This window comes from Pithys albifrons, chromosome 16, assembly GCF_047495875.1.
Source record: "Pithys albifrons albifrons isolate INPA30051 chromosome 16, PitAlb_v1, whole genome shotgun sequence".
In the NCBI taxonomy this organism is placed as follows: Eukaryota; Metazoa; Chordata; class Aves; order Passeriformes; family Thamnophilidae; genus Pithys; species Pithys albifrons.
Window position 1 is genome coordinate 1,660,616 of NC_092473.1, and position 141,377 is coordinate 1,801,992.

At 55.3% G+C, this 141,377-nt stretch overlaps 2 protein-coding genes across 2 annotated transcripts; both read left to right on the forward strand.

Annotated features, from left to right (window-relative positions):
* The first annotated feature begins 477 nt into the window (after positions 1–477).
* LOC139679381 (noggin-2-like) lies at positions 478–2,796 on the forward strand. Its single transcript, XM_071571091.1, has one exon. It carries the CDS (start codon positions 1,078–1,080, stop codon positions 1,708–1,710), a length of 633 nt encoding a protein of 210 aa, XP_071427192.1. The 5' UTR covers positions 478–1,077; the 3' UTR covers positions 1,711–2,796.
* A 22,807-nt stretch (positions 2,797–25,603) lies between these two features.
* Positions 25,604–59,117, forward strand: NTN3 (netrin 3). Its single transcript, XM_071571072.1, has 7 exons — positions 25,604–25,662; positions 34,669–35,664; positions 42,941–43,129; positions 49,478–49,627; positions 50,558–50,611; positions 57,218–57,292; positions 57,553–59,117. Exons 2-7 carry the CDS (start codon positions 34,698–34,700, stop codon positions 57,879–57,881), a joined length of 1,764 nt encoding a protein of 587 aa, XP_071427173.1. The 5' UTR covers positions 25,604–25,662; positions 34,669–34,697; the 3' UTR covers positions 57,882–59,117.
* The last annotated feature ends 82,260 nt before the right edge of the window (positions 59,118–141,377 follow it).

The window sequence follows — 141,377 nt, forward strand, 5'->3', positions numbered from 1 at the left end:
ACAGCAGGGGCGGGGCGGCCGCGCGCCGGGCGCGTATTTAACTTGGGCGGCAGCGGCGGCGCGGCAGAACGCGGCGGGCGGGCGGCGGCGGCGGCGGCGGCGGGCGGGGGACAGCGACACCGACACCGGCGGCACCGAGCCGAGCCCCGCGGCACCGAGCCGAGCCCCGCAGGGCCGGCCTCCAGCGCACCGAGCCGAGCCGGCAGCGCAGGGCACGGAGCGGAGCCGCGGCTGGATACGCTGAGCGCAGTGGGGACGACCGGAGCGCCGGCAGCAGTGGCAGCAGCATGGGTCGCCCGGGCTGCTGAGCGGCAGCCGAGCCCGCCCCCGCCGAGGAGCCGCCAGGGAACAGCGCCGGGAGTCGGGACGCGCCGCCGCGTCGGTGCCGGGGACACCCTCCACCTCCCCCGTCCTGCCACGCCGAGGATGCCCCGGGGGCCCGCGGGCCGCCCCCGCCGCTCGCCATGAGGAGGAACCCGGCCGGGCCGCGGGCGCTGCCGCCGCCGGCCGCCGCCTCCTGAGCCCCGCGCCCCGGCCGTGCCCGCGCAGGGGCCGCCCGAGCGCCCCGGCGCCGTGACCCTCCTCCCGCCCCCTCGCCCGGCGCTCCCGGCTATAAAGGAGGGTTTTATTCTCGGGCTCCGGTCTCACGCCAAACCCTGTCACACCGTCTAGACGAGCTGTCGTGGGGCTCGGCCCAGCTGTCACCATGGCGATGGAGACGAGTCCGCTGTGAATTTTGGGGGGGAGCGAGCGAGCGAGAGCGGCGGAGGAGGAGGAGGAGGAAGGCTCGGCCGCCGCCGTGCCCTGCCCTGCCCCGCGGGGGAGGCTCGGACCCCCCGGCGCTGCCGGCCGCGGCTGGAGCCGACCCGGCGGGGAGCCCCGGGAGCCAGCGGCCGCGGGCGCGGGGCGAGCCTCAGATGCGGCTGTCACACAACCCCGGCCGGGCTATTTAAAGTAACGGGCCCCGCCGGACACTGGTGTCTCTGCCTATTTATGAGCCCCCGGCAGCCGGCGGGCGCCGCCGGGCAGCGCTAGGAGCCGAGCCCGCCGGGAGCAGCGCCGGGGCCCGCCCGGAGCATGACGGCGATCCGGGCGCTGCTGCTCTGCCTGTGCCTGGGGCTGCCGGCGGGCGGGCAGCCCTTCCTGCGCCTGCGACCCTCGCCCAGCGACAACCTGCCCGTCAAGGACATCGTGGAGCACCCGGACCCCGAGTACGACCCCAAGGAGCAGGACCTGGACGAGAGGACGCTGAGAAAGAAGCTGGGCAGCCATTTCGACCCCGGCTTCATGGCCGTGGCCGTGCCGGGGCCGGCCAACGCCTCGGGCGCCGCGGCGGCGGCGGGGCGGGGGCGGGCGGCGCTGCCGGCGGAGCTGCGGCGGCTGGAGCTGGGGCCGCCCCGGGGCCCGCGCCTGCGGCTGGGCAAGAAGGCGCGGCGGAAGGTGTTGCAGTGGCTGTGGGCGCACACACACTGCCCCGTGCTCTACGCCTGGAAGGACCTGGGGGTGCGCTTCTGGCCGCGCTACATCAAGGAGGGCAACTGCCTGGCCGAGAAGTCCTGCTCGCTGCCCGAGGGCATGTTCTGCAAGCCCGTCAAGTCGGTCACCAAGACCTTCCTGCGCTGGCACTGCCAGGGCTGGTCCAGCCAGAAATACTGCACCTGGATCCCCGTGCAGTACCCGCTCATCTCCGAGTGCAAGTGCTCCTGCTAAGCCTCCCCGGCCCCTTGCACTGCCGCCCTCCTCCTCCGGATCACTTTGGGGGGGGAGGTTTTTGGGGTGGGTTTTTTTTCGGGGTGGGTATTTTTGGGGTGTTTTTTTTTTCCCCTGGGTGGGGAAAGATGAACAGCTTTGGGGTTTTTTTTGCTGAGGGTTTTTTCATTAATTTTTGTTAGTTTGGGTTTTTTCTTTTTTTTTTGTTTTATTTTTTGGGGGTTTTTTTTGTTGTTTTTTTTTTTCCTTGGACTCCTTTTAATGTTATTTTATTCAAAAGGGGGAAAAGCGAACCCAGGAACTGCAGGGCAGGCCAAAGGCACAGTAAAGCACTACAATCAGATGTCTATTTTTATACATATATAGCCTTCTAACAAAAGGAAAATACAAAAAAAATACAAAAAGAAAAAAAAAAGAAAGAAAAAAGAAAAACCTACCAGCCGTGTAAATAGAGAGATTTTAAAGGAAAAGGGGGGGAAAATTTCAGCTGTTTTTTATTATTATTATAATTATTATTATTATTATTATTATTTTAAAGACATAGGACCACATTTTAAACCAATCCCCAGAAAAGCCGAGCACTTCCCTGCTGAAGGGAAGGGCAGAAGTTTCCTGTAAAGATGATGTTATCAAAAAGAGAAAAGGGGTGGGGGGTGTACAAAAAAGAAAAGCAAGAACGGCAGCATCCCTGAAGACGGTTGTTTCTTTGTGCTGTATTTTTTTTGTCTTCTTCAGACTTTGTCACTGATGTTTCAACTAATTTGCCAGGCTCTCTAGGTTTGTTTTTTTTAAAGTGTATAACAATTAATTAAGGAGGAAATTTTAAAGAAAAGTTCAAATCTATGAAAGAGTGGAATTGTTTTGTTGTGTGGGAATACATATAGTCGTGTAGAGGTGTTAAAGAAAATTTTCTGTGTACAGTTTATTTATTTTTAACGTTTGTGTATAGGGGAAAAAAAAGCTAGAGATTATGCCAGAAACTATTGGAAATGTTTACTTGAATATTCCTTTAAAACATATCAATGTAAATATGAGCTATCACTGATCAAAACATTTTTAGCAATAAACTCTATCTTTGAAGAAAAACCCCGTGCTGCACCCCAGCTCCCTGGGAGACCAGCGGAGACTCGGATTCTTGCTCGGAGCAGGTGATGAGTAAAGGGCTTTGGCTGGGCCACGCTGGCGTAAATCGCGAGACACCCCGAAGGTCGGGACAGCTCCACTGGTTTCTGCCTCTCCGCGATCCCGCTCTGGGTTTTCTTTGCCTGTATAACCTGTTGGGGAGACTAAAAAAACCACAGACGGGAGAGAAATGTCTCGTAACGCATAAAAGTGCTGCGATGTCCCGGACTGGAGGTGTCATCTGAAGTCCTTGGGAGATTCATGCTCTGTGGTTCTTGGATTCGGCTCTCCCGCTGGCAGTGGGAAGCGGTCGAGGTTACTGCCCCGGCCATCAAAGCGCCTGACACAGCTTGGCAGCCCCGCGTGTGTCAGAACAAATGTTTTTTCTCGGCTGCCGCCACTAGCGCAGAAGGGAAGGATGGAGACGAGCCCTGCGCCCGGCGCTGCTGCCGCGACGGAGCCCCGGGGCTGGCACCTCTCCCCGCGGCGCCTCCGGGGGTGTGCGGGGTCAGGAGGAAGCGCTGACCCTGCGATGGCGCGGGGTGCCCTCAGCTCGTGTGCCGGGGCCGGGGGGACCCCCGCGCTCCCACCGGAGCTCGTGGAGGCAGCACAAGGCAGAGCCGGGCTGGCTCCGCACGGGCAGGCTTGTCGGTAGCCGGGCTGAGAAGGAGCCCAACGCTGGTGAGCGGGGGCATTGGCAGTGCGAGCCCGCTGCCGACGGAGATCTGTCTGTCTGTGTCTTGTCTGTCTGTCTGTCTGTCACAGGGCTTGGAGCTCGGCCCTGATGGGCTGCCAGGCTGATCCCCAGCATGTTCCGCGTGGGCTGGTGGTGCTGGAGGGGAAGGTCTGGCCGTTCCCTCCAGTGTCTGAAACACACCCGGCATCCCCAAGGAACCAACTACTGCTGAGGGCTTTTGCCAGTGAGGAGCCACGCTCTGCCAAGACAGCTGTGGAATGGTGGGGAGACCCTGTTCCCTTCCGGCTGGGCATGCAGCAGAGGAGAGCAGCACAAGCTCATGGGAAGGCACCATGACCCTCTGAGGGGTCTGCCTCACATCCCTTCATCATCCTTCGAGGGCACTGAGGTCTGGGAAGCCCCATGGAGCAGGCCTGCAGAGCTGGAGGTCACACACAGATTGAAGTCAAAACAGGGAGAGAGCTCTTGAGAAGGGCATGGTGGGGACAAGACAAGAGGGACAGTGACATCCAGTAGCCCACATCCTTGCAGAGCCCTGTGGCCACCCTCTCAGCCCCACGTGAGGAGGCAAAGTTGGCCTTTCCATGCGTTCATCAGCGAGGGACCGGGAAAGGGGGGGATGCAGACGTCAGGGTGAAAAGGAGACCTCGGCGAAGGCAATGTGTAAAACATCAGGGGCATTTGGGAGAGGAAGGGGAAAGCTCATTTTGCAAGAGGAACAACATCTGTGGTGTGGGGGCCGAACATCTGTAGAAGGGAGCATGGGGGGAGGGCATTCTGGGAAAATATTTCTGACATAATCCCAACAGTATCTGGTGTGTTGGGATTTGGTTACAAACGGCCCTCTAACGTCTTTGTGCGTTTTGTTCTGCTGGTTCCAGGGGCACACAGAGACCCCTGCTTTGTGCTAACCTGGGAAATAAACCATTCGCTGGGCTCAATGGCTGAGTTCAGTTGTGCGGGGAAGGTGGGGGTTGGGAACGGGGAAGGCGAGATTTGTGTGAACTTCAGCAAAAACCAGCCTAAAAGCCTCCGTGCCATGTGCTGCAGGGAGGAGGGGGGCTGCCTCCGTCTCTGGGGAGAACTCAGAGGTCCCGCTTGAGATGACGGCTCGTCTGGAGGAGAAAACATGAGAGCCGAGGTCCTCGGTGTAGGCCAGGGCTGGGGAGCAGAGGGCAGCCACAGGGTGTGTGCCAGGTCACCCAGCCCTGCCTCACCAATCTGCCGTGGCACTGGAGTGTGGTCACCTTGTGCTGATGCGCTGTCACCTCGTGCCAGGGAGCCTCCGGCCAGGCTGTGCCGGGAGGTGATGAGTTGGACGTGTGACGGCCGGGCCGTGGGCGTGATGGCTCGCCTGTCTGCCCAGCCTCAAAGGAGAGAAAGACAAAGGGGAACGAGCCTGGTTCTTTGGTGCGGTTATTGCATTGTCTCCCCAAGCTGCTTGTGATTAAGGGATGAGCTGTGGGGGGAAGGGGGCAGAACAGGCAGAACCGGCAGAACCCCGAGATGTGGTGGGTTCCAGCTTCTGAAAACGTGGGCCTTTCCCATTGCACTCCAGGATGGTGGACTGGGGAGAGGGCTGGAGCACCAAGGGTGGGTGCCATTCTCTAACTTGGGTCCCACTTGTCATTACATTGGCAGGAGACGTGCATGGCCGTGGCCACACCCTGACGGGTGTGTGCACACGCGCTCCTGGCCACCTGGCTGTCCCTCTGCTCAGCAGGGTTTTTAGGGGGACCATGTCCATGCCTTGTGAAGCCGCAGTGAGCCCCATGCTTTGCAGTCTCCCTTCTCCACACTGAGTTTCTGAGCTTAAGCAGAAGGTGGTTGGCTGGAGGATCAGCTCTTTAACCCCTTCTACCTTCAGGCAGGGCAGAGCACATGTGATGGAGGAAGCTCCCCAGGGCCCAAGGGCTGTCCCAGGTCCTGCAGGCAGAATGTCCACTGGCATGATGGGAAGGCAAAGGCAGTTTTCCTTTCACAGCCAGTGCTGGCCAGAGCTCACCTGCTCCAACACTACAGACTGTGCTGTGGCAGCTCCCTTGGCTGGATCACGGATGGATCTCTTCCTTGTAGTCCCTACAAAGTCCAGCTGGAGCAAAGAGCACCTCTCAGGTCTGCAGAGATCACCTCTTCCTTCTGCATATCACCTTCTATCACTTGGTGAACTGCTTTCACATGCATGAATCCCAGATTTAGATGATCCTTGGGAGAGAGAATTTGTCTCGGGAGAGAGAATGAGCTCAGGATGGCTCCTGACATTTGACTCAGTGGGATGGAGGCACTTTTCCACTCCTCTTTCACATGTCAGTTCGGTTTTGACACCAGCAACAGGTTAACTCTTTCGACCCCATTGGCAAAGGATGATTCATCCCCATTTTCCGGCCTCTCTGGTTTAGCTCAGGTCCCCTCAGTTAAGGCTGGTCTCCAGGAATGCAGTTTCTGTTGGCGCACTGGCTCTGCCAGGGTGACCCAGATTCACAGGGCCAGAGCTCACAGATGTCCAATGCCAGCTCTCGAGATATCTGACTCAGGCCCGGGTGATGACCTAAGCCCATCATTCATCGTTCCTAGAAAGGCAGAGGAATGGACTGGAGGCGAACTTTAAAGTACAGGCTAAACTGGGGCTTTTCTCAACATGCAAAATTGTGCTCGTCTCCTTCTCCAGCCTGAGCATTTGATGTCACTCTGCCTTTGCAGCCTGTCATGGCCTTCAGGAACTACCAGGGAAAGCCAGTCTCTCTGCACACCCTGCTTGGTCCACCAGCAGGTCCCTGGTGAACCCATCCTGCTAACAGCTGCTGGCCAGGAGTTCCAGCTGAGCTGGACATGCTTCCTGAGGCACCCCCATCTCTTCCTTCATTACCACAATGAAAACCACGCCACATCACTGAGGTTAACAGTGAATAGTGATAGGACAGGCCAGAATACTCTGTGCTCAATGATCTCAGAGGTCTTTTCCTACCTAAATGATCCTGTGCTAACCACAGACGTGCCCCATAGGGTGGTCAGAGGTGGGTCTGACGTCTGGGCTGCCAGGTACATGGGTGGAGGTTCTGCTGTGCAAGACACATCTCAGCTGCCTTTCCACTCCTTTGCAGTTCTCTTTAGCTTTCTCCAAACACAACAAACCCAACCACATGCCCAGTTGCTGCTCAGCAGAGCAGGATTCTGACCCCTCACCACCAGAGGACACAGGGAGTATCAGCCTTTACTCACTGTCACTCCAGAGGTGTCAGACGGGCTGCTGGTTCATCTGCAAAAACCATGTATGAGCTTCCCTTCCCCCTCGGTGATTAAAACCAAACATTCAGAGCAGCACCATCCCAGGGACATGGCTGCTCCTCGCCGTTAGCTGTTTGGTATTCTGCCTAAAAATGTCAGACACCCTGTGAAGGAGCAGGGACCACGTCATGTGGCGCTGGGAGCCCAATGAGAGAGGCAGAGCCACGAGGAGCGAATCACGAGGAGCTGGGAGGCAGCGCCTCTGAGCCGGCCATTGGCTCAAATGGCCCTTTCAGGCGGCCGGTGAATGAATCCATTCACAAAAAAGCAGGATCTGTTTGCAAACAGCACAACTGTCTACATATTTTATTTTTTTCACTGGAACAGATGTGTGGGATGTGGCTGTCACAGCTGTGTCTGAGCCCAGCATAGGTGCAGTGAATTTCTGAGGATTGATTCTGCCCCTCTTTCTGTAGGCCCTACCATTCCCCCCTAGAAATTTCAATGCCTGCCCAAGGAACCCTGGCATCCTGCCAGGCTCCCTGGAGCAGGACACGGACTGCTGAGAGCCCATAGACCACTGCAGGGGTATGATGGGAGAACCTGCTCTCCAGCATCACACAGATGTCCTAAAAAGGGACAGAAGCCCTCACAGAAGCTCACGGTCCCAGAGATACTACACAGCTTGTGATGGAAAAGGCTCCTCCTTAGATCTGGAAGGTGGGAGTGAAGGCTATCCAGATACAGGATGCGGCTGGTCATAGAGGACCTGACTAGGTCAGCCATGTCTGGTGCCTGGTCACCTATAAATATGGTCCATGGAAACTAGTATCTTCCCATGCTACAGAAGAGAGAGCAAGGTGCCCAGCCAAGCTCACTGCCCCCACCCTTTAGGTGAGATCTGGACCTTTCCCCTGGGGAAGTCTTGTGTGCCACTACAAGAAGTTGAGGCTTTAGAGCCAGTGCTGCCAGAGCTGCTGGGGGCCCACTGCAAGAACCCTGGAAGCTCCCAGGATGATGATTACACCTGCTGAGCAGCAGCATTCCCAGTGCTTCTTGTAGCTCCTCTGTATCAGTGTTGGCTGCTTCGGAGGCAGCGTTTGGGGAGGTAGCAGGAGGCAGAGTGGAGCAGCAGGAATGCTGGGAAGGGAAGTAAAGGCTGCATCTGGAGTGCCAGGGCAGGACAGCCTTTGGAGAGCTCTGAGTCTGGAGTGTGGAATGAGAACAGTGGTACTTGAGAAAAAATGTTCCTCGTCCTGGATGCTGGATCATGTACAGGTGTTTGAGCCCATAAGTTTCTTGGAGGATTGTGCAAGAGCCATTAGATCCCCTCTGAGGCTGGCTTTGTCCTCAAGCATTGTCTGGTCTGCTTCCATCCCATTCGCTGCCAAAAGACACTTTCTCTCCAGGACATGGTACTAACAAAGGCCTGAGCCTCCAGCCTTGGCTCAGTTTATCTGCTTTATTGGGACAGAGACCATATATCATCCTGGAGCTGAGATTAAAAACCGAGCTGCACTTGGTGTTCTGCTCTCTGACAGTATTTTAGGAAAGAGCCTGCTTTTGTCTCCTCCCTTCCCATCCAAAACTGCAGCCAGCAATCCTCTTGGATGCTTCTTCAAGCCAGCAAAGCGTGTGGGTCAAGGTGTAGCTGTGAAGCTGGATAAAGAAGAGCACTAAAAAAGGACATGGTGAAGGCGTGTGTGATGTGGTGGTACCCAACAGAGCCCTGTGCTGAGCTGTACCTGGAGGTGCCCTCCACCCAGGCTGCTGGACCGGGCTGGGATGTGGCATCTCAACACAGGAAAGAAATGGATCCTGCCCCTGGGATGGGGCAATCCTGGATGTATGAACAGAGTGGGGAACAAGATGCTGGAAAGCAGTCCTGAGAAAGGGACCTGGGAAACCTGGTCAGTGGCCAGTTGGCCATGAGTCAGCAGTGCCCAGGGGCCAGGAGGGACATCCCTGCCCTGGGGGGCATCAGGCCCAGCATGGCCGGGCCAGTGTGGGGATTGTCCTGCTCTGCTCTGCACTGGGGCAGCCTCACCTGCAATGGGGGGCAGTTTGGGGGGACACAATGGAAGAAAGATATTAAACCATTAGAGAGAGTCCAAAGGAGGGCAACAAAGATGGGGAAAGAGCTGGAGGGGCAGCATGTGAGGACACTGAGGGCCCTTGCTGTGTTCAGCTGTACAAGAGGAGACTGAGGGGAGACCCCATTGCAGGTCCAGCTTCCTCGGGAGGCACAGAGGAGGGGCAGGCACTGAACTCTGTCCTGCGGGGACCAGGGACAGCACCCAGGGAATGGCTGGAGCTGTGCCAGGGCAGGGACAGCACCCAGGGAATGACTGAAGCTGTGCCAGGGCAGGGTTAGGTTGGATCTCAGGAAAAGGCTCTTCCCCCAGAGGGTGGTGGGCACTGCCCCAAGGCTGCCAGAGCTCCAGGAGCGTTTGGATGATGCTCTGGGGCACAGGGTGTGACTCTTGGGGATGGGCCTGTGCAGGGCTGAGGGTTGGACAGGATGATCCTTGTGGGTCCCTTCCAGCTCGGCACGTTCCGTGATTCTGCGATCCTCACCGCGAGCACGGCTGCTCTGCCTGCTCCCGGCCATCGCTCTGGGGGTGCCAGCGGGGGCTGGCGGAGGGCCCGGCGGTGATGGCCAGCGCTGCGAGGGGGTGTGCCCGTCCCGGGTCGCGTCCGCGGGGCTGTCCCGGTCCGGACCCTCCCGGGGCTGCCGCGGGCGCCGTGACCCGGGACGGCGTCGCCACCTCGCGGCCGAGCACGGACAGGAGAGACCCGACGGGTCCTGCCGCCGACACGGCACGGGGCGCGGGGCTGCGAGGGGACACCGCACCTGGCACGGGGCTGCGAGGGGACACCGCACCCGGCACGGGGCTGCGAGGGGACACCGCACCTGGCACAGGGCGCGGAACTGCGAGGGGACACAGCACCTGGCACGGGGCTGCGAGGGGACACAGCGCTCGGCACGGGGCTGCGAGGGGACACAGCGCTCGGCACGGGGCTGCGAGGGGACACAGCGCCCGGCACGGGGCTGCAAGGGACACCGCACCTGGCACGGGGCTGCGAGGGGACACCGCACCTGGCACGGGGCTGCGAGGGGACACCGCGCCCGGCACGGGGCTGCGAGGGGACACCGCACCTGGCACAGGGGGCGGGGCTGCAAGGACACACAGAACCCCCGACACAGGCCTCAGAGCCCCGAGGGGATACAGCACCCCCCGACACAGGCCTCAGAGCCCCGAGGGCACACAGCACCCCCGACACAGGCCTCAGAGCCCCGAGGGGACACAGCACCCCTGACACAGGCCTCAGAGCCCCGAGGGGATACAGGACCCGTCACAGGCCTCAGAGCCCTGAGGGGACACAGAACCCACCACAGGGCTCAGAGCCTCCAAGGATCCCCCATCACAAGGCTCAGAGGCTGCAGTGGCCCCAGCAGTCATCACAGGACTCAGAGCCCCCAGGAGCCCCAGCACCCATCACTGGGCTCAGATCCTCGAGGGGTCAATGCTCCCAGCACCTGCCATGGGAGCCTCAGGGCAGCTGGAGCAGCAAGCCTGGCCCCACTGTGCCTGAGGGGAGCTGCTGTCAGCGAGGATATGATGGACCCTCTGCTGAGACCCTCTGCAGTGTGATGGTGCAGGAAGGCAGCAGGGCCATCCCAGGGAGCTGTGCCATCCTGTGGAGCAGCCAAGGACTCGCAGTGGCAAAGCTCTGAGCTCAGGTGGGATGGCACATGTTGGACACACAGCAGCTCTTGGGGAATTCCAGCAGCCACTGCTGACCCTGGGGTCCCACTCAGGCCACCCCAGTGTGGCAGGAGCCTTCTTTTCCTCTGGATGCTGCAGCACCAGCAAACAGATACAAGTGAAAAGTCCTCTACAACTTTCCTCCAGGCTGAAGCAAATTTTTTCTTCATGAGGAGCTTTAACGTGCTTGGAATATAAAGGCTTCCCATGGGGGCTGACAAAGCATCCCTCCATCCTCCTGAAGGGAGCAGTGGAAGAAGCACAAGCAAAGATACCCTGCATAGAAGAAAGGAGATGTCCTCCACGAATGCTCTGAGTGAAGTGGGATTCATCCAGGCCCCTCTATCCCTGTTCCCTGCACGCCAAGTGTCTGTACACAGTTGTTGTTCTGGCCCAGGTCCAGCCCTGTTGTCCAGCTCAGTTACTTCAATAAGCCTTCAAATTGCTTAATAAATACCACACAAATGTTTAAACCCTGAGAATTTGTATTCTGGGCTCAAAATGTGATTTATCTTCATCTGTGCCCACAAGATTTATCAGCCCCAATTAAGGGAATGGCTGTGCTCTTTAAAGTGTGGTTCCAGTCAGAAAAACCAACTGGAGTCTCCTCTCAGTAAGTCAAATGCATGGCCAAACCAGAAGGGAAAAAATGAGAAACAGTTTTCTAAAAAAATCCTTGTGTTTTTTGGTCAAAAAGTTTTGAAGCATGGCTGAATTTAGAAACATTTGACCAACTCTGTAGCAAGCCAGGAGCCAGAAAAGGAATTGTGAAAATTCAGTCAGGTTTTTCCCCCTCTGTTCTTCATCAAAATTTTATATTTTGATGCCATTTTGGTGCAGACAGGAGATGTCTGTGATGTCTGCACAGGGGAATAAGAGCTCCTGTTCACTTGCTCTGTGCAAACCTGCTAAAACATGGGATATGAGGACCTGATCATGGGCATAAAGGAGTCCACTGCTAAATGTAGCACTAATTCCTACTAACGAACCCCACAGACTCACAGTTCCCATCATCACTGTGAGGCCAAAGGGGTTTTCTGATTTTTCATTTTTATAGATTTTAGAAGTATTTGTAACTGTAGCAAATGTAGTGTTCATATTTGTAATAGCTTATGTTCATTATTTATACATCCTAACCCCTACCACAGATCAGTAGCTCAAATTCTTTTAGCTATTTAGGCTCTCTTCAAGGTACAAGAGCTGACAACTATCAGAAAGGCCTGCAAAATAAGACCAAACATAAACCAACAACCTTGAGTCTAAGAACACTGGAAGAACTCCAAAGCCTGAGGAAGAAGAGCTGATGAAGAACAGAGGGTCCCAGTGACCCCAGCCTCAAAATCCTGGGGGATGGCACAGGGGTGGGACTGGGGCTGGACTGAGAGATGTGTAAACTGGGGATTGGGTGGGCAATACTATAAAAACCATGGAAATCAGTGTTCTGGGGGGAATGGTGCAGCACGAAGATGTCATCATGTATTCCTAAAAGCCCCAAGCCTGACCATTAAAGAATGTACCGTTTTATCTTATCTACATTAACTTGGCTCAAAGTCCTGTTTTTGGGGGCACTCACAGCAACAACTGCCTTGCTCTTCCTTTCCTTTTCCATGACACCGAGCTCCAAGGAGGAAGGCTGGCTCTGCTGTGTCCTGAGAGCTGTTGGAGAGTGGCCAGCAAATCCCCAGGCCATGGATTCAGAAAACATGGAGTCCCTAACCCTAACCCAAATTCAATCTCCGAGGTGCCAGCCATGCTCAGAAGGGCAAGTCTAAAAAAGCCCAACCTTTAAAAGGGTAAAACCTCACACAAGGCAAAACCGATGGAGAAATACCAGAAGACAAGCCATTAAGTAGTTGCAACTTGCCACTGGAATACAGAGACCACCTTTGGCTCCAGATGGCATTAAGCCAGTGCCATACTGATAAATGCACCTCAGTTGGAGGTGGAAAGGCACAAAATATGGGTGTGGAGACAAATCCAGAAAGGAACAGCCCCAGGAACTGGATTTGCCATTAGCAACAAACCTTTTTAGACCAAACTTACCTTGAAGCCATGTTATTTGTCTGTCTGTACAATTTCCCATCAAATTAAATTGTAGGAAAAGAAGGCATGATTGGGCATTTTAGAAGTTTCCTTCCAACAACATAAGAGCCTTTTGATCCAGTTTGAATCCACAGACTCTGTGCATTCAGATTGAAAGGCCAAAAGGAACCAAAAGTTCCTTTCAGGCCAGATGGTGGATGTGATTCTTTCCCAGTAAGTGTGAGGAAAATGTTTTATTCCTCACCAACTTGCCTAAGTCAGTACATATTTTCCCCCCTAAGGAAATAATTTGTAATTCAGTCTTTTCTCTTCAGTGTATAACAAAAAGGATTTTCTTGCCTGAAAGTAGTGTGCTGTTAGACAGTTCTGGCTATAGCTCTCAGCTCAGAGGTATGGAAAAACAGTCTGACCTTTCATGCCCACTGTCTTTGAAGCTTGGAGGGTCCCAATTTCAGCCTCAGCAGCAAAGGGCACATCTAAGTCTTGATTTAAAAGGTCTGAAATTACTCTCATCATCTCCTCTGGCTGCTTGTCTCATCTAGCCAGTCTCACTTCATCCTGCCTCACCTGGAGTCAGGCACAGACAGCTGGATCCCATATGCACTGCTGTCCTGGGCCAGATGTCCTGAGGTGAGGCTCAGGGCCACTATTCCCCTCTTAGCAGCCATGTCACTGTGACTTGGTCATGCTGTGTGGTCCCCCTGACCCAACCTGGTTGTCATCCAGCCCAGCTGTGCAGAAAGGCACAAAGGGTCAGGAGGAAGTCCCAAGCACTGACTTTCGCAAGCCTGAGGCAAACCCATGATAAGAGATGAACCCCAGGAGACACCCTGATTTCCCCTCCCACCAGCAATACATTCTGCAGCCTGAAGGCAACGCCAGCCCACCCTCTGTGTCACCAGTGACATTTGGTACCAGTCCTGCCTGTGCTTGGCTGCATCATAGAGGATGCTGAGCCACTGGCATCCTGCTGTCTCTGTCTCACACACTGCAGGCAGCAAAGGGCTGGGAAGATGGGCAGGGACTGCACTGTAGGGGTGACATCCCAAACACTTTTAAGGAAGATGAGCTGCTAAGCCACCAACCAGTAGGTGTTTGCCAGTGAGCAGAGCCCCTGCACAGTGCTTCTGGCATTTGCAGTGCAATCTGCTTCCCCCCCAGACAGCATTACAGATGGTCTGGGAGGTTTTTCCCCAGGCGAGAGAGTGGCTCACAAGTGCAAAAAGTGCTCCTGGTGCTACCAGCACCTCTGAGACACCAGGTGAAAAAAATAGCAATGTCTGCTATCTCAAGATCTCTCTATTGCAAGTGGGCACATCTGGACAGAGGGGAATGATTTAAATCTCACCAACAAAAAAGATTTCTTCCTTACAGGATGCATTGGCTTGACCACTGCTCAATGGGCTCTGGGAGTCACTCTTCAGCACCACAGCCCTGTGCCATCAGGCAGATGAGTCATCTGCCCAGCACTTGCCATAGGGCTGTCCCTAGGGTAGCTCTTTGCCTTGACTTTGTTTAGCATGTCCAGGCCTTCCCTTCGAGAGGAACAGCTGGAAGTGTGAATTTCCATGCCTCAGGACTGATCACTGGAGCACATGCACTTCTAGAACTGGAGGAAAAAGGCACAGAGTCGCATTCCTTGTAGCTGCAAACCTTGTCTCCTCCTCATTGCAACGTTGTCCTGTGGGAATCTGCAGATCTCCCAGGCCTCCAGGTTAGAAGTAGAGCTGTGGGGCCATGAGGTCCTTCACTTTCACCTCCATACACTTGGGCACATTTCGCTCCTCCTTGTGCTAGTTCTGCTTCTGGAGCAGTCAGGGGACTGTTTGATGAGCTGTTTGGGTGTTTGAGTCCAAAACCTGGTCCTGAGCCACAGCTCTCCCAGGTCTAAGCTGCTTTTGAGACATCTGTCTCCCAGGGCTGAGGAGAGGTTCTCAGGCCTGCTCAGAAGAAAACCGTCGCTGCCTGCTTGGCACCGGAGCTTGGACGGGAATTCTCTTGTTTTTCACGAGCAGGCTGAGCGGTCAGCACATACCACGAGCAACAGTCACAGGAGCAATAAATAGCCTACCCAGACCAGAAGGAGACAACCTGTTCAGACTGGACCGCTCATCCCCTGCGCCGGGCAGAATGACTCCTGCTCTGCGTCAAGGTCTCATGTGAGACAGGGAGAGAAAGACTCCAGCCCAGCCCAGACCGCACTGAGTGGGTCCTCCAAGAGCAGCCATGCTCACTGCTCCCATCAGCACGTCCCAAGGACGTGGTAGGCAGCCACCAGGGTTGTCTTTGTTTCAGTGGGATGTCTCACTCCTGCTCCCAAAGCTGTGCCAAGAGGCAGATGCCACTGCTGCAGGCTGGCTGTGGACTGTTCCTCCAGGGCTGGTTCCCATTTGTGATCACACCCAACAGTATTCCTGCACCCCAGCGAAAGTCCCAGTTTTGCTCATTCTCCAGGAGAAGGAGCACTTTGAAAACATTCAGTAACTCATCCCAGGAAAACGCTGTTTCCCCAAATAATGTTCCCTTGTGGTCGTACCCCACCCCATGGCTCTGGGGTACAGGGGAGATCCCAAATAGTCAGTGAAAGCTCATCACTTGGCATTTTCCCTTCTCCTCTTTAAGGTCTCCACGAGAAGCAGGCGTGAAAGTTGTTCCTACTGCCACAGGCCAAAATTTCCTCCGAGTCACCTCGTGTCAAGCATCAAATCTGGAATAGCCAGGGGTTGTGAAGTGCTCTGAACCTGAAAAGTGCTAACTAAGAAAATGAAGTCCAACACGAGTGTTATTAATAAATGCCAGCCGCTGTTATATAACTCCTAATCATGAGCCGCGTCTTTCGGCCCCCATTGTTCCATTGTCAGGCCACATTATCTGGGAACTCTTACCCACCGACCACAAGAAATAGCCTGGGCTCTGCGGGTTTGCAAACTTTGTTGTTGGAAAGCTTTTCATGCAATTGTTTTTGCTCTGTGCTGTTGCCTTCCTCATTGTACAGATGTGGGTGTGTATCGCAGCCCACACCCTCTGCCTCTTGCCTCAGGACAACTTTGAAAATGAGCTGATCCGTCTCAGCGAGTGTTTTTCCTAAGAATTCTCTTTAAAAACAACAACATTCAAACCAAAAAAAACCCTTCCTGAAGTGAAGCTTTTGCTGGGGAAAGATGCTGGCCTTCAATCCCAGCAGAATAAAGACTGTGCTTTATCCTCAGAACAGACTCCCCACAGGACTAGCAGTGCCTGAGCCCAAGCCTGAAGGAAGGAGGGAGCGTGGGATAACTGGGTCTCTGGGACTCATTCAGAGCAGGGGATCTCAGGGGTTGCAGGGCTGAGCTATCAGTCCTCCCCTACCAGCCCCTGAGTTTTCAGCCACCCCACTTCAGTGCTTCTTGTCCTCTTTACCACAGCCCACTTCAGGATGGGCTTCTGCATGGTGCTTCTACCTGTGAGTCCACATGAAGCTCATCTGGCACTGGCACAAGCTTGTAAGGAAGTTTCAACTCTCCTTCCACGTCCCAGTAAGCAGAGTGTTGATCTTTGAGGCATTTTCACACTGGTCAGTGTAAGGCACAGCAGCGTGAGAAGCTCTGCAGGCTGGTCATGGCTCTCCAGGTTGGAAGTACTGTAATTTCCCAGGGCTCAGGCTAGAACTGACCACACTGAAAAATGCCTTTCTGGTCAAAATGTAACATTTTACTGAACTTGGTCTGGGTTTAGAAGAGAAATTATAAATCAAACCCAGAAAATGCCAGGCAAAAAGCTTTTGGTGTCTAGAGGCTTGTATTTTTTCTACCAACATGTTTTAAAAATCAGTGAGGTTTTTTTAATTCCTTTCACTGGAAAACCTAAAATGACACAGGAAGCTAAAAATAGCAACAATACCCAACCAAGACATTAGGATTTTTCAATAAGCTCCAATGCAAACTTTGATGTTGGCTTGGGCAGGTTTTATTATTTTTCTGACCAGGTTGTGAATACTCCCAAGCAAAGTGGTCTGGAAGCCACCAACCCATTCCTGAATGGTTTTCCCTGGAGTTCATTCAGTGCCTCACACCTTTGAGCAGCAACGACCTGTAAGTGCAGTGATGCTTTTGGGATGGGGATGCAGGTGAGGAGCACCCATGGCAGTGCAGCAGTGTGACCCCAGCACGGTCCCCAAGTCTGGGACTGTGATCTTGGGTCATGCTCCCTCACCATCCAGAGAGATGGGCTCTGGGACACTGCTCTCACAGGACCATCCTTGGTGGCTGCATGTCCTCCCTGCATGGGTCTGAGCTCTCCCAGGTGTCCGTCTTCTGGCTCACCCCACAGTGCAGAACATACACAGCCACCACCAGGCATCTTCTCACATCCTTCTGTCCCGTCATTCCCTGTACTTTCTCTTTAAGAAGGAGCAAGACATAAGAAACAGAGGATGTGTGTGCTGTGCAGGGAGCTGGGGCAGTCCAGGAGACCACTCTCCTGGGATCTTGCATGGCACAGAGACGTCTACCTAACAATTGAGGGAATATTTTCCACCCAAAAATCCATCTCGTGGTCCCCTCTTCATTTGTGACACAAGGGAAAATGTGAAGCAGCCAAGACGCGTGAATCACTGTCCCAAACAACATATAATGAACTCATAAAATCAAAGGCAGGGATAGTTTCAGCCCGTGCTGCCAGGGTTCCTTGGACATTGTCTGGAATGAATTTAAGTTGTTACAAAACTCTCTGTGTGTTTCTCTTCCCCCTAACCCTCCAAACCATCTTTCTTCTCTCCCTCTTCACGCTCTGCTTTCTTATGAGCTTCTTCCCCTTCTCTTCCCTCCCGCCTTCCCTCTCCCTTTCTTGCTTTCCTTCTCTCCCTGGTCTCTCCTTCCCAGGCCTTTGTCCCAGCCCTTCCCCTCCTATCCCTGCTCCCCTTGGCCATCCCTGTGGCTGCTAGCCAGGTACCCCCACCACCTTCCAGACAGACTCATTTTCAGGACACTTTCAGACAAAGACCTTTAGTCGATTCAGCAGTGCCACCTGATCAGTGTGACATGGTCACACCAAGGGCCTCCCCCAGGCTCCTCCCCTAGTGGGAGCTCAGCCCAGACCAACAGCAGAGGTAGTGGAAGGGTGACCTCCCCAGACAGTCTGGAGGACTGGAGAAGTATTGGCCACACACATTTGACCAGGTACTCACACGTCTTCTGCCTCACAGGAATTCATAGAATCACAGAATCTCCTGAGCTGGAAGAAACCCCCAGAGATCATTGAGTCCAGCTCCTGGCCCTGCACAGGACAACTCCAACGATCCCACCATGTGCCTAAGAGCACTGTCCAAACATTTCTTGAGCTCTGGAAGGTTTGGGGCTGTGAAATGCCTTCATCCCTATGGGCCTGCCATGTGCCAGCACTCCCAAAGAGGGCAATGGAGAAGGCACTTCAATCCCACCACCACTTCAAAAATTAGGGATCTGTTTATGTCACAGTAGCTGCTGCTGCTTGCAACTGAGCAGGATCTGGAGCCACAGGAGCAGCTTGAGATAAGTTTGAGCAGCAACAGGCCCTGCCTTGGAGACCTGGGCTGGTGTCTCTGTGATGTGACTCATGGTCCCAGCAGCAGGCTGGGAGCAAACCAACAGCCCCCTGTGCCATGCCCAGTTGAGTAGCAGAGACACAGCTTAAGCTGCTGAGGCTCTCTAGAATCCCAGCCCAAATCTACCCAAACACTTGTGGCTGCATTGGTTTGGAGCAAACAAGACACAAGCCAACCCACAGAGCAAGTCTAGTGAGCTGCTCCCAGCTCACACAGGACAGCCTCCATCTGCCCAGCAGGTTTATGGATGTCTTCCCTAGGTGTCTGGATGGGAACACCCCTGTGGCACCAGGAGTGTGCTGTGCTTCAATTGCAACACCAGCAGCCACGTCCTGCAGTGGACACCTGCTCCTCCAACACTGCAGACGAGGTGTTATCCACCAATACAGCTCACATTCCTCCAGTGTGCAAGGACATCGCCCAGTTCCTTCAAACCCCTGCAGGATGCACAAGGATTGGAGCAGGGAATGGAGAGCAGACAGGCACAGGACCCCTAGCACCTGAAGCTGATGAGGTACCTGGTGAGATTTATTAAAAGAACACCTTGTGCTAAAGCTAAGGTTTGCTTCTGATTTCAGGCCTGTGGGCACTTGAAAAACTGCTCTTGGAGGTAAGATGAGATGTTTCCTCACTCTGCACCCATATAATCCTACTCAGCAGAGATGCTGCTGGCAGGGGCCATGCTTTCTTGAGAGGCTCAGCTGCCCTGGGAGCGTGCTGAGGCTCCTGCCATTGCACAAGGCGTGTAAGATACACGCAGCATCCTCCCACCTGTGGGAATGGGGGACACAGAGCATCCTCCCACCTGTGGGAATGGGGGACACAGAGCATCCTCCCACCTGTGGGAATGGGGGACACACAGCATCCTCCCTCCTATGGGAATGGGACAGGCACAGCATCCTCCCATCTGTGGGAATGGGACATGCACAGCATCCTCCCACCTGTGGGAATGGGGGACACAGAGCATCCTCCCACCTGTGGGGATGGGACAGGCACAGCATCCTCCCTCCTGTGGGGATGGGACAGGCACAGCATCCTCCCATCTGCGGGAATGGGGGACACACACACAGCATCCTCTCACCTGACCTGTGGAAATGGGACACGTGCAGCATCCTCCCACTCATGGAAATGGCACACACAAAGGACTTTCCCACTTGTGGAAATAGCATCCTCCCACTGATGGAAAAAGGACACATATAGCATCCTTCCACTGATGGAAATGGGACACACACAGTACCCTCCCACCTCTGGAAACAGGACATGCGCAGCATCCTCCCACCTGTGGAAAAAGCATCCTTCCACTGATGGAAACGGAACACGCACAGCACTTTCCTGTCGATGGGAACACACGCTCAGCTGTCAGTGCCCCCTGGGACCGGCTTATGCCGAGCCCTCTGTCCCGATCCACACGCTCTCGGCTGCCGGAGCCTCTCCTCGGCCAAGCCCGAAGAGCCGGGGCCTCTCCGGGGCTGCGGGATCGCAGCTACGGGGGAACGGCTCCACCTCGCGGCCGCCGGGCCGGGCCGGGCCGGGCTCGCACTCGCCGCTCCCCACGGGGCTGGAGGGTTCCGCGGCTGCGCCCCTGGGGACACGCGTGTCCCTTTGCCTGCCGCGGGGAAGGGACGTGCCGTGCCATAGCGGTCACTGCAGAACAACGGGGTACAGACAGGACTGTGAGGTGTGGGGGTGACATTCTTGTGCAGGCTGCACACACAGCCACGGCAGTGATGGGGACTAGGAGTAGTTAAAGATGAACCAAGCATGGCTGGAAAGGGCCAGGTTCAGGTCTTACAGCTCAGGAAGCTGATGAGAAAGAGCCACAAAATGAATTCCTGACCCCACTAGCAGCTGCTTTCTGGGTGTGGGGACCTACAACACGCTCATCCCATTCAGGGACAGTCCCTTTGTCATGGGCAAAGAGCAGCCACAGGGGGATAGCAAAGAGCTGGAGACGTGCTGGAAGAGCAGAACCTGGAGTGCCTGAGGAGCTGCAACTCCTGGGAGCACAGAGGGTGTTGCATGTCGTTCCTGGCCCCTGCACCATCTTTCCACAGCATCCCCCAAGTCCAAGGCTGAGAAGGGAGAGGGCACCAGCACACCGCCTCAGCACAAACTGCTGCAGGTTCAATATCTCTCCAGCCCTCCCCTGGCTCCACCTTGCTGGAGCACTGCAGTCAACTGGGCCGTCTTAGCTTGGCCTTGGGCTGTTAGCTAAAGCCGATCCTGGCCTGTGAGAGGTTAATGCTGGGGTGAGCAGAGCAAGGCAGGACAAAAATCCACGTAATGTCACTCTGCTGGTGTTATATGCTTAATGTTGGTGACGTTGCATGGTGTTCCTTTTCCACAAGCCACATTCACCACACACCTTTCAACCAACAATCCCTGTCTCCACCGAGGGCTGGCTCTCGTGTCTGCCTATGCCTGGAACTGGTTATTTATGTCAGTGGTGAAATGGCTCATGTATAAATGAGACTCAGGCCCCAGATGCTCAGCTTTCCCCTGGGCGATGGAGGCAAAACTGTGTTTCTGCCCATGGCAATGTTGTTCTGATTTTACCCAGACTCGTAAGGGCACCCAGACCCGAAATCCTCAAAGTGACTGCCCCATTGACTTTCCTGGGTGGAAAAGAAGAGCTGTTATGGCCCAGAGCAGTGTTGCTGGTCCCCAGGAAAGGCATGTTTGGGTTGTCCCCATACCCTTACAGTGCTCAAACCTGGGGTGCTGCCTGCACCTTCCAGCTGGGCATGCAGCCCACTCTGTTCTCCTGCTGTGCAAAGTGAGAGGAAGGACCCAAATGTACCATGGGTGCACTGAGCCTGCAGGAGGGCTGGTGGTGAGCAGGAGGATCAGAGTGGAGGGAACAGACCCCAAGAGCTGCTGAGACTCAGGAGAGCCCTGAGATGCTGGTGTGATGGAGCATGGCAGGATGCCTTGGTCAAAGCACACTCTCTGTGAGAAGAATGTCTGTACCTCTCTGAATGCCCTGGCAAGGTCACATTTCAGGTCATGGGGACAGCTGCTGTCCCCAGAAGAAACCAGGTGTGGGGACAGACTCTGAATACAGAGAAGGCAGAATTGTTTGCCAGGAGACTGGCAGTCCAGAAAGGGGGGCAGATGAGGTGCCCTTGGAAGAGGAAATGGCACAGAAAGAAGGGAAACATGAGAATTATGGAATCACCCTGAAGATGACCCAGTGGCTGAAATGGGATCCTCCTCTCTCACGGCACTGGGAGAGTGGCCTGTAGGACCAGCAGAAAACCTCTTCCTCCTTCAGTGTGGAGGTTAAAGAAGGACGTGGGGAAGCAGCAAGTAGTGTGTCTTCCCTGCTTACCTGGAAACCCGAGCCTTCACCTCTCAGAGCCATTGTGACATGATGGGATGGGGCTGGTGCTGCCCGCTGTGACCTGTTCTCCTTCCTCGGCTGGGCTGGGGGCTGGATTTCAGCCGGGCTCACCCGGCAAGTCACCCAGCGTCGGGGTGCCCGGTACTGCTGCGCGCACCGCGGTCCCGGTGGGGGTCCCTGTCGGGGTCGGGGCCGCTCTCCCGTTAGCCCGGCGGGGCCGGCAGGGGGCGCGCGAGCGCCGCGCACCGCGAGGACCGGGGACGAGCGGGACCGGGGGCGAGCGGGACCGGGGGCGAGCGGGACCGGGAGAGAGCGGGACCGGGGGCGAGCGGGACCGGGAGAGAGCGGGACCGGGGGCGAGCGGGACCGGGAGAGAGCGGGACCGGGGGCGAGCGGGACCGGGAGAGAGCGGGACCGGGGGCGAGCGGGACCGGGAGAGAGCGGGACCGGGGGCGAGCGGGACCGGGAGAGAGCGGGACCGGGAGAGAGCGGGACCGGGGGCGAGCGGGACCGGGGCGAGCGGGACCGGGAGAGAGCGGGACCGGGGCGAGCGGGACCGGGGCGAGCGGGACCGGGAGAGAGCGGGACCGGGGACGAGCGGGACCGGGGGCGAGCGGGACCGGGGCGAGCGGGACCGGGGACGAGCGGGACCGGGGGCGAGCGGGACCGGGGGCGAGCGGGACCGGGGCGAGCGGGACCGGGAGAGAGCGGGACCGGGGGCGAGCGGGACCGGGGACGAGAGGGACCTGGGACGAGAGGGACCGGGGTCGGGGGAGCTCGGGGGCATCAAGCCACGGGGCTTGGGGAGACGGGGGAGCCAGGAGGGTTTGGGGGACTCGGGAGTCTGGGGGAGCTTGGGAGTCCGGGAGTCCCGGGGGCGCTCGAGGGGCTTGGGAAGCCAGGAGGGTTCGGCGTGCCGGGGGACTCGAGGAGGGTCCGAGCGTCCCTGGAGGGCTCAAGAGGATGGGGTCTGAGCCATTATCTGGGCAGAAAGCAATGGCCAAGGGAGTCCTCTGCAGCGCTGGGCTGGCTGCGAGTGTGTACAGGGGGGCAGGGGGACGAGGTGCTGAGGGCAGCAAGGCCAGAAAGGGGGTCAGCCTGTAGGAGAGATGGCTTCAGGGAGACCTGAGAACCCCTTCCAGTGCCTAAAGGGACTCCAAAAGAGCTGGAGAGGCACTTGGCACAAGGGCCTGGAGGGACAGGACAAGGGGGAATGGCTTCCCACTGCCAGAGGGCAGGGTTAGATGGGGTATTGGGAAGGAATTCTTGGCTTTGAGGGTGGTGAAGCATTGGCACAGGTTGCCCAGAGAAGCTGTGGCTGCCCCATCCCTGGGAGTGTTGAAGGCCAGGTTTGAATGGGGCCCTGAGCTATCTGGTCTAACAAAAGATATCCCTGCTGTGCAGTTGGACTAGATGATCTTTAAAAAGTTCCTTCCAACCCATTCTGTGCTTCTGTCTGACCCAGCTGACTTGGTGCTGGAGCATTTGCTCCAACAGCTTGTGGGTGGCTGTGTTCTTTCAGCAATCCTTCATTGACTGAGAGGCCTGGCTGGCACCAGATGCTGTGCCTTCATGAGGCAGGAGGAGCAGGAATGATGCAGAATGGGAGCTTGCAAGGGGCAGAGCTTCCTGCAGACACCAGGGAGACAAACAACACAGTATGTTTGCTCTCTTCTCCCCCCAGTCCTGAAAAATCTACCCAGGAAGGCAGTGAGCACTGGGTGCCCTATTCGTGGTGAAGTTGGCATGCTGAGGGGCACCAGCAGGGTCTCACAGCCCAATTCCTACCTCAGTAAGTGTTCCATCCCTGCTGATGCCCATGGCAACCCTTCTTTGCCAAACCCAGATTCACATCTTTCTCTGTCTCTCCATCCTGCAAAGAGGGAAGAGTGGAAATGGGGATTCAGGAAACAGCGTCTGCCCATCTCAGCTGGGCTTTCACTGACATGAGGCTGTGGAAAGCAGTCCCAAGACTTCTCCATATGGTGGCCAGCACCTCTAGCATTGTGTTTGAGTTGCAGGATAGGACAGCAGAGGGTCCAACAGGTGTGAAAACAGCAGCACTGAGTTTGTGGTGACTGAGCTCCACAGCTCAGCACCACAATGAAGCAGCCCAGCCAGGCTGGCACACCATCACAGCTCATGCTCATGGTTGCTCTTGTGCTTTCTAGTGAGGAAAATGCCTTCAGGTCCATCCCTTGAACAATTCCTGATTTGTGTCACCTCAGGATCTTCGAGCCATACCCCATTTTTCCCTGTTGCTTTGGTTACCCCAGTCTGTTCCCAGTCCCTCACACTAAGTCCCACACTGTCCTAACAAGCTTGGGTCTCATTCTGCCCCATGCTCTGATGTGATCCCACACATATCAAACATTGAGCCTGTACTTGCTTCTCCTCTGGGCTGCTGTTGTGGCTTCTGGCTTGGCTATCTGACTCTCCAAATGCACAAGTGTCCCCGAGAGAAACAGGGGGGCTACAAAACACCTGTAGCACTGGACTTAGAGAGCCTTGAGGTTCCCCTGCTCACGGGTCTCTTCTGTTCTATCCCCTGGTGGCTTTCCCCTTGTTTATCCATGTCCCTGCTGCTGAAGTAGGGGGAAAAGTGTTTTGTGCAACAAGGCAGAGAGCAGCAAACAGCACTTCCCCTGGGGCCCGCGGCCAGCTGGGGTCTGCGCCTTCAGCGAGCATCTGCCAGCCGGCTGGGAGAGCTGCTCCTGCAACCTGCTGCCCCGGAGCAACAGGATGTGGGTGAGCGGGGGTTCTCCGGGAGCAGGGTGGTGCTGGGTGGGGGCTTTGAACGTAACGGGTGAGCACCGTGCTAGGACTTTGCCCTTCTCCCCATCTCCAGTGCTGTCCTCAGTCGTCACATCCACTGCCAAGGCATTTATAAGATGATATTCCCCCGGCCAATGTGGGGGCTGCAGGGCTGCGAACACGACCCGAGTGAAGGAGGGGATCCAGGTCCGGGTTTTCTGCTCTCCTCCACCGCCTCACACAAACTTATTAAATTAGTTTCACCTTTTTCCTGCCCCGCTCGCAGGTGGCCTGGGGATAGCGGGGCAGCCCCCCTGGGGCAGCCCGGAGGCAGATGTACTGGGCACGGAAGTGCCCCATTTTTCTCCCCCCTGCCCAAAAATCAGAGACCAAGGACGGCCTCGGTGCAGCAGCGCGTGAGAAGCCTCCGCACCACGGGATGGAGCGGAGACTCCAGCCTCCTCCATAAGAGGAGCTGCTCCCGCCTGGTAAATCCTTCATTTGCTTTGGGAAGCGAAGGGAGGATAACGGGCTGCCTTCCCCGCGGCACCAATGAGCCCTCGGCGTGGTGGGCTGTGCCTCTCAGCCACCCGCACACCGCGGGGATGGACCCGCGGCGGGCTCAGCGAACTGCCGGGGTGCGGAGGGGATGCCCGGGCGGCAGGTGGGACCGCGGCCACCCCGACCCCTGCGGCGGTGGCCGACGGGGAGGGCTGCCCGCCGGTGGGGCGGCCACGGGGACCCCTGCGGGGAGGGCTTCCCGCTCCCCGCCCGGCCCCGGCCCTGCCCGCTGGGCTGCCGGCGGGGCGGAGGGCGGAGGCAGGGCTGGCAGCGGCGGCGGGCGGCGCACACGCACACACCTCCCTGCATGTGATTAAATGGCTCGAAATCTGCTTCTGATTTCCTCGGGGAGGTGACTTTTCCCTTCTTTTCAACCCGGGATTTATTGGAGCCTTTTTACTCCGCTTCCAGGCGGCGGTCGGGGCTCAGTTTCTCCAATTCTTGCTTTTCTTTTTTTTTTTCTCTAAGTTTTTCTTTTTGTTTTGGTTTGGGTTTGGTTTTTTTCCTTTCCTCTCCTTTTCGCCCTCCCCTGCCGCCTCCCCCCTCCCTCCCGCAGCCGAAGCAGCCGCGGGCGGTACGGCGGAGCGGGCGGGAGCGCGGCCGGCTGCGGGCACGGCGCTGGGACCCGCCCGCACCGCCGGGAGCAGCGCTCCCGCTTTCCACTATTTCGCCGTATTTTGCTCACACACACACACTTGCCTGGAAATTTGTTATTGCCTTTTTTTCCCGTTTTCTTTACTTTTTTCCTTTCTTCGTACCGCAGCCCCCCGGGAAGGGGCTGCCCCCGCCCGCCGTCCGCTCCGCCGCGGCCCCGACTCCTCTCGCCGCCGCTCCCGGACCTGCCGCCCGGACCGGCCCCGCTACCTGCCCGGCCGCGGTAAGCTGCGCTTCCAACTTCCCGGAGCTCCCGGCTCCCGCTCTCCTCTCCACCGCTCCCTCCGTCGTTGCCTTTTATTCCTCCCTCTCCCCCCGCACTCACCCTCCCTTTATTTCCCTTTCCATCCTTTCACCGCCGAGAACGGGACCTCCCCGCAGCGCGGCCGCCCGCCCGCCGCCGAGCCCCGCTCCCGGTTCCGCTCCCGGCCCCGGGCAGCTGCACCCGTGGCCACTCCGCGCTCTGGCCCGGTTCGGCCCGGCTCGGCTCGCCGCGGCCGCCCCGCAGGGCGGGCGGAGGGCCGTGCGGGTGCTCGGCGCTGTGCGAAGCCCCGCGGTGTCGCAGCCCGGCGGAGCCCCGGCCCCGCTCGGTGCGGGCGCGGTGCGGGCAGCGGCGGGAGACCCGCCAGGCCGTGCCTGCTGTGCCAGCCCCGGCTGACCGGACACGGGGCACACACGTGCTGCCCTTCCCGCAGCTCCCGCCGCAGGCCCTTCTCCACCCGGGAGGGTTCCACCGGCACAAAGCCACCTTGGCGGGTGGCATCGCCCTTGCCACCATCCCAGGCTTGAGGTTATCGCCGGTCCCTTCCCAGCACGGCCCCTGCGGGGTGGCTCAGAGAGGGGCTTCCCTCCGGAATCGGCCCCCGCGCGATGGATTCGGCTGCGCAGCAGTGCTGGGACCGGGTTGGGAGAGACCCTGGGCACCCCCAGCGCCCTGCCCTGAGCGACAGCCAGGGTGAGAGCAGCCCTGGGCAGGGCACGTGCGAGTGGGCGGCGGCACGGGGAGAAGGGAAGCCGGGCTGCGTTTGGTGGGTTTGCGTTTGCTTTTCTCTCTTGGAGCTGCTGAACCCTCGTTTCCTCAAAACGCTGTCCCACCCACAGCTTCCCTGGCCCATTGGAGAGTGGGTGGGTGGAAATACCTTTCTTGGGATAAGGAATAACTGGGTGTGATGGGGGACGTGGTGCTTGGCAGGCTGCTGCCTCGCCAAACACAGTGGGTGAGGAAGGCCCCGTGGGCAGGAGCAGGAGCTCCGCTGGCACCACAGTGGTCCTGCTGGCTTGCTGCTCATCTGGGCAACACTTGGGCATGGATGGTGCTCTCTCAGGCAGTTCACCCCACGAGTGTCTGGGATGCGAGCTGGGCTGAGCATCCTCACCTCCATCCGTGCTGTTTGCATCAAGGACCTGAACCTGTGTTGAGATGATAGTGAGTGTAGACCTGGATGTGCAAACCCCGCATGGCTGGAAATGTCACAGGTCCCTCTTCCCTGACTGAGTTTGCTGTTGCTTGTCTGTGAGCCAGGAGAGGCTGGAGCTCTCTGTAACCAGTGCAGAGGGATATGGCTTCAGCTGTACTCTGAAAACATCCTCCAAGGTGTTTGGATGGATGGAGGACAACTTTTTTTCTTTTTTTTGCAATATTCCTTTTACAAAACAGAGGGAGCTGCTGTGCTTCTCTGCTCACCTGGTTGGAGCAGGCTGGTCAGGGGACAGGAGGTCTAGCAGTCCAAGAGCAGGATGGGCTGTGGGGGTCTCAACACCCCTACCTCTTCCTGTGTGAGGAAGGAGGAGGGCAAGGTGGGTCCCTGCAGAGAAGAGAGCAGGTGTAACGCCAGGTTGGGAAGGAGCTGTGGTGTGTCTGCAGCCTGCGAAAAACAGAAGCCAGGCCTAGGGATGCAGCTGAGCGTGAGGAGCTCACCAGAAATGCAAGCTGCTAGTCGTCGAGGTTGAGGAGCATTTCCACTGCTCCCTGAGCACCAGAACATGATGTCTTCAGTCTGGGCTGGCCAGAACAGAGCTCCCACCTTGGCTAGCAGCTGGCAGAGCTATGGGTCTGAGAAGAGTTTCCCAGCCCTGAGGAAGGGGGTGAGCATCAGTGCAGACCTTGCAGACCTTGCTGAGATGCCTTCAGCAGGGAAGCAGCCTGCCATGCCGAGGGTGTCCACAGCACCTCTGCCTCCTGTTCCCCCACTCTCTTAGCCAGGCCTTGCTCCATAAGGAAGCAATTATTTAGTGCCCCTTCGAGCCCCTCCCTGAGCCTGCGCAGGACACTCACGCTCGGTATGGAAACGCGACAGATTTTCCATATTCCGCTTTGCCCCGTGATGTTTAAAAACGTACGTGACAGCTTCTTCCAAATGCTGCAGGCTTGGCTGGCACTCGAGCAATAACGGGCTGTGGGACACCAGGGGCATGAAATATTGTACCAATAGCCAGAGAAGGGGTAAAAAAATGAGATGTCAAAGTGCAGCATGTTTCCGGCCCGTTGTCGTGAGCCATCCTCTGCCCGATGTGAGAGATCTTTCAAAGCCGGCCAAATGTTGTCATCTCTGAATACCATTTTAAATATTCATCCAGACTATTTTCAACATCTGTGCCCGGCATGTTGTGAAAAGGCAATAAGGGACGTTATGGAAACCAGATCACTTTATTCCCGTATGGAGTGGAAAGGGGTTGAAGCAATGAGGACTTCTAGGCTGGGACTACATGAGTCCCACTAGAGCAGTGGGAGCAAAACATTCTGCACCTTGAGGGATGCTGCTGGGAGCAGTCAACGGAGCCAAGGACCATGGCAGGAGTGTGCAAAGGGGTTCATGGAGCTGGGCTTGTCTTAGAGTTGGGTAAAACAACTAGTGAAGCTCTAATAGAGGTTAATAAATAGGGTAGAATAGAATGATAGAATACCCTGAGATGGAAAGGATCCACAAGGATCATTGTGTCCAAATTCATCCAGGCAGTGTTTGCTGCTCCTGCAAGGTCAAGGGCTCCAGTTGCCTCCTTGAGCTGCTCTTGCATTGGAAGCATGAGAAGATCTCCAGCTTGCACTGGCTGGGGGATGCAAGAGTGTTGCAGCAAAATCATTTCACCTCTGCATCATATGGATGATACTGTGCTGAAGTCTCCCTTTGTGGCAGCAGGACCTTCTCTACCCAGAGCCAGTGGTGAGCAGAGCAGGCACAGGGGACTCAGCAGGGCACCAGTGCTGGGTGTTGGTCCCTCCTTCCTGTGGTCAGTATGGCTTATGAGTTACCAAAACTGGTGAGCAGAGATGTGTCTGGGCATCCCTCCTTTGACAGCTCTGTTCACATGGCTGAGTAGCCTGGGGATGGTTTGCTTCATGGTGGATTTCTCTTTTCCTTTTATTTTTTGTTGTTTTCGATAACCTTGGAAATCTGGGCTCCATTTCTGCCTTTTGTAACATCAGGCTGCAACTAATTCAAGCCAGGCCAGATCCTGACCACAGGTATGCCAGTGTAAATTTGAATGGAGTCGCTTACGTCTTGGTTTGGCCCGATGTGAATGGAGTTACTTCGGGCTGATGCCAAAGGGCTGAGGTCAGAATCTGGCCCATCCTTTCCTGCAGTGTAATTTGTACGCGTCTCCTGGCACCGCTGGGGGATCGTATGGCTTGTGTAATTCTGGCTCTGACCTGCCAGAGTGCATTGCAGTATCTCTCACCCGGAGTGCCTGCTGCAGGAAGACGCTGCCGTGTAATTGCCCTCATGAGCGGTACCTTCAGGGGGCTGAAAGCCCGAGGGGCCACGCAGAGTAGCCAACTCTGCTGATGTGGGTCTGTAAGCGCTCACAGCTTCTGATACTTAAATATCAGAAGAGAGGAGGGAGCTTGTAAAGGAAAGAGAGGCATCTCCTCAGTGCCATTAGCCATGTCCCCAGTGGGCACTGGTTGCTCCATTAGTGGCTGGGAAGGCGATTAGCACTCCGAGCCACACTGAATCCCTCCAGCCTCTCCCTCCCTCTGGAAAGCCGAGCCTGGACCAGCACCTTGGCTGCACGGGGTTTTTCCTTTCACTGTAAATACTTCTCAGTTGTGTTTTTATGTCCCAGAGACACATGGAATGATTTATCCATGGCCGAAGCACAGTTTGTCCCTGATGCATTCTGCTTGTTGGGTGAGGGAATGAAGTTTCCTTCAGCAGGTATTGCCATGGTGGGTGAGGGCCCTGGGTACCCAGGAACCCTGGCAGCTCCCCGGGTCTTGTTCATGAACTGGGGCAGATCTGCAGGGGGTGGCTCTCACAGCATGTGTGCAAGGGAGTGCACATGCCCTCATTGGAAAGGCCCCATAATGAGGTGGAAAAGTGCAGGGTGGTAGCAGATACATCTTGGTTAAGGGACATCCTCTGGTCTTTTGTGCCTGGTTACAGCTTCTATGAGCACATCATTCTTCTTCTGCTTTGGGTCTCATCCCCAGTGCCCTTCTGCTCAGGTGACAACTGAGGTGCTGCTGAGCTTTACTGAGAATGACACATCTCAGAGAGGAACAGTCCTCATGGGTCAGTCTTGCCCAAGCACTTTGGGTCTAGTTGTTGGACTCAAACAGTGCGTTTCTTTGGTCCTTGCCCAGGAATCTCTGCCTACTGCTCCACGGCTCTGCTGTGCCATGAGGAGCATGTTTGTGCCCCATGCAGATGTGTGGCTCTTTCCCTGCCCTGTTCTGGCACCCAGGACCTCACCCCTGTGCACAAGGGGATGCAGCACCTTGTGGGGACCAGTCATTCCCATCTCAACCAGTTCCAAGTAAGACCACATGCTTTCCTGGGGTGATACGAGTACCCCATACATGGTGCTGTCCTGGCCCACAGGAGAAACCCAGCCAGCTGGACCATGTCAGCAGCATCGGTGAGAATGGGGTGGGAGGGAGCAGCACAGGTCCCTGGCAGGAAGGAAGCATCATTCCTCTGTCATCCCTCGGGACCTTTCCTGGTTGCTCAGCTTTAGCAATTGCCTGCCCTCTAAACTCACATTTTTCCAACAACAGAGCACCACTCACGCCTTCACCTCCGCTTTAATTAGAGAAGGCTGCTCCTGAGCGGCAAAGGTCTTGGGATCAAATCTGGCAAATAACTCCCTTCCCTCCCTGCCCCGTGTTGTTCCACTTAATCCTGTAATTACCTCAGCAAAGCTGCCACGGCCCCTGTCTGCTGGGTGGTGACCCTGGGCCTGCCGTAGGCACCAGCATGTGTGTTGTAGGAAGTTTGCTCTCCTTGCCTCACCTGCTGCACTTGCCTCTTGCATTCTGTTTTGGGGACCAAGCAGCCACCCCACAGCTCAGCACTGGGAGATGTGGCACTCCAGGCAGGCATCTGTGCCTGGCATCACCCTCAGCTGCACTGCCTCCCGGAAAGACGATGGGAAAGGAACCCACAGTGGGTTGGAGCAGCGCCCTGACAAGTCTCCCACAAGGCAGGGAAACGCTGCCGGTCGCTCTGGGAAGCGTTTGGCTGTAGGGAGAAGGAGTGTGGAGGCGTTGGATGTGGTAGCTAATTTTTTTAAAGCACTTCTGAAGCACTCCGGCGGCGTGACTTCCTTCCAAGCCGCACGGCTGTTAGCATTCCCCGAGCGGAGGAGTGAGGAAATCGCCCACCTCAAAAATGCAGGCGCTTCTGGGCAGGAGCTGGGAGGGCTTCCTCGGGAAGGGTGAGCCCCGGCCCGCGGGTGCCGCTGGTGGCAGCGAGCTGGCAGCCTCGCTGGGGACACCTTCAGGATGCTGTCCCTGAGAAAGGCACCCCATCGCTTATGTCCCTACTCGTGCCGGATCCAGGCGTGTGCTGGGCTAGATTCGGCACCGAGGGGTCATCCCATTTCTCTCTGCTTAGTCAGCAGCGTCTCCATTTGATCTGAACCGGGGGCAGCAAGGATGGGAAGTGGAAAGGGGGGCACGTGGGGGCTGGGGATAGAAATACCCACTCCCAGGCCTCTCTGGCAGCTTGCCGGCAGTCCCGGGGTCGTGCTGAATATGCATAAAAGGGAGCAGATTGCAGCTTGCCCTCCTCTCCGGTACGGAGGTGAGGCCCGCGGAGACCACCGGCCCCGGCTCTCTTTCAGCGGGATAATGGGGTGAGCTGAGCGCGGAGCGTGCGCGCCTGTGTGTGGTCTTGCGGATGATAATGATTTCCATTCATGCCCTGCCTCCTCAGCGCCGATGCGCTGCTGGGCGAGCCTTGGCTCCCCGATGGCTGCTCCCCGGCAGCAGAGCCCCCAGAAGTTTGGCACTGAATCTCAGGGACACGGTAAGACCGGCAGGAGGGACAGAGCTTTCCATCGGGGCAGGGAGGATGGGCAGGAGATGCTTGTGTTCCCCACGCAGCCCAAAAGCAGTGGTAACCCTGTCCTGGGTCTGCTGCCCCAGTGCTCATAGTGACTTCACCTCTGGGCTCTTCCCTGGCTACCAAAGGTGCTGTTGCTGTCACTGTCCCCTGGGCAGGGGTGTCCCCACACCTTTGTGTCTCACCAGGCAGGGAATTAAAAGGCCTTTACAGGTGGCATGCTTGGGCATGTCCCTACCCTATCACCCTGCTGCCACATAGCAGATAGGGGCGGAGGATGGAGGAGATTCCTCCTTGGCAGGGTTTAGTAAGTGTCTTGTTCTCTACATCCCAAGTCCCCCTGCAGTGGATGGATAAGGTTGCTGAGGCACCTCTGGGCGTTGCACCTCTGGGCGTTTCACCTCTGTTCCTGGTGCACAGGTTTTCCCACAGGGTTGTCCCCATGCTACATGCTGCCCCAGGGTTGGTGGAGTGGGAGGTGGTGGCAGCAGTGCTTGACTGGGTCCACACTGTGGGGTATGGGAGGGAATGGAGATGATGAGCAGTGTGGGGGACTGGCAGCATCACAGGACTGAAGGTTCTGTGCTGGCCTCTGCAAGGATGTGCACAGCCAGGTCTTGCTGGGCATTGAGGGAGGGCTGTCAGCACTTTGCAGCCTCCTTTGCTGGGTGTGACCCCAGGAGCAGAGCTCTGCTGGTGGGGGATTGCATTGAGGGATTAACCGGCTGCAGCTGCAGCTCAACAGCTCCTGGACAGGCAGATACCATGGAGCTGGCAGCAGCCATGGTTTCATCTCCTGACCAGGAGGCAGCTGCCTCTAGTAAGGCTGAGGGTTCCTGTGGGCTGCCTGCACTGGGGGTTGCTCCTCGCTGCCTGGTGCTTGTGGCACGGCACCTCCTCTGCTGTGGTACCTGCTACATCCCTGCAGTGTCTCATCCTACAGCCCCACTCCTTGAGTAGGTTCTGAGTGCTCCAAACACTCCAGGGACAGTATCCTTTGTTTTGCTGGCTGCCAAGTCACCAAGCCCCAGGCTGACATGTCCCAAAAGGCTCTGTAGCACTGCTGTAAAGCGGGGACTGTGCTGCTGGGAGGATGCAGGGACCACCAAGGGAGCTGCCAATTTTTCACCAGTGACCATCAACTTTTCCATCAGCAGAGGATTAATCAGTGAGGAAACTGCACGGAAGTGGCAGAGGCAGGTTTTGTCCTGGGGGAGATGTCCAAGGACAGGCTGAGACCCTTGTCCCTCTTGCCCCATCAGCAGGCTCTGGCTGCTGGGCTGAGAGTGGCTGCGCAGGGAGGAGTTTCTCCTCATTAGTGGTTTGGCATCCTGGAGAGGCAGCTTTCTTCCACAGTCATGGATCCTTTTTCTTTGCAAAATGGAATAACAACCCCCCCAAAATCCCAGATCACTTGAAATGGGCTGTCTCTTGCAGCCTTCTTCAGCCAGAGTGGGCAGCTGGACAGGCAGGAGCAGAATTGGGACTGTAGGTGAGTGGTAGAGCTGGGAATGCTGGGCTGGGTTGTGCTGCTGATGCAGAGCTTTGTTCCTCAAAGTGAAACAGAAACACCAAGTCATCCTGTAAGGATTTATTAGTGGGAGAGAGGATGATGAGAGGATCCTCTCCTCCTGCCTGACCATGGCATGGACTGGTAAGGCTGAAAAACTTGGCTTTAACTCAGCACAACCCCATAGGTTGGCAGAGCTGATGCCATCCACTCATCTGGGCAGTTCAGGGGTCTGCTACCAGCTGCAGCACTCAGGGCCATTTTCTGGTGATTGCATGAGCCATGGCCACGCACAGCATGGGACACAGCCAATCTGCATTGTGTGGGATGTTCCTGCTGCAGCCAGAGCTGTCAGAAGGGGACGTGACCTCCCATTCCTCTTCCACTTTTCAATCCTGCGACACAGAGATGGGCCACATTCCCTGGGAGCCACTCAGCTCCCTGGTCCTGTGCTGCAGCTGCTGGGAGGGGAGCCCAGCCAGGCTCTTCATTTGCTCCTGGTCTTTTCCTCCATCAACAGACAGGCCTGCTGCTGTTAGTTCACAGAATCACAGAACCACAGACTATTCTGAGTTGGAAGGGACCCACAAGGATCATCGAGTCCAACTCTTAAGTCAATGGCCCATACATGGGATTGAACCCACGACCTTGGCATCATTACAAGCAAGTTTTAACCAACTGAGCTGATCTCAGGCCAGACCCAGACCTGGATTTTTTGGGAGTGGGGCCAGGATAATGTCCTTTTGCCACAGGAATTATACAGGTAGTGTGACAGAGGAATTTGGAGGAGATCCAGTCCCTGGCTTGGAGAAGCCACTGTGCCATGGCCAGCAAGGAAAGTGGTGCTGTTCCCAGGAGCCCTGGGGCTCCACCCCAACAAGCTCCTGCCTGTTTCAAAATGTGCCTGCAAGGTGGTTTTGCTGCCATTCCCTTCTCCTATGCTGTCAGGAGCTGTTTTGTGCTGCAGCTGGATAGCTTGGAGTTTGCAGTTCCTGTTGCAGCTGAAAGGTCTCCCCAGCTCTTCCCTACCAGCAGCCCCTGTCAGCTGTGCAGTGGCAGTCTCTGAACTGTGTGTGACAGCCAGGGCTGCTGGCAGGCAGAAGCATTGCTGTCACCCTGGGATGGTTTGTAAGAGGCTAGAGAAGGGCTGTACCCTGATTTCCACCTCCTACATCCAAAGCTCAGCTCCTTTTGCCATTCCCAATGGTATTTCACTCCTGCCAATGAGCAGCAAGGGATTGGTGTGGATAAGGCAGCACAAAATGTTTGCCTCCCTGCTCCACTCCCAGCATGCTGTATCAGTGGATGTGGGGTGGGAAGGTGGGCACAGGTGAAGGACCAGACATGGGAGTGTTTCCCATCCCTTACCAGCTCCCCCAGCATGGTGTTGTGACACTGCCAGTGCCATTCACTCTTGTTGCTCTTCCTCCAGGGAGGAGCCACTTCCTTCACTCCAAGAGGATGGAGATCCTGCAGCTCCTGCGCCTGCTCCTCACCACTGCCATGCTGGGCCTCTCCCAGACCGTGAACCCCTTTGTGGCCCAGCAGACCCCCCCAGACCCTTGCTATGATGAGAGCGGTGCTCCTCGCCGCTGCATCCCTGAATTTGTCAACGCTGCCTTCGGGAAGGAGGTCCAGGCCTCCAGCACGTGCGGGAAGCCCCCGACACGGCACTGCAACGCCTCAGACCCACGCCGAGCCCACCCACCCACCTACCTGACCGACCTCAACACCGCCTCCAACATGACGTGCTGGCGCTCAGAGACCCTCCACCACTCACCCCAGAACGTCACCCTCACCCTCTCCCTCGGCAAGAAGTTTGAGGTGGTCTATGTCAGCCTCCAGTTCTGCTCGCCCCGGCCCGAGTCCACCGCCATCCTCAAGTCCATGGACTACGGCAAGACCTGGGTGCCATACCAGTACTACTCCTCCCAGTGCCGTAAGATCTACGGCAAGCCCAGCAAAGCCACCGTCACCAAGCAGAATGAGCAGGAGGCCCTGTGCACCGATGGCCTCACCGACCTGTACCCGCTCACCGGCGGGCTCATCGCCTTCAGCACCCTCGACGGGCGACCCTCCGCCCAGGACTTCGACAGCAGCCCCGTGCTCCAGGACTGGGTGACGGCCACCGACATCCGCGTGGTCTTCAGCCGCCCACACCTCTTCCGCGACCTGGGCACCCGCGATGGCGGTGAGGAGGAGGGCGGCACCGGCTCCACGCCCTATTACTACGCGGTGGGGGAGCTGCAGGTTGGTGGGCGCTGCAAGTGCAATGGGCACGCGGCGCGCTGCGTGAAGGACAAGGAGCAGAAGCTGGTGTGTGACTGCAAGCACAACACGGAGGGGCCCGAGTGCGACCGCTGCAAGCCCTTCCACTACGACCGCCCCTGGCAGCGCGCCAGCGCCCGCGAGGCCAACGAGTGTCTGGGTAAGGGATCTTTAAACATTTTTTAAAGTAAACAATAAATACATGGAGGAATAAGGACACTACACACCAGACCAATGTGATCAAGTGAATGGCATTTATTACACCCTGCACATGGTTTATATGGGGTTCAGGCTTTGTTCCATTGGCTAAATTGAATCTCACACCATCAATCTACAAATCCCAATTGGTTATAATCCATATCTCACAAGTCCAGTGTTTTGGTGAAATCATGCTGACTGTTTTCAGGAACATCTCTGGTGTCCTGTGGGAAACCTGAGGAGTTCTCATGAGAAACTTCTAGGGAGTTACTAAGGACTCCCAGGGAGTGATTTCTCCTTTACTGGACAACAGCAGCTGAGGCCTTGCTGCTTCTCAGCTGATCTCTCCCTTCGGTCTCACAGGGCGTGTATAGATCTGAATTGCTCACCTTTGGTATTTCTGTACCAACAGTTTTTGTTTTCTGGGGCTCCAATGCTAAACCAGGTCACTGTGGGAGGGATTGATGGGTGCTGAGCCAAAGCGACTGTGCTTGTCTGGAGATGCTGGGGAGCATCTCCCTCACTGGAGGATTTTATTGAGGTCACCCTTTGTAGGGGTAAGGGGTTCCTAATGATGGTCAGAAGAGATTCAGGCACAGCAGCATCAGAAGGCCAGACTTTATTTTTAGTTACAGCTTCACTTTTTATATACTCTTGTATCTAACATGTCATGACACTATTGGTTAGTCAGTTCACCAACATATATGGAAACCTTTTACTGGCTACAAGATATCTCACATTCTACAGGTGGCTCCTGCTCCTTATGGGTATACTCATCAATTACCTGAGACATCAGGAGATCCATACACTATCATCCCCCACAGGATTGAGCAAGGCTCAACCATTCACCCTGCCTCTGCTGCAGGTGTCCTCTCAGAGGTGCAGTGGTTCAGCCATGAGCCCAAGCACCAAAACCCTCCCTAAAATCACCTGTCAGCAAACCACAATGTGGGATACCTGTCTGGAGTGTTTCCCTTGGGCAACAAACCAGTTGTCCCATGGCCCAAGGGGAAATTGCAGTGGTCTCCTTCAAGATGGGCTTGGGGACAGGGAGGAGGCAGAAAAACCTGGCAGAGACTGAGGAAATACTGGAGGTATCCTAATTTGACATTTCATTCTTTGTGTTCACTCTGGTGTGGTGGCTTTACCTTGTCTGTCCTTGCAAACGTTTCTATGAGTTAGAAGTATTGTCAGCAAAATGAAACATTTCCAAAACATCATAGAATCACAGAATCATAGAATGGATTGGGTTGGAAAAGACCTCCGAGATCATCAAGTCCAACCCTTGGTCCAACTCCAGTCCCTTTACCAGATCATGGCACTCAGTGCCACGGCCAATCTGCATTTAAAAATCTCCAGGGATGGGGAATCCACCCCCTTTCTGGGCAGCCCATTCCAATGCCTGAGCACTCTCTCTGCAAAGAATTTCTTTCTGATCTCCAACGTAAATTTCCCCTGGCAGAGCTTAAGCCCATCGTGCCCCCTTGTCCTGTTGCTGAGTGCCTGGGTGTTGCTTGGCTGTCCCACTTAGGAATCTTTGTGGGATTTTGGTGGAGATTTTTGGTTTTTTTACTGGTTTGGGATGAGGCTGGGGGATGCTAGAGTCCTGTGAAGGTCTGGGAGTGAGAGGAACAGCCTCTTGCTCCTCCTGGACTGGAGCCCGGGTCTCAGGAGGTGGCGGGAGGATGGAGACAAGGGAAAGCTGTACCATTAATCAGCCTCTGAAAGGCTCAGTGATGTGCGAGAGGTCAGAAGGACTTGTTAGTATTTGTGATCGATGTCTTGTTGAGATCCCAGCTGTCTGCTTCAATATATACATGTTACAGCAGATTTCTTCTCAGAACAGCTAAAAAGGCAGTGGATTCAAAGCAAGTGCTGGAGCTGATGGTTTGAACCACCTCACACCCTGAGGGAATGTGTCAGCCCTTGTGTTTTCCCACTTGTCTCAGAAAGATGAGAGCTCAGAAAAATCCCTCCACTCTGCACCTTGCCCAGGGTTGCTGCAGGTCGGGCAGGGGAGGCCCCCAACAGGTGCATGAGCCCATGGAAACCCCTGGGACAGAAGGAGGACCTCAACCTGCTGGATGCCTCCCTTGTGCCATCCCACACTGCATCTGCCTCAGCACCATATCCTTCAGTAAAGCAGTGAGATAGCCCTGGAGGTGGCTTGGCCAACACATAAGGGGTTAAACCAGAGGCGGCTCATTTTTGGGGAGCATCTGCAGGTTTTCTGTGCATCTTGTCCATGGTGGTGTTAGAGTCCCACATCGCAGAGTGTTGCTCTGAGCATCCTGCCCCCGGCTGCAGATCCCATTGCCCTTTGGGCTGATGGAGCTGAAAAGATAAACGAGGGAGGGAAGAGCAGGCGGGAGTGCCATGCGGTCCCTTCAAGCCCGCCCTGACAGCCCTACTCACAAAGACCCTTCCCCAAGCTGTGTGTGAAAGTAGTTTTTTCCTGTTGATTCGCTCCCCTCTTTCTCCCTTTCCCCTCTCGGGCTTTGTGCCCTCTCTGAAGGGACCTGAAAGAGCTCCTCCATCACCCGCCTCCGAAGGGCTTAACAGCTGAAAGCTGGATTAGCTCCCCAAGCCTTCCCCTCTGTGCCTTTCAACAATGACATCTCCCCAGCCAGCACGAACAGACGCAGCAATTAGCACCAATTAAAAGGAGAGGCTGCCCGGGAAGTTCCCTTTGCTCAGCCTGGAGGCTGTTTCGGACTCTGTCCTGTGGTCGGGCACCGGTGATGGCTGGCTCGTGGTGGTGGATGTCAGGCGTGGCTGGGGAGTGGGGAGGAGGAGAAGGAAGAGGGTGGGTGGATGCAGGAGCTTGGCAGCTCAGTGACAGCTGAGGGGCAAGGGAGGAGGTTGCAGCACCCTGAAAGTGGATGAGAATGGAGCCATGGAGCTGCTAAAGCTTCAGGTCATATTGGGATGTGTCACCTCTTGACTCTGTGCTCCCCAGCACCCTGCCTGGTGATTTGTCTCCCTCCAAGGCATGGGAGACTGCCTGCTGCAGCATGGCAACAAACTGATGTCCTACAGCATGGCACGGTGTTGGGACATCCATCCATGCAGCCAGAGATGAGCACACACATTTCTTATTTCACCAGAATTTCTGCCTCTGGGAAATGCAGCGGTGAAACATCCCAATGCCACCTGAGTTTGGCAAGCGGGTGGGTTTGGGGATGTTGCAGCAAGGGCAGTGGCAGTGGATTTGCCATGCTGCTGGCTTGGCAAGAGGACATGGTGCCAGCTCTGTGCTGCAGTGTGTGTGGCCCCGTGCCTGGGGGTTACAGGGCACAGCCATTGGGCCACAGGCACAGGAGCTCTCCTGATATCCCCTTAGGGGCTGCATGTCCCACGGGCAGCTTCCCTTGCTAATATTTGGAGGCTCTGAGTGCCCTTTCATGTGCCTGGTGCAGGAAACAGGGACATGTGTCTCCATCCGTGTGTTACCCCAGCTTTTAGCGCAGGACAGGCTCAGTGAAGGGTAATCCCAGCAGCATGGTAAGTAGAAGCAGGATCGACAAAGTCCCAGGCATCCCCGTGTGATGCAGCAGCTTTATCCTTGCAGACTCACGCCTCCTCCTCCCTACCCCTGCACCCGTGAGCTGCTGGGGCAGCCCGTTCACCCCCTCGGCAGTCCGTCCCCAAACACCCGGCCCAGAGAAGCAGGGGAAGCGGATTAGCACGAGGCAGCCACTGGAAGTAATTGATGCACTCGCTGGTGATGCGGGAGCTCTTGTTCCCTTTGTGGCCGCCGCGGCGGGAGCGCTCCCCGGAGCACCAGGATAATGCTCGGGGCTTGCTTTGATCCGGGGCCTCGGCGGGGAAGGGGCTGCGCTCTCCTGGGGAGACTTCGCTGGTTAGTACTGCCTCCACTTCGGGCTGGGGGGATGTGGTGATCCAGCTGCAATGCCAGTGCCTGAAAACACCAATCCCCGGAGCGGTGGTGGGATTTGGAGGATCACATGTAATTCCCCTGTGTCCTCTGCCCCTTCCTGTAAGTGTTTGCCTCTTCCTTTGTGAGTTCCCCAGACAGGGTTCTCCGTACCTGCTCCCCAGCAGATGTGCTGGGAAACCAGTGGGTTCCCAGCAGCATCAGCCATGACCCTTTGCCGGGGGGAGCAGTGGGAAGGTGATGGTTTTAGGAGGTGGGCAAGTGAACAGCATGCCCCTGCCACCCCTGCCTGGACACCTGCACCCCACAGGGTGCAGTATCCCAGTGGGTCTGGGGTGCAGGGGAAGGCAGCCGCCCTGCGGACGGGATTAACACCTGTCTGACCATCCTGGGTCCTGCTCCTCCTGGGATGAGGCTGGAGTGGCTCAGCCTTGTCCCTCGCAGTCGCTCGGGCAGGGCTCTCTCCTTCTGCTTCTCCTCCTGCTTCCTGGCAGCAGCAAAGCGAGCCCCAGCCCCTCTCTCCCAGCGCCTTCCCCAGGATGGAGGAGCAGTGTGGGTGGGAGGGAAGGGGCTGTTCTGGTCTCGGCTCCCATGCCCAGGGCAGAGGTGCAGCCTCATCCTGCCCCGTGTCCCAGCCGGGCTCTCCTCCAGCCAAAGCAGGGGCGTAGCTCAAATCCGCTGCGGGTTGGCAGCGACAGCCGGTCTAGGGTTTCGCTGATCCGGCTGCCTTCCCTAATTATTCCCAGGGAACTTGGAGGGGCGGTGAGCCCCGCTCCTGCCCTGCGGGCTCCATTGCCTGCCACACGTGTGCCTCAGTGCATGGCACTGCCGGTCCTGTGCCAGGGTCTGTCCTAAAGTGCCTCGTGCCACCATTCCAGGCTCCTCTGTCCACCACAGCCTGGAGGAGAGGTTTTGGGGTGGCCAGGGCCTGAGCAGGGGTTTAAACACCATCAAAAGGGAGACAGAAGGTTGTTCCATTGCAAGGTGTCAACGTTTAATTAGTCTATTATTGCAAATTATTAGATCTTGTGATTGTTTAATTGATCATATGATTGTTTAATTGGGCATACTGTACAAGGGCGGAAGCAAGCTACCACGTAATTAGCCCCAAACTGTGCAATTAAATTCTTATTAATACCCCAAACAGCAGGGAACATTCAAGCCTTTAATTAGTGATTAACGGGAGACAGACAGAGCTTGCAACTGCCTCGGCACTGAGGAACAGTGAGAGTATTTAGCCGGGCAAGGGGGGACCCGTCTGCCCCAATTAGCACCGGATGGCTGCGCCACGGGGTGAGGGGACGGTCACGCGTGCTGTGGGGACAGCCACCCAACATAGCATGGCCAAACCCAGCCTGGTCCCCATATTGGCTGACCAGGACCACTCCAGAATCCCAGCTTGGCTCAAGCTAACCCTGTAGCAGGTTGCCAACGCCCAGCCCAGAGCTGCCTGAAGGAGAGGCAATGATGCTTGGTAGCAAGGGGACGTTTCTCCTCCAAAACCCAGCTCCTGGGAAGAGTAGAGTACCTCCAGCATGTTCCCAGGGAAAGTTGGCCCTGGGGCTGACCAGGACGTGCTGGAGTCAGTGATGCCAGTTACTCCCTCACCAATTAAACTGGAGGCAGAGAGGGACCTGCAACGAGGGCAGCCAATCATTTACCCAACTGTTCTCCTCTACTGCCCATCGTCTCCCCTCTGGGCTTCCGGCCCCTCTGCTTCCTCAGAGGATGCTGGGGGTATTCCCAGAGGGACACAAAGCTGCCTTTTGGCATGATCCAGTTTGCCTTTCAGTGCTGCAAGGGGATAACAAGACTCCTCTACTCCCAGAAATTGCTCCTTTGCCACAGTTCTGTGCAGCTGCCTCAGTTCAGCAGCAAAAACCACCTTGGCTTGTCCCTGTGTTGTTACCTGGAAAGTGCAAGAGTATCCTGGGTGTCGGGATACTTCACTGTGCCTTGCCTGGCCAAGTGTCAATATCCCTGGCTCAGCAGCATCCTGGGCTGCCTGGGACTTTGGACAGTATTTGCTGTTCTCCCTCCACGTACCACAACCCAGAATTTGCCTCAAAAAATATCCCTATTTTCCACTGGTACTGGGGAAAAAAGAAATAGTTTAAAAGGCACAAGCCCCCAAAGGCACCAGCGGGTGTTATTTTGATGCCTGCCATGTGATTTCTCACTAATCTCATAACACGGGGGAGCTCTGGGGGCAGCCGAGGTTTGAGCACGTGGTGCTGGCACCAACTTTTCACTCAACTCAAGCCTCCAAGAAAGTTCTTTTTTTACAGTTGGTGTTTGCTGTGCCTTTCGTCCTGCAGCATCCCCGCGGCTGGAACGCCGAGGTGGGCGAGGAGTGTTTGATCTGTGCGGGGTGAAGCTCCCACTGGCGCTGCCGGCCGTGGGGAGGCAACTTCACAAGGCCGCCAGGCCAGGCACGGGCAGTTAAATCTGGGCTGACATGTTAATGAATTTCACAGTACGCCTGGAAAAACTCTCACCCAACCTCAATTTACCGGCACGGGGAGGGGGCGGGTGGGGGAGGAGGGCGCCGCGTTTGGCCAGAGGAAATCTTGTTCCCATTATCTTTTTGCAAGAGTGTTAAGCGGGAACGGGCGGTGCTTTGCCTTTTTATCTCGCACACGTGGAATCGGCCGGGGGGGCCCTGCGCTTCCTGGGGCTAATTTGTGTGTGCACACGTAAGAGTATGCAGATGTTTCTGTGCACATCTGTACATGTGCATGTCTGGGGGTATTTGGGGGCGTGTCTGTGTGTGTTCTTGTTCAAGTGTACGCGTTTGTTTTCACACACACATGTATGGGAGCACACATGGGTTGCTGTGTGTGTTTCTTTGTGTGTGTGCCCATGTACACAGGGCAGAGCATTAAATACAAAGAACTGGGGGGCTCAGTTGCTGAGGGTGATGCCCTGTGAGGTGGCAGGGGAGATGCTGTCACGTGCCCTGGCATGAAGTGGGTGGTCCTGCTGGAAAGCCGGGTGGCCTCTGTCACCAGAGCCAGCTGCCAGAGAAGGGGGAGAGGGAATGGCAGGGCAGCAGGTGCCCAGCTGGCACTTCCAAACCCCCCTGAATGCACCCCTCTATCCTACACTTGCCTGCCCTGTCCCTACACGTGCCCTTTCTCCTCCACCTCACCTCCCAGCACTGCCCCCCTGGGGTGGTGGATGCTGCACATCTGGACAGCACATTGGGGCATGCTGTGCTGTGTCCAACCCACTCTCCAGCACAGCCCCCAGCCACCGTGGGGGCACCAGGGCAGCTCCAGCCCACCCAGGGGTTCCCAGGTTTCACCTCCAGCCCTCATGCTGTCCCCTTCCCTCGCAGCCTGCAACTGCAACCTGCACGCGCGGCGCTGCCGCTTCAACATGGAGCTGTACAAGCTGTCGGGGCGCAAGAGCGGCGGCGTGTGCCTCAACTGCCGGCACAACACGGCGGGGAGGCACTGCCACTACTGCAGGGAGGGCTTCTACCGAGACCTCAGCAAGGCCATCACCGACCGCAAGGCCTGCAAAGGTAAGCTGGGAGGTCTCCATGTGGGCACTGTGGGTGAGAGAACCTCTCTTGGTCTCCACGTTCTTCCTTCCCATCCTTGGGATTCAGACAGCTGCAGGTCACCTCCAGCCTCCAGCACCCTGATGACCTCTGTACCCTGATGATCTCTGTACCCTGATGACCTCTGCCACCCCGATGACCTCTGCCACCCCAAGAGCACCAGGCAGGGACATTGCTTTGTCCCCAGCATCTCCTCGAGGGATGGGGAGGATAATGGGCAGGGAGCTGCTGGAAGACCATCCATCCAAGGAGGACCCTGGGGTGGTGGCAGTTTCCATCTCCATGGTTGGTGTTTGGAGAGATGCTGAACAGGTGCTAAGCAGACATGTGACCAAATGTGCTAGAAACCTGTATCTGGTATGGATGTTGTCTGGGACATAGACATGCTTGGAGTGTGAATTCCCTGTTCTGGAGCTGGGATGTTGGTGTAGGTTCCATCTCCCTGATGGGCTGTGGGGAAGGACCCCATAGGGTGCATTTCAACTATGAGGTGACTCTTAGGACCTGTTTGGAGGGGATGCTCAACACCATGGGTCCTGGTAGGTGTCCTCGAGCTGGCCAGAAGCCATGATGGCTCCAAACCATCAAGCTGCAGCTTGACCTCACAAGATCCTCAGCCTGTGCCAAACATTGTGGGACCTGCATCTCTCCTCACCCTCTTCTAACTCCTGGTTCCTCTTCCCTTTCCCCGCTCAGCCCATCTGCAGAGCCTTTTTCGAAACAGTAGTTTCACCAAAGAATTTGAGGTAAGGAAACACCTTGCCTGTCCCCAAGGACTGGCGAGATCCAGACTGGAACATCAAAGTTAGCAGGAAGTCAGCCATGGCTGCTGAGAGGCTGGGATTTCATCCCTGATCCCTGTTTTTCCATCTTAGATTGTGACTCCCTCCTGGAAGGGAGCACAGTGTCCCCCTCCAATCCCTCTCCAATGCATTTTGCATCTGTGGGCACCAGGCACCTTTGCCGCTGCAAGAACAAGATGTGTTTATGTAGGGCCTACAGGAACCACTGGAGCTGATTTCAGACCATTAGCATTGTGGCCACAGACCTGAATGGAAGGATTTGACTTCTGGGGTTCCCCTGTCAGGTGCATTAGTGCTGTTGGAGGTCTGGCTCATTTTGGTTATGATGGAATAGGTGAAGTCCCTCTGTCTCTCATGCCGTAAGAGCCTCCCCAGCCTCTCCGCATCCTTGTTTATCCCAGGAATGCTTGAGAGGATGGGGTGAAAGCAGAAACTTCCCACATTTGCACAATGTTGCACCAGGATCAGGGCTGAGCAGGCACTGGCAGAAGTGGCCTTTCCTTCAGCCAGCTCATTAGCAAACAATGAGCTAATCATTTTCAAGCACCTGAGCAGCTGACCAGACAGGTCCCACCTCACAGCCCATGTCCCCAGAGACCACGTGCAGTTTCCACCCCCATGGCCTTAGCCAGGCCATGTCACAAGGGCATGGCAGCCCCTGGCAGCAGCGAGGGTTTCCCATTGATGAAGCTTGTGCCAGGTGGCAGCCAGCTCCCAAAGCCATGCCAGGTGCCAGCATTCTTGGGGTGAGACCTGGAGGCACTGGGAGAGAGGAAGAGGAGGAGGCAGGACAGGGCATGCGTCCTGACAATCTGTGGCACAGCATCCAAGATCATGTCCCTTTACTGGGAGGGATCCTGGCTCTGGCTGAGGGCAGGGACAGATGGCAACAATCCCCAGCTCCTGCTGCAGCACCACCACACTGGGGCAGCTGCAGCAAAATTCCCTTTTCCATGAGTGTTAAGTGCTGAGGACTTGTGGGCTCAGCCCCAATGGCACTGGGGCTTGGGAGGTGCTGGGATGTCTGTACCATCTCCACATCACCCTTCATCTTCTGCAGGCAGCTTCCAACCTCCCACCCCTCCCCAAGGAGGGGTTTCTGCTCCTCTTTGGATTAGGGAGGTTCAGACTGGATATTGGGAAAAGATTATTCCCCTGGAACTTGGTCAGGCACTGGCCAGGCTCCCCAGGGCAGTGATCACAGCCCCAAGGCTGCCAGAGCTCAAGGAGAGTTTGGACAATGCTCTCAGGCACAAGGAGGGATTGTTGCCCTGTGAAGACTCAGGAGTTGAATTCAATGATTCTATTGGGTTGCTTCCAGTTTGGGATATTCTGTATTTCTATGACCAGCTCCTTCTACTTGCACTCCAAAACTATTTGAATACAATCCTAAGCAAAGTGAAAGCCCTGCAGGTATTCACCTCCCCAGTACCACCTCCCTGGGCACTGAGTTTCTGTCCCAGATGAGAAAGAGAGCACTTACCAAAAAGTAGTAGTAGAAAAAAAAATACCAAAATTTAATAAAACAAGCTGGATTTTTCTGGGAGTAGGGAAGATTACTGGATACAGCAGTGTGTGTCACTGCAGGGGCAGAGTTCCTCCTGTGGCCCAAGTCCCTCTGCTTGTGGGGTTGAGGATGAAGGATGTTTCCATCTGCCTATACCCAGCAATTGTCAGTGCGAGTCCTGCTCCACCACCCTCACAGGGCAGGAATTATGTAGCATTAAGGTGATGGAAAGCATCTCTGATCTGAGGTGGCTCCTCTGGACAGGACAGAGTGGGCAAAGCATCCCAGAATGCCCAGGAGTTGATGGAATGGGGTGAGGGCAGATGCCACGGTGCAGCAGAAATGCCAGTGAGCAATTCCTGGGCTGGGGAGGAGCAGAGGAGTGGGAGTGCCGTGGCAGGTCCCCCCTCACAGACAAACCTCCCTCCTTGTGCCAAGCCACAGGCAGGTCTCTGCCAGCCTGGGCAGGGGGTGCCGCTTCCGGAGGCCTGGCAGGGTTTGCCCGTGGTTTGGAAATGCTGCAAAGGCTCAGCAGAGCCAGATGAACATGTGCACGGGGCCAACCCCCGCCACGGTGCATATGTTGAGGAGGATCTGGCAGCAAAGGTGGTACCCTGGGTCTGGGGAACCAATTCCTGGCTCTGCCTCAGGGAACTGAGTCAATAATAAAATCCCTGATGCTTCTGCTCCTTTGGCTGCCCCTCCTCCAGTAAACCCAAGAGTGTTTCTACCTCTTCCTTGTACTTATCCAGTGGTGCATCTCTTGAGATTTGGAGCAATTTGGAGCAGGATCAGGGTCCCAGGTGCTGGGAATGGAGAGCTGGCACTGAGAAGTACATAAATACACAGTGACAGAGACATGGCAACACAGTTTGGGCCTGGTTTTTCCAGAGATGTGTCCCATACCAACAACTCAAGTATCTACACTCCTGCAACCAAAAGAAAGAAAAGGAAAAGCAAGGATCCTGACAGTGGATGTTTAAACCAGGCATGGAGCAGGCTGATGGGAGCTGGGGGCTGTGGCTTTGAATAAAGGCTTTTGCACCTACCACAGCACTGGTCCAGGGCAGAAGCTGAGCATTGCAGCAAGGTGGATGCTCACAGGTTCACAGACTGGTTTGGGTTGGAAGGGACCTTGAAGATCATCTGGTTCCAACCCCCTGCTCTGGGCAGGGACACCTTCCTCTAGAGCAGGTTGCAGATGCTCAGTTCATACCCAAGACACGAATCACTAGCCCAGAGAACATGAAATATTACATCTTATTTCAAAAAACTCCAACTCATGTTACTAAATCACTCTCCAACCACGGTTCATCTCTCCTCGGATGCAGCATCTTTGAAAGAGGCACAAAAATCCCAAGTGCAGGTTGCCCAACCCTGTGTTCAACTGAGCAGAGCCCTCAGCCACCAGCGTGTGCTTCCCTTCCACCGCTGGATGCTGCGAGACAGAAAAGCTGGGAGGATGGAAGAGGCAGAACAACCTACAGGATTAATTCAATGGCAGTAATTGAAAAGTCAAATAAAGAATAGCTGTGCATTAATCCCAGTAATTTAAACAAAGCTGTAAACCATGAGCTTTCTGCAGTGAAAACTGGTGAAGCAGTAGCAGCTAAGCCTCAAGATGCAAAAATACCCTCAATATGAGGTGCAAGACATGCTTGCTGGCAAGCACGGCTCGATGAGTTAAGCTCTAAACTAGTGACTTAATCCACCATTCAAGCTCCATAGGCTGGATCCTGGCAGCCAGAGGGCTGGGAGCAGCAGGGCTCAGTGTGTGGGCAGTGGCGTGCAGCTGAGCCGTGCCCCCGGCGCCTGCCTGCCCTGGGGCCAGGAGGGGGGCCCTGAGACACCCCCCCTGCATGTCAGGGGCATGTCAGGATGAGGAAGGATGGAGATGCTACAGCCAGAGTGGTGGGATGGGCCACACTGCAACATGGGGCTGTTGTGGTTTCACCCCATCGGCAGCCAAGCACCAGCAGCCGCTCACTCACTCCCCCACCAGCAGGATCACAGAGAAAATTGGAAGGGTGGAAGCTGGAAAACTCATGGGTTGAGATAAAAACAATTTAATAGGGAAAGTAAAAGTGGCATACACAAGCAAAGAAAAACAAGGAATTAATTCACTACTTCCCGTGGGCAGCAGGTGTTCATCCATCTCCAGGCGAGCAGAGCTCCCTCGTGTGTAATGGTGACTTGGGAAGATAAACACCATCACTCCAAATCTCTCTTTCCTCCTTCTTCCTCCCAGCTTTATATGCTGAGGATGATGTCATATGGTCTGGAATACCCCTTTGGTCAGATTGGGTCACCTGTTCTGGCTGTGTGTCCTCCCAGCCTCCCATGTGCTCCCAACTTCCTCGCCAGCGTGGCAGTGTGAGAAGCAGAAAAGGTCTTGGTTCTGTGTGAGCACTGCCCAGCAACAACCAAAACATCTCTGTATTAGCAACCCCGTGTCCAGCACAAATCCAAAACACAGCCCTATACCAGCCACTGTGAAGAAAGTTAACTCTGCCCCAGCCAAAACCCGCACAGGGACCCATCGGGGTAAGCTGCTGCTTGGGATGCTCTTCCCACAGGAGTAGGAAGGAGCAGTGTATTTTTGTGGCACTGTGGGAAATCCCTGTATGGCTGGGCAAAGGGGCAGAGATTGGTCTGGCAGAGACCAAACTCATCCCCCAGTGACACTGATCTATTGTGGACTTAAGATGAGCAAAACTGCCTTAATTACTGATTCAGGTAAAACATCCAGAGTCACTGAAATCCACCTTCCACTGCATGGAGACAGATCAGCTTAGATGAACTGGATCCTGAGTTATGTCCCTCCACAAACTTTGCACCAGGAACACACCGCTGGGGCCCAAGAAAGCCCCTGTGTTTCCAATAGCCCTGCATCGTGCCAAGACTCCCTCGTTCACTGCCATTTGTTATCACAGCTGAGCCCCAAAATATCCTTGTCAGAGAGACGTCCGCTTCCAGTCCCAGCCAAGATCTGATAAGGATGGAGCATCTGGTCCCCATTAGAGGCTGCTCGCTCTGGTTTCTGGCTGTGCAGGAGGGAGCTCGAGTGCCATGGTGCTCCCACCAGTCCCATCTGGTGAAAATTAGGGGAACGATAACATCGGGGGGCTGCGGGGGCAGGCGGCAGAGATGTTTTTGTTTTGCTTTGAAATCACGTTCAACTCTTACACTGATGGAGGCCGAGATAACCTCCTCCAGCTCATAGCCAGCCCAGCTCCAGGCAAACAGATGGGAAAGTCCTCTCCTGAGTGAGCATCTCCTTCCCACATCCCTCTGTGCAGACAACCCTCAGTGTGTCTGCCATCCAGTGTGGTGTGATGGAGAGCCACTTTGGCCTGGTTTTTCCAGGAGACTCAACTTTCACTCACCTCACAGGCGTGGCTTGTCACTAGAGAGGCTGTGTTAGAAAGGCTTGAGGTCATTGTGGTCTCCATGTGGGCATTGAGGCTCATGAGCTTGGGAAACAAGAAGACCCACTTCATCTAAAAACAAGACAAGGTCAAAGTTTGTATAAAAGTTCAGTGTTGGTTCAGCTCCATGGACTGAAAAGCTCAGAGGTGGGGAAGAGGTGGAGAAAATGGCTTTTACTGCTGCAGCAGGAGCACCTCCCTGGGGATGATGGCAGAAATCATCTTAAATGAGGCTTGGTGGCTGCAGGAACCTGTGGAAGTTCCAGAGTCTCCAGGCAGTCACCCTGAGCATCCCTGTCAGCAAGACCATACCCTGGACAACCCCTTTGTCCACTTGTCCTCCTGCCTGTGCTGCTCATAGCACATGTGGGGCCATGGATGGTCCAGACCCATGGATCCATGTGAATCTAGGCTGTGCCAGCCCCAGCAGCTGCTTTCCAGTGTTGCACTGGAAGAACCTCTGTCCTCCTCACCTGCTCACCTTGCTGTCCTCCTCACCTCTCTGGGTGTTGCACTTTGGGTCCAGTTGTGCATCCCCTCTCATATAACCTTTTCTCTCTGTCCCACCCAGCTTGTGACTGCCACCCTGTTGGTGCAGCTGGGAAGACCTGCAACCAGACTACAGGGCAGTGCCCGTGCAAGGATGGCGTGACCGGCCTCACCTGCAACCGCTGTGCCAAGGGCTACCAGCAGAGCCGCTCACCCGTGGCCCCCTGCATCAGTGAGTGCCCCACACCCTGCCCTGTGCTCAGGGACCCCCACAGGCACCAGGGGGTGCCCCTTGGTCCTTGGGGTGGGTGGGAGGCTCAGACAAGAGGGTGTCTGTCCTTAAGGATGTTCTCCAGGAGGTGGTCAAGTAGGACAGTTGGGTCACTTTCTGGAGTGGCCTGTGCTTCACATTCCCAATGCAGGAGGCTCTGGAAGACCCCTTGGATCAGTGCTTCCAGCTGGCTGAAACAGCTCTGCTGGGTCCCATCCTCAGCCACAGCAAGTGTCCTTCTCACTCAGCTGAGCACTGAGTGCAGTCATGTCTGGGGCGAGGCCAGAGCCTGTGGGCAACATAAAACTGTGTTTATTGTCACAGTGGGTTTGAATTTGACCCAAGTGGCAGAGGAACAACTTCCCTCCCTGCGGCATTTGCTGGGACTACTGGAGCAGTGGCTGTGCATGTGACCTGGTGGAGCTGATTCCTCTCCCTCTTTTCTGCCCCAGATTTGGAGTTAGGACAGAATTTCCCCCAGGTTTTGTTGCCAGGAGTCCTGAGAAAGTGTTTTCTTTCCCCACATTTATCCCTCTGCTGCACAGCCTGCAGCATGCTGGGATCAGCCAAGCATCTATCTGATGTCCAAACTGAGTTCAAATGAGCTGAGCATCTGAGAAACATCCATCCCTGGAGCACACACCTCCACACAGAGACTTTGGGCTCATGGGGGTTGCAGCATCTCAACCTGTCCCAATTTACTGAGCTCAGTTTGGGCCTCACCAGGTCTATTTGATGGCCTCCCAAGATTCAGGTCAGACTCATCCCATCATATTTCATTTGCGACCCACAAAATCCCCTCATAGCCCATTTTCAGAAGGTTTTTGCCCAGTTGTCACCCTCATAGCTGGGGATCCCTTTCCTTAAGGCACCTCTCCCTTTCTTTTTCAGAGATCCCTGCCATCAACCCCACCTCCCTGGTCACCAGCACAGAGGCACCTGCAGGTAAGTGCTCCATGTCCCTGGCCGAGTCCATGGCCCCAGCCCTGCCCAGAGCCCTGGGGGTCCATCCCACCTCTTCTCTCCCTGGAACACCAGGGGGAAGGGCCGAGCTCCACAAAACCATTTGGCAAAAAATTAATAGTGAAAAATCTAAGTGGAAGAAGCTACTGAGGTTTGAAATCCTACGTTTTTCTGGAAAGGAACCTACTAGGACTGATGGATTTTCTAGGAAAGGCTTCTCCATCCTCTCCAAGGGGGAGAGTAGGGATGCAGCCCACTGGGGTCTCGCCATCCCTCGGCAGGTTATGGCAGGGCTTGTGACATACTGCACCAATGGGTGCTTGGAGGATGGCTTTGTTTAACCTCCCTTTATTGATGCTGGTGCAAAAGATTTCTCCTCAGTGCCCTTTGCCTCTGCAGGGCCCCAGTGCTCTCGGAGCTGCTGGGGCTCTGGCAGGTCATCAGCTGCAGGCAGGGTGAGGAGTCCCTGTGCTGGGGCACAGGCCACCAGGTCTCTCCTGGGACATGGGTGACATGGGACTCGCCTCATCCAGGTCTGGAGGAGTGCAGGGTCTGGGTATGAGCTGCCCACCATGGCTGCACAGGGAATGGGACCATGGGGTGACTGGAAATGAGAGGAACAATGTGGTATCTACTGAGAAGGGGCACCTCCATTGATAGGTTACAGGCTTTGCACAGGAGAGGGAAGCATTGCTGCTGTGGTCCTTAGAGCTCCTCAAGAGCTGCTCTGGTTCCCCAGGCTTGTGCTTGTGCAGAGGCTCATCTGGGGCTGGGTACTGGTGGGTGGGTGCATGGATACTCCCTGCACTGGTGGATTAGGGTCCCCCTCTTCCAGCCCAGACATGGCCCAAGGTCCCACCGAAGTGCCCTGAGTGCCCACCATATCATAGCACATGCTGGCAGCACCAGGCTGTGCTGTGCTGGCCCCTGGACCCTGTGCCAGTATGCTCAGCCTTCCTGGTGCTGCAGAATGCATCCAGGGGAAGCAGGGCTTTTTCTCTCTCCTCTCCTCTCCTCTCCTCTCCTCTCCTCTCCTCTCCTCTCCTCTCCTCTCCTCTCCTCTCCTCTCCTCTCCTCTCCTCTCCTCTCCTCTCCTCTCCTCTCCTCTCCTCTCCTCTCCTCTCCTCTCCTCTCCTCTCCTCTCCTCTCCTCTCCTCTCCTCTCCTCTCCTCTCCTCTCCTCTCCTCTCCTCTCCTCTCCTCTCCTCTCCTCTCCTCCCCTCTTCTCCTCTCCTCTCCTCTCCTCTCTCCTCTCCCCTCTCCCCTCTCCTCTCCTCTCCTCTCCCTCCCCTCCCCTCCCCTCCTCTCCCTCCACAGTCCCATCAGCACTGCAATGTGGCTGTTCCTAGCCATCCTACTTCTATCCCTCTGTAGGGATTCCAAGGCAGGTGGAGGAGGAGAAGGTAGGGAAAGAAGCAGCCCCTTCCCTCCTCGGGCCACCCTTCTCCCTGCTGTCCCCAGGACCTCAGTCTTCTCCCACATGCCACTGTGGTGGAATAGACATCCCGAACCACCCTCCACTCCATCCCATGGCACATGCTCCCTTAAGGACTGCAGGGGCACTTCCAGCTCCCCACACCCATATGCAGTGAGCAGCTTGCCCATGCCCTGTTCAGTGGACATCTATCCCAGGGGAGCCTACGTGCTTCTTGGAGAGCTGGTGCTCTGTTTGTAACCTTCTCCCCAGCTCCCCTTCCCATGGCCACCTTGCCTTGGCAGTGGAAAACACCAACAGCCTCTTTCCAGGCTGGTGTGTGTCTGGAATGTCCTCCCCAGGCTTCTGGGAACATTTTCCAGCATGGCCCCAGCAGCCATGTGTGTGCCCTTGGTGGATGTAGGAGAGGGGCAGGGACAAGGGGTGTTGAAGGTATGAAGTTTTAGGCCCCTCACAATGAGACATTGAGGGGCTGGAGCATGTCCAGAGAAGAAACAGAGCTGGGAAAGAGGCTGGAGCACCAGGAGCTGATGAGGGAGCTGGATGGCTCAGCCTGGAGAAAAGGAGGTTCAGGGGGAGACCTTCTCACTCTCTACAACTCCCTGACAAGAGGCTGGAGCCAGGTGGGTGTCGGGCTCTGCTCCCAGGGAACAAGGGGCAGGACAAGAGGAAAGAGGCCTCAGGTTGTGCCAGGGGAAGTTTAGATATTGGGAAAATGTCTTCACAGAAAGGGTGGTCAGGCCCTGGCACAGCTGCCCAGGGCAGTGGTGAAGTTCCCATCCTTGGAAGTGTTCAAAAAGTGAGTAGACATGGCACTTCTAGTCATGGTTTAGTGGGCATGAGGGTATTTGGTTGAAGGTTGGACTTGATGATCTTGGAGGTCTTTTCCACCCTAAGGATTCTGTGATTCTATGGCAGGAGTAAAGCATGTGGATAGGGGTGGAGAGGGTTGATGCACAGGAGGAGGTTGGTGGCTCAGCTCCTTGCATGTGGCTCCAACACGTGTGTGGACCCCATGTAGCAATGCAGAGACTGGCAGCACTGCCCAGCCCAGCGCCCACTCAGTGCCCATTGGCACTGCTCAGCCCTCACAGCCCTGCTCCACAGTGTCTCTGGAACACAGGAGGTGTTTTCAGGACATGAGTAAGGCAGCCCTGCCTGGATCTGGCAGAGATTTCCCTCCTTGCTGTGATAGCGGAGGAGAGCCGGGACTTGCAGTGCACATCTTGCCCGATAGGAAGATGCTGAGCTGGAGGGATGATATCACCACTGGGGGGGCTGCACGGGACAGGACAGACCACCATTACCTCTGCTGCTCACCCTGCCTGCCGTGAGCAGAGAGCTGGGAACACCAGGCTTTGGGGAAAAGGGAAAACCCAGGGGGAGGGAAAGGGGGATTTGTACAGTTTTACTGGCAGCCGAGTGTCTCGTGGAGCAGAGTTAATCAAGGTGATTCCTCTCCAGTGCTTTATAGATAGGACCAGTCTCACAGCGATGTCTGAGCTGGTCAGCTGTGTAAAAATAAACGGCACTGATGAAGGGACGGGTTGTTTGCTTTGTTTTAGCAGAGAGGTCTGCCTCAAACTGCCTCCAGTTTATCTGTGGCTTTGTTGGTTTAAGATTTCTGGCTTCTAGTTCGAATATCTTTAATGCAAAGTAGCTGCCTCTACCCACAGTCTGTGCCACTGGGGGAGCAGGAGACCCAGTGGGGATCCTGCTGCCACTTTGCTGGGGTGGTCAGAGATGGGGGGTGATGCTGCCCTGCCTGCTGCCTGCACTCTGCCAGCACCCTGCCTGCTGCCTGCACCCTGATGCCCCTCTACCTGCATCCCTCTGCCCCAGGAGCCCCCAGCTCCCCCTAAGCAGGGCACCCCCCAGAGGGCCCTCAGGCCCCTCAATGTCCCTCAGTCCTCCCACCCCAGGCAGCCTCCAAGCTGCTTTCCCCCCATTTCCCCAACTCCCACCCTGCCTCTGGCAGCAGGTGCTGCTTCAGGAACAGGGGGACATTGTTTGGGGCTGCCGTGCTCAGGTGCTGGGCTTGCCCCCCTCTCCCCATCCTCCTCCCCTCTGGGGTCTCGTCCCTGGGTGTGTCCAGGGTTTTCACTGACATCTTGTGCATCATTCTTCCCAGCTTTCCTCTGTCTTTCCAATCTTCCAAAGTCTTTGAGGTCCAGCTTTGATCTCTGTGCCTGAGCAGCCGACTGGCTTGGTGAAACGTCCTGGGTCCACTTCTCATAATTTTTATTATTATTATTTTAAAATATTTTCCACTTAGTGGAAAAAAATAAATCCATGTTCCCTGTTAGCAGAATTAACAAAACTCGTGGAGTGCAAAACAGGGCTTTAAAGGAATTCAAAGTAAGCAGTAAAAGATTTGCAGCCATAACACCTAATTAAGTTACATCTCTCTTAAAACAAAATATTCTTTTTTTTTTCCAAGGAGAGGAGAAGTAAACCAGATGTGCAAACTTGCTGCCTCTCACACACACTCCCCTCACAGGGAGTCAGGCTGTGGTTGTCAGACACCTCCTCCCATTCTGTCCTTGCAGCATCTCCCAGGGATGTATCACAGAATCAGAGAATCATAGAAGCAATTGGGTTGGAAAAGACCTCCGAGATCATCAAGTCCAACCCTTGGTCCAACTCCAGTCCCTTTACCAGATCATGGCACTCAGTGCCACGGCCAAGCTCAGTTCAAAAACCTCCAGGGATGGGGAATCCACCCCCTCTCTGGGCAGCCCATTCCAATGCCTGAGCACTCTCTCTGCAAAGAATTTCTTTCTGATCTCCAACTTCAATTTCCCCTGGCAGAGCTTGAGCCCATCCTGCCCCCTTGTCCTATTGCTGAGTGCCTGGGAGAAGAGACCAACCCCCACCTGGCCAGAACTTCCCTTCAGGCAGTTCCAGACAGTGCTGAGATCACCTCTGAGCCTCCTCTTCTCCAGGCTGAACACCCCCAGCTCCCTCAGCCTCTCCCCACAGCACTTGTGCTCCAGTCCCTTCTCCAGCCTCATTGCTCTTCTCTGGCCCCGCTCCAGCCCCTCAATCTCTTTCCTGAACTGAGGGGCCCAGAACTGAACACAACACTCAAGGTGTCATCAGTGTCAGGGATGGGAGTGTAGCCCTCCCAGGGGTATATCAGTGTCTGGAAGGGGGTTGTAGGGGATCTTGGGGATGCATCTGTGTCTGGGGTGGGGCTGTAGTACATCCCACAGATGTCTCAGTCTCAGAGATCAGGCTGTAACTTATGCCCGGGGTACATCAGTCTCTGAGATGGGGTTGTAGCATATCCCAGGGGATACAGCAGTGGCCAGGTTGGGGCTGTAGCACATCCCAGGGGTGCAGCACTGTCTGGGATGGGGCTGTATCATATCCTGGCAAATACCACAGGCTGAGGCTGTAACATTTCCCATGGATGCAGTGGATGAGAGCACCAAACACTCCAGTGTGCTCAGCATGCACCCTACACAGAACGGTCCTGATCCACCTCCACAGCCACCACCGCTGTCCCAGGGGATCCTGCATCCCTTCCACAGCCACAACTGCTGTCCCAGGGGATCCTTCATCCCCTCCACAGCCACAACTGCTGTCCCAGGGGATCCTTCATCCTCTCCACAGCCACAACTGCTGTCCCAGGGGATCCTGCATCCCTTCCACAGCCACAACTGCTGTCCCAGGGGATCCTTCATCCCTTCCACAGCCACAACTGCTGTCCCAGGGGATCCTTCATCCTCTCCACAGCCACAACTGCTGTCCCAGGGGATCCTTCATCCTCTCCACAGCCACAACTGCTGTCCCAGGGGATCCTGCATCCCCTCCACAGCCACCACCTCTGTCCCAGGGGATCCTGCATCCCCTCCACAGCCACCACTGCTGTCCCAGGGGATCCTGCATCCTCTCCACAGCCACCACCTCTGTCCCAGGGGATCCTGCATCCCCTCCACAGCCACCACTGCTGTCCCAGGGGATCCTGCATCTCCTCCACAGCCACCATTGCTGTCCCAGGGGATCCTGCATCCCTTCCACAGCCACAACTGCTGTCCCAAGGGATCCTGCATCCCCTCCACAGCCACAACCGCTGTCCCAAGGCAGCTGTGCCAGCCCAGGCAGAGGGGGCAGTGTGGCAGCACAGGGGGCTGAGCTGTGTATCAGGGCTCACCCTCCTCTGCCAAGAATTAGTTTCGTGCTGTGCTGCTTCTGTCGCTGACAAATTTGGAACAGGCAGCACAAAGTCCCAGATAAAAAGGAGCTGGGCAGAGAGGAGAGCAGCAGAGCCCAGGGTGAGTTCGTGCTCCCAGGCTTTTTTCTTTCCTCATTTCTCCTCCTCCCCTTGGCACAGGGTGCTGTTATTCCCTGTCTTCCCCCAGACCCTTGCCTCCATCCCTAGTGATTGCTGTGGCAACCCACAAACAAAGACAACTTCAGAGGCTGCTGGCTCTGTCCCGGGACATGGGGCTGAGCCAGAGGGAGAACCTGAAAAAGGGAGAGAAAAGAAGAAAGATGGGCTTACAAAAAACATGCCATTTGAAAAGAGACAAATTGAGATGTTCAAAGGAAGATGGCAGGGGAAAGAAAGGAGAAGAACAGGCCTGCTTCGGGCAATTGTTGGGATCAAAGCCTTTGGGGAGAAGGAGAGAGGCATTCCCTGCCCTCCCTCTGCTTGAGATGCAAATCTGGGGCCTTTAGAAATGCACAGAAAAAAGCCTTCGGGAGGACAGGAGCCTTGGGGGACAACAGGAAAAGATGTGTGTGTGGTGGGGGACAGCCTGGTGGTCTCCCCAGCCCTTCTGGAGCAGCCTGAGAAGGGGATGCCTGGACAGCAGGAGTGACCTGGTGGAGCAGAGCCACTTCCCTCTCCTGCCTCCTTCCCCCTGCTTGAGTCCCCTTCCCTGCTTGTGGGAACCCAAGGCACATGTCTCTGTAGGGGCTGCTCCTGAGGGTGCCCCTGAGTCTCACTGAGCATCATGACCCCTTTGGTCTGGCATCAGCCTGCAGATTGGTGCCAGATCCTTTCTTCCCACATCACGCAGATCTGCGGGGCCATGGCTGTTCTACTTGACTCTCCTGCCTGCTTTCCACGGTGGCCACCCCCACCTCACCTGCATGACTCCCATCCACCCCTTTCTGCTCAACCCTCTGTTCTTCCTTCTCTAGATTGTGACTCCTACTGCAAGCCAGCCAAGGGTAATTACAAGATTAACATGAAGAAATACTGCAAGAAGGACTACGGTAAGGACATCAAACCTCCCTGGGTCATGCTGGGCTTTGCCCCAGAGACAGACAAGGGCTGGCTGTGGTTGGGGCAGATACAGGCACCCAGGGGATGGGGAACACTGTGTGGAGAGGGGTCCCCAAATCAGCCCTCCCAAAGTTGTGATGCATGAGGCAGATGGGGCTGCTGGAGACAGGCAGTTCCTGTCACCAGAGCTTCCTCTGGGGAGCAAGGCAAGGCATCCCCCATCACCATGCCTCCCTCTTTTTTCCCTCAGTGGTCCAGGTGAACATCCTAGAAATGGAGACGGTGGCCAACTGGGCCAAGTTCACCATCAACATCCTCTCTGTCTACAAGTGCCGTGACGAGCGGGTCAAGCGCGGTGACAACTTTTTATGGATTCACCTGAAAGACCTGTCCTGCAAGTGCCCCAAGATCCAGATCAGCAAGAAGTACTTGGTCATGGGGATCAGTGAGAACTCCACTGACCGGCCCGGACTGATGGCCGACAAGAACAGCCTGGTCATCCAGTGGCGGGATGCCTGGACACGCCGCCTTCGGAAACTGCAGCGACGGGAGAAGAAGGGGAAGTGTGTGAAGCCCTGAGGTGTTTCCGCTCATCCCATCCCTCCCTGTGCTCAGCCCCAGCCCTGCTGTGCACTGTCAGACTGCACCCACAGACTCTGTACATATATATAGTGTGAACGGACTCTTTGTCTATAGTGTATATTTTGGCAATGGTTTCCCTTTGTGTGTGTGTGTGCACGGCTGGGTGTGCGTCTCGGTCCTTTTCTCTAAGTGTGTATTAAAATAATGCAGTAATGACAAACCTTTAATGAGGAGCAAAGTGGAGCAAGGCCCTGTGAGTGCCTGTTGCTTGAAGGAGCTTGAAGGGGAGTGGTGTCTGTAGCACTCATTTTCTAGACTTCTATATTCACTTTAACACAGTTGTCTTCTGCCCAGTATTGGCATCTGGGTTGACAGCTCTCCCTTCTCCAGCATCCAGGGAATGATTCTTCCTCCCTCTGAAAATGTGTTGCTCTCAGACCTCTCTCTGCCTTTCTCCTTGCCCAGGAGGAACAGGAGGTCAGAGAGTCTTCAGTCCTTCATCCCCATGCGTGTGCAGGGAGGCTGAGGGGAAACCACCCATCAGAGCAACCAGCCCCAGGAGCTCCACCAGGAAGGACAAATGAACTTTTGCAAGGCCTGATTCCCCAGTGGCCTTGGGTTCACACAGACCAGTGCTGCTGGCTGGGGCAGGACCCACACTGTGCTGCAGCGCTGTGGGAAGGAGCCAGACCCTGGCAGTAGCCACTACCAGGCAGAGCTGTATCCACTAGGGAGAAAGGAACAGACTTCTCAATCCCAATTGTTACCTGTCCTGCTGCACAGTCAGACAACCCAGTGGGAAAGACCTGGAGACACCCATTTTCTCCTCTCATGTACACCTGCTCCCCCTGAACCTGGGCTGGAGTGGACGGACTGACCGGATCCATCATGAATCATCATCCATCCACCTGGGTCTATGTCCCTGTATTCTCACCTGGTACCAGCTGACATAATTCCACCTGTTTCTGCTGAGATGACACCAAGTGACCATCTGCCTTGGTGTGCATCCTTTGGAGTCGGCCGGACTGCTTGCTCTCCTGGGAAGTATTTCTGTGGCCAAGGTTTTCCAAGGAGATGCACAAGGCAGAGGTGGCAGGAAGAGAGAGAAGAGCTTTCATTGATCCACCTCTAGTCTTTTATATCTTCACCATGTATACGTCTCTGGTTAAACAGACATCTTCCCATGTTGAGATTGTAGCAGTCTTGGCTTAATAAATATGAGTAGAAATAATAGGTGCTCTGACAAGAGATATTCCTTCCCCTAGAAACCTTGCCTTGCTTATTGAATGGCTCAGTGAGGTATTGTAGCCCACATCACAGTCTTCCAGTCCTTTAGGATGAAGCTTTGCCCTTTTCAGCCCACAGCAGCTTGTGTGGACTCCCCATCCCATGGGTGGTCTGGTGTTTCTGGGCTTCAGCATAACAGGGTGGTGCTGGAGCCTCCAGCTGAAGAGACTGGTGGAATTTCAGGACAAGGGAGTTTGAGGAGGGAGGAACTAGGCCCTGGGAAATGCAGGTGTATTGGTGAAGGTGCTGGAGATGCTGGAAGTGACCTTTCAGAGATGTGGAGGGCCTGCAGTGCCATCTTTCAGGTCCCATGGGTGCTGGGGTGCCTTCACAGGGCACAGGTAGAGCTGGGGGAAGGCCAGAAGCTGAGGGGCAACATGTATGTGGGACCACTTGGGCTTGGATGAACTCATCCTATCCACACTCCTGACATAAGATCCCCTTCCCTCCTCAGCTGAGGGGACCCTCCCATTCCTGGTTCCCCTTGTTTTGGTTGTCATAGGCTATTGGCCTCTGCCTTGAGATGGCTCTCAAAGTAATTGGGACACCCAGTTCTCCTCTTCCTCCCACCAGACTTGCCCTTGCCCCAGGCTCACTCCAACCCCATGCACTCAACAGTCATAAAATGGCAGGATGGTTTGGGTTGGAAGGGACCTTAAAGCTCATCTTGTTCCACTCCCCTGCCATGGGCAGGGACACCTTCCACTGTCCCAGGTTGCTCCAAGTCCTGTCCAACCTGGCTTTGAACACTTCCAGGGATGAGGCAGCCACAACTTCCCTGTGTATACACAAGAGTCCCCATGCAGGAGCCAGTGATGGAACACCCTTTGGGTGTGCAGGGACAGGACTCTAATTGGCATCATCCCCAATGACCCAGGGGCTGCTCAGCATCACTCCATGGGCTGTGGGGGCTCTCTGACCTCTCTTCTCAGCAGCCACAGCCCAGGAAAGAGCAGGGAAGCAGCCCTGTACCATGGCATGGATATTCATCAGGGCAGGGCTTCAGCAGCACGTGCTCTCTCCAAGCAAGTATGGCCTCCAGGAGAGGCATAACATGTCAGAATTCCCCAAAAGGGCTGCTTACAGCCTTCTGGGGAAGGTGACTCCAGAATTTCCTTTGGTACCTGATTTCTCCTCCAAGGGAGGCACCTAAAACTCTTTGAGGAACTTGGAGTTGGTGATTGATGTTCACCATCTATCCTCCCAGGTGGCTCTTCCCACTTGTTTCAGCTCTGCCATCTGGGACTGCTGAGAAGGGATGGCTCCCAGCTGGCATCCCAGTGTCCTGCTGGGGCAGACCAGAGATGCTGAGGCAGGACCATCACATACCCCATGGTCTGTGCTGAGGAGAGGAGCTCTTTGACTGGGGAATGTCCTAAAATCCTGGCCAAAGAACTGGAAGAGGCCACTCTGCACCTTCACTGATGCCTGGAGGACATTTGCTGACTTCCCTTTCTTGTGTCACCTCAGTGAGCAAAGCAAGAATTTACCTTTCTGATTCCTCTCCCTCTGCCTGTCACGGCTGGCTGGAAACACAGGTCCAGCTGTACCTGGGACACTGCACCTGGGTCATCCTGAGCTGGTGCCAGGGCACGAGGGGGTAGTGAAGGCACCACAGGGTTGCTCAGAGATGCCACTCATCCTGTGCTGCAGCTTGTGGCAGGGCTTGGTGCCACAGACACAGCTTGGGGGAGGGCAGCAAATCCAGGGGCAGTCCCACATCCACCCACACACACCCAACCCTGGCCACTCCTTTGGAGATGCTGCCACAGCCCATGGGTAACGCAGGGCAGGTGGGCTCAGGTGGCAGAGGGGGATGTCAGAGCAGTCCTGGTGGCTACAGCCAACAGCTGTGGGCTTTGCAAGGACAAGAAAGAGACTCTACAGTGCAAACTCGCCTTGCCACTAGAAAAGCATATGTTTTCCAAAATAGCTCTTCAAGGAAAAAATTATTAATCCAGCAAAGGATCTGAAAGGACTTTGGCACAGTCCAGTGCACTCCCGTTTCCTCGAGCGTGGCTCTCACCCCATGCAGCAGCTGCCTGAGCTCAGTGTGCTGAGAAACACCGCGCTGGGACCGGCTGCTGCTGCAGGCAGCGGATGCCTCGTCCCCACGTGGGAAGGGCCAAAACCACCACGCACATTTCCATTGGTGTTTTCTGGATTTAACAGCCTTTTCCCAGTATTCAGCTGGGGCAAAATGTTGGAGGCTCAAAGGCAGCTGAAAGAGAGGCCAGGTTTGCAAGTTCCCCCCCTGCTTTGGGACTGAATTTTGCAGCTGGTTGAAATTTTTCTCATTTCAAAACGCCCATGGACGTTTTTCATGAAAACTCAGAATTTGGCCAAGAAAAGACACAAAATGTGAGAATACTACAGAAAACTCAATGCTCTTTGTCTGTGTTGCCCAGCCAGCTCCACTCACAAGAGATCACAGGATCTTGGACAGCTAAACCCCAGACTGAGTAGACAGACAGATGGATGCATATGTAGGTTATTTTCCATCATTTTGTTCTTGGTAACCAAAGTCCATATAAATAAAACTTGACTGAGTCCCACAGGAAAACACCTCGCTCAGGTGCAGTGCAGTCAAGCAAAAGGCATTTTGCTTGGCCAACGGGACACAGCTCAATGCTGGACACTGGGAACACGCTGTCTGCTGAGGAGTTGAGCCTCGAAGAAGGGACAAGACCTATTTAGAGAAGAGACAAGACCTACTTATATGGCCACTTGTCATGGTCTGACCTGGCGTCCTGGCTTTCCCCTGATGCTCCCTGGTATACAGAGCAATTCTCTCCATTCTGCAATGCAGATCCGTGTGGCTCTTAGTAGTGGGTCCAGCTGTTGGGGAGCAGTGATGTAGCCCTGCCAGCCCATACTCTCCATGCCTCTGTGGTTAATAACATGGAAAAGTTGTACTTTGCCTCCTGTGGACATGGTGTACTAAGGAACAGTGGCCAGGTGTGGTGATCTGTCCAACCAAGCTGCTCAGTGCCACATCCTTTGTCCTGGCTCTGCTGTGCCCTTGTGTGCTGGTTTAAAGGGAAACTTGAAGGAGAAATGAATTCAATACAAAAGAGATTATAAGTCAGAGTTACAGTTTAATAACAATATTACAATAAATGCAATGGCACAAACAGAAATTGGTTTTTACCCACAAACCCAGCAGTGTAACCCACCCCCTGGGGCACAAACACAGGGGGGTTTGGTGGCCCCTGTGCTGAGCCCCACGTGGTTCCCTCGAGTCCAAAGGAAAAGGAGGTGAAAAACTTGTTGGTGCAGATGATGACACAGTCTGGTGGAGAGTGGTGGGCTCCTCCTGTCCAGGGTCTGCTCCTCCTCTGGATCCAATGAGTGGTCCCAGAAGTCCCCAAAGCCCAAGATTCTCTCCCCTCAGGTCCAGGTGGGAGCCCCCAGTGCCTCCCCCAGGGCAGGAAGTTCCACACTGGGGGATCTGACTCTGGCAGTCAGGGGAGATTTTGGACTCGTTGCTGGCCCATGGGCAGAGCTGAGCCCTCAGGTGGGTGTGGAGGTGCCAAGGAGTCCCTGCAGGGCAGTTCTCCCAGCTCCTCTGCCAGGCTTCTTTCCCAGCCAGCTCCCAGCCTGAGGGCTCAGCTGTGCCCTGGGCAGCTGCTGCCAATGGGCCATTGGGAACAGTTGCTGGGCAATGGCACAGAGGGTTTAGAATGCACAGCTTTGGTCACACCCACTCAGTGATAAACTGGTCCCACCTGCTGAACTAGGACACCTTGGTACTGCAGCACTCTGTTCACCATCCCTTACCCAAGCACAGCGTTTGATTCGGCGCTTTACAACCCTCACAAACCTTGTTAACATCCTAAATTTTACTTCCTAAGCCAAGCTAGGCCTCTGCATTTCTCAGCCCTTCTCCTGCTTCCCCAGTCCCCACCAGGGCCCTTCCACCCACCCAGAGGGGCTGTAGGACCAGGGCAGGGCACACTTTTCCCACTCACGACCATGCTAAAGGAGTGTTTGAGGCATTTAGCTGCTCTTGTCCTTGCTGTTCTTCAAAATGCCGAGTGTATTTTTACAAGCCAAGGGAGCACTTATTACATCAGAGTTAATCACAGTGCCATTCATTCATTTGTTCATTTATTCCTTCATCCAACCTGTCTATCTCCCTGTTTATCTTTACGAGGGCACAATTCACTGGTTAAACACATGGTCCCTGTGTGCCTGGGGTGTGTGGGGAGGCAGGGGCTCAGTTCTGCAGGGCTTTGGGAGCAGGGAGACAGCTTCCCACGTCAGCTGTGCAGGGGGAACATGAGGAAACCATTAATTGATGGGCTGGCCCGTGCCGTGTTTTCCTAAGGAAGAGCCGAAGACGGGGAACGGCTGGGGTCAGCGGGGCACCATCTGGAGAAACCCGTCAGCTCCCTCCTGATGGGCTTTTCCCACCTCAGTGGTGATGGAGAGGATGAGGCAGAAGGGAAGAGTGGTCCTCACCAGCGCCCTGGGGATGGGGGGACCCTGCCCCGGCCCATGACCTGCACATGCACCGTGTCGGCTCTAAGGCACTGCTGTGGTGTTGTGCCAGCAGCTTTGCCCGTGGCACAGGAGCCATGGCACAAAGAGGGCATCCTGCCCAGAGATGCTGCTGCCCCAGCAGAGCTGTGCTGGTCCCCCTGTGATGGACTCAGCATCGCTATGCCTGGTACCAGACTTCACTGCTCTGCTCTGCCACCACAGTCTCATCCCCCCATTTCATCCTCTGCCATTCATGTCCCAACCCATGGGGCACAGGACCCACTCAGACTGCTCTTTCAGAGGGACGCTACAGTTCCATAAATTCTCTGTGTGGGGCAAGATCAGCCCTTCAGCATCCACTCAGCATCCATCAAAGCCAGTCCTCTATTTACACAGCCACTGTGAGACTCAATAAACCGACAATGTTTTCATCTTGGACAAGATGCTCTACCCCAAAAGCTTGGAGAACCAAGCTCTCCACTGTCAAAATAAACACCAGGCACTGCTCCCCACTGGTGCACCCACATGATGGGAACACTGGCTGTGATTTATTGGGAGGAGTAGGGAGATGTGGCTCTCCCATAAGACAGCTGGTACTTGGGGAGCCTCAAGGAGGGATTGCCTGCCAGAGTGCAGGCAGTGGGCAGACTGGGCAAACATAGCCACCAGCTGACCCCTGGTTTGGCCACAGTAGGGGTCATGGTTCTGCTGACAAGGGAGGGAAGGGATGGAGACTGGGCAGCTCAGCACATCTGAGGGGTCTGGAGGCACTTGGTGGGGTCTCTCCCCAGCTGTGGCATACCCACAAAGATCTCTGTGGCAGCAATGGTTAAAGCCAAGAGCTGCATCCTGCCTATCCCCTCCTGTTCCCTGCCTGTGTCCTGCCAGACAGTGAGAGCAAAGCTCCTCCAGTGCTTAAAGCTCTGAGACTGTGCGATGGGTCACTAACCCGACCTCATGGCCATTTGAGGCTTTTGGTATGTGATGACTCTCAAGTGTCCCTTCCCAGTCCTTCTGGCCACCCATGCTGTGATCCCCGTGGCCCTGGGACAGGGTTGGTGCTGCTTGGGTCGGTGCCCTGGGAGTCCTGGGTGCTTCCCACACCATGGCAGCAGGAGTTTTGTTTGCTCATCCATCAGGAAACCCAACAGACCCTGGCAGGCTCTGGCTGGCAACTTGAGGCAGAAATCAGGTGGCTTTGGCCACCACACCCATATTGAGTGTCCCACTGTCCCTTTTCCAGGAAAACCAGACAGTACCTGGAGCAAGGAGTGAGGTAGGGTGGCCAAAGGAGGCACAAGCCATTCCCCTGCCCTGCTTGGATTGGTGCCACCAGCAGAAGCTCCCAGGATGCTGGTCCTCCCCTCCACCTCAATCCCTATGCGTTGCTCCAGCGCTCAGCTCCTCCCTTCCCGAGCAATCCCTTCCCACCAACCTGCTGGCTGTGTGGGGAAATTCCTGGTCCTGGCTGTTCTGCAGAATTAGCTCTCAGGGAACGCCTGGTGAGACCGTGGGGCCTTCGTCTGCCGCGGGTGCTTTCAGACTTTTCCCTGGCATCCAGTGGGACGGCCATAAATCTCCGCTACTGCCTCCGAGTCGAACATTTCCTCCGAGCCCCGTTATTAATTTTCTGAAAGATCCCATAAACCCCCAGATGGAAAAATACGGAGATATTTGCACATGTGCCGTAAAACGCATTGCCCATCTATTTCAAATGGATGTGGCAATATATAAAACATACTTAGGGCATGAGCCAGGTTTCACGGTATTTAAACAAGGCAGCATGATGTAATTGGAATTTACAGTGTAAGAGCAGATTGAAGCTGGGCCGCGGGTGTGTACCATATATCTTGGATCTCCTGAAGATTTGGCCTGCTTTAGAATGCCAAATGCCTTTTGTACTTGTCACCTATATTTTAAGTGGATGAACAGCTCCTTTCGTGAAATATAATGGCTGGAAAATATATTTTTTTCCATCTGAATTTTGCAGCCTCTCTGGAGAGGAGAGACCTGCCCCATTCCCTGAAAACAGCAGGGTTTCCAGGGATGCAGGTGTCTCAGGCTTTGCTTCCCTCATGCCCCTGCCCAGATGGCTGCTGTCCCCAAGAAGCACAATGCCACCATCTCTCCCACTACATGGCCTCGATGGTGAGATGAGGCCCTCAGAGGCTCCACAGTGTGGGGTGGGGGTGAGCCACTGTTCAAGGGCAGGTTGGACAGGGCTTGGAGCAACCTGGTCTGGTGGAAGGTGTTCCTGCCCATGGTAGGGGATTGGAATGAGATGCTCTTTAAGGCCTTTTCCAACCCAAACCATTCTATGATTCTGTGATTCCCTGGAGCAGGAGAGGGTGATAAGCTTTTAGCACTGCTCCCTAGTGCTGGAAAGACCAACCAAAGCTCCAGGGGCAGAGCCGCTTCCTGGCAGGTGCACAGGCATGAGCTGCTATAGGAGAGAGTAGCCCATGGAAGTGGTGTCACCATCAGGTTCCCAGAAAAGATGCTCTGGGGAAGCCTGTCAGATGCCTCCACCCCCCTGAAGTCCCCTGAACCAGCATCAGGGGGAGTGGTGTGCATCACTCCACAGCCAGGCAATGGGAAGATGCTGCAAGAGCAGGGTATGCTCAGAGGCCACCGCTGATAAGACTGTCCCCAAGTTGTCCCCTTGACCAGTGCAAGCACCCCTCTGTCACTCCTCCCAGACCAGGTGGGCAGATGGGCACAGCAAAGCTGGGAACTTTCCAGCTCCAGCAGTCCAATTCCTCCCAGCAAGGTACTGATTTCTCACCTCTCTGCACACCACTCAGATCCCGTAGTGCTTGTCAGCACTGGGAATTCTGGGAAGGTGAGGGTCATCAGGGGGGCTGCCAATCCTTGCCTGCTGCTCGCCCTCTGCTTCACCTGTGCCCTTCCCACGATGCCCACTCTGCCTGGGGGACCCACCAGCGCAGACCATCTGCACTTTGGCATAGCAGGATGGTGCTGCCCTGTGGTTGAGGGCAGGGAGATAGATAGTGACATCCCAGGTCCGAGGCACAGGTGTACCCCATGGCCTGGAAATCTCCCAGAGCTCCCCTAGCCAAAGGGAAAATGAAAAAAGGGAAAGGCAAAAGGCGCCAAAGCATAAAAAACTGAATTTTACTCATAGAAGAACAGGTGGCTCCATCTTAGCCAGTACCACTGGCAGGCTGTGGGCACAGGGCTGAGGGTACCCTGATCCCCAGCTAAAGAGGGCTGCAGGGCACTGGGGCACTGTGGTGGCTGTGGGTGTTCAGAGGGGTCCTGGGTAGCTCACCTGCAAGCCTGGGATAGCAAGGAAGAGCCAGGAGCCAGAGCTCCCCATGCTTGCCAGCTTCAGACAGGGCTCGTGCACCCAAGTATGACCAAACTCACTGACCCTCTCTCATCTGAGCATCCAGGAGGTTTAGAGAAAGAGATTTTTGAAAAATCAATAAATCAAGTCCTTCCCTTCCGGCAGGAGGAAAAGCCCCTCCAAAAAATGTCAGTTAAAAATAATTCAAGTGATTTGTTTGGAAAATTCTGAAGTGCAGGTCCTCCCGAGAGCCAAAATGGTCTCTGGGCCTCGCTCTGCAGAGCCAGGAACCAAGAGCCAAGACCCAGCTCCAGGGCAGGAAGCCTAGAAGCTCTCATAGCCACGGCTCAAGCTGGAGCCCAAAGGAATTGCAGGCCACGTGCAGCCAAGCCAGGACTGGGACTGCACAAGCCCACCTGGAGCCTCCCCAGGGCTCTTTGGATGCAGAGGTTCAGACTCCGGGGGCCTGGGCCGGATGCTGAGGAGGGGGACAGTCAGCTGGCTCAGTTCAGGCACACTGGGCTTTCCAGAGGGTAAAACCATTCAGATTGGGGATTTTCTAACCAGCTCTTGACCATCAAGCTTGGTGCTGGCCATGGATGAGACATGGGACTGCTGCATGCCAAGTGCTGGTATGGAAACCAGGTTCCTTCTTCTCAGCAGCCCCTGAGCTGTCATCCCATGGGATCTTTTCCTGCTGCAAAGCTCCAGATTTAATTCCTGCTCATGAATGAGCTGAACTGCTCTGCAGAATCATGTGAGCAGCCATTAGCTGGACAGTACTTGTGGTTTCTCAAGACCTCCTCTATCATTTTCTGAAGGGTTCTTACTGCCAGACAGAAGGTCTCTGAGGGTTTCTCGTGAGATTCAAGTGTGTACAGCACAGAAGAAACACCTCAGCAAGATTGTGTCTCTGTGTGTACCTCCAGCCCTCAGACCTCTTGGAGACCCAGATATCAGAGGATGCTGAGCATCAGCTCTCTGAAAGCTGGGAGCTTTTCCATCATCACCACAAGGGAGGCATCTGGAACCACTTCCCAGGCTGGAGAGCTTGGACCTCACCAGGCCAAAGCATCAGCCTCACCTACTGCTGAATTTTTGGCCTTCAGCTAATAATGGGATGTGTCCTGTGAAGGGCTTTGTCGGCACCATGTGCTGAGTGCTGGTGAAGGGTTTTGGCTCCTTGGGTGCTCTGGAGCCAGTGGAAGGTTCTTGGAGTGGCTTAAATGATGAAGAGCTGCGTTCTTCGATCCAAACTGCCCCTCTCTGAGATGAGCTCCCCCAGGCTTGTTGGTGGCCATACACAGGTTGTGATCAAGTTCTTCTCTAGGATGATTGCATCCATGTTTTGGCTCATTAACTCAAAGGGGAACTCAAAGGCAACGAAATGAGCTTCTCTTGCATTACCCTCATGGAGGAATTTCTCAGGGTACCATTAGAGGTGCAGGGAGAGAAGAAAGCAAATGGCTTAAACCTTAGGCTTTACCTAAGGAGTCTACAAACTTACACTCCCACCACAGGAAGGGTGGGATTGCCAGAGGTTGGGAGCATTTGAACCCAGGCAAAGCAGCTCTGCCAAATGGATGGAGATGGAAGTGATGGCTCAGGAGGGGATAGTGTGGATAATGGGAGACAGGCACTGTGCTGCCCATTCTCTGCCTGAAGAGACTGCAGAGATGGCAGCTCTAGGACATCAGAGATCTGTGAGGCCCTTGCCTCACACAGTGGGCACTGAGGCTGCAGGCCTGACCAGAACAAACTTCTTCAGCATGAGTCAAGGAACATGACAGAGAAACCACATTTCCTTATCTCTGGATCTTTCTTTCACATTCCCTCCACCCTCCTCCATCTTTCTCTCATTCATCTCTCGCCTTTGACCTCTCCCCTCCTCCCACCAAACTTTCTCTTTTCCCAAGTTTCTTGCTGTTTGGCTGCTCATTCTCCCACCCCTGTCAGGGATGATAAATCACCTCTACAGATGAGCGTCATCAACATACCAGACTCATCCTTCTTTTGACCTCCTCGGCTCTGAGCCACTTCCAGGAGGTAAGAACTGGACCCAATTACACTGAGGAGGAGATCACCAGTCAATCCATTGAAGCAGAAACTGGTCCATTTCCCTTTTTTCCTCCAGTCACAAATCCTGCCCTCACCAATCCTGCATGAGCAGTGAAGATTCCACATCCCTCCAGCCATCCTGTTGTGCATCCAGCTGGGGCACCTCATGCTGAAGAGATGCCCATATACATGTGCCCCTCTCTTTCCCTTGATCTTCCTCACCTTTCTCCCCTCTTTCCCTCCCCCAACATACATCTGCTCACACAGTTCCAGAGAATTTGTTTCATATCACCATTGAGCCGTTTATTTCTTTCCAGAGAGTTAAAAGCCTGTCTCCCTTGATTTAGTGAGTCAAAAGTGGCTGGGAGGGAGGGGGGAGAAGAAAAGAATGAAAGAAAGAAATAAAATAATGAAAAAAGGTCTTGGGAACATCTGGAGTTGCTCTTAAGCAAGATGCAATATTCTTGGCCAGATGTTGAGTGACTGGCTTCTGCTTGGGAAACGTCAACATGTCAGACATTGAAATCCCCACCCGACACCACCTTCCTTCCCTCCCTGCCCCTCTTCTCCTCCTCCCTGTCCTGCTCCGGTTGTGCTGCCCACACCATCCTCTCCATCAAGAGGAAGGGGCAGTTTGCGTGGGACCTTGATGGGTGTCACGATGAGGCATCAACAGGCTGAGCTTGTCACGTGGAAAGCACTGGATTTCCAAGCAGAGGGCTATGGAGAGGCTGTGTGAGCTCACAGTGGCATTGCACGTTGTTGGATGAGGCAGAGTCAGGCAGTGGAGGAGGCATCTAGCAGAGTTCCAAGGAGCTGGGAGTAGGGCTGCAGAAGGACAGTCTGGGTAGTGGAGCCACCTGGTACCTCTGACAACAAGCCTTTCCCAGTGAGGCAAATAAAGACCTTTCAATCCCTTGGTGGCACAGCTGAGCAGACAGGCAGGAAGGGCACTGCCATGCTGGGGGACTTGGAGCTGCTTCCCTGGGGAAAGGAGCTCCTGGAAACACCAGTCCTACTGAATCACTGGTGTCAGTGCAAATGGACTATGAGAATTTATCCCAGCTCCAGGGCTGGCTGGGCGAGGAGGGGGAGCATGTCAACAAGAGCCAGTGTAGCCGAGGGGGTGACATCCATCCTGAGCTGGACATGCTCCATGTACCACGACACCCCGCTGCCACAGCTGGAGGTGTCATCCCTCACAGGCTGGACACAGCACATCTGTCCAAGCACTGGGGGGGTGCCCCTCTGTGGCACCCTGGATGTGGTCCATCTCTCTGCACCCTGTGGTGACCATCCATCACTGAGCTGGTGCATACTGGAACCCCACACAGGGATGCTTGGGAGTTAAGTATTCCTTCTGCCCATGAGTGGTATATAAATTATGAGCTATGATGTGAAAAAGCAGAATGGGGAGCTGATCAGAGGAAAATCCCAATAGGCTGCTCAGAAGAAGGACTGGGACCCCAAGACAAAGGCAGTGCCAAGGCCAGTTCTTTTCCCATACTGGATGTCCTATAGAGGCTGAGATCCACCCAGCTGAGCCTGACCACCTCTTTGACACCCCCAGACTCAGCTCCCAGTGCTGTTACTCCAGGGCCAAGCCATGGCCTCGTTGCATCTGCTGCCGTTCAGCATCCTACAACTCAGGGTGTGAGTCCAGGGAAGTCAACACAGAATCACAGAATATACTGAGTTGGAAGGAATCCATAAGGATCACCAAATCCAACTTTTAGCCCTACACAGGATACCCCAGGAGTCACACCACATGCCTGAGAGTGTTGCCCAAACAACTGGAGCCTTTTCAAAACACTGCTTGAACTCAGACTGGATTGGCACTGTGACCACTGCCCTGGGAAGCTTGTTCCAGTGCCCAACCTTTTTCTAAATCTCCCCTGACCCAGCTATGGCCAGGATCATTCTCCTCCCTCATTCATACTGCCATGAGAAATTATAGGAAAAGAGAAGCTGTGGCTGCCCCATTCCTGGTTGGGGGTGCCCCATTCCTGGTTGGGGGTGCCCCATTCAGCCCAGGTTGGATGGGGTTCTGAGCAACCTGGTCTAGTGCAAGATGCCCATGTCCATGGCAGGGGATTGGAACTACATAGTCTTTAAGGTCCCTTCAACTTAAATGATTCCCTGATTGGATGATAGTGCTGTCAGTCCAACCTCAGTGCTGTCTAAGGTCTTGCTGTCTAGTTGGCTTTTTGCTCCTCCATCTCATTATGGTGGGGGCCGGGAACCCAGGGGTTATGGTCAACTGTATGGGGTTTTTGGGAGCTGGAATCTATCTTCATACCTCAGCAGTGCCCAAATACCAGGAGAATCTCTCCAGGGCTCATCCAGGGCCTCCCACACATCAGCAGTTACACTGTGTGCACAAAGCACTACTGAGCTGGACCAGGTTAGAGACATCCCTCCCCTCCTGGGAGAGTGGGAAATAAGGGTGGAGAAGTAAAGGACAGCTGGTCCACCCTCCCACTGCCAGACTCTGCCTGTGTGTGGTCTCCTCAACAAGCATTGCATGGTGATGGCCAGGACCTGCCCGTGAGAGGCTGAGTCACAACAGCAGTGCCCATGCCCAGGGAAACACACCTGCTTGGAGAGGGGTCCCTACGGGTGCTGCTCTCCCCAACTTCCTGCTAACTGGAGGGTCCCAAAACCCACTCAGGCTCTTCATTAATGCTTGAAGAAGCTGAGGAATGACATCCAGAAGGAGCATCTTCTGCCTCTTCAGAGCAGGGATAGGGACCATCTTAACCAGCAGATCAAGGCACATGTCCAGGTCTGCCTGAAACTTCCCTGCACTTGTTTCCTGGATTAAAAAAATAACAGCTGGAAGACTGAGAGCAGTCTTGAGACCTGGCCATCTCCCCATGGTCCAACAGCCCCTGCTCCCTCTGCACAGGCAACAGCACACACAGTCCTCCTAACTCTGCTGGTCCCAGCCCTGTGTGTCCCAGCCTGGGCTCCCCATGGCCAGGAGAGCAGAGACCTGCTGAGGATGTGTCAGCTGTGCCAGCTGATTGTAGAGGTCTGCAGCAGGAGGGCTTGGTCCTCACCACCACATGGTGCACCAGCAGGGAAAGTCTGGGGGAGAAGGAATGGCCACTGCTCGGGAGTCATCTTCTCTGGGTGCCCAGAGCCTTCAGTCCCATGTGACAGCAAAGTTTTGTGCTCCCTCCTGCTGTGCAGAGGGACATTTGCCATCCTTAATCCAGAGGAGAGTGACAAGGATATGATCTGTATGGAAACAGAAGTATCTCTGAGGAGTAAATCAAGCTCTGGTCCCCCTTCTGGAGGAGCATCCTCCCCACACTGCCTGGGGAAGCCTCTGACACTCTACCCCTGCACAGGAATGGGATTTGCGGGGTCCAGCCCCACATCACATGGTGGTCCCTCTCCCTTGATGGAGGTGGGGTGGAGTGGTGTGACAGTGCCAAGAACGAGCACCAGACAAGCACATCCTTCACAAACCCCGCACTCCTGCGTCCCCATCCCAGGGCAGCGGGACGGGGTGCCCGGGGGGAGCCGGGGCAGTGCCCGGGGGGAGCGGGGACAGTGCCCGGGCTCAGGTGGCCGCAGCGGGGGCGCGGGGCCGGGCCCGTGGTAATGACAACCAGGTGAGCGGGTGGCGATAAGCCCCCAGGAATGTGGCGGCGGCAGCTGCCGGCCCGCGGCTCGCTCAGCCCTTGGATGGGCCAATTAAGTAAATAGAAAATTTGGAGCGCGGGATCAAAGCCGGAGCGCTCGGGCTTTATTTATATGGAAAAGGTCAGATTATATTGGCAGATGTGTTAAAGGAGCGCGGAGAAAAAAACCTTTCAAAAATATTGGCCCTGATTTGAGGTTTCCTGACGGGCGGGACGGGATTTTTCTTTCTTTTCGGTGCGTTGGAGTCCTGGCAGCGCACAGGGGGCGGCTGGGAAGGGCATGGCCGGCGCCGGGCTCGCTGCCCCTGCCCACCCACCTCCGGGTCCCCTCTGCCAGCAGCACCAGCCCTACAGTCGGGGTCCCTCTGGCTCAGAGTCCACGCCCATCACGTCATACTGTGGTCCCCCGAGCGGACGGAGAGGTGGTCTCCAAAGTGGACCTGATGGGCTTGGGCCAATGTTTCCCTTCCCTGTTTCCCCCCAGCAGCTCCATCAGTGCCAGACTCTGCACTCCGAGGTAATGCCCCCACCCACCCGGTGCCACCCTGGCTGTCCCTGGTCACTGTCCCAGCACTGTTCTGCTGCCTTTTTGCTTTCTCCGCTTGCAGAAGTGGAAGCCCACCTGTGCAGTGCCCCCAGGCAGGGGCAGGAGAGTGCCTGGCATCACCTTCCTCTGCCTGTCCTGCTCGTGGGGGGCAGGGGGGCCGGCTCTCATCGGTGAGCCTGGGGACATTCCCAGTGCCACCAGCAGTGCCAGCAGTGTTTGGGAGCTGATGGCCAGGCTGCAGCTGAAATGGGTCTCCCCGGCTCCCACTTTGGTCACCACCTCTCCACTGGTGCTTGGTCAACCCCCAACGCTGCAAATGTGGACGAACACCGCTTCCTTCAGCACCCCAAAACTGTGGAGGGGTCATGCAAAGCTCAGCATTCGCACCCCCAGGCTTTGCTCTGCTTCCCAGCAGCAGCGTGAGGGTCCCAGATGGGGAAACTGAGGCAGGGGGAGTGGGAGGGGAGCAGGGGGATGCGGTGCGGGCAGTGGAGGGCAGCAGCATCCAGCACCATCCAGCACCAAGGTGGGGAGGCGGCAGGAGGGACCTGTGATGAGGGAATAGAGGAATGCGTTCGCCCGGGCAGGAAATTGTTGGGCTCGGCGAGCACGGGACCCGCCTGCTAAGAAAACAAGCGAGAGCGAAAGGCAGCGGGGGCGCAGCGCGGGCGGGGGGGCAGGAAGGGGGCTCTGGGGGCAGGAATGCCGGCTATGCTTCCGCTCCGGGCAGGTGTGCTGGACCCGCTGCCGGACCCTCTGCCGGCCGTGCCAAAGCTGCTGCTCGGCCATGGGACCCCCATTTCCTCTGCATGGGCAGGTATGGAGCAGAGTAGCAGCTCCAGAAGTGCAGCCAGAGCATCTCCTATTCTGCCTCAGTTTTGTCAACCTTAAAATCACGTCATGAGTCAGCCACAGTCATGGTGAGCCCCATCCTGGGGTTGCCAAGGTGTGCACGAGCTGTCAGTGGCATTGAGAGCTGCAGGGTCATGATCAAGGGAGCTTCTGCCCTCCCATGTCCATGGTTATGGAGAAGGAAATGCCTGTGTCACCACGGATCACCCTGCCAGGTCTTCTCCACCTGGACACCAGATGCCACAGAGGTGAGCAGAGCCCACTGGGGTGGAAGCAGGTCAGACCAGGAGCAGAGGAAAATGCCTGGGATGGTCCTGCTGAGAAGGGCTGGTGTGAGAGTATAAAGCCACAGTGAGGGCAGGGAGCCTCTCATGTTGGCAGCTGGCACTACCTGGTCCCCCATGGGGCTGCCACCTACCCTGACCACCTGCCCCACCTTGTCCACACCAAGGGATCCTCAGGGCAGTCCTTGGGTAAGGACATCTCTGAGTACTCTCTGTTCCTTTTATGGGACAGCAGGGCACGAAATGCCACCTGAATCACAGCACTGTTAGGAAACACTGTTGGAGTGTAATACAATATCTGGCAGGGGCGTCTACAGCTTTATCTGCAACAGATCAGATTGGAGCAAAACCTTCTGAGACAGCATCTGGAAATGGTTTAACCTTTGCCAAGTTTTGCATGAAATACCAATTTTCCACCCCTTTCATTTAGTTTATTGAAATTAGGAGGGGAAACTCCCCCACCTCCCTTTCTCCTGCTCCCTCTACCCCTGGGTTCTCCTCTGGGGCCGTTCAGCTTCTCACAGCTCTTCTGGAAAAGCTGGAGACATCATGGAGCTGCATGTCCATCTGGGAGCACCTTTCCCCTGCGGTGCCAGGCAGTGGGGCTGCACCTGCAGGGCGTCATCAGAGGTGAAGGCAGTTGCACTGGGTCTTAGGCAGGGTGCAGGCAGAGTGCAGGCAGCAAACAGAGCAAAATGGTGTGGAGGAAGCCCATGGTGGCCAGCACTGAGAGTGCTGAAGCAGGGACAGGAGCAGCATCCCAGAGCAAAGACCTGGGGAAAGGTCTCAGTGTGCTGAGTAAGGACACAACTCATCCCATGGGAGCTGCCTGGAGCAGCCCATGGCACCACAAGCTGGCTGTGCCAAGCTGCTCCCAGTGCTGAGGGTTCAGGGGAGGGAGGTTTTAACCAAATCTGTCATTTTCACCCCAAACTCCCTCGTACTTAATCACAGAATCATAGAATTGATTGGGTTGGAAAAGAGCTCCGAGATCATCAAGTCCAACCCTTGAGCCACAGGGCCTCGCTGCAGAGCAGGGAGGTGTGAGCTGCTGAGCAACCATCACACACAGGGGAAGGTTGGCCAAATTCTGTACTCGGCTTCAAAGTGTTCCAGCAGCTGACAGGCTCCACTGCCTCTCCCTGGAACTTTCCTTTAAAGTTTATCCCTGGAGGCAGAGGGACAGAAGGGGACAGCTTTGGGAAGGGCAGTGTGGGCCTTGCCACAGGCTCTGCCTGCCAGGAGCTGCCAGCCTGGTGGCAGCGGGTCTGGAGGGGCCAGCTCGCACATGTGCCATGTTTGCAGGATCCGAGCAGGTGTTTTGAGGATGGAGCTGGCACGTTGGCTTTTGGGACAGATTTGCATGTGCTTGCCCATGCGAGGTGGCTCCTGGCACAGGGCAGCAGCAGTATGTTGTCCCAGGGGAGAGGTATGTTGTCCCCCCACCGTGGGGATGAGGGACTGAGGACGGGGTCATGCCAGACCCCTGGCCAGGGGAGATGTGCTAGCAAACCAGGAGCTGCACTGCCTCAGGAAGAGATTTGGATATTAAAATAACTTTCATCTTCCAGGCTGGAAGCACATCCCAAATCTTGGCTGGCAGGAGGTGGTGCAGGCAGATGACACACTGCCTGCAGCTCCCACTGGCACAGGTCCATCATGTCATGGGGACAGTCCTTGAAAGCTCTGCCTTGGACATCTGAGGAGTTTGGGAAGTGTGTCTGGAGGTGGCACAGAGTGAAGCTGTGTCACACAGCCTGGACATCCACCTCCAGGCGTGGGATGGGGGGCTGCTCATACCCTCACCAGTCCTGGGATGGAAGCAGACAGCAGAGCACAGCACAGCTCTGTGAGCCAGACTGGGGGTCCCATCCCACTGAGACAGGGGGCTCTGTACTGGTTACCCCTCCCCATACAGCTCCTGCCCCAGCTGTGCCACAGGTCCCACAGGGCTCCAGTGCCAATGGGACCATATGTTCCTGCAATGCCACCATGATGCTGCCAAGGCAGAGCATTTCTTCCAGCCACTCCTGCTCCTGCAAAACAGAGATGGAGGAAGAGGGGTCCACTGTGCACATCCTTAGGGTGCAGTGGGGCAGGAAGTGGGGGTTTTAACCCCCTCAGGCACCTGCTGCAGGAGAGGTGGAGCAGTCCTCTCCTGCATCATGGTGGGAGCTTCAGGGGTTCTCCTACCTGCACATCCCCCCAGCCCCTGGTCCCCCACCCTCATGCCTCACTGCTCCCCAGGAGGGGCTGGAAGGGCATTTGTTTTCTGCTGGCATTGGTCCATGGGGCTCCAGGCTGCTGGGGGGGAGAGAAGGCGAGGCAAAGCCAGAAGCTGTAAAGTGTGTGAAGCTCAAGGTTTAGCTGTCCTGGTCCCTGTCCTTCTCCCCCCACCCCCATCCCCAGAGGACTCTGCCTTCCCTGTATGCCAAGAACAGGGCCAGAGTGCAGCAGTGCCTGCAGGCTCCGGAGCTGCACCAAAGCCTCTCTGCTCTGGGGAGGAAGGGAGGGCTGCTGGAGGCTCAGGAGCCTTCCCGAGCCCAGGCACTCCCCAACATGCGCTGCTGCCTCAGCATCCAGCTGTGCCCCCACCCAGACCCAACCTTGCATGGGATGGGCACAGGCTGGGGCTGGCCATGGTGTAGAACCTCACCTGTGGGGATGAGACCATAGGTACCCATCCTGGGCTCTGTACTGGGCACTGTGACTGTAGGACACAGCCGTCACTGCTGCAGGTGTCAGAGGGATGGCACCCATTCCCCCTTGCTAGGTGGGGGCAGCAGAACCTTTAGGGACCCCTGGTAAACCCATCTGCAGCTGGGGGGGATGGGGAAGGACAGATTATAAGAAGAGCCAGATCCTCCATCCAGCTGGATTTCAGCTCCTCCATCTGCCTCCTCCCAGTGCATCTTGGGGGTCCTGATGCCTGTGTGCCACAGCTGAGGAAACTGGGGCCACCAGCATCCCCCCAGGGATCTGGGGATCTCCTGCCCTCACTGGGAGGTGTCCATCCCTGCAGCGTGCCATGTGAAGGTGGGATGTGACAGTCCTCTACACACAAACAACCCCTCTGGAGTAACTTCCTTGTGCTTAGTGATGGATCCATGCCCCAAAGCTGAAGCCAGCAAATGCATCCAGAGCAACCAGCCCCTGTCCTCCATCCCCAGCTCCTCCATCCTGCAAACCCCCGGGGTGTCCCAGGGCCCACAGTCTCCTCCCTGCACAGAATTGCACCTATTTAATTAAAGGTGTGAAATGATCTCATTAAACCCATGCTGAGATCTTTGTCCAAAGTGTTCCTGCAGCTAACAAATGGCTTGATTCCATTCTGCTTCATCCTTTCTTTTTTCATTTTTTTCCTTTCTTTTTTGGCTTGGTTTCCAAAGCACTTGAGGTTTCTGCAGTCATGGTATGTGTGGGTCTGTCTCTCTGTCCAGCTCTGTAACTACCAAAGCCACCAGCCAATTTCAACTGGAATCAGTGCAGAGTTCAGGGTTATTCCATCCCCACATGTCCTATGGGAAGGGTGAGAGATGCTGCATCCCCAGCCCTGTTTTCACTGGACATAGCAGAAGCCAGGTGGGAAAAGAGCCATGAGTTACAAATCCTGAAGTCAGGGCTCACCCTCACTGGAAATCTGGTCTTGATACTGCTGAGGTTGATTCACAGCTGAAGTAATTTTGCCTGAAACCTCAATTTTAAAACACTCTTCCTATCAGAATATCCTGAGTTGGAAGGGACCCACAAGGGTCATCAAGTCCAAATCCTGGCCCTGGACAGGACACCCCAACAATCCCACCAGGCCCCTGAGACTGTTGTCCAAAACACTCCTGGAGCTCTGGCAGCCTTGGGGCTGTGCCCACTGCCCTGAGGAGGCTGTTCAGTGCCCACCACCCTCTGGGGGAAGAACCTTTTCCTGAGATCCAAACTCCCCACCCTACACAGCTCCAATAATACAACTAGGGAAGAGCAAAGGAAGAGCTGAGCAGTGCAAAACTTGTCCAGGGCACTGCCCAGGAGCTGTGTCATGGCATAGAGCTCACTCCAGGCTACTCAGCTTGGATTAATCCCTACAGATTAATAGTAAACCTTGACAGTAAATCAGGTGTGAAGGTGCTTTCTAGTACCATCAGGACCTGTCATGCAGAGGGATGCCACCATTGGTCTGTTCAGCCTGGAGAAGAGGAGACTGAGAGGAGACCTCATTGCAGTTACAACTTCCTTGTGAGGGAAAGAAGAGAGGCAGGAACTGATCTCTGCTCTACAGGGAGCAGGGACAAGACCCAAGGAATGGCCTGAATTTGTGTCAGGGCAGGTTTAGGTTGGATATTGGAAAGACTTGCTTCCCCCAGAGGGTGGTGGGCACTGAACAGGCTCCCCAGGGCAGTGGGCACAGCACCAAGCTCATGAAGGGTTTGGATGATACTCTCAGGCACATGATGTGACTCCTGGGGATGGTTCTGTGCAGGGTAAGGACTGAACTCAATGATTCTCATGGGTCCCTTCCAACTCAGCATGTTCTGTGATCCTGTGATTGCACAGGGCTGAAGGAGACCTGAGCACAGGTGAGAAGGTTGTGCCCTGCACCGCCACGGCGGGACCAGGCAGGGTCTGCCTGGCATAACCAGCTGGCAGCAGCAATGCCACGGGGTCCCAGTGGTGCTGACCCATCCCAGTCCTTGCTCTGCTGCCACTGCCCTCCCCTGCAGTACCTTCACCCCCTCCTCACTCTCTCTCCCCACTCGGGCCCTCACTCCCCCCTTTCTTGGCCGGGTGTTTGCCAGCACAGGTGCGCTGCTGTCCCCCCAGCGCTGCCCTTTTTTAATTAGCCGATAAAGAAAGCGTCCTTTTGAAGCAGGGAGGGGATTCTTCGCATCCCTGGCATTGCTGGGCTGCCTGGCTGTAACCCTATTCCAGTTAAAAGCTTTCTGCACCCATCCACGGCCCCACACCTGCAGGCAGATCCTCGCGGGCTGCCCGCTCGGCCACTCCAGCAATTACCCAACGTGATGATTAACTGAGGGAGCGACAAGGATTTCACCCTGCCAGCCACCACTGCCCTCACCCCTGAGGGGAGCAGATGGGTCCCCCACCCCAGCCAGCCCAGCACCCAGTGCTGCCTCTGGAGAGATCCACTGACAGTGGGTGCTGCGGGAACCTGGGACTCAGGATAATTGTCCCCTCGCCAGTATCCCTGTATCCATCTCAGGAACTGGGTGCCTTGGACATAGGGATGGATTTTTTTGTGCCCTGGGTGTTTGGCCCAAAGCCTGAAGATGGGCTGGTGTCTCTGCTCATCCCAGCCCTCAGGCACATGGTGGGTGACTTGGGGAGAGAAAACCAGGCGATGGGGCTTGAAGTCCTCTTCTGGGCAGGGACTCTTCTCCCTGGCCTCAGGCAGCCTGGAGCCCTCAGGCACACATCCTCCTGCACCCAGTGCATGTCACCTCCCTAATGCACATTCCCACTGCCACCCCCTGAATGACCTCGTGTAGCCCAATGCATGTCACCCCCAGTGCACGTTCCCCCAGCTCATGTCGCCCCCAGTGTATGTCCCCACTGTGTGTGTCCCCCCAGGCTGTGTCCCCCCAGTGTATGTCCCCCCCAGCAGGCCCCACGGCGTGCCAAGGCCACCCGCCAGCACCACACAGCCCCATGTGCTGCCCGTTATTTTGCGGAACCAGTAAAAATGACTCCGGCATGTGCCTGTGTGGTCTGCAGCAGTGCCCCAGCCGGAGATAACCAGGCAGAGGGAGTCCCAGGCTGGCCTTTAAATCTTCCTGCCCTTTGCCAGGCAACCCCCAGTGCCCTGGCCAACATCTCCGCTCTGTACCGAGGAGGTGGCTCGAGGAGGTGTCTCGGGGACCGCAGCGCCCACCCCGGCGGGTGAGCCGCGCACCGCGGCTGTGATGGCATTCAGATCCCGCTGTAAATCAATTGCTGCGCCCTGGCAGCTCTATTTCCACGCTCCCATGTTATTCTTTCACTCAATCATGGGGAGAATGACTCTGTTTTCCTTTGGCAGTTTTGGTTCTTTTTCCTCTTTTCTTTCTTTCTTCCTTTCTTTCTCAGGGCGAAGGATGGGGTCGGAGCGAATATTCATTTCCACGGTTCCAGCTCATTGAGAACAATAAGGGCAGTAAACAGAGGGCAGCATTGCTCAGGAATGTGAAGCATTCGCCTGCGGTTTAAAATTACTAATTTTTTTACAGGCAAGAATATATATATATTTTTAGAGACCTATAAGGACAGACCAAATCCTGCTCCCCCACATCGCTCCCACACAGCACCCCCAAATCTCCTCCCCTCATGGGGTTTGTTACAAATCGGTCCTAAGTGGGAGAGGTGATGGAGGGCCATGTGAGCTGAGGGTCCTGGGGCAGCCTGGCCATGGAGCAGGAGGGGAGGGGAGAGACAGAGTCACTGTTTGAAGCTGCAGAAGTTCCACCTGGAGCCTGAAGGTTTTGGGAAAGGGCACCAAACAAAAGGGCTGCTGCATGTGCAGAAATGAAAATGAAATGTGTCTGGTGGTGGCACTGGGGAGAGGATGCCACAGTGGGCATCGTGGTCATGGTCCGGGCTGTGGGTAGGGGAAATTGTGGGACATACGTGCCCTTCCCAGGGTGTTGCAGGGCAAGGCCCCACTGTGACCACACAGGGGTCACACACTGCTCTCAGGGCTGCTGTGCCCATTAGGAGAGAGGGCAGGGGACAGTAGGGATGGGTTGCAGGGAGGGAGTGGAGATGCCCTGAGATGCCCCCAGGTCAGCCACAGTCAGCTGCTCCCCTGCCTGGCACCCAGCACCTTCCCAGTCCAGCTGGGACAATTCCTACCTCCAGGAGTGGAGCAAGCACTCAGAGGGGCTGTGCCCCACCACTGCCCCCAGCCCAGAGCTGCTGCCCACCCACCCCCAGTGCCATCCCACCCCTGCCCCCTCACCACAATGCAAGCCCTGCTGCTCCTCCTCCTGCAACAGGAGCTGGTCTGGGAAGGCCAAAGGGAAGGGACATCTGCACTATCCAACCTCAGAGCAATTCTTGCACCTGAGAGGCTCCAGCTTTAGACCTGCTCAGCTGCCCAGAGCCACAGCCAGCAGCCCAGAGCTGTGGGGCTTGGCCTGGGACACCCACACCGGGCACTGTGCACCACACATGCTCCTGCTCAGCTGCACCAGTCCCCACATCTCCATCAATTCCTTCCCCTCGGAGAAGGCAGAAGGACCAGGAGAGTCAGCTGAGGACGTTTGGGCTCACAGCTTCACTTCCGAGCGGAACGGAGGAGGGATGCATTGTTTTATTGAGAGCAATTGCTTTCCTAGTGCGGCCCCAGCAGACACCCTTGCATCCTGTCTCGGGCTGATTAGCTCCAGATCCACACACACTGCTGTGTGGGGACAGCTGCCTCCCACTCCCTGCCCCCCAGCCCCGGGGCTGCCCCCCACCAACCTTCCACCCCACAGCCCCCAAGACATCCAGGCTCTGCTCACAGGGAGCAGCTGCAGTTCCCCCATCTGGATCCTCTTTGCACATCCAGCTCCCAAACGTTCTGCTGCTCACCCAGAGGCTGAATGGAAACATTTGGGTCCTTTCTCTTTGCTCGCCTTTTCCTCTTTGTGACCACAAATCCCTCCCTGTACCTTCTGCCGTGGCATCAGGGCTCATCCCAAGCTTCTCTACCCTGTGGGATGTCAGGCAAAGGCCAATGCAGACCCCAAGCTGGATCCTACAACAGGATCATCTCAGGCTAAGGGTTGGATTTGGAGTCCCCCAGCTGATGCAGTTTCTTCCACAGACCTTTTACAATGGCTGAACAACTTGAAGAGTCACAAAGCATGAAGGATTATAGCAAAAAGCCCATAAATCAAGTAAAAAGGCATAGACATAAAGCTGGGAAGACATTTGCTTTTATGGTCTCTTTGGACAGGCTTAGCATTTAAAGGCTTTTATCTCCTTCCTGTGGCTTTTCAGGTGGGCTCTGAGCCAATAGGTACCTCACGTCCTTATTCTGCATTAAATTACATCAAGACAGGAGCCTGGGGAGCAGATTGTCCGGAGGATGCAGCCAATGTATCTGTGCCTGCTGCTGGGAGGCCTCACCTCTGCCTGAGCCCTCCTCCTACTGGCTGTGGCTCTCCTGCCCTGCCCTCCTCAGCCTGTTGTCCAGCCTCAGCTGAGAGGAGAAACTGCCCTCCAGGACTTAGGTGATGCTTTGGAACAAGCCAAAGGGACCACAACCCATCTGGAATTAGTCTGGATCAGACCAATGCCTGCACTAAAAGCCTGGATTCCAGTGCTCAGATGATGGAGAGAACTCCCAAAACCTCAAGGACTTGTGCAAGTGGTTGGGGAAATCCCATCTTCCTTCCTAACAGACAGTGCATCTTCCCTGCTCCCACCTGCCAACAGAGCCCCCAAACCTGTACTGAGCCAGCTGACAGGACTGTGGGAGCCCCAAATACTCCCAGGACCCCTGGTCAGTAGGTGTGATCAGGAGGGGCCAAGTTACCAGAGTGAAGGAGTGAACTTATTGACAGAAAATCCCAGGGAAAATGCTGCCTTGGCCAAATCCCCCCCCATAAACCAGATGAGAGGCAGGAGCTCATGGTGAGCTCAGAGCAGAGGGGAGGAATGTGGTGGAGAGGGTGCACAACCTCCCCAATCTGGCAGGCAGACCCCTCAGCGGGGTGACTGGCCCAGCTGTGGTGACCCACAGTTTCAGGACAGGCTGTTCGTGCCACAGACCTGGGTTTGCTTAACAACAGCCATTGAATTGAATGTGCTTTCAGAGTGGTTCCCTGCTGACACCAGGCATTGACTCTGTGAAGAAAGACCTCTGGTCCCCCAGGCCAGCACCCCATGACTTCCTCCCCAGACCTTTCCCTGGAAAGGTTACTGACCCCCACAGAACTTCCTGGGGGTTATCCAGGCATAGAGAGAATGAAGGTGGGCTTTGGACCCTGGTCTCACCTACCCCTGCAACAGCTCTCCCCAAAGTAGGGTCATGGTCCCCAGAGGGTCATGGCACTGTGGATGGAGTCATGAGTGGGAGTCACCACACCAGGAGTGGGGCTGTGGCTGCTTGGTGGGCTGTGTCCCAGCAGATCCCTTCTCCTGCATCCCCTGGGGGCAGGCTGGGTGGGGCATGGACAGGGACCTCTGCATTTCCAGATGGCTGAACCCCGAAAAGTCACATGTCCCTGCACCCCGCCACCCTCTGCTCCCCAGTTCTCCATCACCTGGGGTCTCTCCCACCACACCTGGCACCTGGCCAGTGGGCCAGGCTCCTTCTTCTGCAGAACTCACATCTCCCAAGGACACAGACAAAAAAAATTTGCCAGCACCTGTGTCCCCACCCCGCTCAACCTCCTTTCCCAGTCCAGTGTTTGGCAGCAACTGGTCACCCTGGTTTTACTCTGCCAAAACCCAGAGTCTGCTGGGGCTGCAAGACACTCTCTTAGATGTTCAAGCAGAGTTCTTTTCTTCCCAAAGCTTGTCCCGTTCTTGTAGCAGCAGGTCCCTGTGCAGGCAGGGGTGTACGGATCCAGGCATGGCTGAGGACAGTAGGTCATGGGGGATCCCAGCAGAGCTGAGGTCCCAGTGACCCCTGACAAAGGACCCCAAGGTCAAGTGGAAGAACAAGCCTCACTGCCCCATTCAAACCAAACCTCTGACTGGAGGGACAGCTCTGGACTGGCGAGGAGACGCTGCACAGAGAGGAGCAAAGAGAAAGGACGCGGCAGGCAAAGAGTTAAAGGCGTCCTTCCCACCCAGCATACGCTGTGTGCCAATACTCCCAGCCATGTGTTTGAAATCCTTTCTGCTATCTCCTGAAAATATTTACAGTACATGCAGATAAATTAGCTGTAGCGCTTATTACGTCTCCCTGGAAATATATACAGCAGTTAAAGATGTTTAAAAAAAATAGCCAAAAGCCGTCTCTTTACTATATCTGGAAGATATTTCACAGTGCAGGGAATTTACAGGGCTGGGTGGTGGGGAAAGCACATTTATTTTCACTCGAGTAGAGAAAGTTAAAGGACCCTTCACTGGAGTTTATTTTCATCTCTACTTGTGAGACAAGGAGCCAAGGTTGGCTGGGGAGCAAGGCAGCACGCTGGGGCGGGGGTGAGGGCAGGTTGGGGCAGAGTGGGGATGGAGACCAGGAGCCTGGTGGCACCACAACCTGCCTGACACACGTGGGCAGGGACCAGCTGCCTGCCCAGCTCCTGGCTGTGCCTCCAGCGAAAACAGGTGACGTGGAGCTTGGGGACCCCAGTGCCAGGGACTCATGGAGGTTCAGAGAATGAGACACCTCTGGGCATCTGGGATGCCTGTTAGGGGAACCTCAGCCACTTTTCCACCTCACAGACCTTCTGCCACAAAAGACATGCCTGTCCCTTTGCCTGAGCACACATTTCTGAGGGCACTGAAAACAACCAGAGCCCCGGCAGTGCCATCAGAAGAACAACGTCCTCCATGCACACATCTCCTCAGCCAAACCAGCCTGAGAGGTTGCTCCCATTCCCAGTGCCAGCCCAAGTCAAGCAGCAATGTCAGGACAAGGTGATGGGACATTGTCACACCTAATGGCTGCTTTGTGGGTTCTTGTCTGGGAGGAAAGTAGTAACTGAAATCAGCTCTGTGCATAACTTTTTTAATAGCTTCCAAGTGGAAAACAAGATGGTCTTTAAACACACAGCAGAGACAGTGGCTGTCACAGACTCTCCTCGAATGTTCTTTCCATGTCCTAACCCATGCCAGGCTGAAAGAGCTGTAGTGGAACATAACTTCTCTGTCAGCTCCTGCAGCTGATGTCGTTGTGTCCAGTGAAAGTTCGTTGACTGAATCCTCCTCCTGGCTTTTGTGGCTTCTCCCTTGACTGAGGTTTCCCATAGTGAAGACACCTGCCAGCTCCGAGTCAAAGACCGAGGTCCCCAAATGCACTGGTTGACTCGTGGTCAGTGACCCAACAGTAGATGACAATGTCTTCTGGGCCACTGGCATCGAGGTCTGGAATGGAGCTGCTGTGCTTGACGTAAAAGTCTTTGAGAAGCCATTTGCTAATTCCCCTGAGTCACCCGCTCCCTCTGGCTGTTTTGAAATTCATATCTAATGAGTGGTTTGGGTGAAGGAATTCTGCAAAGATGCAAACAATTCCTTTGCCAAAATAAATGAAGCCAGAGCTGGGCTTATAAACATATAAATCATTTCTAGTTTTTAGCTTGGAAACAATATACTTGTTTCTTCATACAGATTTGGGGGAGGGCAGGAGGCAGGAGGGGAAGCAGAGGGAGCCAACTGAAGCTCCCCCTCAAAGGCAACCCATGCCTTCCTTGGGGCACAACGCAAAGCACCAGCCACCCTCCAGAAAGCCTCCAGGAGGAAGAAGCTCCACAAAGTCCTCCAGAAAGTCTCCAGAAGTTTCCAGGAGGGAGGAAAGCTGGGATTACCACCAGCTTTTTTGGTTATTGGCCCCTCAAAGAACAATCTGCAGCAAATTAACTCAATCAATTCTTAATTTTCTCTCCAAGTGAGGGATGACATGTCCTGGGCCAGGCAGGGAGGAGGAATATCCTTGGGGCTGCAGGACACAGCACAGGGGACAACGTGACCATGCTGGTAAACATGTGCTCTGCTTCATATGGAATTGCTACAGGACAGGAGGAAAATGGTGCAAATCCCCCCAAACACCATCAGGCAGAGCATGGCCCTGGCACAGCTCGCAAAGGATGGAGCTCCCCAGGCTCAGCTCCCTCATGCCATTACTCTGAGCCTCAAGCCACTGGTGGGGACACGGGTGGCCCTTGGCTTTGGTAACCACTTGCCCAGCAGCTGGGAGGTGGCAAAGCTGTGCCCTGGGGCGGGAGCTGCTCCCATGGAAGTGGTTTGCACTGAGCTCGTGCTAACCACATTTTTTCCCAAATAAATTGTTCTAGCGTGGTCAAATTTGAGCAGATTCCAGGGACACAAGATGAAGCTCAGCCTCTCTTCCCTCTCTACTTGCCAAATTGTTTCAAAGGCAGAATTTTAAAACAAAATAAGGACAAATCCTTTTTTCCCCCCTTATCCCCATTCTTGGAAAGAGCCATGTTCCCCAGCTGAAATTTTTCCCCAAAATTTAAGTGAAGGCTGCAACCCTCCCTGCATAAAATTGCCACCCACCCTGGTGGGATGGCTTGGCAAAGCTGGCAGCAGCTGCAGGCTGGGCTGCAGGAAGCACTGAGTGTCCTTAAATTTGGGACCACCTCCAGCTCCCCACTCTGAGCACACAGAGCCTGTCTGAGGCACACTCGGGGCACAGTCACTTTAATTTATAGGACACTGAGGATGTGCCTCGCTCTTCCAGGGGCTCTTTCCCTCTTTTTTTCCCAAGCCTTCGGAAGCCAGGCAGATATCCAAAGCCGTTCCTCACTTTCACAGCAGATAAGCTAATTGTCGGATGTGCCCTTTGAGATAAGGAGAGCCCGGGTTTACGAGGGAACATGTGTTCCTGGGAAAGCTGTCACCCAGCTGCACTGCAGGGGATAACCCAAGGTCAGGCAGGCTCCCTCTCCAGGGAACCAGGGTGCCCCTCAGTCACACAGACTCAGGGCCACTTGTCTTGGATTTTTGGGGGGGCTCCTCTCCCCCTTCCCTGCTCCATTGCTGCTGAGCAGGGAAACTTTGCAGTGTAGAGCAGTACCAAGTCCTTGCAGAGGTTCTTCAGATGCTTTGCAATTCAGCCAAAAGTTTAACATTATTGAAAACCACCAAAAAAAATCATGATAAAGTTGGGCCAGGCTGGTGGTGATGGTGAGGATTCCCTGGCAGCACTGGTGAGTGCTGAGTACCTGCCTGGAGCATGAGTGGAAGTAAGAAGGTATCTCCCCTCAGGCCCTGAATACCCACATGGCTCCATCACTGCTGTGGCACTGCTGTGGCACTGCTGTGGCACTGCTGTGGCACTGGTCTGCACTGGGGGGAGCCAAGGCACTGGGGCTGAGGCTCAGTCCGGATGGAGCTGAGCAGGGGCAAACTGTGAGTGGCACTGCAGATGGGTCGCTGTGGCTCCTCTCCTCTGGCCATAAACCTGCAGAGGCCCATGCAGAGCCTCCACACCAAGTCTGGGGCCATATTTCCCAAAGTTCACAGAACTGTCAAGGCTAGGAGACCCCTCCATTTCACCTACCCCAGCCTGCCCTGACTGCAGCCAGCCTATCTGGGAGTGGCCAAGTCCTTGACTCTCAGCTGACAGGGATAGCAGAGGCTTCCATGGCACAGCAAGGCTCATCCCCATGCCAGGCTGTGCTGCACAAGGGATTTGCACCAAAATCAATCCCACACAGTGACCCCAGTCTTCCCTGTCAGAAGGAGAGAGCTGCAATGCTCCTCCAGGGCCACAGTCACATGCCAGGCATGAAAGGCACCAGAGTGGTGTGAGCCAGCATGTGCCAGCCCCAGAGAAGATGCTCAGAGGGTGTGTGGGACAGAGCTGTGGGAGCAGATCTGCTTCTCTGCCCTGCAGGGAGACTGTGGCATTGACCCCCTGCCTGGCCCCTGACCAGGACCTCCCAGCCTAACTGGAGAAACCAGCATGGATGGTCCAGCCAGTGTGGCTCCCAGCACTGAGGGTGTTCTGGTGTTCTCTTCTATCTGGCTCCCAGCACTGGGGATGTTCTGGTGTTCTCCTCTGTCTGGCTTCCAGCACTGGGGATGCTCCATCCAGTCCAGCACCCAGCACTGGGGATGGCCCATCCAGTCCAGCTCCCAGCACTGGGGGGGCTCAGTTCAGCCCAGCTCTGAGCCCTGGGGATGCTCAGCCCAGTATGCCTTCCAGTCCTGGAGGTGCTCCATCCAGACCAGCTCCCAGCACTAGGAGTGCTCCATCTGGTCCAGTTTACAGCACTGGGGATGCTCTGGTCACACCAGCTCCCAGCATCAGGGATGCTCCTTCCAGTCCAGAACTGAGCACTAGGGATGCTCCATCCAGCCCAGTTCTGAGAACCAGGGATGACTTTCAGCACCAAAGAGGCTCCATCCAACCCAGCTCCCAGAGCCACCACCTGCAGCCACACCTGCAAGACCTGCACAGCCAAGGCCCCCACAGCTTGTGATACCACCATGTCCATCCCAGCTGCTCCCCAGGGCCGTGGCCAGGCCGTGCTTCCTCACCCCCACAGCAGGCAAGCCACCCTCTCTCCACTGTCCCTTCCCTCCCTCCCCCCACGCAGCCATCACTCACCAGGCTTTGATTAGGGCCACAAAGAAGCCTTGGAGGAGCCACGGGAAGCTGGAGGGAGGCAGGCAGATGATGAAAGAGCTGTCAAATGGGATTAAACAGCAACCGTCTCCTCCACTGCTGGGCAGCGGGAAGGGGGACAGATTGTCCCGGATTGTAATGCAGGAGCCCTCCCGCTGCCAGAGCCTGCCAGCCCCATCCTCCCGCGGGCTGCAGCCACTGTGCCCGCCAGCAGGCAGGGACAGCCGGGCAGCAGTCCCTGAGGGAGGTGGCAGGGGACAAAAAGCACCCCAGAGAGCACCCACACCCACAGCAGCACCACCAAGCCCTGGGTGAGACCCCACCCATATCCTCTTGGGGGCCAAGGAAGCCACATTCAGAGTTCCCAGGCACTGAGAGGTCCCACGAGTTTTGGATGGAGGCCCTGCCCACCCCCAGCTTGCAGCTGGTGATGTCCCTGTGTCCCCACTGGCACCTGTTGCTGTCAGAATGGCCCTGGTCTCCCCTGTTAGCCAGTCCCCAGGTGGAGATGGCCTGGCAGGTGACACTTCACTAGTAGTGTCCTTCTTGCTAGCTCTTGGGTAGAAACTCGCTTTTTCTGTGCCTGGCCTTTGGGTGGAGGATCCCAGAGGTGGGGAAGGTGTAGGCAGATGCTTTCTCCCAGTACAGGGACACACCAGGGCTATCCAAGGACTTTCTGCAGCTCCCCAAGGTCATGGGTGCTGCTCATCCCACCATGCAGAGCCCTGGAGGCAGGATGAGTGTTGGGGATTCTGTCCATCCACACACCCACACCTGCCAACCACAAGCAGCACAGTGTGCAGGTTGTGGAGTATCCTGTGCATGGCACAGGTGTCTCCTGGCTCTCCCAGGGGTGCATGGCATCAGGACCTCAACACCTGGCTGATGAAAGACCAGGGTGCTGCCAGGTCCCCTGGGATGCTGAGCCACACTGTTGCCCGTGTCCTGGTGCTCCCACCCCTCCATTACCTGCTGCTGCTCCAGCTCTGCCTTTATCCTGGGACCAAGTGGTGTGTGTGGCCCTGGGGGTGCTGGGAGCTTGGTGGGATGTTGCTGTCCAAGATCTCAAAGTCACCCATCCGGGATCTGAAGACCAGCATTTCTGGGGCTGCCTCAGCAGGGAAACAGGTCAGAGGTCCAGCAAACCACAGTCTCCACCAAAGCTAGGGCTCCCCAGGCCTGGACAGTCATCTCCATATTCCTTCTGCATCTCCCAGTTTTTGGGCTGCTTTTCACCCCCAGAGGGTTGACTTGGGTGACCTCCAAGGCAGATCTTTCCCTTATTCTGCACTGAGCCCATGGTGGGTGTACTGGGATGGGCACTGCAGAGGTGTCTCCACACAGGCAGGGGACAGGCAGGGGGACCCAATCCTTGGATTTCCAAGCACCCAAGCAGCAAGATCCTTGGGATGCCACATCACCCCACCGCTTCTCCATCCCAACTCCACGTGGGAGCCCCAGGCACAGACCCCCCTCGGCCCCCCGAGCACCAAGTCCTCACCACCCACTCTGCCAGCGGCAGCTCCAGTTTCTCACAGCACCCTCTTTTCTGAGCCATTCGTCACGGCCCCTGGCACAAAAGCTGGGAAGAGAAAGAAACAAGGAGTAGGAAAAGGAAGGAAGATAAAAAAAAAATAAAATAGAGAAAGGGAGCAAGCAGGAAAGAAAGAGGGAGGACAAGGCGTGAAAAGAGCCAGGTCTGTCACCAAGAGGGGAGGAGGGGAAATTATGAAATAAATGAAGCACCTCGGCAGTTCGGGGGGCACTGGAAGACAGCCCGACCGCGGCTGAATTTTAAATGCCTGCCGCACAATCGGTCCCATTTTGCGAAGAGAGGAAGCTGTGTCCAAAGACCCTCATGTTTATTCATGAGGAGCCTCGCTGGCCCCTCCCACCCTATTGTCTGGGGGTATTTATTTGGGGGCATCTGTCTGGCCCGATGAATGGCAGAGGGGTAATAAATGGGCTGGTGGGGCCGGGGAGGGGAACGGGTGCAGTCGAGCCGGGCGGTGGGCTGCCCTGCCTCCCCACCCCCTTCCCACTCCTCCTCTCGGCCCCATGCCACCTGGGGGGTGTTCCTGCCCACCCCCAGCCCGCTGTGCCCAGCCCCAGGGACAGCAGGCAGAGCTGCACGCAGACCCAGGAGTGCCCAGGGGTGGCAGGCCTGGAAGGGCAAAGTTGGGTAGTGCTGGTGCCGTGGCTGCTGGAGGCCAGGGGAGTGAAGGGTGGACGTCCCCAGGGTGCCAGCTGCCAAGGCAGAATAGGGCACAGAGCACGGTGAGCCATCGAGAGTGGCTGCGTGGGACAGGGCACACTGGGGACTGTGACACAGGCAGAGCCATGAGCAGTGAGGAAGGACAGGCAGCCCCCAGGGACAGGCAGGGATGGTTCAGGAAAAGGAGGTTCTGACTCATCCAACAGAAGGGCAGGGGGATCATAGGGGACAGCAGGGAGACCTGCATCCCATGTCTGAAGGGCCAGACCATCCTGTCCCACCTCTCCTGCTGGCAAGGAACAGCTTCCTCCAATGGAAACTCCTCATGCTCTCATAGTGGGACGTGGTCCTCATGGGGAGCAAAGAGGAGCTCAGCATCCAAACTGGTTTTGCGCATGTCAAGGGGCTCAGGCACCTTGCAGCCCAGAAGGAAAGACACTGGGATATCCTGGGAATGTGGGGTCTGTGGGACACAGCAGGTGCTGCCCAGCCTGGCTCAGTGGGAAGCACTACACCCAGCAGCTCCCCTATCAGTGGGGTTGGTGAAGTGTGTGGATAGGGGTGGCTGAGTTAGAGCAGGCAGCTTAGCTTTATCCATCCCAGCCTTTCCTTTGCCTTGTGCTCCAGGGAGCTGTGTCCAGCCTGAGCCTCACCCAGGAAATGCCTCTGGGATGCAGGAGTGAAGCTTGTTTGCAGTCAAAGTCATGACAAGATCACCCGGCTGGAAGCTGGAGCTCATCAAATTCAGCCTTGAAACAGAAGCTGCAGCCTGGCAGCTGCCAAGAGGAGCAGGGAAAGGAGGTGGCTCTTGATGGCACAAGACACTGCATGCTGTCACCCAGATGCTGGCAGAGGTGACACAATGCCAGGAAAAGACCAGGGCTCCACCTCAGTAGCAAGAGCCCGCATGGATTGTCCTGCCCAGGCGGGTTGGGAGGCGGCCAGGCAGGGAGAGCAGCCGGGCAGAGCCAGCCTGGCTGGCAGCTCGGGGAGCAGATGGTGCCGTCGGCAGGGGAGCACAGCCCCCTCCCCGCGCGGGCCGGGAGCCAGGGCGATGGTGCGGCTCCCCGCCGGCACCACGGGCTCTGCTGGGACAGGGGGCCAGCCGGGGAGCGCGCTCCCCACACCCCGCCATCCCCTCAGAACACGGGTGTCCTCACTCCGGCGTGGGACCGAGTCCCGTGCTGCCAGCACGCACAGCCCCGTGCTGCGGGCGAGGAGAAGGTGGCGGAGCTGTGCCCGCCTCCATCGCGGTCTCTGGCAGAAGCTGCCTCAGCAGTTTGCTTGCAAGCTCTATTGAGGGAAGTATTTTTGGAAGGGCATTAAGTCATTGGCATAGGAGTCACCTCGTAGCCATGTAAGCCCAGGCACAGCTGCCAGCTGCATTTCTCTGATCTCTCCTGTTCCCAAACCTTGGCAGAAAAGCCCTCTGCAGTTGCAGCTGGTAGTCACCAGATCACTTTGGATCCTGCCCCACCTCCTCTCCACATCCTGGCCCCTGTGCCAGCTTGTATCCCACCTGAGACAAAGTCTCCAGCAAGTTTTGAGACCATACAGCACCCCACAGCTCCCTCTGGCATAAAGTTCCTCTGGGAGAGCCACACCAGGGAGCAGATCTGCATGAGGCCAGGTGAGGGACATCCCCCGGCCACCAGGCTCTTGGGGACAGCACCACAGACAGACCAGTCCACTGATGATGCCAAAAGATCCTACTTCACCAAGGTTATTAAACTCTTGTAATCTCCATGCCCAGGACTCTGCTACTAGATCTTCCCCTCTGGGGTGACACTCCACGGCCTGAGAGGAAGGGCAGGGGGAGATGATGAGGAAAGAAATGGATGGGAAGTCCAGCCTATACTTCAGCCCAGCAAAATCCAACACCTCTCAAGCCAAAGTGGGAATGGAGAAGTGATGTAATGAACTGGCAGCATCCAAAATATCTTCTCCTCTCAGCTCAGATGTGACAGGAGAGGGCAGATGGGGAAATTACCACGGGTGAGAGGAGATGGTGACCAGATAAGCTCCTCATCCTCTTGCACTCTGGCCAGCCCATATCCCTACGCCACTGGCAGAGTGTTCTCCACGCCCTCTGTGTTTTGGAGACCTCACTTCCCACTAATGAGATGCTTCCTAGGTTGTAATTCGGACAAGTTGGCTCTAGTTGCAAGAAAACCAGAAGGAAAATCCTCCCAGTCCTTCCGGCTTCTGTAATTGGATGCAAATTGCTCTGCAGCCAAACACCCTCGGAGCAAGGAGGGAATGCCGAGCTCCAGAGGGGATGGATGGCTTCTACCACGGGGTGAACTTTCTGGCATGCACACTTGGCTCTTCATGACAAAGGGAGAGAGCTGGGGGGCACATCCCCAGCCAGCATCGGCTTTGCCTCACGGAGGTGATGACAGGTTGGACAGCACATGTGTGGGAGGCTGTGATCCTCCTGCTGCCCGTGGCTCCAGCCCTCCCTGCCTGCCGGGCCCGTGCCCTGTGGGGTCCAGGGGTCCCTGTGGTGGAGTGAGACAGGGCAATGTCCCAGCTGGGAGGGATGCTCCCTGGGATGGAACTGGCTGGAGGCAGAGAGGGCAAGAGGGAAGAGACATGGGAACAGAGTTTGCCACACAGGCACTGCCTTGTCCACTGTGAGCTGTTTGGGCAAGTGGAGTCTGTTGAACCCCAAAGCCACTTGAGATGGAGGAGCCATAGCCAGAGCTGGGCCATAGCCAGGCCCAGGGCCACAGCAGCTGCCAGCAGCCCCTCATAGGACACCTCACTGCTACATCCAAGCCTCAGGGATGGCCTGTCCCTCTTCCATGGCCGTGGGATGCAGGACAGTGTCAAGATTGGGCTCCACCTGCCCTTGGGGAGAGAGAATGGCCAGAGCAGCACTGGCCCCCACTCTCACCCACCACACATGAGGAAACCCATCCTGTTCTGCCCTGACCCACCTAGTCCTTGGTCACCCACCCATTCCCCATCACTCAGCACATCCTGGCAATGGAAGAAGCATCTTCAACAGCCCGGTGTGACCCACGGACACTGTGCAAACTCTGCACACATGGAGCTGTGAATATCTCCCTGTGCAGGCACCAACACGTGAGATCCATGGCCACACAAACACGCTCCTGGGGAGATATTTAATCAGGCAGGGGGACGGCCCCAGATGCCCAAAGCCGCTAACAGACAGATGCAAACATTGAGCGAGACACCCGGAGCCCAGGACATGTGCATACACACAGTCAGACACAGCCGTGCACAATACCTCATTAAACATGGGCAGTGTACAGCCCCAGATTAGGGCTGGCTGGGCCGTGGGCACCCGGCCAGCCTGGGATCAAGGTTCAACTTCAGCTTTGACAAGTCCTGAAGTCTCACAAGCTGTTCTCATGGGATTCCCAACACCCCAGGCCATGGCGGGCACAAAGGGGCAGCCCCAGATTGGGGCAAGGGGGCAAAAATTCTGAAGCTCACATGGCCCAAAAGCAAGTTCTGGCCGTGGAGCCGGTGGCAGGTGAACCTGAGGATGCCCCATTCCTGAGAGTGCTTAAGGTCGGGTCGGACAGGGCTAGAGAAAGGTTTCCAGGATGTTCTTAAAAGGTCTCTCCCGACAAAACCACTCTCTGATGTTGCGATCTAGAGATGGACTTGGCTTCAGCGCGAGGGTCCCGCTCGTGGGAACACAGTGGGAGAAGAAGCCGAAGCGGAGGGACGTGCATTCCTCCCGGACTGGGACCCGGCACCCACGGCTGCGGCGGCAGGTCCCCGCGACCCCCGTCCCAGGGCCTTTGCTGCCACCTCTCCGCGCTACGGGGAAGGACAGCCCGGCCCCGGCCCGGGGGGGATGCACAACATTGTCCCGGCTGGGGGATGCACGGCCCGGCCCCGGGGGATGCACAACCTTGTCCCGGCTGGGGGGTGCACGGCCCGGCCCCGGGGGGATGCACAGCCCGACCTCGGGGGGATGCACAGCCCGACCTCGGGGGGATGCACAGCCCGGCCCCGGGGGGATGCACAGCCCGGCCCCGGGGGGATGCACAGCCCGGCCCCGGGGGGATGCACAGCCCGACCTCGGGGGGATGCACTGCCCGACCTCGGGGGGATGCACAGCCCGGCCCCGGGGGGATGCACAGCCCGACCGGGGGGGATGCACAGCCCGGCCCCGGAGGGATGCACAGCCCGACCGGGGGGGATGCACTGCCCGGCCCCGGGGGGGATGCACTGCCCGACCCCGGGGGGGATGCACAGCCCGGCCTCGGGAGGGATACACAGCCCGACCTCAGGGACTCCTGTAGGAGTCCCAAAACTTCTTGTTCCCAAAGGGCCCTCCTTGCCCTTACATCCAGACCCCTCTGAGTCAGCAACATCAGCCCTGTGGGCTCCAGCAAGGTCCAACCTGTGAGGTCCCCCCAGCTCCTGCTCCCCATGTGCCCCACACCAACCACACTCCCACTCCCCATGTGCCCTCCTGCCCCACACCAGACACTGTCCCACTCCCATGTGCCACTCATGGCCCACACCATCCAGGCTCCTTCTCCCACTCCCATATTGCTCTGGCAATATGCCCAAGATCCCCATGCCTGGCCCATCGTCCCAACACAGTGAAGTGTCCCACCTCAGAATGGGAGAAGTCCTGTGCTGCCCCAAGCCCAGTGCCACAGGGAGGTTGCCCTTGCTGTGCTCTCCTTCTGATCTCCAAGGGCTGGTGGGTGTTGCAACAAGGGGCAGAGCCTGTGGAGGACAGGGCAGGTCCCAGGGAGGACAGGGCAGGGGAGGTTGAGAAGGAGTGATGTAGCACAAGGTGCAGCTGCCCAAAGCAGCCTCTGCCCACAATGCAGCTCTACACACTCCTGTGAGGAACACCAAGGCTGCCCAGCCTGCAACTGGAAGGATGGGACTAGAACAGGCCTTGAAGTGGGTTTTGGGGTCTGGAGACCAACAGACCTAGTAGGATGATGAAACACAGTGCTGGGCATACTCATGGACAGGGTCAGGCCACCCTCTATGACCATGGGTGACTACCCAGCCTATTCTCTTGGAACAGGCTTGGACTTAAGCAAGCAGTTCTCGGAGATACCACAAGCACGGACAGTGCTTCCTTCTCCACATCACTCTGAGCACGACCATCAGCTTTAAGCAACGTGTCTTCTGCCAAATGCCAGATGGACTTCAAACCCCATATGGGTATCCTGGAGAGAGGGGAGGCCAGAGTGTCGCCAAAACCAAAGTCCCAGAGCCAGGCCTGGGAAAGAGGAGCATTCACATCTTCATTGTGTCACCAAGTCCTCGGCAGTACATAGCAACAGGGAAACACAATTATCGAGACAAATGCAGCTGCCTCCCACATGAAGGAAGCAGAACTGGTCAAAGCCGGGGAGCTCGGGAGGAGGGAAGGAGAAACTTTTCATAAAATACTCCTTTTTAATGACAGCAGGCCTGAATGCACATCGCACACACACAAAACAAACAAACAAACAAAAGCCCTGACACACACTGATGGCCTCCAGCAATGCCTTGAACGGGCTGGGGGGGTGGGAGGGCCTCCCTGCAACGCCACCACCTCGATGGATGCCCCTCTCCTGCGCTGACAAAAGGGCAGCATCACACATGCCTGGAGAAGCTGGTCCCAGAGCCCTTTTGCTGTTCTTTCCATTGTTTCACTTTAATGAGTTGCTAGTGAGGGATGACCTTTCCCTCTCCTCCTCAACAAAGGAATGAATACAATTCTCAAAATCATGAGGGAAAAGAAAACATGTCAGGAAGCACGATGGCCACAGAGCTACCAAACGTGCCTCTGACAAAGGCCAAGAGAACCAGAGTGAGCTGGCACGGCTGGAGAGCCGTGGGGACCACAAGGCATCAGGGGGCTTCAAGTGAAGAGGATTCTCCTGCAAGCCTGGGGTTGCAGGTGCAAAGCACTCTGGGGGCTTGGGCTTTCACCAAGACCTGCACAAAGCAGGTTCCCAAGAGATCCTTTGGGGTGAGACTCCGTCTTCCAGCCAGCAAGGGGATTCATGCCCATCCTGAAGAGCTGGCATCTCAGGAAGGAGCAAGACCTGCCTGTACCCACACACCAGAGTTTATGGGCTCCAGGTTCACAGAGACTCCTCAGCCACTGTGTCTCCACCACTCCAATAACTCCTTCAGGTACAGCAGCAGGGTTTGGACCTCGTTGTCCTTGGACAATTGGGCTTTACCAGGTCCTTACCCATCCCTGTGCCAGGACACGGTAAAATCATTAAACACTGAGGTCAGGACAGTTCTAAATGTTCCTTTCAGCCTGGATTTATCCTAATTGAGTCAACACAGACCTCCTGAGATGCCTTCTTTGCTGCAGGAGTCATGCTGCTCCTCACTTTGGCACAGTGTGCACCGCTACTCCGCTCTGGTTCAACAGCACCGAAACACCATTTTTTGCTGACTAGGTGAGACCAAAACAGGCCTGTGACCCACACCCAGCATCAGCCAGGCAGGCCATCACTTCACCAAGCTGTTGTCTTCATGGCACAGCTGTCCTCGACCTGCCCAGGTGGCTGCTCTGAGGGCTGCAATGCAGCACTCAGACCTGTCAGAGGCTGGTCCATTTTCAGAGGCCGCCCTGCCCTTTTCCATGGCACCTCTGAGCTTCAAGAGGACACACAGCCCCAGCCACAACACCTACACCAGGAGGGCTCCTTCCGCTACCCCACCCATGGGCTTTAGAGAAGGGTCAGGTTTTTCCTTCCGCCTGCTGCAAACCATGTTGTGTATTGGCAGCTCCACCCAAATCCCTGCCAACATCCAAACATCTGCAACTCCTTAGCATGCAGCATTCCCCTTCTTTAGTTCATTGGTGTTGCTGGAGTTAACCTCCCCTCTCCCCAGCTGTGGCCTCGCATCCACCACCCAAAGTCTTGCCCGGTGGCTGCTCAGGGGTGGGGGTGATGCCTCCAGCTCCCCAGGCTGATCTGTGGCACACCAGCATTGACTAGTGCCCTTGCCTCAGATGGTCTTTTTTTCTTTTTTTTGGTGAGCTGGTTTCCCCTGAGTTTTGGAGCCCTTGCAGAATGTTTAAACTGCTGCTACTTAGCACGGACAACCACAGACTCCATTGAGACTGGTGGAGAGAGAGCTGGAGGACCTTCTCCCTGCTTCCCGTGCTTCTGGCAGCAGCAGTCAGCTCCTTCTCTCCATCTTCTCTGCTCCTGACAGCAGCAGCTCTTCCTCTCCAGCAAATCTTCCTCTCCCTGCCATCTTGCTGATGGCCACACATCCATGGAGGTTGGACATTCCCCTGCAGAAATACAGCCACCAACCCTGCCATACGCACATGGAAACACCTATCCTTGCCCCAGTGCCACACCATCCCACACCCATGGCTAACCTCCTACTATCCTCTCCCACTGCTTTTCCTCCACTAAGCAAATCCTCCTTAAAAGCCCCTTCTGCCCCATTCCCACCTGTGCTGGCTCGGGGGAGGGCAGAGATGCTGTGGGTCACCCAGGCTGCCCTGCCCACGGCCAGGCACAGGGACAGGGACTGTCCTCCCTGGACACACAGCAAGAGCACAGAGTCGGCAAAAGTTATGTGGGTGGTTTTCCAACGGAGGACACTCCTTCCCTGCTCAGTGTTCGGGGCTGGAAAGCTCTCGGAAAGTGAAAGGGGTTGACACTTGTGCTGGCAGCGGAGTTCAGCAGGGGTCAGGGCTAATCCAAGCAGAGCCGACGGGAGGGGAGGGAGGTGGCGGGGGGAGCGGAGCGTTGACGCGCTGAGAGGTAAAAGCTGTGTCAGACACTCCCAGGAGGGAGGAAACAAATGTATAATCAAAACAAAACCGGCTGGGGCTCGCGTGGTTGATGGTGGGTCTCTGGGGGGCTCAAATTTTATGTTCAGCTGCTGCAGGCAGCATGAAGGGAGAGTGGGGCTGGGGGTGCTGTGGCGGGAGCCACGGTCGATGCAACCACTTTGCAGACAGCTGAGTATCTGTCTGGCCTCAGAGCCAGCAAGATGCCCAGTAGTCCTCAGATCCAGATGCTCGAGGCTTGTCCTAGGTCCTATCTCCAAGGGATGGCCAGGAGGGAGCTCAGGCTGGCAGACACCATGGGAATCATGTTAGGACCCAAACCCACTCCTGCTCCCTCATCCTCTGTTTGCACAAAGCTCCAGAGACTGGAAATACAACCACCAAGCCAAGCTCCCTACCCCAGAAGGCACGGAGACCAGGAGCAACTTAACAACACCCAAGCTTTCACTCTGACAGCTGGCTGCTCCCATCCCATCTGGAGACAGTGTTGGAGCAGCCCTGCAGGGTCCTGGGGGTCCCAGGGGAACACACTGCTCTGTGCAGGGGTCAGCATGGCTTATCCAGAGCACCAGCGTGGATCCAGAGCCCAGGGGAGACCTTTGCCTGCCAGTGATTGACTCAGTGTTGAGCCTTAGGCACAGGTCCAAGCCATGGGATGATACTGAGCAGTGTCTGATAATAAAATCAGCACCAGACAGCAGAGCCCATTTGTTTCAGATCAAGGGGATTACCAAGATTTTTACAGGTTTTCTAACAAACAGTGGGGTATTTGTGTGGAGATGTTCAGGCCAAATTCATCTTTCAGCCAGAAGTCTTCCCACAGCTCTGACACTGGGAGCTGCAGGCAGAGCATCTCTGGTTTTCAGGCATGATTTTATTCATCCAAACAAGGTTCAGGACTGAAAAACACTTCAAAATCATCAAAATGCAGGATTTTCTAGTGCTTTTGAATGGTTTGGACATCGATTTTTAACTTAAGGGATTGAAATGATACATTACCCAAAAAAGAGAGGGATGCGTAGGCAAGGTGATGTCCAGGGCATGCAGGTGCAGAAGGGCACAGGCAAGTCCTGTTTTTGCATCCAGGCAGGTCCCAGCCATGGGCACTGCCCTGGGACAGGGTGTTTGGATTGATGTTCCTCACCAAGCCCCCAGCCCTGATCCATCGACTTTGCTGCTCCCCAGCCTTGAGGCAGGACTGGGAACCCCAGGAACTGAAACCCCAAATCAGGATTCCCTTCAGCAGCACCCAGTCATGGAAAAGTAGCAGTCTGTGTAGGGGAAAAAAAAACCTGCATGAGCAATCAGGCTGCTTTTAGTATATCTTAAAGCTTCTGAATGTTCAGCCCATGCTAGTCTCACATTGTCATGTTTTCTTCACAGTTGTGGCAGCTCAAGCCTTCCTTTTCCTTGCCAAACCCCCACAAAAGAGCAAAGTGGAAGCCCTCCAAGCACTCTGACTGCAAGATCTTGGCCCTTAGGAGGAACTCTGGAACTGAGGAGGACAACCTGGCAGAGCTGCAGTGCAAAGTTGTGGCATCCAACTCTGAAGCATCACCTGCAGGAAACACAGGATGCTCTAAGGACTGTCTGAGTCACTCCACCATCCCCTAAACCACTCCCTCTAGCAGTGCCCCCAGCATGACTGATAAATCCAGGATGTGGATGGATATATTGCCCTAAATGGCCACAGATGGGTGAAGATTCACAACTGCAGTTTCTTCACCCAAATTGCCTGGGTTTGAATTGTCACTGAGCCCTTCACTGCAGCCTCCTCCCAGCCCTGCCAGGCAGTGGGGGGTGAGGGTGTCTGTTTGACAGGCAGGGAGTGAAGGCACCAGCAGATCCCGAGCCTGGCAGGGACTTTTGTCCTCTCAACAGCAGGATGTGATGGGACAGTCAGGTGCCTCTGTGGATCAGGGTCTGGCTGGGACCAAACACTGGAGCAGCCACCCACTGTGAGGGGGCAAAGATGGGGGTGGAGGGGATCTGAAGCTGAGGGAGACCATGAGGGGGGGCACCAACCTGCTGCCTTGCCTGGGCTCAACACCCTTTCCAGGACACTTCCTGCAGAAAGCAGTATGACCTCTCCCATTTTTCCCACAAACTGCTGGTGTGGACTGTGTAGTGTTCATGTTCCCCCATGCCCAAACAGCCAGAGGCCCTTCTTGCACAGTCCTTGGGGAGACCCCCAGCCAGCATGAGCCCACTGCCCTCCAAGAGCACGGCAGGACCAAGGCACTGCCAACTGCATGGCATTGGAAGGGTTAAGAAAACCAAACCTGCCACAAGAGATTTGAGCAGAAACTCCACTAGAGACCTTGAAATCCTGTTAATTGATGCCACACATGTGCTGCATTTAACCTCTGCCCTTTGCTGTAATAGTTTACACAAGTGGCACGAAGGCTGATGCACAAGGGCGGTCTGCACAAACCCGAGCCCACGGCGATCGCAGCGGGCATCGCCCGAGCCAGGGCACCTCCTGGAGCTGGGCACCTCCTGGAGCCAATGCACCTCCTGGAGCTGGGCTCCTCCTGGAGCCAGGGCACCTCCTGGAGCTGGGCACCTCCTGGAACTGGGCTCCTCCTGGAGCTGGGCACCTCCTGGAGCCAGGGCACCTCCTGGAGCCGGGCACCTCCTGGAGCCAGGCACCTCCTGGAGCTGGGCACCTCCTGGAGCCAGGGCACCTCCTGGAGCTGGGCACCTCCTGGAGCCGGGCACCTCCTGGAACTGGGCTCCTCCTGGAGCTGGGCACCTCCTGGAGCCAGGGCACCTCCTGAAGCCAGGGCACCTCCTGGAGCCAGGCACCTCCTGGAGCTGGGCACCTCCTGGAGCTGGGCACCTCCTGGAGCCAGGGCACCTCCTGGAGCTGGGCACCTCCTGGAGCCGGGCACCTCCTGAAGCTGGGTTCCTCCTGGAGCTGGGCACCTCCTGGAGCTGGGCACCTCCTGGAGCCAGGGCACCTCCTGGAGCTGGGCATCTCCTGGAACTGGGCTCCTCCTGGAGCTGGGCACCTCCTGGAGCCAGGGCACCTCCTGGAGCTGGGCACCTCCTGGAGCCGGGCACCTCCTGGAGCCAGGGCACCTCCTGAAGCCAGGGCACCTCCTGGAGCTGGGCACCTCCTGGAGCCGGGCACCTCCTGGAGCCAGGGCACCTCCTGAAGCCAGGGCACCTCCTGGAGCTGGGCACCTCCTGGAGCTGGGCACCTCCTGAAGCCAGGGCTCCTCCTGGAGCCAGGGCACCTCCTGGAGCTGGGCACCTCCTGGAGCTGGGTACCTCCTGGAGCCAGGGCACCTCCTGGAGCCGGGCACCTCCTGGAGCCAGGGCACCTCCTGGAGCTGGGCACCTCCTGGAGCCAGGCACCTCCTGGAGCCAGGGCACCTCCTGGAGCTGGGCACCTCCTGGAACTGGGCTCCTCCTGGAGCCAGGGCACCTCCTGGAGCTGGGCACCTCCTGGAGCCGGGCTCCTCCATCCCAAAGGATTGTGAGCCCTGTGATGGGATTTGGGCCCATGAGCTCCTGAACAGGAGTCAGCTGCTGTTTGCAGGCAAGTCCCAGGCAAGGAAATAGTTGCTGTGAAATTGTTCTATTATTTGCAATAAAACCCTTGCCACGGTCTCTGGGATGGGCACAGTCCTGCCAGCTGGTGCCCGGGCAGGCTGCACCCCCATCCTGCTGCATGTCACCCAGGGATGGGGAAAGCAGCTCCTGCTGCTTGTGGTTAACACCAAGGGTGTGGAACAGCATCTTCCCAGCCCTGTCAATGGGAGATCTAATCTTTATCACTCAGGAAAAAAACTGTGAGGTCAAAACTGAAAAAAAAATATCTGAGTGATGGTCGTTGTTGGCCCCTACCACAGACAGGCAAAGGGTGGAGCATATGAGTCCTTCTGGGTTTATTCATCTTAAAATCACCTAAATAGGTGACAAAATAGAAAATAATTTTGTAACTTCTACCTGGTATGGGTCGTGCTCCAAACCAGCTTATTTCCTTCACTGGCCAGGCCTTGGGGCTGGGCACAAGAGGGGTTACTCTGGCAGTGGAGCACCAGGAGGAATGAGGAGATGGTCTCCAGGGCAAGGCAGGAGAAACCAGGATGTGTCACCACTGGGGAAAGTTCCAGGACTGTGGGGACTTGAAGAGATACCAGTGATGAGGCACTTCATGCTGCTCCTCAGTCTCAGGAGGTAACACCTCACCCAGCATGGCAGTGCCCAGGTCACATGTGAGCAGTGGGACCCACTCCTGGCATGTTGGCAGGTATGTGGGGGATCCACCAGACTCCCCAGGCTGGGTCAGTTAAGACACAACACTCTGGTGCCCCCAGGGCTGTGCCAGGACCAGGACCAGCCCATCAGCCCCTCAGCCATGAATTGTGCTGGTTGTGCTTTTGCTGCAGTGTAGGCAGCCATGAGCTGCTCCTGGACAGCCCAGAGGTGGATTTACACCAGTGTTTTTTCATAGCTGCTGTTATTACCATCCTGTCTTCACCAGGTAAATGATGCAGAGCCATGAGCAAGGTCTCAGCTGAAGAAGGGGCTGACACTGCTGTCTGTATATTCAATAGCTATGGTAGCCCTCAGCATTGGGTGCTGGGGAAGTAAGAGCTTCTGGGTGCAGGAGAGGGAGCATTATTTTCCTACACTCTCTTTCCCCTCTCTTTGTCTCTTTTTCCTACCACTTCTCCAACTCCCAGGAAAATACCTTCCATTAGAGCCACAGGGCACAGAGAAGCTGCACCCCATGATGCAGACCTGACTGCCAGAGCCACTCCAACCCAACTGCCCAACTCACAAACTGCTCCACCAAAGACAACTCCCAAAAGTTCCCCTTGAAATTCATACCAAAACATGTAAACAAAACATTAGCTTGAAAGTGTCCATTTCTCTTCCTCTTGGGAAGATCAAAATGAGATGTCAGAGTTCCCCTCAGTGTTTTTGCCTTCCCTTCACAGACCATGGGGGACTGGCACAGAGAACCCTGATGCTGATGGAAAGATGTGCTCCAAAAGAGGGATGACCCCTCTGGGTTCTTCCAAACCACTGTAATCTTAAACCAGATGACACAGGAGGTCCTGTTGTATTTCAAATATGTATGACCAACCAAGCACCACCATCAAAACATCGGGGGGGCAGGACTGTACTGGGGTGAGCAGAGGGATTTCTCTGAGAGGCTTTGGGCCACCAGCTCTGCTAAACCCAGATCTCCCAAGAGACCTGCACCCACACAAGGGAAGGCTTCAGTAGCTCCTGCTTGGAGGGTGTGACCCAAGTTTGGGGCAGTGGCGGTGCAGGGGCCACAGGGTCTCACAGATAAGGGACCTGGATCTGGATAGACGAGAGATGGGCTGATTGCAATGGGATGAAGTTCAACAAGGCCAAGTGCAGGTCCTGCCCTTTGGCCACCCCAACCCCCTGCAGCGCTCCAGGCTGGGCACAGAGTGGCTGGAGAGCAGCCAGGCAGAGGGACCTGGGGGGACTGAGGGACAGGAAGCTCAATAGGAGCCAACAGTGTGCCCAGGTGGCCAAGAAGGCCAATGGGATCCTGACCTGGATCCAAACTAGCGTGGCCAGCAGGCCCAAGGCAGTGACCCTTCCCCTGGACTCTGCCTTGGGGAGGCCACACCTTGAGTGTTGTGTTCAGTTCTGGGCCCCTCAGTTGAGGCAAGAGATTGAGGGGCTGGAGCGGGGCCAGAGAAGAGCAACGAGGCTGGAGAAGGGACTGGAGCACAAGTGCTGTGGGGAGAGGCTGAGGGAGCTGGGGGTGTTTAGCCTGGAGAAGAGGAGGCTCAGAGGTGACCTCAGCACTGTCTGGAACTGCCTGAAGGGAAGTTGTGGCCAGGTGGAGGTTGGTCTCTTCTCCCAGGCACTCAGCAATAGGACAAGGGGGCACGATGGGCTCAAGCTCTGCCAGGGGAAATTGAAGTTGGAGATCAGAAAGAAATTCTTTGCAGAGAGAGTGCTCAGGCATTGGAATGGGCTGCCCAGAGAGGGGGTGGATTCCCCATCCCTGGAGGTTTTTCAACTGAGCTTGGCCGTGGCACTGAGTGCCATGATCTGGTAAAGGGACTGGAGTTGGACCAAAGGTTGGACTTGATGATCTCGGAGGGCTTTTCCATCCCAATCCATTCTATGATTCTATGACCTCTCGCCAGCGCCACCCCTGGGAGGGAAACACCGGAGAGCTGCGGCCAGCGCCGCCTGCCTTTGGCATCACGGGAGGGAGACGGGGCGGGGAACTCACCCCGTGCTAATCAGCCGGGCCCTTGTTTTATCTCCAAATGTTCCCGACGCAGCCATTAGAGCTGCCCAGCCAACATCCCAGAGACGATTCCCTTTGAACGGCCGCTTTGTCTGGTAACTTTATTTACACTTTTGATGCCAATGTTTATCCACTCTTTAAAAAGCTATTCAGCGTCTCCCAAATTAACTTCAGATGTGAGAGCAAGGGGAACATTCCCTACATCATATTTCATACACTTTCGTGTTATTTAATTCTTGGAAACTCTTTTTTTTTCAATATAAAAATATTTTTTAAAAAATCTCCAAGGTTTTTGAGAGTATAACCTCTCCCTGTGTGGTCTGTAAAATCTGGCTGTAAAGCTCTTTCCTAAAGTTCACAAACTGCATTATAAATCGTCTCCTTATCTTGCTTATTGGGTTTCTGCTTTCACTGACACACATCCTGGATAAGAAACTGCTCCAAGTGGCCTCCAACACCAGTGGGCCTGTGCCCTTGGCAAGAGGAGGTCTGGCTGGCTGGCATGGATGCCCACAGGAGGTGGGGTGGGGTGAGATGGGATGAAAGGGAAGGGGTATGCAGTGGGATGGGGTGAGTGGAATGGGATGGGTGAGATGGAATGAGATAGAGCGGGATGGGATAGGGTAGGATGGGACAGAAGGAATTAAATATGGGGTGGAATGGAATGAGTGAAAAAGGATGGCTGGGATGGGGTGGGATGGGATGGGATGGGATGGGATGGAGTGGGATGGGATGGAGTGGGATGGAGTGGGAGGGGATGGAATGGGAGGGGATGGAATGGAGTGGGATGGAGTGGGATGGGATGGGATGGGATGGGATGGGATGGGATGGGATGGGATGGGATGGGATGGGATGGAGTGGGATGGAGCGGGATGGGATGGGATGGGATGGGATGGGATGGGATGGAGTGGGATGGAGTGGGATGGAGTGGGATGGAGTGGGATGGAGTGGGATGGGATGGGATGGGATGGGATGGGATGGGATGGAGTGGGATGGGATGGGATGGAGTGGGATGGGATGGGATGGAGTGGGATGGAGTGGGATGGGATGGGATGGAGTGGGATGGAGTGGGAGGGGATGGAGTGGGATGGAGTGGGATGGGATGGGATGGGATGGGATGGAGTGGGAGGGGATGGAGTGGGATGGGATAGGTAAGATGGAATGAGAAGGATGGAATGTGAGGTAAGTGAACTGGGATGGGTGGGATGGAGTATGATGGGATGGAGTAAAGTTATGAGATGGGATGACATGAGACGGGACCAGACTAGACCAGACCAGACCAGACCATTTGCTTTACCCCATTTCACCACAAACCTTCCCTCAGATTCCCATCTTTTTCCTCAGATGCCTTAGAGGACTGAAGCTGACTTTCTACACAGGAAAAAGAAGCCTGGAGCAGCCTGGTACTCACAGGGCTCACTGGAGACCCACAGCCAAGTCCCTGGAGGGCTGGAGCAGGTGACCAACTCTGCTCCATATGGAGGCAGATGCAGCAGCCCAGGAAAGCCCAGCCCTTTCCTCCAGACCCCAGACCATCAGTACCTGGATCCAACCAAGGTGCCCATGGGCATTTGTGCATTGATTCTTTCAGCAGTGACCAGCTGGAAGTGGAAGGTGGCATCACCTACAGCCAGGGTTAAACTTCCTTTTCCCAGCTGGCATCACCCTGGCTCCCGAGCAGAAGCGTTACTGCCTCCAGTCAGCTCTTGTGCTGTGGCTTTCCAGCTCTGAGGGAGGTTAAAAGGTCTTTTTCTAGGGCAGCAATTTTCAGAAAAATCCAGTAGGCCACTTGAGACAACTCCAAAACCATCCAGCAGAGCCAAAAATCCTGCTTGGTTGCAGGTATTTCATCACAGCCATCCCACTGTCCCTACATCAGTCAGACCACCCCTGCCCACAGCCCGGGATGTCCAGAGGAGGAAGCCAAGCAGCCAAGGGACCTGGAGGAGATCTGGAAAGGCAGAGTGTTCCCACTGTGGGGCCAAGCCAGAGAGGTGTCCCATGAAAATGGCTGCACCTCCTGGAGCCCTGGGAACAAACCTCTGGGCAAGACTAAGGAGGACCCGATGACAGCAAGGGGCTTGGACAGGGAAGAGGCAATCCAAGACATTATTATTTGGACTCAACAAAGACTTCCATGCTGTTAACAACCACCCTGCTCCAGCACCAGGGCCCTGTGTGCCAGAGACCAAAAAATGGGGTCTGGGGACAAGGAGGGTGGCTTTTGGCAGCCCCACAGCTCTGATGGGGGACAGCTGTGCTGGTTCCCTGGTAGGGACCTTCCAGGTGAGAGCTGAAGCTACAGACCAGAGCTGCTCATCCCTGAGCTCCTCAGCCCAGGCACTCCAGTGGGGTCAGAGTCCGTGGAGGTGGCTGGGGTGGGAGAACAGCCCAGAGGGATCCAGGGGAGGCTGCCTCACTAATCCTGGCATGGTAAGGCATCCAGGTGAGATGTGGGAAGGGTTTATCACCTTCCCTGGGTGGCAGGGGCAGGGAGGGGTGGTACTGCAGCCTCCTGGCAGGCTTGGAGACATCTGTTTACAGAGCACTTGGGGATGCTCAGCAGCAAGGCGCCACACAAGCACGAAATGTCATTACAAAGGATATGATTTAAGGCCGGGCAGGGCCAGGAGGGGAGGGGGATCCAGTTTGTGTGGAAGACTATACAAAATAAATCCTGTCCGAATGGCTTCCCGCCTCCGCAGCACAGAGTGGAGCCGTATCAGCCTGGCCTGCCCTGCTCTCCTGCTTCCTTTTACAGGCATGAGGAGATTTTTTTGCTCATCTTTGCTGCAAGACTTGCTGGGTCCAGCCAGCTGATCCATGGCCAAGGAGAACGTCAAGGGAGGAGGGAAAACGAAGGGATCCAGCTGCCCTCCAAGGTGGCACCTCCACAGCCACATCCGTCCTCAGCTGGGCAACCTGCAGGGTCACCAGAGGGTCACAGCACTGACATCACTGGCCACAGGCAGAGGAAGGAAAGCTGGTGAGCCTCAAGCCATACTCCTGGTGTGTCACCACTCCTCATCTCCCAGCACAGCCAGGAGCCATGTCCCCACTGTGCCACCACTCCTCATCTCCCAGCACAACCAGAAGCAATGTCCCCACTGTGCCACCACTCCTGTTCTCCCAGCACAGCCAGGAGCCATGTCCCCACTGTGCCACCACTCCTGTCCTCAAAGCACAGCCAGGAGTCATGTCCCCACTGTGCCACCACTCCTGTTCTCCCAGCACAGCCAGGAGCCATGTCCCCACTGTGCCACCACTCCTCATCTCCCAGCACAGCCAGGAGCCATGTCCCCACTGTGCCACCACTCCTCTCCTCCCAGCACAGCCAGGAGCCATGTCCCCACTGTGCCACCACTCCTCTCCTCCCAGCACAGCCAGGAGCCATGTCCCCACTGTGCCACCACTCCTCTCCTCCCAGCACAGCCAGGAGCCATGTCCCCACTGTGCCACCACTCCTGTTCTCCCAGCACAGCCAGGAGCCATGTCCCCACTGTGCCACCACTCCTCTCCTCCCAGCACAGCCAGGCTCAGGGCTCCTCTCCCCTCACCCCAGGTGCCCATGGCCACGCATCTTCTCCTGCTCCCAGCCCAGACCTCTGTTCCAGTCCAGACTTCTGTTCCAGTGGTCACTCTGCTCAAGTGATCCAACCTGTTCTGCCCTTCCCACCTGCAGTGACAACACCCAACTGTGCTGCCAGCACTGTCCACACACATGTCCAGCTGACATCCCACCACTGGGAGAAGAGCTCCAGAGAAGATGCAGGTGGGTCCCTTCCAACTCAGAACAGTCTGTGATTCTGTGAAGAGCTCAAGCCTTCAGCTATCATGGATGTGCAGATGTGCTCAGGAAGGGCTGGACAGGATCCAGCCATTGAAGAACAACCCATAAACCACTGGTGGAAGGAGGGTGATGGTGAGAGCCAGGCCAGAGCCTCACTCTGCCCACAGCAATGCTCAGGCAGACCTGGGTGCCTGCCCTGCCCTCCTGCCAGAGGCTGGCAGTCCCAATGTGCCACAGACTGTGCCTGTCCTTCACCAAGGCTCCACGGTGGCCAGGTGGGCAGCAGAAGAGTGCTCACAGCTCACCAGCCCATGCCCTGGCCCCACTGCTGCCACTGGAGCAGGAACAAACCAAAATGGGGCTCCAGTCAACAGGAATTCCCTCCTGAGACTTCTCTCCATGGCTGTAGATGAGAAAAAAAGGAAATTGCGGCCAGAAGGATCTGCCAAAAGTGCTGCTTCTTTTATTTTTAGGACAATTTCAAAATGAAAATTCCTCATTTGCAGCTTTGCTGTGAACTTTTCCTTCTTCCTCCACATAGGGCATGTAAGCAGCCAAATGCTGTTTCCATGGGAAAGGAAACATCTTCCTCTCCCCTTTCCTATGTATTTTCTAGGAAGGAGAAGAAACTCAAGATATAGTCAGAGTAAGGGGAAGCCCACAGAAATAAAATAGCCTGCAGCAAAGTCATTGGGAAACATTAAATGAACAAACAATGGTTTGTGGCTCTTAAATTTCAGACCAAACTGGCCCTGCAGAGCACAGGGATCTGCATCCCCAGCAAAGCTCAGGCAGGAGAAGAGGAGGAGGCTCTCTGGCTTCTCTTGGGGATGCCACTTAAAGCCTGTCAGGGCTCCTTCATGCAGCTGCCTGGTCTGCACCTTTAGCCAGGGCGAAGGGGAACCCTTTTCCCAGGAGATCTGACTCAAGGTCTGGATCATTTTCTTTCTCCACTGGCTCCAAAGGAGGGTGAGGAGATACAGCTCCAAGCCTGGATACCTCTGTGATGGCCTTAAGTCAAGCAAGACAAACCCTGGCCTGCAGGCAGCTTTAACGAGGAATTCGTGACCCTAATTAGAAAAATAAGGGCATATTCACGCAACATATAAATATAAAACAAGGGTTGAGTTGAAAGATTCAAGGTCTAGAGAGAAGAAAAACTGAAGAGGCCCCAAAGTTTCCGAGTTCCTGTTGGCTTTGGAGAGAGGTCCACGCCTGGGGAAGTTCAAGCTTCTCCAGATCTCCAGGGTCTGCAAAACCTGTGCTGAGGCTCTCCAGCGAGCAGCCTTGCTCCCACGGTTTCCGGCATTTCCTACTGAGGGAAGGTCTGGGAAACACTGCAAGAACAGCCTTTTGCAGAGTATTTTGGCACCCTTGCCTCCAATGGGGATGCAGAAAGTACAAAGGCTGGAAAACCTGAAGAAAAACCAGAGGGAGGGGGGCTAACTGGAGGTTTCAAGCATTAGCAAGTTTGACTTGGGGGTGGTTCAAGTTGGAGGTGAAAGTTCGGGCGAGGTGCTCATTCTCGGTGAGTCAGAGCCCCCGTATTTATCCTAACAGAGTGGCAGGAAGCTGAGGATCAAGAGGCGGCTGTCAAGGGGCAGAGACTCAAACCAGAGCCAACCCTTGGCCCGGGCAGCCTCGGGCTGGGAGCTGAGCTTGGTACCCGCGGTGGGGACAGCCCAGGCAGCACATGGGACACACCGTGATGTGGGCACGGAGCTCAGGCAGCCTGGTGGGAGAGCTGCCCCCGCGGTTCAGGTGGGCCCAGGGCGATCCTCTGACCCCCGAACAACCTGTCCCCACCCAGCACAGAGCCGGACACACCCACGGAGGGGCGGCTGATGCCCCCAGGTGACCCCACAGCACTGCCTGGATGAGCCAGAGGAGGCAGCGGAGCCCCAGCACTGAGCTCAGATTCACTAGAGGGAGAGGCAGCAGAGCAGGGCAAAGGATGGGGACTGGATGCTGTGCCCACAGTGGGTATTGTCCAACACTAAGTGACTCTGTGGAGCTCTGAAATTCTCCTACAATGGAAAATTCCTTCCTCTCCCTAAAAAAAGCAAAAAATGCACAACTAAGCCCCTCCTCTGCCCCCCATTCCCCCTCCCCCCCCCCCCAAAAAAAAAAGAAACCCACAACAAAAAAACAAAACCAAAGCCCAAAACTCAGTTTGGGCAAACTGCAGCATTTTGGCTCTACTTCTGACTTCCCTTGATTTTGAATTTCCCGTTTTGCCTTTGACAACATGATGCAACAGATTATAAAGTGCCATTTTTTTTCCCTGAACCCAGCATGGAAACAGCCTGTCCTGATTCTGCTGGATGCAGATGTGGTGACACTGCCAGAAGAAAAACATATGGAAAGTAGGTCTCAGTCTGAAGTCCATGGAGTTTCTCGGAGCTCATCCACGCCATCCTGCTGGGCACCACATCCTCCCATCAGTGTTTTGCTCACTGGCCACACCTGCAGCAGTTCTTTTGTGCTGAAACACCATGTCAGCAGTTGCTGTTCAGCCAGAGACTGTACTCCAACCTCCTCCACAGCCCCCAGTATTGGGGATCCTATGCCTTATGCTCACAGGGGTTTGGGAAACAGACTTGTGTTCATGTAACAGCTGCTTGATGGAGCTCAGAGCCTGGTGCAGAACCAGCACCCCCATTTTGCAGGCAGCAAGCCAAGCCAAGCTTGAGGCTGCTGGTGCCCCAGCCCACCAGGGTGGAAATGGCTGGAGACAAGGCTGGAGGGTGTCTCAGGTCCCAAGTGGAAGCTGCAGCTGAGCCTGGTAAAGGTGGCCCCAGCACAGTCCAGCCTGAAGCTTTGCTTTCTGTCAGGGCCAAGCCCGCTGCAAGTAGAGACACAAGAGCATCTCCAAAAAGACCTGTAGGCTGAGGGGAACTTCTCCAAGTCTGCTCTGCTCATCAAATCCAGTGCCAGTCCTTGCCTGTCCAACAGCACCCATTTCTTGGGAAGGCTTTGAATAGGGAAGAAAACAACATGTGAGACCCAATTTACAAAAACAAAGCCCAAACAAAGGCCGTAAAATCTAATAATTAACAGAGCAAATAAGCTGAAGGCCCATTAGGTTGCACATATTAGGTAATGACAAGTAGTTTGCAATAACCACTTCTGAATGGACTTCACCCAATATGCATTTAATTAGGGTTTAATAAAGCAACAGCATGTTCTTAAAGGCCAATTAGAAACATATTCACTGAGGTTTAGAAGCTATGTAATAGATGCCTGTAGGAACCAGATACGTGCTGATTACATAGCTATTAATCCTCAATAAAGGGTCTAATAATCATTTTGTGCTTCAGGAGCAGGCAGCTGCTTTATTAAATCTTAATGAAACGCATACTTGGGAGCTTTCCTTCAAAGCCAGTCTGTGTTAGGAAGATGGACTTAGAAGTGGCAGTCTGCTGAGAGAAAGGACCTCCCCTCATCACCACCTCTGCCACCACGGCAGCAGCTTTGAGGCCAGTGCTGCTCCCGGAGCAGCTGGGATGGAGCTGTGCTGGTTTAAAGGGAAACCGGCAGGAGAAACGAACCCAACACAAAAGAGATTATAAGTCTGAGTTACAGTTTAATGAAAATATTACAATAAATGCAATGGCACAAACAGAAATTGGGTTTAAACCACAAACCCCAGCAGTGTAACCCACCCCCTGGGGCACAAACACAGTGGGGTTTGGTGGCCCCTGTGCTGAGCCCCACGTGGTTCACCTGAGTCCAAAGGAAAAGGAAGGGACAAACCTGTTGGTGCAGATGATGGCACAGTCTGGTGGAGAGTGGTGGGCTCCTCCTGTCCAGGGTCTGCTCGATCTCTGGATCTGATGAGAGGTTTCCAGAGGTCTTCAAACCCCAAGATTCTCTCCCCTCAGGTCCAGGTGGGAGCCCCCAGTGCCTCCCCCAGAGCAGGGAGTTCCATACTGGGGGATCTGACTCTAGGATTCAGGGGGGATTTTGGAATTGTTGCTGGCCCATGAGCAGAGCTGAGCCCTCAGGTGGGTGTGGAGGTGCCAAGGACTCCCTGGAGGGCAGTTCTCCCAGCTCCTCTGCCAGGCTTCTTTCCCAGCCAGCTCCCAGCCTGAGGGCTCAGCTGTGCCCTGGGCAGCTGCTACCAATGGGCCACTGGGAACAGTTGCTGGGCAATGGCCCAGAGGGTTTAGAATGCACAGCTTTGGTCACACCCACACAGGGATAAACTGGTCCCACCTGCTGAACTAGCACAGGAGCCCACAGAAGTGAGAAATCACTGGGGCTGAGAGAACCATGAGGCATTTCACCCTGTGCTGAATATTTACTTGCACAGGGAAATGTCTTGTGAACCAGAATGTCCATCCAATCCATGGCTCCATGTCCAGATCATCCCTGTGCAACTCACACCAGGAGGGAAGCAAAGCCCTGGGCCCAGCTGGATGGACCCACATGCTGTGAGGATCAGCTCAGACACTTCTCCAGGAATTCACCTCCTGCCTGTGTTTGTGGCTGTCCAAGAAGGACTGGCTGAATTGAGCTCCCTCACACCATCACCCAAAGAGGAGCTGGTCTAATCCAGAGTCTAGGCCAACCAGGTGGTGGCTTCTTGCCAGGTAACCTGTCAGATTAGAAGTTGATCTAAAACCTGCCAAGCCATTGCTAAGTCCCCATGGACACAACATCCAGACAAGCCATGCCCACACCTTTCCATCACAACTCCATCGGAAAGACAGCGAAATGGCATTGCAAGCTTAAAAACTGACAGATGGTAAAATCTTTTCATAAACACCCATCTGTGTCTTCACCTGCTGGCTTTCCATCTTTCTAACATTATGGGTTTGGATTTTCCGTGGTGGCTGGAAACTTCAGCAACTGCAGTTGGGATTCAGCTGCACTTTGCCCCTAAACTGACATGGAGGTGAAGATGTGCCTGGTCCTCACCCCAGGAGCAGAGACCACCCTGACATAGGAGCCAAGTGTCAGCTAAGAGCTGCCAGCCCATCCTCCCCCCCCCCCCCCCAGCAGCAGAAAGGCACAGCCAGCCAGAGCTGCTGCAACAGGGCTGGAGCCAGCTGGCAGCACCCTGGGATGGAACCAAGCCCCACTGCTGGAAGTGGCATCATCTGACAGAGCATTCCAGCAGTGGGAATGCACTGCACTACCTACCAGTTCAGACTGGGGCCAGCAGGTGCAGGTCACAGTGTGGTCCTATCTCAGGCCAAGCCTGGCTCCCAGTCAGCAGCCCCTTTTAGCCCATCAGGACTTCAGCAGTATTGAGTTGGCAGTCTGGCCACAGAGATGCCCATGGCACTGTTGGGGGCCCATTTGCTCCCCCAGGCTCCACCACGCTGGGTGCAGGTCCTGCCCAGGCAGTGGGTGCCTGGTGCTGAATTTCACAGAGGATCAGTCAGAACAACTCATGGGAAGAGTGGCCATGGCCACAGGCATGAGAAGCCCAGGGCAAGAGGCAAAGGAATGAAGGTGGCCCCTGCAGCCCTGACCTTCAACCCTCTCCTGGGCTCCCCTGGAGTGGGAAGTGGTAAAGCAGGGAAAACACCCGGGATGCACACGTGACATCCCAAATACGCTGCTCTTTTGAAAGCTCTCAGGGGTCTTACACTTTAATTAGCCCAATTAAGCCGAGCTCTGCCCTACAGGGCTGGCTGCTCAGTGCTCCCGTGCAGGGGGTCTGGCTCACCCTGGCAGGGCAAAGTGCCCCCAAGTCCTCCTGACTGTAGGAATTTGCAGCCGGGGAAGCTGCTTGGAGGGGCAGTGCCCCAGCTGCCCATGGTCGTGGTGCTGAGGAGGGCACCCCAGGCACCCCTTGGCTCTGCAATGGACTGCCTCCACCTGCTCTCACTCACTCTCCACACCTGCAGGACCCCCAGCCTGGAATGCACAGCGCCCTCCACCTCAGGGCACCCACCAGACCACACACCACCATCCCAGCCCCCTTGGGCATCACTTGCTGTGCCCTCCTGCAACACAAGCAGGTGTCCCATAAGGGCAGCACCCAAATATCCTTCATTTGATCACCCGGGTGAGGCACATGCACCCTCATGGGTGCCTGAACCTCCAGGATCCACATTCCCTAAAACTGGGGAGACCATCCCCTCCCACATCAACCACTTCCCTGGCCAAAGGTCTCCAAAAAAGGAGTCACAATGAGGCCTAAGCACAGTGCTGGGAGTGCCTGGACAGCTCCAGGCCAGGGAGATGCTGGTTCACATTAGATGCTGTCGGACCTCACCACAGATGGACAAAATCACAGCATCTCCTGTGTTATTAAGTAATTTTGGTTTCATACAAAAGGGTTACTTCTTTTCAGCCTCCCAGAGGAGTTAATCTGCTGCACACCTTGGCCCTACGAACAGTCCAAGCCAGGGCAGAAGCCTGTGGGGACAGCCAGTCCCAGGGGAAATAAAGGGATGAGGAATTTCAATATTCTTGTCTCTAGAGCAGTGAAGAAAAGATAGACCTGGCCAGGGCACAGATCGCTCCCACCTGCCCATCCGTCCCTCTGTGTGCCCTTGCAGCTTGGCATCCCACTGCCTCATGGACATGGTGAGCCTCAGCAGTGGTTCCTGGTGAGACCCCATACGTGAGATGAAGGGCTGGGAGCTCCCCTCTTCCACCCAGTGAAATACTGACAGCCACAGACACCCACTGCTCAGCATTTCCTCTGCTCTGGGGAAGGAGAAAGATACTCCATGTGGCCACCATGGCCTCTGATTAACTCCATTAGAAACCTTCAGAAGGTCCTTCCCACCCAGCCATGCTCAGAGCAGAGACCCCTTGGCAGGGCAGAGCTGCTCACACCTGTGCAGAGTTACCTGTCCCCACTTTTGGGACATCCTGCTCTTCTTGTTCAGCCAAGCCTCACTTACCTACAGCATTGGTGGTCAGCAGTTTTCTGGTGGAACACACAGTTTCTGCAAGAGTATTTTTTCCCTCCAAGACAGTTCTGATTTTCTCCCAGAGACCAACTCTCAGGCTTGTTTAGCTAAACCTGAGCAGTTTGACCTCAGCTTGACACGAAACCTCCTGGGATGTATCACAGGTTACTTTTGTGCATCCCAAGTCCCACCACGACAGCCCAGACCCCCACAAAGCTTGTCCAGGGAGGAGAGTGGTGCCCCACCAGCTCCAGAGGGCACAGGCCAGCATGTGGGAACTGCAAAGGAAGTTTTCTGAACTGAAGACTTCTTCCCTCTTTGGTTTTTGGTTTGGTTTGGTTTGTTTATTTGTTGTTTTTTGCATTTTGTTATGGGGTTTGTTTGGTTGTTGTGTTGTTTTGAGGGGTTTTTTTTGAACTTTCCACTCCAGGGAAGATTTTAACAAGCTGATTTTTCCAGCCTCTTGAGGACAGGAGCAAATTCTGAAATATCATAATTTTCACAAGGGCAAAACTCCTGATTTTCAGTCTCTTTTTTCCCCAGGCCTCTCCAGAAGGCTCCAGCCACCCACAAAGAGAATGTCCTACATCTATAGATGTAGATAGAGACAGAGATAGAGATGGAGATATATATAGATACACATACAGAAGTATATCTATATATATCTATATATCTATATCTATATCTATATCTATATCTATATCTATATCTATATATATATATATCTCTCTAGATGATAGATAGATGTAGATGTAGATGTAGATATAGATAGATATATGTAAAGATAGAGATAGAGATACACAGAGATAGAGATTAGAGATAGAGGTAGATATAGATAGAGACAGATGTCTGCTTTGCAGCCAGGATCTCTAGGGGGTTCCATAAGGCACGAGCCCACAGCATCTTCTCAGGGCTCCATGTGATCCCCTCTCCCAGCCCAGCCCCAGCACTGGTGCCATCCCCAGCAGCTTTTCCTGAGCCACCAAGGAGGAGGAGATGTGGGAATCATGGGATGCACAAGGGAGGGAAAGAAGGGTAGCCAGACGTTTGGGACATCCTGGAGATTGTGACCTCTGAAAAGACATGGGGGCAACAGGGCTATATCTACTAATGATGCTCAAGGTAAGGGTGTTTTCTCACACAGAAGAGCCCCCAAAACACCTGCCTGGAAGTCAAGCTTAAGTTTGAGCCCCAGTAGAGAGCACAAGGCAGGTGTCTTCGGCAAGGGTGCGCTTGTTCAGGGTCTACCCTGCCCAATATCCCTCCCTCCTTCTAGTTTGTCTGGCCTACATTCAGAAAGAGTGCCAAGAAAAGGTAAGGAAAGAACAATTTTATTGGAGCCCACAGGGATGCATTTAGAGACACCCCACAAGATTGCACCAAAAGGACTGGAGTTGTGTGCCCAGCACTGCCAGATTGTGGATGCTGGACCATAGGAGAATTCAAGAGAGACCCTCCCAGGAGAGGTCAGATACTTATGGACATCCAAATCACTGCCTTCAACACCCACCAATACACCAAAATGTCTCTGATCCTTTTCTTAAATCAAACATGGTCAACTGGTAGCATAAAACAAGCCTGTCTGTTGGTTAAGTCTGAATAAAAGCTGCCTCTGAGGCTCCACAGCTCACCACAAGCTGGTCCCCGTCCCACAGGGGCTGCTTGCAGAGACAAGAAGGGTTTGTCACATGGCAAGGAATCCCCAAAACCCTCCAAAGCTGCTGCTCTCTGCCTCTGGCCCTTGCAATAAACTTACTGCCATTCCCTATTTCAGCTGGCAGCTGGTCCTCATTTCTAGACCTGTTTCCTTTCTACTAATTAATCAGCTCCAAATGTCTCTCTGCCTGAACATGTGGCCAGAAACACGATGTCAGGACCCTCTCTTCCAGGCCCACTCATGCTGCATGTGAGGGGCCAGGAGTGGCAGCAACAGAGCTTGGTTGACCCTGTGTGGCCACCCCTGTGGCCACCATGGTGCTGCACCAAGCCAGACCCTGCCCTGCTGGGGGCACTGCCAACTGTTTGGCATGGGCAGTGGATGTAGGGGATTGATGCAGATCAGCCCATTGTGCTGCCTCCTGAGCCCAGCACCCTGCAGAGGGAGGCAGAGTTGTCCCCACTGTCACCTGCAGCTGCAGCTCGACTCTGTGCAGAGTTGGGGCTGGAGTCCCTGGGGTAAAGCAGAGTTCAGGAGACAAAAGAAAAGCAAATGGTGGATGAATCAGTCTGCAGAGTGGGCCCAACAAGGTCAGCTTGGCTTATTACCCATGGCTGACAGATCCTGAGCAGAACACAACGTGGAGCCAGCCATGGGGAAAAAAGAACAGAGATCTGTGTCCAGGGCACCAGAGCCAGTGGCAATCCCAGCCCAAGCAGTGGAGCCACCAACACCCTGAGCTCTGCTGCTTCAGCTCATGCTCACACTCCCTTCCTCCTGGAAAAGCTGGAAGGCACCAGAGTTTTTCTTTTATTATCTTGGATCTGACTTGCACATTGAAGGTGCTCCAAGGCTCCTGTGCCAGCACATTCACAGAGTTTCCCAGCAGAAGAACGAAGCAAAACACGGGGAAGTTCTTTGATCTTTATGCGCCCAACACTTTGAGCCAAGGAAGCAGCGAGCATGGAGCTGCCCTTCCCACTCAGGGTTGTGACTTTCCTCCTGGCCATGGCCTCTTCCCCCTGCAGGAGAGCCTCGCTGCAGCAGGGCTGACCACAGAGGGGTGCTGGGGACCGCAGCTCCAGCCTTGACTCTGCTGCTCCCCTCAGTGCTTTGTTTTCCTGGAGCAGAAGGGACATCTCCTGGTAATCCTCTTACAGGTCTCAGGCTGGAAGGTACATTTCAGTGTTAGGTTCCCCCACTCACATGGTGCATCTGTAACAGCTGCTTCACCACCATAAAGCTCTGCAGATAGAGGATGCCAAATGAACAACGGCCTGCTGGACATAAAATCCCTTCTGAACCAGAAAGGTCATTTGGAAAATTCAGATTGTGATCTGGATTTTGAAGATTTCACAGTACCAAGGAGGATTTTGTGCTGTGTTTGTCCAGCTGTGCTTGCAAACCCCATCTGCCCCAATGAGCAGCTGTGGTTAACCTCCAACCTGAAATTCCCCGGCTGATGGCCAGTTCCAGAGGTGAAGAGTCTCCTCACTCTCACAACAAGTGACAGGATTCAAAGAATTCACACGAAGCTGAGTCAGGGAGGTTAAGGGTGAATATCAGGAAAAGGCTCTTCCCCCAGAGGGTGGTGGGCACTGACCAGGCTCCCCAGGGCAGTGGGCACAGCCCCAAGGCTGCCAGAGCTCCAGGAGTGTTTGGACAACAGGACAGGGACAGGGTGGGATTGTTGGAATGTCTGCACAGGGCCAGGAGTTGAATTCAATGAACCATTCTATGGTTCCATGATTCTGGGATATGGACTATTCAAATACCACCAAGAAGATCCCATTCATCACTTGTCCATGGGTTAGGTCATCCAGGGCAAGCAAGAGCACTGGCTGAGAAAGCCTGAACAGCTCTTCATGCAGTAAACATGTCCAAAGAGCCTGGACCTTGCCAGATCACACCACACAGAGGCTGCAAGGCCTGGACCCTCTCTAGGAACCATCTCACATGGAGAGCAAGGCTCTGCTGAATGGAGAGGACTCAGCGGCTACAACACCAGGGCAAAGAGCTCTCTGGAGCCATCCTTGGAGCCTCTGGCTTCTTCTGCCCATGGCATAGCCCTGCTGAGATCTGTTCCACTGGCAATGGGCTGCCCCCACCAGCAACAGACTCTCCAGCCCACAGCATCCCCTGGCCACATTTCCCTGCACTGTGGCCACCCTGTACTGTGGCCCCACTGCCAGCTTTGTTCCAGCACGGGCTGCATGAGGGGTTTCAGGACCTCCTCCTGACAAGGGACTTGTTTGTGCCAGCTGAGATGTTCAGCAGGATACGAACTGCCTGGCCTGCAGATGCCCAGCACACAAACCTCTGCTGAGGGACTGATGCCCTGCAGACACAGGGCTGGCAGCTCAGAGGTGCCCATCCCACTCCCCGGGGCTATCAAACCGGGTGCCAGCCCCCCAGCTCTTCTTGGTGTGTGAAGAGCACTCATACCCTTTGGGACATGGAAGCACTGCTTCCAAGCTGTACCGAACACGTTCCCACATTGCTGCCCAGGGAAAGGGCCAAACCCCTGTGGAGCTGAGGCCCTCGGAGTCATTGCAGCAGTGGCAGCTGCAGAGCAGCCTGTGGGGTGGAGGCAGGGGCAGGCAGAGCGTGACCAGCAGCAGGGCTCTGCAATCATGACTCTTCCCAGCCCTTCCCAGCACATTAGAGGGAATGTGGGAGCCCCGGCCAGAGGTGAGGGGCGGCTGATGAACGAGGTGTTAACACCTCGGCAGATGGTTCCAAAGGCTGCACCACGCTTGGGGGGCGCAGACAAAACACAGAGGTGAAGCCCAGATGTTTAACTTCAGCATCTGGATGTGATTCCTAAACAGAGACGCTCACATCTGACCGTTTTGCCTGAAAATAAATGGTTTGTTTGACCTTCCCTGTAGCCTGCTCCAATATCTTCTGGGTCTCTCCTAAACACACAGCAGCTGCTCCCTCCTTGCTGGGACAAGCCGTGTGCCAGACAAGCACCACGGGCATCACTGCAGGCATGGCAGCCCTGTGGGTGTGGGGGACATGGCAAGAGGGGCTTCGGGCAGGGCACAGCATAGAGCAGAGCCACCAGTCAAGAGGGAAGGAAAACATCCCTCTGTGCTGCATCCGCCCTGTTTGGAGGTCCCACTCGGCACATTTCAGAGCAGGACACCAACCCTGGGTGCCCACCCTGTTCAAAAGCCTGGCTTATGACCTCCACCCTGCCAGGTGTCTGCTCCTGCCCAAAAATCCCATGGGGAGTAGAGAGCAATGGAACTATAGAGAGGGACTGCTCTGCATCTGTGTCCTCTTCCTTCAGCCCCTGCAATGCCCATCTGAGACCCATCAGAGCCACCTGAGCACTCCTGGGCTCGCCCAGGCACCCTGGGACTCAGCACACCCTGGGTCTCGTTTCAACTCAGCAGCACCCCATTGACCACAGCAGGGACTGGCAGCCAGTGCTTCCAAAGCCATGGAGAGACAAACCTGCTCAATGCCTTGGGAGCACTGGAAGAACCTGATCAGAGAGCTGGGACCCTAGGACGTGGTTAGCCAAGCAGTGCCCTTCAGAGATGGTATCTGACCTCGAATCAGAGACTCCACGCGTCGGAGAATCCACCACAGTCCTAATAAATGGGAATAGTAGGCGCTGGGTGGTGCTGGAGCTGACAATGAAGATAGTGATTAGTGATGACGGGCAGTACCAATTAAGGCTAATCTGCCTAATGGCCAAGTCTGAGGGTAGGGCGTGTGACTGATGGTGACAAGTGATGGCATCTGGAGGAGGCCACAGTGACCACAGAGATGTCAGACAATGCTGGTGGCAGACAGAGCAAAGGAGTGGTGACACAGTAATGTGTTGCTCGGGTTGTTTGTAATCCTGCAGGCACATCTGGCTCTGAGCACCCCGCGGTCCTGCAAGGCTCCTGAAGGATCAAACAGGGAGCACTGGAGGCCAGACCTCTCTCCACGGTTTCCTGTGGGCAGTGAGTGGTGCAAAGTGGTGGTACGGTGTGGTGTGGCACATCAACAGCCAAAAACTTGGTCTAGTCCAACCCAGCTCCACCAGGACCCTGTGACTTCGAACAGCAGGGCAGAGCCAGAAGGGTGGTGCAGAAGATGTTGGACCCCCCAGCACAGTGAGACAAGGACCCCAAGGTCCCACTGAGACCCAGTAACTGGCTGCCCACCACGTGGCACCCCCCTCCCCCCCCAGCAGAGCCCCTGCACTGGCCAGTCCTTCACAGCAGGAGCAGCCCCATGTGAGCAGCACAACAGCTCCTTGAGCCACTGGCTGGGGCAGCAGGCCAGGAGCAGTGGGTGGGAGCAGCCAGGGTGCCAGCACAGCCAGCCCACATGGTCAGGGTATGGGTGCACAGGTGCTGCCTGACCATTCCCAGTCCAGCCTGGCCCTGTGCCCTCCCACACTGCCTGAAACACCAGCCACGGTGGGCAGGAGGGGCAGAGGTGCCTCAGGCAGCAGAACCAGAGCACATTGCAGCTCTGGAGTGGCTTGGGGTGAGAGCCAGGCTGGCCCTCAGGGACCAGGGTGATACTTCACATGGGAGAAAAGGGCAGAACATGTCAGCTGGCCACGATAAGGGCAGTCACAGAAAGCAGGCGCCACTTGCAGAGCAATGTGTTCACTATCATCAGCCTGGCCCAGCACCTCGTGCCCATCAGATTTCTTGTCTGCCTGAATTCAAAGCAGGGCTCAGGGCCAAATGAAGCTGGGGTAGATCAGCCAAAAGCTGCCCAAGTATTAACATAGAGTTACTAGCAAGCTCCAGGACTGCTGCAAAAGGTTGAAGCTTTGCAGCCCAAGATCTGCTCACCAAGCCTGCCAGTCTGAGGTTAGAGAGGCTGGTTTTGTGACATCTCCCCAAGATGGGTCTTGTGGTGGCACCTCCTGCCCCCATCCCTCCACAGGCCAGCTCTGTGGTCTCAGGAGCTCCTGATAAGCCTCCACTGAGCCAGTTGAGTGGTGAAGCATCTCTTGACTTTACCAGCTGGGCAATGAAGCGTCCCTTGACTGTACCAGGAGCTCTTGCAAGGTACAGGAGGGAACGATCCTGCCTGTAACAGGAACATCAGCTGCCCAACCAAGGTGGGGAACAAAGTATAAGCAGTTAGCCTTGGTAAATCATTTACCTGAATCACAGCCCGAGTGAATTGGTACCATTGTTATGAGGCCTTTTAAAAAAATACATTGTAGCCCAAGTGGAATAGTACCATTGTTCCTTGAAAAAAGTCCTGTAGCTATCAACTCGGGTACTGGCCAGGATGGAAACTTACTGATGACTAAAGCCATTCATCTTGTGACCCTACAAACATCGGTCCTAAGTGAGGCCCTCCTGTACCTAAGCAGGGCCTATCCATACCTAAAGGGCCTACAAGAAGGCTGAAGAGAGACTTTTTGCAAGGGCATGTAGTGATATGATAAGGGGGAATGGCTTCCCACTGCCAGAGGGCAGAGTTAGATGGGATACTGGGGAGAAATTCTTCCCTCTGAGGGTGGGCAGGCCCTGGCACAGGTGCCCAGAGAAGCTGTGGCTGCCCCATCCCTGGAAGTGTCCAAGGCCAGGCTGGACAGGACTTGGAGCAACTTGGGCTGGTGGAAGGTGTCCCTGCCCATGGTAGGGGGTGGAATGAGATGAGGTTTAAGGTTCCTTCCAACCCAAATCATTCCATGATTCCATGTTGATGAACAAGCTCTGCCCAAACTCCTCCCTAGCAGGGCTGCCCTGCTCGTGCTGCAGCAGACCACAGTGCAGCTGCATCCACCAGACTCTGTTCTTGGTGCTTCCTTTTCCAAGACCATCCAGGGTGGCAGCTGATGGAGCTGGGAATACCCTGGTGCTCCCATGAGGATGTGGCTGCATCACAACTTGTATGAGTTCCCAGGGACTTGGAAAGGAGGCTTGCAGAGGTGGTGCAGACAGAGCTGACCTGGCAGCCCAGAGCACACTCCTGGCAGGAAGCACCAGTGAAGGAAGCAGGCACCTGCAGCCCCATAGCACCCTGTGCAGAGGAGCCACAGGTCCCCCCGTTCCACACCCCAGCAGGGTCAGGGTGCTCCCCCCTGACAGTGCTGGGGATGGCAGCGTGGCACAGCAGCACAGCCCTGCTCCCAACTGGAGCAGGCATTTTCAGAGGGATGTGCCCCACTCTCATCTCTCACCCAGTGATCTTATCAGCCACAAGACTCCAACACCCTTTTGTCTTGATTTTGAATCTGCTCTGGTTTTAATTTGGGGGATGATGCCCTATCTAGCACTGCAGCCCTTGATTAGCACACACACCGACACACACACACACACCACATTGCCAGACTCAATCACACATGTTTGCTCAAGACCTTTCAGAAATCTCTGGATTCAGACCAACTTTTCTTTTCTTACATACATTTGTTGTAGTCCGATATTTATAGTTTACTTAAAATAAATGGCTCCTTATGTTTCCTGCTTCCTGCTCCCTAGGCGAGGGTCTCATGGGGTTGCTGCCTGTCTTCTTCTCTCTTTCCTCAACCTTTTGCTATTTTTTTCCTCTTCCATAAACATTTTTCGAGCAGATTCTACATTTGCCAGATGCTGCTGAGCCTCGTCCCAAGTCTTTTCAGTGGCTCTTTTGAGCAAGACAGTGGTTCTGATTGACACAGACAGCACAGTGCACAGCGGGGCAGCTCTGCCACAGAGCCCTCCTGGAGAAACATGCTGGAGGAGGAGGAGAGTGAAGATGAGGAGGATGAGGCAGAGTGGTCTCTGGGTCATGGGAGCCAGGCACAGATTCTGGCTATGGTGCAGACTCGCTTGCAGCACTGGGATGTGAGGATGCAGCTCCTGGACTTATGGCTGTTACAGGGACAGAAGGAGGGGCAGGAGTCTCCAGGCCCACCCTTGTTACTGTGCTCGGGATGTGAGCATGGGACTCCCACCTGCAAGCCCCCACTCCATGAGGGACCCCCTCTCCAGAGCAGGGTGGAGTGTGGGATGGTGGAGCCTCTTGAATCTCTCTGTTCCCACTTGGGCCAGCTCTGAGCAGGCCTGTCAAGTATCTCCCAAGGACAGATTCCCACTCCTCTCCAGGCCCCTATTGCAATATTTGAGCATGCTCACAGTGGCCTCATGATTTGTCCATGCATTTATAGGGAATTTCCCTTATTCCAGCTCCTGCCTCTCACCATCCCTTTCTGCACCTTTCAGAAGCCCCAGGTACAATGTCCCATTTGGCCTTGGATGCCCAAATGGCCCATGCCTACAGCAAAGGGAGTGCAAGTCCTTGACAGATGATGGAAACGTCCCAGGAATATTTGCAGGCAGGTCTGGGGGATCCAGAGAGGGAGACTCAGGGGACTCCCTGGGACAGGAGCAGTCCCCAGGCTGCTCCCTGTGGCCTTGCATGATCTCGAGGTGCAAGAGGCAGGGATGTTGGTGGAGCATCCCTGCAGGCAGCAGGAGGATGGAGGGATTAAACCAATGTTTGCGTGGCCTTTCCCACCCAGCAGCTCTTGGCAGCTCTCTCCATCGCTGGGGCCGACGAGCCCCATTTGTTTTGGAAGAGCCGTTTGTTTTCCAGCCCTCTGCTGTGAAGGGAATGCTTTCACTGCAAAAATTATCCTCCCTTCTTATTTCAGGCCCCGGGGCTCCACTACACACCTTCCACAGAGCAGGATGCTCCAAGCCCTGTCCAACCTGAACACCTCCAGGGATGGGGCAGCCACAGCTTCCTGGGGAATTGTGCCAGCACCTCACCACCCTCATTGTAAAAAACTCCTTCCTAATATCTAATCTAAATATCTCCACTTTTACTTTAAAGTCATCCCACCTTGTTTCAGCACTGCAGACCCTGATAAGAAGTTTGTCCCATCTTTCTTCTAAGTCCCCTTTAGGCACTGGAAAGGGCTCTGCGGTCTCTCCAGAGCCTTCTGTTCTCCAGGCTGAACAACCCCAAGTCTCTCAGCTTTTCCCCATAGTAGAGGTGCTCCACCCTCTGACCATTTTTGATCTCCAAAGCTTCTGATCCAGGCAGAAGTCTGGATGTAAAGGCAGGAGTGTAACCTGGCTTTCTTCTCCAGACAGCCCTGCATCCACACCATCCCACTAGGAAGTGCTCCCAGCCAACAGCACCACACAGGGCTGGGCTGTTTCCGTTGATCAAAATTACATTTTCTCTTTTCTTTTGTCCTTCTTTTCTTTCCTTTCTGCACTTTTCTTTCTCTTTTTCTTTTTTGCTTATTTTTAATTACTATCTTGTTCTATTTTTCCTTTTTTTATCTTTTTCTTTTCTTTTTCCTTCTTTTCTTTACCCCTTCACCTTTCCCTTTCCTGCTGGTTTTTGTTGGGTTTTTTTTTTTGCTTTCCTTTTATTTTCCTCTCCCTTTTCCTTCCTTTCTCTCTCTCCTCCCTGCTCCAGCTGCATGCAATCCACTCAAAGACCATTTGACTTTCCCACACCCGTTAATCATTTGCCAGCTCTTCCTTTGAGCAGGGCCTGCAGATGAGCTCAGCAGCACACAGGGCTGGTTGGGAGGGCAGCACAGCCTGAGCCCCCAGTGGGGTGGGGGGACCTGTGGCTGGAAAACGCCAGTGGATGAGCAGAAACCCTCCCAGAAATGCTCCTGCAGATTGTATGACAATGGGCTCAATGGAACTGCCTCCTCCAAAGGCTCCTGCTGGGAGCAGGGCCACCAGCAGCCACCGCCTTGGCAGGGCTGCCAAACCAGCACCCAGCAGGCAACTCTGCCCACCCTGCCCTGCTCAGGGCCAGGAACCAGCACCCACTTGCCAAAAACCTGCCAGTCCCTGGGGATAAAATGTCATCAGAGAAAAGGAGATTAACCTGGGCAAGGTGTGGCCTCAGCTCCAGGGGGCAGGATGAACCAGGGTGACACCAGGTGACACCAGGGTTCAAGTGCCACTGACACTTGGTTCACCCAGAGCTGAGGGTTCTCCCTGCCCGGCTTATCCCGGAGCAGAGAAGAGGCCCCAGGGGTGGGCAGTCATCAGAGGAACAGTCCTAACAGCAAACCCTGAACAAGAAAGGAGCACAGCACAGGCCAGCCAGTATTTCCTAGAGTGTTTCTGGGCAGAGTCTCTGAGGTTCATGACAGAGAAGGGCAGATGGCATCCAGGTGGCTGCTCAGGGTGCATCCCAAGCCCCAGAGCAAACCAGCTCCAGTAGCTGCAGGGTTTACACCCAGGAGTTCAACAAGCACTCAAGTGCCTTGCTCCTAGACTTCACTGAGCCTCTGGTCCTTGTCCAGCACCAAGCCTGCTCCCATCAGCACTACCCTCCTGGACAGGGGGCTCTGGGCTGGCATGCCACCATCCCAACAGCAAGAAACAAGACCCAGAGAGCCAAAATGCCCCAAGCCCCCCAGGCTGTTCACTGCAGGCTGAGGACCACAAATCCCAGGCCTGAGTAAGGACTCCTTGGACATCCTCCACGGCCCTGGAAGCCTCACACAGCCTGGGGACACCAAGGGGCTTTGCTGCCCTTGGGAAATAAAGATTTAGCACAGAACAGGGTCTGGGATCCCCATGGGAGTGGAGAGTGGGGCCATGGGAGCCAGCTCACATGTGAACTTCCCAGACCCTTGAAAGCCATGGGAGCTGACATCCCTCCAGCCACTGGGACTGCAGCTGGTATCAACTGGAGCAAAGCAACACTTCCTGGTGCCATGGGGTCAACATAATCTCTGACTGCCTTGGGCATCCTCATGGGGACACAGCTAAATGTGGCCACAGTCAACCCCACACCCTGGGAAATGTCCCCCACCCATGGACCATGGCACCCCTGATGTGGCCCCAGGGATGGGCACTACCCTGCCTGCTTCCCTGGGCCTCTGACCCTCCCTGACTTCCACAGCTCCTAGCCCTTTCTCTTCTGGCACAAGGAGCCTTCAGAAAGGGTCCTGGGCATCCAGTTTGGAGGGGAGCTAGAGCCAAGTGCCTGGGGCAAGCCACAAGGATGCTGAAGCATTTCGGAGTGTGGGGGCAGGCCAGCGGGACCTGGCAGGCGATGAGACGGGAGGACAACACAACAGCCCGTTTGTGCTCCTGGTTCCCGGCCCCCCTGCCCTGCCCCATGCCATAGTAAGGCTGGTATTCAGGAATTAATTGATGTAATTAAAGTGTGGCATGACTTTGCCATGGCCTCCGAAGGCAGTGGCGGTGGGCCAGGGGCTGCGGGTGGAGGAGGAGCCCCTCACGTCCTATTGTCCCTATAGAGAAAGGGCAGATCTTGGGTAGATCTGAGGCATGAAATTGGCATAAAGAGATTGTCAGGGAAGCGTAACGGTCCTTGCCATCAGCAGCAGCTGCAGGGTGATCATCCGTCCCAGGAGGCTGCTGCACCCCATCCCACTGCAGCAGCAGCACCTCTGGCAGAAGGAGCCAGACCCAACACTAAGAGGTGTCCAGGCATGTGCCAACCCAGCTGGGCTCATGTTGCTCTGCTCCATTTCTTCATTGCAGCTCCTGAGCATGGACAGGACTTCGACACGGGGCTGGGGGCTGCGCTGTCAGGCTGGGGACACCTCACCCCAGACCGCCACACACCAAAGGACAGGGATGTCTCCAGCCTCTCCCTTCCCCTGCCCCAGCTCTCAAAGAAGGCACGATTCAAGCAGCGACAGTAACAATATCCCAACACTGAGAGCACACAGGGCGAGGGAACAGAGCCTGGCCCTGATTTCTGACCGCTTGCCCGGGTGGGAATAATTTTCCCACTGGAGTTCCTGTGTCAGAGGGCTGCAGAGCCCGGGGGTAGCCATGGCACGCCAACTGGAGCTCTCCCAGCTCACTGCCGGCCTGGCAAGGCTGTAAGCAGCCCCCTGGTGCTGGGAGAGAATGGAGCGGTGCAGCCCGGGGCAAACGGGATTCCACACAGGGCTCTGTGGCGAGCTGGTGACAGCGCACGCCTTGCTGTTAATGAGGTGCAGAAGAGGACTCTGACACCGCCCCCCTCGCCCCTCCAAGGGCGCTGGCTCCGCAGCCATCCCAGCAGCTCTCCCTGGGCACTGGGGCAGCAGCAGCAAAGCCAACCCCAGCGCTCACCACATCTCCCCGTCTAAGCACCAAGCACGTCCATGTCTGCTGCAGGGATTCAGGGTGCAACCCTGAGATCAGTTCAGTTGGTTCAAACTTGGTTGTAATAATGCCAAGGCCATGGGTTCAATCCCCTGTGTGGGCCATTGACTTAAGAGTTGGACTCGATGATCCTTGTGAATCCCTTCCAACTCAGAATAGTCTGGAATTCTGTGATTCTGGGTAGGTGTGCTGGGCCACAGGCAAGTAGTCAGACCCTGCCAGCACCAGGGTGTGGTTACTGCAGGGCAGAAGAGTCCATCCCTGTCCCTACAGCACAGTGACAGCATTGGGACGGACCTCTGTCCCCTTCTGAGAGCCCCACAGCTCCTTGCACTGCATCATCTCGTTCATCCACCCTCCTCAGCGTGGTCCAGGCAACAGCCCGACCTGGCCAGGAGGAGGGACAAGCCAGTCAGCTGAGAGACAAATGGCTCAGGTGGCAGCATCTCACCAGGGTCTCCACCCCACTAACTCCTGCAGCCTCAGGCAATGGGCTGTGCTTTGCTTTTCCCTAGGAAAGGGAGAAATGAGCATGTGCCAGCTTATTTCAGACAGCCATAGAGGGTTGATTGTTGCCCCTTTGCCAGAGTGGCATCTCCAGCCAGCCACTCCATCTTGCACATGGGCTCTAGGATGGCAGAGCAGACTGAACATCCACACAGCTGCAGCCACTGGGCTCTCTGGCCTGGGGACAAGCCAAGAGAGCAGCACCTCTGGGGACTCTCCCAGCTCCAGAGCAGCAGGAGCCACTGCGTTCCCACCACTGCTCCACCAGCCAGAAGCAGGAGGGAGAGCAGACATGAGATCAACACCCAGGGCAGCCACTGGAAACCCAAAGAGAGCCATCCAGCTGCACCACAGAGAGCTGGGGCTCTCCCCATCCCTCCTTTCCAAACCCAGGAGCCACTTCTCCTGCCACTGCCAAAGCTGTGCACCGGCCTGCAGAAACCACAGCTCCCACGCCTTGCACTCCATCCTCTCCCAGACACTGCGGCTTGGCCTGTGCTCTGCAGACTCGCTCGAGTGCCTGTGGCCCAGGGTAAACAAACAGCCCTTGCTCCGGGGCCGATGCCTCCTGCCACCACAGCCACCTTCGGCTGGCCCGGCTGTGCCACAGCACAGCTCAGGGCTTCAGCAAGGTCCAGCCCTGTGGTGTCTGTGGGCTCGGCTGCCACCACAACTGGCACAGAGCAGGGCTGAAACAACTGAAAAACAAGGAGTATGCGCAGCTTGGCTTGGCCTGCACATTGGAAACAGATAAACTGCTGCAAAAGTTTATCTTCTCCAGCGAGGCAGTGGAGCAGGGAGGAAGAGGATGGTGGAGCTGCCACACACTGGTGGGAAGCAGACAGCCCTGGCAAACACCAGATCCCTCATCTAGGTGCTGGGGAGGGGAAGCACCCTGAGGTGTGGGCAGGAGCCCCCAGCTCCATCTGTGGGATAAAGTGAGATAAGTCTGGGTTGGAGAATACTGTGGCATTCCCTTGTGCCACAGCCAGCCCTGCCAGAGGCCACATGGCCAAGCACACACAGCAATAGCAGCAAATGAAGGGCAGTAAATTATTAAGCTGCTCTGGCTGCTCTGTTAGACCTCACACTGGAACCTCCAGGCACCTTGCCCTGCCTGTGACTGCCCAAGGGCTGGAGTCGGGGTCTCAGAACCTGGATGCACTCTCTGCCCGGTGCAGACCCTTGTGCTCTGCCCCGGGGAGCAGCTGCCTCACTCCTTGGGCTCATTATTGTTTTCTAAGCAACCAGTCTTGCAAGTGCAGCTTGGAGCATCTGCTGTGAAGCTGGGACTGGGTTATGTCTGCAGCCCTGATTCTTTGGAAATTGCTGAAGTGGGCGAGGGAAGAGTTCCCGGTCCCCTCGAACGCACTCGACCTCCCCAGAGGAGCTGGCTGAGTGAGTGGTTTGAGCAGGAGAAGACTTGTGCTTTATTCCCAGCTCTGCCATTAACTCACTGGGTGGCTTCGAGTGAATCACTTCCCTCTGCCTGTGTTTTCCAGATGGGAAGTCCCAGCCGGGGCAGTTGATGCTCCCCAGGGACAGGGCAGATGTACCTGGCTGGCTGCAGGACAGGCAGCAGGGGCACAGCATAGTGGAGAGGGGCAGCTCTTGGCTCCATCAGGACCCTGAGGACCAGGACACCCCTGCTAACAGGCCTGCTGACACCTCGAGCCATACCCAACCTGCTGCAGGCAGAGCACGGACAACACCACCTTTGCCACCAAAGAGCCTTACTCCCTCTCTCCCCTGTGCCCTCCTCTGCCATTCCCACATCCTTGGAGCCCATCTTGGCCTTGGACAGTCTCAACATGCCCCATCAGGCCATGGCAGAAGAGGCTCCCACACCCTCCTCCTAAGCTATGAGGCTAGTTGAAAAGATCCAGGTCACACCCAGCAACAGTGTATGCAGGATTTCAGATCCTTTCATAAAAAGAGCCTTGATGCTAGAAATAAAACTTTAAATGTTGTGGACCATCATGATGACTCAATGCTGCTAATGCTGCATGAGCTCTGCAACTTCTGGGCTTGCACAGCACCGGGGGGCTGCACTCACAGACCAGTGAGGTGTTGTTCCCATGGCACTGGGTTGGGTAATTGCATCCCTTAGGTGTTTGCGGTAGGGATTACCAGGTTTCTGGAAGAACTTCCAGAATAGTGGCCTCTGGGACATTATGAGGGGATAAAGTGAAGGTAAGAAATGCAGGAACTGGTGGGGAATGTGTATGGGTGTCCCAGGCCAGAGCGGGTCGGGAGGTGCAGTAGGCAGTGTTGCAGCTGTTTGGAGGAGAATAAGGGTCAGTCCATGAACACAAATCCCCTTGATGAGGTTGTCTCACAGTTTCCTTCCACATGGCCTCACCCAGGGACTTGATGATCCCTGCATTTTCCTGAAGACAAAATTGTGGCACCAAGAGACAAGTCAGGTGTGGATGTCAGCAACAGGGTGAACACAGAAAGTGAGCTTGGAGCACCCTGCCCAGCCCCTCCACCACATACACACTTCCCATGAGGGCACTGTTCCCCTCTGCAGGGCACAGGGCTGCCCTGGGCACTGGGCACCAGACCCTCCACAGCACATGGTGAACTGCCACAGGGACAGAGAGAGGAAAAATACACCAGAACACAGGAAAAATGCACCAGGACACAGGAAAAATGCACCAGAACACAGGTATCTTCCACAGATAATGCAGCTGCTGGGGTTCCAGGGGCTTAGCAGTATGGTCAGGGACCTGCCAAAGGGAACATGCAATGATCTCGGCATCCAGCTCTGTCCACAGGGTTGCAGAGGTTTGGAATAAGATCTCCTGGGTCCCAGGCTGTAGTGTAGCCCTGGGCACATCAGCCCTAGTCCCTATGAGGGCACTCAACAGACCATGGCAGTGAGGGAGTCTGCAGACAGCTCCTGGTACAGCCATGTCACAGCAGAGCCTGGTGAAGGTCCAGGGGGTTCTTCTGGGGCTCCTCCTGGGGCTCCATGGGAGTCACCTCCAGCAGATACACTCCCAAATGGAACAGTCTGTTCCCCTCCACTCCCTGCTGACTTCAGGCAAGGCAGGGCTGTGTGTGCACTGGGCATGCAGAGGGCAGGGTCAGAGCACCCCCTGTCGCTGCTCCTGATCCAGCACCCAGCTCCCAAAGTGAAAAAGGAGAGAAACTCTCAAGGCCCCAGCTTGTCACCCTATAACAGGCACAGCAAAAGGAAGTTTATAAATCCAGTTTACTTCTCTAAATGGATTTGCATTTGGCATCTCTTTCAACGAGGGCAATGAAAACAGACTTTTAATATCATAGGCTATCATTTTACAAATAAAAACAGACCACAATTGCCAAATACATCTGAGCATCTTAAAAGTGCTCTTTGAATTAAAGAGACACTGCCAAATTTGAAGGGCAAGTTCTTAGTCTGGGAACTAGCCTGCATCAGTTAGACAGGACAGCACCAGAGACACAGGCTGAGTACTCCGGTGTGCTCCTGCACGCAGCTCTGTGCACACAGCTGCCTGCACACATGTCTGGCTCTGCACTGCTTCTCCAGCAGCAGCACCCCTGGCTGCTGGGAGGATGTCCTGGGCCCTGCTCCCTCAGCACACCTGCCTGGGAGGGCTGGGCTCCCCCAGGAACCTGCAGCTGGCCCCGCACGGGGCCAATGCCGCGCCGGCAGCCAGAGCCTCGCTGTGCTCTCCCACGGATGCGGGGCCTCCAGCGTGATCCCACCTGTGGAAAACCTGGTGGGTGAGATCACCTCAGAGATCAGCTGGCCACTGAGGTGACCTCACAGCACAGAGCTGGGAGCCCTCGGGTTGAATCAGAAGGGACCTGCACTGGGGTGGGGGCCAGCAGCTCTCCAGCCCTGAGCATCTCCTCCAACGTGGCTGCCCGCAGTGAGACACCAGCAAGGAGAGCAGCCCTCAGGCTGCTCCTGCCCTCCCCAGCTGCTCCAGCGCCAGGCATGCCCACAGGGTTGTGCATCAGAGTACTGGGGCCCTGCTTTGGGGAGAGAACGAGGGCCCAGCAGCTGGGACAGTTACAAAGCCTGTCCCTGCACATTTCTGTCTCTGAGTCACTGGCTGATGCTGGCTAACAATACAGGCAGTTATCAAAAAAACAGTTGTCGAAAGGGATAACTCTGATTGTTCTTGTCCCTGTCTGCCTAAACCTGTCTGCATATCTTCACGCCATGTCGACACAGTCCCCAAGGCTTGGAAAGGCTCCCAATTCCCAAAAGGCAGCAGTTTGGAGGGCTGCTTTGAGGAGTCCCAGCCTCCACTCAGCATGCAGGAGTATGCAGGGGATCAGCCATCACTCCTGCTGGCCTTATCCCTGAAGGAGAGGGACCTCTGTGCCAGATGGAGATGCCAAACTCTCCATCCCAGGACTCCCAATCTCAGCTCCCCACAAAGGGGTCTGAAACTGGGAGAGGTGAATCACCCCCTTCCTTGCCCCTAGGGCAAAATTGGTCAGGAATTTTCTGTCATTGTAATTTTCCTAAAGGAAAATCCACTTGTGCCCAGCCACACTTCTCAGCTCTGTGACCTTTAAGACTGACTGTCTGCTGGGAAAGCAGGAAACAAACAGATTTGTTTGGTTCAGTTTGATCTGACTTGAAATATTTTTGGTTGTGGTCCTGATCCAAAGCGTTTCATCTCAGATCAGTTCCACATTAATCCGTAATTCCCTGGCAGGCTCCACTGCCAGCAGCACTGTAGTTGGGATGCTGCTCCCTCCCGGGGCCCTGTTCCTGTGCCAGGGTGGAACTCTGTGGCTGCCCCAACCAGCCCTGGCCAGGTGTGCCATGAGGGCCACAGGCAGCTCCACAGCAGGGTTTGTCTGGAGGTGCAGGTCCCCAGCTGTGGGTGGAGGTCTGTGACAGCCACCTCACACTGTCCCCAAGCAGTTCAGTGCCCACATCTGTGCACTGGATGAGGATTTGGCCCATGGAGCATTAGGCTTCAGGGCTCAGCAGGAGACTCCTCTGAAGCAGCTTCTCTGTAACGTTTTTCACTTCCCTCTGCTCTGGGACCACCTCATTTCATAGAATCATAGAATGGATTGGGATGGAAAAGACCTCCCAGATCATCAAGTCCAACCCTTGGTCCAACTCCAGTCCCTTTACCAGATCATGGCACTCAGTGCCACGGCCAAGCTCACCTTAAAAACCTCCAGGGATGGGGAATCCACCCCCTCTCTGGGCAGCCCATTCCAATGCCTGAGCACTCTCTCTGCAAAGAATTTCTTTCTGATCTCCAGCTTCAGTTTCCCCTGGCAGAGCTTGAGCCCATCGTGCCCCCTTGTCCTATTGCTGAGTGCCTGAGAGAAGAGACCAACCCCCACCCGGCCAGAACTTCCCTTCAGGCAGTTCCAGACAGTGCTGAGGTCACCTCTGAGCCTCCTCTTCTCCAGGCTAAACACCCCCAGCTCCCTCAGCCTCTCCCCACAGCACTTGTGCTCCAGTTTCTTCTCCAGCCTTGTTGCTCTTCTCTGAGATAATAGAAGAAGAAACTATTTGCCACATCCCCACCAGTCTTTGTCTTCTTGACACTGTACCCCTGCCCCACTCATAGTGCCATGTGTGAACACAGGGGGAACCTGAGCTCTGTGTGCACAGACTAAAACCCTTTGCTGCCTCTTGCTGCTTGGCTGGGCTCACGGTGTAAGGCAGTCGATGTTTGGGGACACACAGACGTGGCAGCGGAAGCAGAGCAAGGGCACCGTGTCAGGATGGCGGCGAGCAGGGGCTGCAGACAACCGGTGGCTGTGTGTGCCTGTCCCACGCCAGCTCCCCCGGGCAGGTCTGGCTCCACCAGACACACCCCAGTGCGGGAGGTGTTGATGGAGCCGCAGACCTGCGTGGGGCCTGCTCACAGGAGGCTGTGTCTGAGACAGAGCAGGGCTGCTGCAGCCAAGGAGATCTCTGCCTCTGCAGGCAGAGACCCCAGGAAGGGTCAGGTCCCAGTGCAGTGCAAACTCAGGGCGCCACATGGCACATGTGCTGTCCCTCTACTTCAGTCCCAGTGTCCTCAGCCACAAAAGCAGAAAGCATTTGCAAAGCATAAGGATACTGTCCTTTCCCTTGGTGGGATGCACTTGCAGGTGTGCACGCACAGAGAGCTGGTCTGCAGCAGGGTCAGCCCCAAGGGTGTCTCTGTTGGACATGCACAGTCTGAGCTGCCCTGAAATCCCGAGGGAAGCCTCAAACATCACTCACCTCACTGCCATTTGCTGCAGAAGTTTGTCCATACACCAAAACATCCCAGACAGCCTCAGTGGCATTACCTGGAGGGTGGGAAGGAGCATGCCAGTGAAGCTCTGTGCCACAAGTTACAGGCTCCTTCCCCTACCTGCTACAGAGCAACTGCAGGTGATGCAGGAGCCAGTTCCTGCACATCCTCAGATGGGAGGGAGCAGAAGGTGTGCTGAAGCCGGGGACAAGTCAAGACAGTGGCCTTGGGTGGAGGCAAGGTGTGCAAGGATCCTGATGAACACCATGAACCTCTGTGGCTCAGCACAGCGTGGAGCCCACAGCCATGCCAGGGCTCTCACAGTGGGAACATTTTTCCTCCAGCAATACTTGCAACTTGTATTGCAAGTATTGTGTTAACCTCAGCATCTGTTTCCCACTATGCTGCAAAATGGTTCTATAAATGGATAGACCTTACCATGGGAAACTGGTGTGCACACAGCCTCCAAGAAAGATTTCTAGGTTGGTTCTGCAGAAAAATCTTACAGGGTCCGGGTGTTCAGCCTGCCTGACTAAAATAACAGGCACACACCACCATCTGAGGCAGCTGAGGCTCCCAGGAGCAGCATTAGGAAGGCAAACATTTGGATGCCCAAGATTGCTCTCCATGGCCCCATGACATGTCTTTGCTGTCTTCTTTGTTTCTAAGGCTCTGCTGGTCTCTGGGCCAGCTCTTGCACAGGGCTCCAGGACACACATATACACACTCCAGCAATTTATCACTTGAGTACTCAGTTCCTTGAGCTCATTTCATGGTAAAACACTCACTGCACTTCTCCTCTTTGAGTCTGAAAACCAAGACTACCAAGACTATCTGCCACAGTAGGGGAGCATCACCCCACAGGAAAAGATCCCTTGTGCCCTCTCACCTCTGTACTGGAACATCCTCCCCTGCAGAGGGGGAATTCTTCATGGAATGGTTGAGACTGGAAAGGACCTCTGGAGGTCACCTTGTACAACCCAGTCAGGGAGGAGGGACACCTGCATGGAAAAGCACATGGCTCTAGAGCCAGGCTATTCTGACATGTCCACAGGCAACTGCCACAAGACAATGCTGACATGCTCACACGTGACTGCATCACTGCTGCTTGGCACATTGCTGCCAGCTGCTACCCATGACTGTGTGGGAGCTGCATGGAATACTGCAGCCATGAGCTGGCTCCGCAAACAGCTGCATGACCGCAACGCGCGGAGCTGCCACGCAGGGACTTGTGCCAGGAACTGCACACGGAGCCAGACAGCTCAGACAGCGTTGGCGTGGCAGGAACCACTTCCACCCAGCCCTGGAAGCACATCTGCTCTCATGGCATCACAGTACCAGGGAGGCTGCAGGAGGGAGGTAAAGGATGGGGCAGAAGGGCAATGGATGGGTACAGAGAGGTAGAAGAATCATAGAACCATAGAATATCCTGAGTTGGAAAGTGTCCTACAAGGATGATCAAGTCCAGCTCCTGGCCCTGCACAGGACAACCCCAAGAATCCCAACACATGCCAGGAGAAGCACTGGGGCAAGGAGACTGGCAGTTAGATTGGCCATGACAGAAAACAAGGAGCTAGAAAGAGTACTTTTTGTAATGTAAAAGTAAGGTCTTTCAGCTCTTCATCTTTGCTACCTCCAAGGGTTTCAATCCTGAAGACTAAGTATGAGATAGTCCAGAGAAACAGCAACTCTGCCTAAACTGCAGGACCCAGGAACACATTTCAGCACCGATATTTGGTGGGAGTCAAATCACATCACAGCTCCACAGCAAGATAACACAGTCATCCTTTCCACTCGGTGCCAATGGCAGTCAGTCCAGGCAGCAGACACTGTCCTGGACTCACGCACAGCCCTAAGCAGTGATACACCCTGCCTTTAGCAAGACCTCAAGGTGCTGGGCTGATGTCTGCAGAGCATCAGGAACGTGGAAATTATCTGCTGGGGAGCTCTGCCAACTCTCCTCTTTCAGGCTCAGAGGAGGTCACAGCCTGCCCAGTTGCTCATGGTGTCTTTATTCTGGTTCCCTTTTAAAATGTCTGCAGTTCTTTGTCTAGAAATACCTTTGCTGCTCACAGCAGTTGTTCTTCCTAACTCAGCAGTAACTCACTTTGTATTGTTCTGTTTATCTTTCCAAGGACAGTTTGTCTGGTTCTCCTTATCTCCTCTGCTCTTCTTAAAGAGTCTTGAATCACACCAGAGCAGCAACTCTGCTCACCGTTTTTGTGGTTCAAAATACGTTGGTTGTGCTAAGCCATCACTCACACCAGCTACAGACTGTTTGACCTGCCCTCTCCTTGCTGACTTTTGGGGGAAGGAAAGCTGGAAACAGAGCCTGGAAGGAAACCATGGCATGCTCTAATCCCATAGTTTAGGCATAATTTATTGACACAGAGTGGAAAACCAAAACATGAAGCTGTGTCAGGGGAGGTTTAGGTCGGATATCAGGAAAAGTTTCTTCCCCCAGAGGGTGGTCAGAGACTGGAACAGGCTCTCCAAGGCAGTGGTCACCCTCAGGCTTGGCAGAGTTCAAGAAACATTTGGACAAGGTTCCCAGACACATGGTGGGATTGTTGGGGTGCCTGTGCAGGGCCAGGGGTTGGACTCGATGATCCTTGTGGGTCACTTCCAACTCAAGGCATTCTATGATATTATGATTCTGCTGTGCTGCAGGGGGAGACTGGCCCCCAACTTTTACTTTACTGCCACAAATCAAAGTCAGGAAAGCCAATTAGACTGAAACTATGAGTCTGCTCACCCAGCACCTTCATCCTCACTGGAGTCCAGTGGGAAGTACTGGTCTAGAGCAAGCCAACCCTACCAGGGCCAGCATAGTCACTTTGTAAGGTTCCAGCACTGGGAACATGGCTGGTCTCACTTCTGTGTCCCCATGATGTCAGCAGGTCTTGCTCTCTGTTGTTGGAAGCCCAAATCAAGCATTTCTTCACCCAGTTTTTGCCTCTGTGTACCTGTTCTTTGAAAGCCCAACACAGCAGGATGAGCAGTTTCAAACCAGCTGCTACATATCAGCATCTGTCAGCTGGTTCCAATGGCACAGAACAAGTTCACACCATCAAAAGATCCCATCCAGGAACCAGGAAGCATTTTTCTCATTACCTCTGATGATTTTGGTCACAAGCTATCCCCCAGGGAAGGTGAAGCTGGCTGTTTCTGCCTGGTTTCCAGTGCAAACAGAACTTAAGCAATCATGCCATTTGTGTTTGTTCATCCATCACTAATAGTTCAGAACCTATTGGCAAATTTCACCCAAATCAGACTGAGGTGTCAAGAAACTGATGGTTTGACTCAACCTGTAACATGAGATTTCTCTTTTCTACCACTTGCATGGGAGAAGCCACACAGAAAGCTGCAGTGAGAGCTCAGCTTCTATGAGACACCAGAAAAGTGTACCCAGAGCTTCCCCAAATGCAGAAACAGAGCTTCCTCATGCAAACCTTTGGGTGGGGCTGACACTTTCCAGGACACCAGGGGATCCACCAGAGAAGAGAGAGCCCTGGGAGAGGAGGTTTCCTCCAGCTGGCTGTCCAGACTTGCTACCTTTGGTTTTGCACTGAGGATGTCACCACCATATAACACAGAAGTTAACACAGATTAACAGAACGACAACACTAGTACCTGATGGAAAGAAGTAATGCCCCACCTTGGGAGACCAGCACCCAAAAATGCCAGAGAGCATCAACCATGGCCAGGCCCCAAAACAGCATAAGCGTCGGGATTTTCTCACCCTTTCAAGTGAGTTTTAGAGGTAATGGTGTCTTTTCTCCAGGCTTCACCAAACACTCAGAATGAAATCCAGGGGAAACAATTGATGTCAGTGACTGATGTGCTCACTACAGTGCCTGAGCTGGCCATAGAAAGAAGCACAAAAATAATACAAGATCACTGTTTATCTAACACCAGCCAAAGGCAAAGTCAACAAACAGCCTTGGTATCTCTCAGGAGACACAGAGCTGACAGCCCCAACCTGCCCTCAGCAGACACAGGACACGCTGACTTTGGCAGCACTGACTACTCATGCTGGCATGTCAATAAACATCCCCATACAGATATCTGAGGGAGGTGAACGCTTCTGGGACATGAAGAGAAGTAGTGTTTGCTATAAAAAGACAAGGGAGAGAGAAAAATCAGTCTTAGAAATAATAACACCTCACTCTATGATACATCTGTGAATAAGGAAAGCACTGATGGGGGAGGCTGTCCCAGATCCTGTGTGGAAGACACAGCCTCGCCTGTACTGCTGTGCAGCTCGGTACTGCTGAGGGGGTGGTGATGCTGTTGCTGCTTTCCTGTGTGCCTCTAGAAACACCTTTACCTCACCACACAGTGTCAACCACTCTGGTTGCTCCTCTCCAGGAACACAGTCCCCATGTGCCAGCTTGCATGGAGAGGGATGCAGCTCTGTGCCAGGCTGTGGCTGCACAACTAACCCAGAGCAGGGTTCCTCCAAGCCCACACCTCCTCTCAGATCACCCACCTCCCTTTCCCACCTCATTGCCCAGAGGCAAGTCATCAGCAAAAGTACATTAGGCTGATACATTAGCTTACCCAGGTCAATGTTGGGATTATATTCTGGTGATACTGTTACTGTGGGAAAAACTATGGCTCAGGGTTCAAATTTCCCTCACTGAGGTGTGACCAGTCTAACCCAGTCCCTTCAGCTGCTCCCTTGGAGAAGGGAAGCTTGTTTCTACCACCTTTGAAGAAAGAGGGCTGCCTGAAACGGAAGCAAGAAGCAAACTAGCAGCAGAGAAAAGCCAGGCCATCAGCACTGAAATGCACAGCACAGGACAGACAACAGCTTGTGAAGTGCCCTTTGAGTAGCAGCTGTGCCCTCTGGGGTGTCAGCTGGTTGTCCCCAGTCTCGATGAGAGTGCACTCTAAGCCATTAAAAAAGACACTAAATGTTATTAGTCCCGGTGTCAAAAAAGTATTGAATATCTCTGCCTTTTCCATGCCCTTTGTTTCTAGGCCTTCTGCCCCAGGAAGCAGTGAGCCCACACTTTCCTTAGCCTGCATTTTGTGTCTGGTATTCTTGAAAGAGGCCCCTCTTGGTGTCTCTCATGTCTGCTGGCTCCAGCACTTTGACTTTCCTCTCTCCATCCCAGGAAGCTCAGGCAATGCCTCAATCCCCACTGTAGGTGACCTGTCCCTGTGCCTACCACCTGTCCCTGGGTCTGCTCTTGGGTTGCCCCCAAGCACTGCTCTTACATCAAGGAAACTGGTCCCTATCCAAGATGCTGCTATTTCAGTGGGTCCAGGAAGAAAAGGCAAAGTTTCAGAACAGTCTATCCATGGGGAATCAAGACTGAAATTCCACTCTTCCCAAAACATCTAAGCTGCACATACAGTACAGGACCATTTTAAGAGCAACAATGCCCCCTGCCTGTCTCCATTCCAGTGCTCTCTTCCCATTCCTTTGAATTTTCCACCTACAAATCAGTAGATTTAGGTCCCTTCTCTCATACCACAGCTAGGACATGCAACTCCAGGTTTAGGGGAGATGTATCTTTCAAGACTGAATTCTGTTTCAAGATGGTGGAAAGGAAGGGTGGTTTCACTGAAGTTTCTGCTGTTCAGCCTGAACCAGGGCTTTGTCAGGGACAAGCCAGGTCCCTTTCAGAGGCCCACATCCTCAGGAGCCAACAGAAACTCAGCTCATTCTGTTTTCAACTTCATATTCCATACTGCAGCTTCATCCTGTCCCCTCCTTTCAACTCCATCACCTTTTCCAAACTCCCACTGTGCAAAGAGAAGATGCTGACCACTCTAGGGTGCTTTGTGTCTTCTTGCTGTCTAAGGGTAGGGCCTTGTCTTGACTCTTTGCTTTCTCCAAGTGAGGAACACAAGTAAAGATGGAGGAGAGGCACATCCTGGTGCCAAAGGAGGCCTGCTGGGCTGGAAGGGGTTTGTGCAGTGAGGTGATACACTCCCAGCCGTGACCTGGGTCCCCACAGGGAGCTGGTGGTCCGAGTACCCTCAGAAGAGGACTAGGAGGGCCTGAACCCAGTGGAGATCATTGAGGCTCTGTGGAACAGAGCGGAGGAGCTGCCAAAACTACTCTCTGGACAGACAAAGGGCTGCGGTAGGATCACAGACATCGCTGACGCAGAGGAAACCGGGCACCGGGAACCTGGAACAAGGCACTGGGAATCACAGCAAGGGAAGAGTTTGGGGCGATGAGTCACAGGCTGAGCGCAAACACAGGCACAGGCCATCACGCGGTAACCAGTTACTGCGTGTCAGCGTTACAGGCCATGTGCATTCGCTTAGTCCGTGCAAATAAGGTCATTTCAGCCAGCTTAGTGCGGTTCTGTCACGTTGGCTAACTCGAGTTGACTTGCATGTGCCACAGATTAAGGGTGTGCACACAAGTGCCCCCCACTG

Excerpts from the sequence above, each read along its gene's own strand:
- LOC139679381 (XM_071571091.1), top strand. The coding sequence starts at position 1,078 with ATGACGGCGATCCGGGCGCTGCTGCTCTGCCTGTGCCTGGGGCTGCCG.
- NTN3 (XM_071571072.1), top strand. The coding sequence starts at position 34,698 with ATGGAGATCCTGCAGCTCCTGCGCCTGCTCCTCACCACTGCCATGCTG. Across the intron at positions 43,130-49,477 it reads CGACCGCAAGGCCTGCAAAG|CTTGTGACTGCCACCCTGTT; the intron begins GTAAGCTGGGAG and ends TGTCCCACCCAG. Across the intron at positions 49,628-50,557 it reads ACCCGTGGCCCCCTGCATCA|AGATCCCTGCCATCAACCCC; the intron begins GTGAGTGCCCCA and ends TTTCTTTTTCAG.